Raw genomic sequence first — 104,106 nt, forward strand, 5'->3', positions numbered from 1 at the left:
CCCAGTCTAAGAGCTTTAATACTTCTTCTAGGCGTGCAGTGAATAGCATTGGAGAGATTGTGTCTCCTTGCTTGACCCCTTTCTTGATAGGCAACTTTCTACTTTTCTTGTGGAGAACCAAGGTAGCTGTGGAATCCTTTGACCACCTGGGGTTCTTTAACTTGCGTTGTAGTGCACGTTAAAGATCCCGAGGTGGTCAAAATTATTCCGGAGCCCTCCACTACGGCGTGCCTCATAATCAGAACTGGTTTTGGTACGTAAAACCCCAGAAAAGAAAGAAGAAGAAGAATCCTTGTAGATATATGCCAATACATTCATGCATGCATCCTGTACTCCTTGGTTACGTAATGCCTCTATGACTGCTGGTATCTCTACTGAATCAAATGCCTTTTGATAATGTATAAAAGTCATGTAGAGACGCTTATGTACTCCGCAGATTTCGCGATTACCTGATTGATGACATGGATGTGATCCATTGTAGAAAATCCCTTCCTGAAGCCAGCCTGTTATCTTGGTTGACTGAAGTCAAGTGTTGCACTGATTCTTTTTGAAATTAGCTTGGTGAATTTTATACAGTACTGAAAGCAAGCTAATGGGTCTTAATTCTTGAATTATTTAACGTCTCCATTCTTATGGGTTACTATATTGTTGGCGTTCTTCCAGCTCTCTGGTACACTTGGAGTCGTGAGGCATTGCGTATAAAGGGTTGCAAGCTTTTCAAGCATGATATCTCCTCCTCCTTTGATTAAATCGACTATTAGTCCATCTTCTCCAGCAGCTTTTCCCCTGGTCATGTCTTGCAAGGCCCTTATAACTTCATCGCTAGTTATGGAAGGAGCCTCTGTATGCTGTTCATCACTTCTTCGAATGGAAGTAGCTTGGCTGCCTTGGGTACTGTACAAGTCAGTATGGAATTTTTCTGCAGTTTTTTATTATGTCATCGAAGTTGCTGATGATATTACCCTGCTTATCTTTCAATGCATGCATCTTGCCGTGTATTATGCGAAGTTTTCTTCTCGCTAATTTAATGCTGCGTTCATATTTTACGGCTTCCTCAATATTTTCCACGTTGCAATTTCGAATATCCCTGACTTTCTTCTTGGTGATCAGTTATGGCAGTTCCGCGAATTCTTGTTGATCTCTTGAGTTTTGACACTTTCATGCTTTGTCGTTTCTTGATTAGGTCTTTTGTTACTTGGGAGAGCTTACCTACTGGTTGCCTTGGTGTCTTACCTCCCACATCAATTGCTGCTTCTGAGATCAGCGTAGTCGCGGTTTCATATTGCCTTTAGTACCCATTTAAAGGCGAAGCTTAAGCACCCTGCATTTTTAGAGCGAAAGCTTTACTTAAAAAAATTATGGGGTTTTACGTGCCAAAACCAGTTCTGATTATGAGGCACGCCGTAGTGGGGGACTCCGGAAATTTGGACCACCTGGGGTTCTTTAACGTGCACCTAAATCTAAGTACACAGGTGTTTTCGCATTTCGCCCCCATCGAAATGCGGCCGCCGTGGCCGGGATTCGATCCCGCGACCTCGTGCTCAGCAGCCCAACACCATAGCCACTGAGCAACCGCGGCGGGTAAAAAGCTTTACTACGCCATGTCTCGCAAGGTTATTCATCACGTCGCAATGACCTTGAGCCACCGAAGCGCGTGGCAGGTGTGATGTCACGCCACGTGATCCGCTGCGGACAGGCGTCGCAGCTACGCTAGCTAACCTCGCTACTGCGGTACCACGTGACTAGGCAAGTGTTTAACGACCGCTTAGCCGGTGCTTGGTCGCTCAGTCTCGCCATGGATAGCGCGCAGTCTGGGCCGTCTGTGCGTGCGCTTCAGCGCAAGCAACAGGTTCAACCCGATCTTGCAGTAAATATAGCTACACGGCAGGCTACGCAATCTCAAGAAAAGGCAAAGTTGGCTGCTGAAACACCGGATCAAAGGGAGGCCAGATTAGCACGTTATAGAGATGCTTACCAAGCGCGCAAGCGTCCAATAATGAAACACTGTGTGCATCGCCTTCGCAAAACCAAACGAAACAGACCTTTCACTCGTGATTACTAGGTTGACAAGAGTTGAACCTCAGCCAATTTTACGCGTGAAATGCTTTCAACTCCCATTGTCCTCGACTTTCAAGTCCCCTTGAGCCAAAAGCCAGAGCCGTTATCCGGGCACTGATCATCGGGCATTGAAACGAGAACATACACGCATCATTGCGAGAACAAAACGAGATCATCCGGGCAACCAGTCAAAAGTTAGGAAAAAGGGGTCTCTGGCCCTCAACCCTTGGTACAGGACCGCACTACATACGCTAGATATTTCCCAAACAAGTTACAAAAAACATTGCTTCCTGTTTCTTCTAATGTTTGTTCACAATATTTTACTCAAGCTGTAACTTCTAGTACGCTGAAGTTTTATTTGTCATTTGCAATAGCGACGTGCCAAATGCCAGTAGAGATATTGTCTGTGCTCTTTTGAACGCCAGCGGCCCGTGAGTCGTGAGTGGTCCGCAACAAGAATAAATAAAACAACCACCCCTTCCACTCCGAGATGGTTTTAACAGCTTCGCGGTAAAAAAAAAAGAAGCTTTTTTTGGTTCTTTTGGAACGGGCACGTTCGCCGAGTCAACGCATGTGCTTTTGAGTGGCAGCTTTGTGGCTTCCCACGGTTTAGGTGTGGCGCTGTCAGTGGAGGCGCTGTCTACTGTTAGAGTACCCGAGCTATCTATATATATATATATTGTTTTTCATGCTTTTTTTAGTTTCTTGGTTAGTTTGGTAGGACGTTAGTGAGCAGCGAATAGTTCAATTTTTTTTTTTTTTTTGGAAGCGGGTTGTGGCGCACGTGTTGCATGGTGAAAGCAGTGTAAAGCGGCAGTTTTAAACCGCGTTAGGGAAGCTAGCGGAGGTAGCCGGATAGCGAGTTTGCCGTACGGCTTACCGTGGGGCTTTGTTCAGATATTTTGGTGGGCTTTCTCGTTAGGTGGACGGGTGGACAATGGTGCGGCAGGCTAGGAAGGACAGGGGTGATGACGAGCTGGTGCAGTGCGAGGAGTGCAAACGTTGGTGTTATTTGGACGAGACGCACTTCGCCAGTTTAGCCGACGCTGGGGAGGCTAGCTTCGCGTGCAGGTCGTGTGAAGCATTTAAGGGAGCTGTGCGGCGGATGGCAGGGGAATGGGCAGCCAGTGTGGAAGAGCTCAAAGGGGAGCTGAAGGTGGAGCGAGAGCGGCGAATTGAGCTCGAAACTCGGATCGGCGAGTTGCGTCACAGGGAGGGGGCCGAGGCCGTCCTGGTAAAGCGAATAGCTGGCGAGCTACAAGAAGAACGGGAAAAGCGGGCCGTGCTGGAAGAGCGGGTGGAGGCGCTAATGGTACAGGCGGCGCGTAATCCCGGGTCAGCTCAGGCGGGCGGCGGGGACAGCGCGGAGACTCAGGCAGAGGCATGCCATGAGAGCAGGGAGGGACGCCTAGGGGCCGTTGAACAGCAGGCGAGAGCCGGCGGTAACACGGCGGTTCCACAACTCTACAGCGAGGTAGTGCGGCAGGCTTCGGGTGGGAAGGGACGAACGGCAGGGAGCACATCCTCACGTGTCAGTGGCGCACGGCGGGTGGAGAACCAGCTAGCGCGAACTGGAGGACGACAATCGCAGGCGGGAGGCAAACGTGTAGAGCGAAGGGTCCTAGTGGTGGGGGACTCCAACGTAGCTAGAGTTAAGGAGGGCGTCCTTACAACAGTGAAGGCAGACGGGCGGGTGAGGGTGGAGGCCCAGTCAGGGAAGTGCATGGTTGACGCAATGGCAAAAGCTCAGAAGGTGGTATCAGACAACCTCGAGCATGAACATCTGGTCGTTATCCATGCTGGTCTCAACGATGTGCTGAAGGGAAGGAGCCAGAACCTAAACGGACAGTTAGAGGTTGGGTTGCGTAAACTCAGAGAAACCTCTGCGAATGTGCATGTGACCATATGCACAATCCCACATGTCCGGGGCCAGGCTAGCGAGATGGAATGGAAGGTGCTTGAGGCTAACCGGGTCATTAGGGGTCTGAGCAGACCACTTGGGTACGGCACAATGGAGGTAAACCGGGAAGTGTACGAGTCTGGCTCCCACCCTTTTGCACAGGATGGCATTCACTACAGTAGTGCCACGGGCGGGAGCGTAGGTAGTAGGATAGGGAGCCAAGCTACGGCTTTTTTTGGGGGGACCCAGAGCCCTAAGACCACCAGTGTAGACGAAGACGGACCCAGAGAGGCCCCAAGATTCAAGAAACGTAGAATCAGTAGAAGAAATAGACGTAAGCACCAGGGGCAAGGTCATTCTGACATAGGGTACATTAACATGCAAGGTGGCAGGAATAGGCTGAAGTGGGAGGAGATAGACGAGCAACTAAGGCAAGAAAAGCTGATGGTATACGGGTTTGTGGAGACACATCTTAGGGACATGGAGCAACCTCCCTGTAATCCTGACTATGCATGGGAATATTGCAATAGAACAGAGGGCAGCAGGAAAGGGGGTAGAATTGGTGCATTCATTCATAAAAGTATGAACTGGCAAAGGGTCAAACAGGAATGCAAGGAGCATTTATGGCTAAAAGGGAAAGTTGCAGGAGAGCAGACACTCCTTGGCTTTGTATACCTGTGGACAGGAGCAAATGCCAAAGAGGAAAACAAAAAAATGCTGGAATGCATATCAAGTGACATTAATGAGCTAGGAGAAGGGTGCGAGATTATTATACTAGGAGATATGAACGCACACATAGAAGACATGGACGGGTACACAGACTCAACAGGCAACATGTTGCTGGATATGTGTGAAATGCATTGACTTAGTTGTATGCAACAGTACTGAGAAGTGTGAAGGGCACATAACATGGGAGGTAGGGAGCCTGCAGTCGACGATAGATTATGCACTAATGTCACATAGGATGCACGATAGGCTAAATGTAATGAGCATAGATGAATATGGCTCCAGAAGTCTAGGTACCGTAAAATTCCGAGCAAGCGCCCCCCCTCGAGCAAGTCGAAATTACCGGCAAAGTTAGGGGGGGCGCTATCCCGGAACGGCACCAAAATTCAAGATGGCCACAACAAAATTTTCCCGCAAAAAAAAAAAAGAAGCGCAGTTGGAATAGCATTAAAATTTTATTGAACATGAACTTTATTAAGCCAAAGATTTGTTAGTGGTGTTTATAACTCTCAACACCACCGTTACTCAAAACCACCAAAAGAACTACAGAAAGCGCATCGATGCTGCACCGGTGCGTCGCCGCGACCGGCGACGCGAACATTGGTTATGCAGCTTCTATTCCAGGCAAAATTATGTCCGCGAGAGTAAATTGACGCGTAATGTTCACTTTATTAAAAACCATGTCCACAGTGAAACGTTTAGCACTAATGAGAGTTCCGATACAAGTGAAGCTCAGCTGCAGTGCATGGCTACCGACGGCGGACAGCGAACCGCGGCTCGGCCATGCTCGCATCGCAGCTGGTGGCGCCGCAAATATCAGCATGTTTTCTTCATCGCGTGAAATTATTGCGAGGAGAGGGTAAAGCCGCAACGACGGTAACAAAACATTGCTGCTTGGGAGCGTCGGCGGTTCGTTCTGAAGCGCCGTCTGCTACAGATTCGAAGTGAACTGAAAAAGGCCTAGCGACGATTCGGTGGCGAGTGATTAGCAGCGGTGAAGCTGCCGGCGATGCCAGAGCGTAGCCGCGACCACTCCTCAGTCACCGAGTGGTCACGTCACTGTGCCGCAGGGAACTCCTTTGTGCCGTGCGAGAGGCAGATCTCGCCGTCGGCCGGCGGTCTGTGAACTACAGACCGCCAGCCGCAGTTCGCCCCGATGCACTCGCGTGCCCACTGGGGCGCCCGGGTACGACCATGATTCGATGAAATGGCTCATCCGGGCGCCCGACGCGCACCGGTGCGATTTGCCGAATTTGCCATCATTTTCGTGGACTGGATGTGGCAGGCCAAGTGTTGGTGCGGGGGGGCGCTTTCCCGGAACGGCGCGGCAATTTGAAATTAGCAGTGAAGTTAGGGGGGGGCTCTTGCACGGGTGGGGGCGCTTGCTCGGAATTTTACGGTAGTGATCACAAACGTATTAAGGTGAGTTTTAGAAAGGAAATGAAAGTAGGTAGGAGGCAAGATGAACAACCAGGTGGGATATTTTACTCGGAAAAGCAGCTTGAAATAGCAACCCAGCAAATTGAGGAAGTAATTTCAGAGGATACAAAAACAGAATGGACATATGCAAATTTAACAGGACTATTTGAGCTAGAGCTTACTAAGGTACGAGTCAGGACAAAAGGGAACAGAAGACGTAAACCCAAGAGCTGGTGGGATGAGGAGGTTAAGAAGGCCATAGAGAAACGTCAGGAAGCATCCAGGGAACACAGATATTCAAAGCAGAGGGGTGAACCAGAAGCTGATGTAGGCAGAAAATGGAATAACTTCTTAAGCTGTAGAAGGGAAGCATCCAATTTGATCAATGAGAAGATCAGAAGAAAGGGGAGCCAATGGTTGTCAGAAGTAAACAAAAAGGATAGAAAAGCAGCGAAGAAATTTTGGAAACATCTCAACTCCTTGAGTAATAAGACTAGCCTAGAGCAGAGGTTTATAGTTACAGCTCAAGGTGTTCGACTAGAGGGAGATGAGGCAATGGAACATATAAGAACAATGATGGCAGAAAAATTTAAAGAACGAAACATAGCATGTGCTCAATCAGGTGAGGATGGACTAGTCAGTGCAGTGGCTCCACTGGCACAAAGCGAGTGGGAAAGGGCAGAGAAGAGGGTTCCTAGTAGCACGTCGACAGGTCCTGATGGCATCCCAATTATGTTGATAAAGACATTGGGCCCAAAATCTAAGAAAGCATTAAGAGAGGCAGTGAGCAAAATGATAATGGACGGTAAAGCCCCCGACGGGTGGAGACTGAGCAGGATGAGCATGATATATAAGGGAAAGGAGGACAAAGCCGATATAAACAACTACCGTCCCATAACAGTGACGTCAGTGGTTTACAGGGTGGTGATGCAGATTATAAAGGACAGACTGCTGGCATGGGTGGAGAGCGAGGAGGTGCTGGGGGAACTACAAAATGGGTTCCGAAAACAAAGAAGGTTAGAAGATAATCTGTTCTCATTGACACAGTGTATTGAAATAGCAGAAAAGGAACACAGGCCCCTATGGCTTGCCTTTCTGGATATCAAAGGAGCCTATGACAGTGTAATCCAAAAGGATTTGTGGGACATACTGGGCACTCTAGAGGTGGAAGATGGAGTAAGAAAACTTTTAAAAGATATCTATAAAAGTAACAAGGTGCTTATAAAATGGGAAAACAAGGTATCTGGGCCTATAGCGATACAGCAGGGGCTTAGGCAGGGGTGCCCTCTGTCACCTCTGTTGTTCATGCTGTATTTACAAGGATTAGAGAAAAAATTAGAGAGGAGCGGACTTGGCTTCAACCTTTCCTATTTCAAGCAAGGAGAATGGATTAAACAGTCATTACCAGGACTGATGTATGCGGATGACATTGTACTTATGGCTGACAGCAAGGAAGACTTGCAGAGATTAATGGACATCTGTGGTAAAGAGGGAGATAGCTTAGGTCTGAAGTTTAGTAAGAAAAATCGGCAGTCATGACTTTTAATGATAATCAGGGCAGCGAGCATAGGATACAGGAGGTTACGCTGGAGGTGGTGGATAAGTACAAATATCTTGGAGTGTGGATAAACAATGGGGCTGAGTACCTAACGGAACATGAAAAATATGTGACGGCTAAAGGTAGCAGAAATGCAGCTGTGATGAAAAATAGGGCACTGTGGAATTACAATAGGTACGAAGTGGTGAGAGGGATTTGGAAAGGGGTGATGGTCCCTAGTTTGACTTTCGGCAATGCGGTCCTGTGCATGAGATCAGAGGTTCGAGCAAGGTTGGAAGTTAAGCAGCGAGGGGTAGGTAGACTGGCTCTGGGAGCACACGGAAATACACCAAATCAGGGGGTACAGGGTGACATGGGATGGACGTCATTCGAGGGCAGGGAAGCCAGCAGCAAGATAGAATTTGAGGAGCGATTGAGAGAACTGGCAGAAAAGCGGTGGGCAAGGAGAGTTTTCAGTTATTTGTACATGAGGAATGTTGATACAAAATGGAGGAAGCTGACCAGAAAACTGACAATCAAATATTTCGACTGCAGTAGGGGTGCAAACCAGGAAACAGCGGTTAAGAAAAAGGTTAAGGAAACAGAGAGGGGTCTGTGGAAAACAGGGATGCAGACGAAATCAGCACTGGGAACATACCGAACTTTCAAGCAAGAAATTACCAAAGAAAATATCTACGATAATTCTAGGGGAAGCTCTTTGTTGGTTGAAGCCAGGACGGGAGTATTGCGGACTAAGATGTACCGAGTCAAGTACCAAGGTATAGACACGTTGTGCTGTGCGTGTGGAGAAGAAGAGGAGACGGCTGAACACCTCATACTTTTCTGTAAAGGGCTTAACCCTACAGTGCAAGGCAACGGGGCTGATTTTTTCAAAGCATTGGGGTTTAGGGACAGTGAAGGCAAAATAGACTTTAAGCGGGTAGAAATAACCAAACAGAGGTTATCTGATTGGTGGATAAAATCAAGGCAGGGGTGAAATTTCACCCACCACAGAGTACAAAATATGTTAATAGTCATGGCTAGGTGGCATATGCCACCGCCCGGTTTAAAGGGTTCAGCCTCATCCATCCATCCATCCATGCATCCTGTTTCACGTTTCCCCGCCAATAACTATTTTCTTGCCGTGTAGTTCATGCTTTCCAAAGGAACTCTCATTGAATTTTTATAATTTTCTGGCCCCGTCTCAACCGCTCCGTCCGTCGCTATGTCGCCGCGTGTGAGTCGTGTCAACGCCGAAAACGACCAGCTGTACATCCCGCTGGTCTGCTGCAGCCTCTGGATATACCGACCGACCCTTTTTTTCGCGTTGGCGTTGATCTTCTCGGACCATTCCCTATATCAAACGACGGAAATAAGTGGATTGCCGTCGCTACGGACTATACCACCCGCTATGCCATTACAAGAGCCCTTCCCACCAGTTGCGCTACAGACGTCGCTGACTTCTTGCTTCACGACGTTATCTTACACCACGGCGCACCTCGTCAACTTCTCACCGATCGCGGGCGATACTTTCTTGCCAAAGTCATCGACGACTTACTTCGATCCTGTGCTACTAAACACAAGCTTACTACAGCCTACCATCCTCAAACTAACGGTCTTACTGAACGCCTGAACCGGACAATAACTGACATGCTCGCGATGTATGTTTCCTCCGATCATCGCGACTGGGACACTGCTTTACCATTTGTCACGTTTGCGTACAATTCCTCGCGCCATGACACAGCTGGTTATTCGCCCTTTTACCTTCTATATGGCCGTGAACCGACCTTGCCTTTCGAGACTCTTCTTTCGACCACACTCGACTCGCCGACGAAGTACGCTCGTGATGTCATAACCACAGCGACCCAGGCACGCCAGATTGCCCGTCTTCGTCTCTCTGCTTCACAGACACGTCAGAAGTGCTGTTATGATCAGCGCCACTGCGATGTCGAATACGAACCAGGTGCTCTTGTGCTAGTTTGGTCTCCATCTCGACGTGTCCCAGTGAACCATTAATGTACCATAGATGTCCATAGAACATCATGTTTGAGACATTGCACACATCCTATAGATATCTATATTTATCCAAACAACATTACAAAGACGTACCATGGATAATCTAAGTCCCATCCAGATCACGTTGCTCTAACGTTGAAAGGATGTCGCAGCTGGACATAAGTAACCTCTAATAGATGTTCTTTTTGGGGATGCAGGAGGTCCATAGAACATCTAGTGGATATTTCCTGCTGACGCTATACTGAGCTGCATACCTGCGAGTGCCACAGCAGATGTACTATTGAATACAAATGAAATGGGAACAGCAGAGTGTGTGGCCAAAATGTAACTAAAAGCATAGTCTGCGGCGTCGGCCAGCGATCATTTTACACATGCATGTGGTTTCGATGCGGAGTGCGGGGCTGCTTGTCCTAGTGCGTATTACGTCACCTGTATTTTGTTTGAAGCTTGTATTCTCACCCCACCATTGCAGTGCCATTCCTATCTGTGATTACTTTTAAGGTGGCTAGCACTGTTGTTGCGCATCCAATGCAATACATTTTTCGTGCTATTCAAATTACGATTAGACACTGTCAGCTTTGATGGTGGTAACAAAAGCAAAGCAATGCACGTTAGCAAGCTAGGTAGCATGCCAGCTATATCACACTACAGATGTAGCGATGGTGCTAGTCACCATAACACTGTACTGCCAGGTGGGTATGGCACTGTCGAGGAGAGATGAGAAAACAACTTTCGGACAAAATACGGGTGACGTTTATCGCAATAGGGCGAGCAGCGCTGCACTCTTCCTCGAGAACTACATCCCCACGCACGTGCACAACGACTGGCCGACGACATGCACAGTATACCTTTAGTTATGCTTCGGCCACACACTCCGCTGTTCGCATTTAATTTGTCCTCGATGGTACATCTGCTGAGGCACATAAATGGCACAGTTACCCCCATTGTCGGCATGTAGCTGGTGACTTTGCTTGAAATGTTTTGTTAACGTGTAAACGTGTGAATGTGAAAATATAAATTGCAACACTTATTAAGGTGAAAGCCTTAGATGGCTCAATGGTAGAAAAATCCGATATCCAGCGTTGCAGCACCAAAATTTAATGGCACCAAAATTGGGGATTGAACCTTCGACCTTTGGTGTTAATTAGGTCGAAGCGAATTAAAACATAGTTCATTAAGATAGAGTTAATTGAGGCACTCTAACCCACGGCCTTTGTTGGGAGTCAAAACCACTTGGAGAGATGGGCGAATCGGCCACATCTCCAAATTATCTCCAAGTTGGATTCCAATTGACATGGTGAAGGTAGAGTCGAACCCACTACCTTGGGTGTTCATTAGAGCGAAGTTACTTAAGGCAAGTTAATTAGGGCAGAGTTAATTAAGGCACTCGAACACTATACCTTTGGTGGAAGTCAAACCCACGACTTTTGGTGTTAATTAAGGCAAAGTTAATTAAGATACAATTAAGGCACTCAAACCCTCGACCTTTGGTGGGAGTAGAGCCCGCAACCATTGGTGTTAATTATGACGAAGTTAATTAAGGCACATGTAATTAAGGCACTCGAGCCCACAACTTTGGTAGGAGAAAACAATAGAAGTAATAACGCATGCAAATGAGAATGACAAATAATTTAATTAATGCTTTGTGAGTGCGCAGGCTTCTGCCTTCATCCTCTTCAGTGTTCGCTAAAGTGACTGTCAACTTTTATATATAGTTCTAGCGCTCATCAAAATGCGAAAACTGAGCTAACAAAACCGTAAATCCGCATTTTGATCATTATGCATCATTACAAATCCTGCAATGGATAAATGAAAAATAGTGAGTTCAGTAAGCACTAGGTAAAGCACACCAGTGAAACTCACAATGTCATACCAATGTTACTTTTTTATTTATACAACTGATAAAGCTTTATTACAAAAATGATCGGCCCCCAGCCACGCACATGTATGAAATTATTCATTACATGTTCTCGCTGTATACAGACAGGTTAAACGCGGATCTAAAAAAAAAACAAAAACAAAAAAACACGTAATCAAAAACAGATTCTTGAAAATTAAACTTCATTAAAACACAAGTAACGAGTAGGCACAAAATGACTAGTAGGCACAGTGCCACAGTTATAATTAAAAAGAATAAAACTGATTAGTAAGAGGTAGTATAACATACTAATTAATGACCAAAAGCGCATGGCCTGCTTGCCAGCCCTTGCTTCTGGGGCCACCGGATTCAAGATAGAAAGCCAGTACTTTCTAGCTGCATTGAAAAATATATGGTTAAATAAATTCCACGCAAGCAGAATCCAGAGATGGAATGTTCATCTTGATAGGCAACTTGGTCAGGCAGCTTCTCGGATCACAAAAGTGCCAATAACATAATGCTGCCAGAGACTTAGAGATAGGCATTGCAAATGAGAAATATCCCTGACACTTGAAGAGGAACGCAGGAAACCAAGCGATACAAACATGTGCGAAAATTAACCATCAAAACATTGCCTCCAGAGTATTCCCGCAAGCGCTCCGCAAGGCGAACAAACGAACCTATTTGTGGTACGTTGTGTATCCAACGTATCACAAATAGCAGTCAGAAGCACAGCTCGAAATTTCAGCACGCAACTGTACAGTTCTGCCTAGTATACACGTACTTGGGCCATGGTCAACCGCACAAAAGTCGAAAAGACACAAATAAAGCACACGCTGCTCACGCCTGGAACATTGCTGCGCACTTGCATCGAGGCGCGTGTTGCTGAATTGATATCAGTGGCGATGCGAAGTCAGAGCTATTGCGAGTTCTATGGTTCAAGCTTCTTTTTAACACGAAAGTGTTTTATGCCGGGGTCCACCAAGACTTCACTGACGTATTTCCGTCACGGAAATACGTCAGCTTACAATGTACACGAACATAATACAAAGAAAGAAACCAGAAGAAAAAGTTCCACAAACATGCAAAATCTGGAAATCGAACCCACGACCTCTCGGTCCGCGACGATAGATCGCCGAGCGTTTAACCCATTGCGCCACAAACGCATTTGCAGGGAGCTACACAGACGCGCCTTATATATCTAACACTCCTCCGTGTACCCGCGCTCTTGCTCGGGGCGGTGCCGCCGCCTACGAGCAAAAAAGAGAAGTACTGCATTATGACACTAACGCGCACCGACAGTGAACGCTTCGGTGGTCTCAGCACTACGACGCCTCGATGCCAGCATTCGAAGGGACGCTGGCATCAAGAAGCACTACCAACGCCACATAGGTGGCGTTCACCGTACTCAGCACAGCGGAGCGTGGCCTCCGCAATTAGCTCTGAAAATGTTTCTGAAGTTGATCGCGGAGGCTGCAATTACGACGCGCTGTACGCGCTGATTTGACTCGGTGACGATTCAGTTACGTGCTTTGTCTTGCGCGTTGTATTAGTGTGTCAGTTACGTGCTTCGTCTTTCGCGTTGTGCTAGCGTGTGCAGCGTAGTGCAGCTTCCATATGCACGACGGTTGCTCATGGTCATCGACGTTGGTAGTCGTGATGGAGGAGACGTGCCACCAGGCGTCAGCGTGGGTGCATCAACGCCTAAGGGCGCTTTAGCCACAAAACACCAATAGACATTATATATCAATGTGCAATAAACATTACACTACTTCTGTGAAGACACGTTTCACTTTCGTGTTCTATACCGATTCCTATATAAGAGGGATCAACCACATTTTTTTTCTTTATAAATTGTCGTAATACATCAGCAAGTTAAAGGTTACGTATTTTCAACAGTGTACTAATAGATATAACTGAAAAATAAATCATCTTTGTATGAGAAAGAAAATGACGTAACCGAGACCGAAAGCATAGCGAAAAAATGGCGAAAGTATTGGCTTTTGCGCGCGGTGTCCGGCAGCAACGTTACTAGACCTCCAACTGTGCGAGCAAAGGTCGTGCTAAATTGCAAAATAATTAATTAAATGCTTTTGCTCTCCTAGCTTCCCATTGTTAGGCATTAGAGACAATTTGCTTGTATTTCTGCGGCATAGTGCGTGCATCTACTCATAACGCACTATGTACGATCAATGCACGAGAGCTTTGAATGTGCAAGAGATGTCCAAATCATAAGGACATTCGACGTCCTCTGGATGACCTTTGACTGCCACGTACCAGTCGAACGTACTATAGATGTAAACTGGACGTCGTTAAATGTCTTGGATATTTGGTCTTTTGTGGTACATCCAATGGATATTTGTGGTTCACTGGGGTCGGTCTTTCGGAGAAACTCCTTTCGCGATACTACGGCCCTTATCGCATCCTCCGCCAGGTGCCGCCTGTCACATATTAAGTGTAAAGTCCCTTAATGTAGGAAAGTACCGCCACTCTTTGTACTTTGCCGCCGGCGCGCGACCTCCTCGCCCCTCGCGAGTCCCCTCCGCGACAGACGGCCTTGGGCGCGTTTTCCTGCACGATGATTGGTCTCCCTGCCGTTGCGCTTGGAAACGAGCGGAGCTTGCGTTTTGCTTGTGTTTTGCTTTTTCGTTCGCGCCATTTTGCGCCTCAGCTCGGCTGACTCGGCGTATAGAGAACGTCGCGCGCTAACATAGCACGCTGTTTCGAGCACTGTCTGCTGGCGCTATGCCGTGCTGCTGCGCATATAACTGCAGCAAGAAGCGTGATGATGGCTATGCAGTTTTTACGATACCGCAAGGAAATCGTGATGGCTTGCGCAAAGTATTGGTATGCGTGTTGCAGTGTCTACCATGAAGTGATGTGGTGGTGACTGACTATGAAAGACGTAAAGGGGCTCCAGCTGCCTCTATTAAGTCGAATGCTTTACCTAAGCCTTCGAAGAATGCTTAGCAGTCAAGCGTCAGACTCGTTACGCCCCTTATACCAGTTAAGCCAGCTTTTTTGTGAGGCATATGAAGCCAAGCTCACCAATGTTCACTGCATATATACAGCTATTTTGTAAATGTCACTTGCGCTTTTCATCAACTACACTCGGACAGAACTCAAAACTGTTTACTCATTTACCTCCAATCCGGTAAGTGGCAGCGGCCAATAGTAATGATGTTGCGGTTAATGGCATTTCGAAGAAGCTCGTACCAGCCAACTGCGATGTCGCGCTAGGGGATTAAGCAGGACGTCATGACAAACGGTCGATACCCTTGGTTGGAAGACACGCTTTGAGGGCTGTTTGCCACTTCGTTCTTGGGCTGTATCCAACTATAGAGCTCTTAAAATTAAGGACTCGATTGAGCATGCGCGCCCAGTATGAAACAAATCTCCTGAGCATTCGCGCATGGCATATTCTTTGCAAATAGTGGCTCGGCTCAAAAGAAAACGTGGTATCTTTTACACGTGGAGTGTCGTTTTGATCGCAACAGAGCCGCTTTTTGGAAAGGACAAGCTCTTAGCGCAAGAACGAATTGCCCGTCAACTTTCGGCCGCACTGATACTGCTTTATCATGTATTAAACGGTGTAGGTTTGTGCCATGGCGTAATGTTACTACTGTTGTTTTCTTGGGCATGTCTTTTTCTCAGCTGCCATCCGTACTGCATGGCATATTTGTACACTAGCATTGTTTCTCATTCTGAATATTATATGATACTCTTCTACGTTATCTGTATCTTGTCAAATAACGTTTTTTGCACATGCACGACAATAAAGCATCTTACTGACCATTCTTTTTGTTTTTTGTGTGATAAATGTTTTTCTGATGTCTAATCAAAATCACAATTTTAACTATCCTACTACATAATTTAAAGGTATGTTGGTGTGAACTATCAAAATACCTTTTCCAGAGGCGTATCTTTTGCCTAAAAATATAGATTGCCTTCTCCCATAGGTATACCGAGTATTTTTTTAAAGCTTAATTGACACCGACGCCTAAAGAATAATCTGTAAATACCTTTCCTCAGCTTCTGTTATTGTGGGTGATGAGTGGCTGCCGGCACCGCTTCATCGCACTGAAATTGTGCAACCGTCCTATTCAATGCAGAAACCACAGCGCAAAAGCTACTTTGACATTGAGACAAACACATGGACGGACGATGCTCTCGCCAGTAATTCATTATAAGAAGGCACACTGAATATAATACCTGCGGTGCACATGCGTGCACATACAAGAAAAAAACTGCCAAACATAGAGCGATCTGCGACAAGCAATACTAGATCAGATGCAAAAAGTAAATAAAGCAGCGTATCATGTGGCAGAAAAAATAACTGGAGTATAGAACTCGCCTCAAAGCTCCTTTTACATCAGTGTGTGTCATTCATACGGCTTTAAGATGAAACCAACCTCATCATAAACGTTGCCTTCAGCATTCTCCATGCTGTTATCACCATTTTTCAAAATATTCTACGCCACTAGGGCGCGCAACTGGCCCAAAATAATGCGCCTCCATCGAATTCTGCGGCCCGTCCGCGGGAGCCCAGGCGCAATAGCGTGCCGTGCGCAGCGCGCGCAGCCGACGGGCGAGAAGAATTGAGGAGGAAAGCGCGCGCGTGGAGGAGAGTGTCGCTACTTTCAAGATCAAGGGGCTTTAATCAAGTGTCTCCACTGGATGCTACCGTGCCTTCACCTCTATCTGACGTCGTCCACGTCAGCCGCCTCAAACCGTTCCTTTCTGGAACCAGTGAGTCGCACCAGTAAGGTGCTTCTTCTGACGGGGGTAATGTCACAGTGCGTAAGGTGGAAAGAAGAGGACATGGTTGGTGCCCTGGGAGACGACAAAGAAGATTCTAGGTTTTTGCTTCCCTGCGCAGCCATTAAAACCCATCTGTAAAACCAGTACGTTTCTTCCTTCCCATAACATTATTATCATACTGATAACTCTGTGCACAATAATTAGAATGAAAAAGCACATGATGTCTGACATGTCTTCTTGCCAACACGGAAGCTTGCCAGATGCATAACACGGGACAGACACCATAGATCTTGGCCAGCCATCCCCAGTTGTGATCTTGGCCTCCTACCACTCGGCAGACTAGTCCAGGAGACAAAACATGCAACCTTTATCTGATTAAATGTAGTGTATGTGGTACAAAATTAAGAGTCTGTGTCGGACGTTCTGGGCCCCTTTTGTCTGTTATAACTCGGTCGCACCAGTTTTTTTATTTATTTACAGAGTACCTACATTGGCATAAAGGCATTACGTACGGCCGTTCCTGAAGTTCGCGTGCCATACTCGCACTAACTCGCCTGAAATTTGACCACAGAACACCTATAATCTTCGACCATGACTTTGAAACCGTTTATTTTCACCGGGCTTTATTATCGGTAAGGCAGGGATGCAATGCGTTACTAAACAACCAAATATTCAACTCATTCAACCACTAGTTTCGAGAATTTTTCTACGGTACAACGGCGAAGCTGTTGCATTGGCGCTAAATTCAAGAAATGACAATTATCCTTCATTTTAATGAATAAAGGTTGAGCTTCGAAAGAACGTTTTACCAATTTACTGTGTCATTTGAGATCTTTAGCAAGGTCCATCTAAATAGGTCGAGAAGCTTGGAACGAAAGGCGCGCCAAAACCTATTGCCAGAGATATCCGTTAGTAGTGCTCAATTGATGCGTGACGATGTGAGGGGTGGGGGGGGGGGGGGGGGACAAACAATGAAACTAGAAATCCGATGTAAAAAAGAATATGTTTGAAAATTTTGAATCGCAATACTGTCATTCGAGTAAATTGTATTCTGTTTCAACTATCTTTGCTGCACTAAAACAACAAATGTTATTTTTTCTATTTGACAATTTATTATAGTAGTTTGTTCTTGGTGATCCCTACCAGCCATTGATGCTGGCGCAAGGCTTGGCAAGTTGGTGCAAGCCAGCTATTATGTCGTGCGGAATGGCGTTGCTCACTTGAACGCAGTGAACGCGGCGGTTCCATCCGAGTTTTTAAATGCTGTGTATTTCTTGGCGAACATTTGCCACTTTGAGAGTATCAATCTATCTATCTATCTATCTATCTAGCCGCCTATGTCTTGGTGTTGTCATGGTCGTTTCGTTGACTTAATTGGTATATACCAAAATTGGCATAGTATGACAAGAGTGTATGACGAACATAAATGATGGATCATGACACGAGTGTCATGTAGGTCATAAAAGAACCACCTACATACGACTTGGTGCTCTCATGGGCGTTAACTTGGTAGGTACCAAAATTGGCATAGTGTGACAAGAGTGTATGCCTAACATAAATGATAGGTAATGACATGCGTGTCATCTAGGTCATGAAACAGCCGTCTACGCCTTGGTGCTCTAATGGTCGTTTCGTTAACTTGGTAGGATCTACGCACACTGCTTCGCATAACATCGATTCCCACAGGGCATGGAATCTGCCGGCTTTTTCTCTTTAGTGTACCTTTAAGTATGCTTTCAAGACTTTAGTTTCATTTATTTGGTGGAAGAGGTTTGGTTATTAGGGGAGAAAAACTAAAGCCAACGATTCACTCCTTGAATATCACGCTTAAACTGCAGCACCGGGATGTCAGTGTGACGTCACGCGTCAAAAATGGCTTTCACATGTTTGCGCCGTTTTTTCTGCGAAGAAAGTTCTCGACACTCACCAAGCTGGGTTGTATGCTCATTTGCAATGCATTGCAATCCTTGTGTATAGATAAAACGAGTCTTCAGCTGATGCTGTCACCATCTAAGACGAAAGGGGGACATAGTGCGGGAACATATACGCGGCGTCACCAAACGTCTTTTGTATTCCAAGTCTTTCCGAGCTTCCATGTCGGCTCGTAGGGTATGAAATTCATATGAAATTAACAGTCCTCATCAGAATTTAATGAAATCTAAGCACGTGAGCGTCCCTGCATTCTCCCCCCCCCGACTGGAAGGCTGCCACCACGGCCAGGATTTGACCCTGCAACCTCAGGCAACGACATCTAAAATGACGGTGCCTCAGGCTCATCCTCACTTGCCACTGATTAGAGTGGCATCGGTAGTGTAGCAGCCACTGTGCGATAGCTAGAGAGCAGCAATCTAGGGAATAATTCTGATATAATTCTAAATTCGGGACATCATTCTTACTACATTAACAAGTTTAGCTTTTCAGATTGGTAGACCACAACAAGGTTCAAATGCTTTCTTGGTATGTGAACCGATATATGAGCGATACACTGGCCATACCCTACCAGCAAACAATAGGGACAAAACACGTTTTCTGACAAGGACAAGTGCCAACTTCCAAATGAAGTTTATTACATGCTCTCCCATGCATTCCTATATTCGTGGACAACATTCTGTGGTAATGAAGAGAAAGCTACAGGGCATAGCTTCAGCATGTGTTCCTGTGCCAAGTATTTCGGCAGCATTTGACAGCACTTTTGGTTTCTTGGAACAGATACAGAATCAGTGTAGGTTACATGTGCAACGGTTTCGAATTTGCCCAAACGTGGAAGGGAAAAGCAGAAAATTGAGTCGAATTTAACACTGAGCAGTGTATTTTGTCTTATTTTGCAGTTTAAACAACACGTTTGTGTTCTTGCTTCCCAGCTTGAGCTAATACAGATGAGAATGTCAGCATCATTTCAACAGCACTCTATGCCTCCGTAGCTTTCACAGCACTGCCAGAGAAACCTGTTCATCAGTATAGCACAAAATCATGTGGTGGAAAGCGAAAATCTGATGTACTCCAGAGAGATGCAACTCGCCAAGGAAACTCCATCATCGTGGCACCAAGCCATTGTAGTCCAAGCTGTTGGCACTTGTAACATGTCATGTCATGCTGTGGGGTTGGGAAATTCCATGAGTTCTCAGAGCATCGGCTTGCGTTTGGGTCAAGTGGCCCAACTTGCCCACAAGCGGGCAAGAAATGGGCCAGAATGTAGGGGTGGTGTAAACAGACTGAGTGATTTAGTGTCAGGACATATCCAGTGGCTGTGTAAAATGTTTTGATAGCCCTCCCACAGGTGTGAAAGCTTCACAAGGGCCGAGATTACGACATGGATGCTTGCCTTCTGCCCAACACTTTTGTGCCTTTGTGAGTGCTCATATGTATGTAGGATTATGGCCACTTTTCTTTTTTCTTCTCCAAAACACATTAGTGATCCTACCGAGAACCATTAACCTGCTTTATGGTCTTCAGAAGGCCTTTAAAAACAGAGGCGAATATCTGCAGCAACTACTCTTCACATTTACACTGCACCAGACGTGAAATGAATGAGGTGATATCTTAAGCCTTCATGATGACTGCTTCATCATTGCCCGGAAAGGGAGCGAAGATTGACTCCAAAGAAAGCATGACTGCGGAGTTTCCTTGGCAAGTTCCATCTTTCTGATGTTTTCTTTTGTTTTTTGCTTCTGACTGTATAACTTGCCAAATGACCTTTTAAATATATCTTCAGTGTTAAATACAATTCACATCAACTCAACACTTAACATTGTGATGATGTCTGTTAGACCCCCAATACTTTTGTGCTGGTTGTGCTGTTGTGAAAAGCAAAGTGAATTAGAAACTAGCCCGAACCTACATTTTGTTCTTCGATTATTTCACACGCACTAGCAGAACAAACAGAACTGGATCATAATGCCAAGTTTAATGAAATTCAACCAATACACCAACATTTTGCTTAATGCATAGAGAGCTTCACAACTTGGTGAAAAGATAAAAATTAAACACATCAGCTTTCATGCGATGCGTGCAACTGCAGAGCACAATGAGCAAATGAAGAAAACGTGACGAACTCTGCCGCCCGATTTGTGTGCGCTTAATGTTCTACCTGCCAACGACAAAAATGGCAATTACTAAAAACAGAAAGATACAGGCTCGCAATGAGCGCGGCACATCACCTCAGAATGCTAAAAGAAAAATAAAACACCTTAATACAAATAAATAAAACAAGTGCATCCATACTTGCATAAGTGCTGTTGCTTCACAGGGATAAATAATAATAGAAAAGCAATGCACCATGCATGGCTGCTTTCTCCTGAAGTGGGGCACAAACATAAAACACTCAATCAATGACATGAGACAACACCGAAGATGCTGCTGCTGCTACGTGGAGGTGCACAAATATCCAAGCATAATTTCACCATCCTTGCATCGAATGCTTCACATCAACTTTACCAACATGTCAGATAGGCTGCCAAGCAATGCACATGAACGACTGTAAGAAAATGAACGTCCAACAAGGATCACCAAGTCTCCTATAGGCCATTTAAAATCAGTACCAGCATATATGCCTCATATACCAAGGCAGTACCAGCCCTTGCAATTCAGCAATGTCTCAATGAAATTGAAAGTAGCTTGGACATGGTGCATTCAACTAATGCTGGCTGGCGAGATGCGCTTTCTTGGCACCTAAAACCGAACATGCACTGCTAAAATCTATGGCACAAGCGACCAATGACCGAAGAAGCCAGGATCCCGAAGTACGGTAGTGCATTAAGCCATATGCAGCAAACAAGCACCAGGCCTTTGCCAGCCTTCAATCTTCAGGATGAATTATCAGACAGTGCACACACAAATAAGTAGTAGTGAGCTTGATTTCCTCCATGAGATGCAAGATTTCTGCATATGCTAAGTGTTCATGGCCTCGACTGATCACTTTCAAAGACACTTTTTGCTTGTGCATGATAATGAGGCCCGAGCAACGCCTCACTAGAGCAACTAGAGCACTAGGTCGGCTCAACCAATCAGCACTCGATGAAAGTGACCCATCTTAAACATGGCACCCGTATGATGAACCACCCCTAAATTTGAAAAGTGCAGGCAGCTTGGCACTATTGCTAAAAACGAATTCGTGCACAGCACATTGCCACAACTTGTATTGTTGCTCGTCTTCAACCAACCATACTGATCCTTACATTACGCACCACTCACGTCTCCCCTTTAAAAAAAAAATAGCCCTTTCTCAAGCCTCCCCCTGCCTTTCATTTCTCTCTCTCTACTCTGCAAGGGTTTGGCTGTGCTAAAGCCCATCGAATAGCAGCACATACGAAGTGACCAGGTATGAGGGCGTGAAATTTTCACAGTAATTTTCAAAAAGCCTTTGTGCTCATGTTACCTCCCTGGAAGAGCTGGGAGGCTGTGCTAAAAAACGTAAACCCACAGGTTCAGCAAGTACTGGTGCAGCGGACCTGCAACATCGCCGTGGTCATCGGAGCACTCGACTAAGGGCCCCACCCTTTAACCCTAGGATGCCAATAAAGTTATTTCTCTCTCTCATCAGAAGAGAAAGGGAAAGGGGGCACATTTGGAGGGAGACATGCAGTCTGTGAACGAGCGTTTTTAGTTGGAAAATTCCAAGTGGACGGCACTCACTAGTTTTCTAATTGTCAATTCCAGCCCATTTTCTACCTCTGTGAAAGTGCCTTCGCATGTTTCACATATTAACACACTGCATCCATCAACATGGCTACCCAACTGCCATTTCACTCCTTGCAAACAAGGTGAACTGGACAAATTCAGAAGCTCTCCAAATTCACTCTGCTGTCGCAACATCTCCTGGGGCACCCTGCGAGTGTAGTGTTACACAATCCACTATTTTTATCATGCTACTTGGCGATATTTCAGGAAAATGTATAGAAATAAACAAAACACTTGCTACTTCAAATTCTAGCACGCAACAACCCATACATCCTTCCACAGAGCACTTCGTCTTACTTGACAATGCTTAATTGTCTCACAATCCTGTACTTTTTCTGTAACGTGATTTGGTAACATATGCAAAAAAAAAAAAATTAAGAAACACAACTGTCGTTGCAAATGCTAGTTTCAAACTGTTCACACCAAGCCTTTTGCAGAGGACTTGATACTGGAGCAACACTGCCGATGCCTTGCAATCCCACACTTTGCTCATTATTTGCTCACTTTGCTGTATTCAGGGACATTAAAAAAAATTGTTTGGTAATGAACAAGACACTTGCCATTTCATATGCTAGTCTGCAACAATTCACACGAAAAGCCTTTCACTGAGCACTTGGTACTTGAGCAAAACTGCTTACCAGTGTCCCAATTGTCCCTAGCCACTAAACGACAACCAGTCGGCAGAAACGGTTCGCGCCACCACATCCAAACAAGCACAAAAGTTGTTACACCCCTTGTCCTTCCACTGCCTACCAGCGTAGCAAAAGGCATACCCCGAGGTTGCCCCGTCGGCATCATCACAGGTAAGCGAGTAACATTCACGGATGAAGTAAAAAGAGATGAGAGGTCAAAAGAGCTATCGATCGAGATTCGGTTCTTAAAGGAACATGTCGGCCAGGTAGGAATCAAACTCCTCCTCCTGGCTCTTTTCTTCTTCGGCAGTGCTCGGCTTGCTCCAGACGGACTCTTCCGCATCTTTGGCGACTTCTTTCTCATCTACTGCGGGTGGTTCTCCACCGGCTTTCTCGTCCTCAGCCTGGTCTACCTTGGCCTTCTTCCTCTCCCATCCACCGCCGTGCTTAGACGACGACCTCTTCGCCACGTTCTTGGTCAGCTCCTTCCTCTGGAACCGATAGTTGAGCTTGAAGGAGCACTCCGCGCACAGTCTGAGCTTCACCAGGGCGTTCTTCTTCTCGTTCTTCTCGAAGTAGGCGAAGTTGACTTCCCACGTGCGCAGTCCAGAGGCCTCCTTGCACTGCCGGTCACCGCAGCTGAACTGCCCCTTGCCCGCGATCACCTCCTGCTCGGTGCGCCAGCGCATGGCGATCTTGTTCGCCTGGTAGTACGTCAGGTCGCAGATGCAGTACTCCTTGAATAGTTTGTCGTAGTAGCGCTTGGCCAGCTGCTTCTCCCACGTCGGCGGCTCCTCGTCGTCCGACTCGTCCCACAGGAACTGGTGGTTCTCGCGGATGACGTCGAAGTCGGTACGGTCGCGGCTCGTGTCTCGCTTCAACTTGGACGTAGCGCCCGGGTAGCAGAGCAGGTAGTCGTTGATGAGCTTCTTGTGCCTCGTGTAAGCGTCCAGCGCCAGGAAACAGTTGCGCTCGCGTCGCTTCTCTTCGAGGCTGTATTCCTTGGTCACGACGTCCCTGTGAGCCTTGGGCTCACGTCGCGGCGGTGACGGCGCGACTAGGTCCTTGCGTTCGTTGGCCGCGACCACCGACTCAGAGTCCGTCTCGAAGTTGGAGTCGTACTCGTTGCCTCCGCGGTGGCGAGCGAAATCGACGACGCTGTCGGCGTCCTCGCTGCGTCCGTCGTTCTCCATGGCCTGCGGTTGCGCGGAGTACGAGCGAAATGACAGACACCGCTACTCGAAGCGCACCAGAGGAACGCGCACCACGCAAAACGTGTCAGCGAGACGCCATGCGCGTTTTCAAAAAAGACTCGCACGAAAGCGCGCAATGCCACAGGTGCGTGCCGATCACCGACATGCAGCGGCGCTGTACATTAGGAACACGGGTTGGCTGGGAGTCGACTGTGCGCTTACTCGAGCATCAGAACACAACGCGACAAACCGCACTTGTATCCCAGTGACGACGCTCCACATCAGTGGCGTACCATCAACGCAATCCGGTAGTCGGCACTGATCACTTAAACAAGAAATGCACCCAGATGACTAGTTTGCTTATCAATTTATAAGCACCGAAAGTACTGCATTCAAGTAAACAGCGAGCAAGAGCGGTCTGCACGAAGCAACGTTGACCAGCCCATAACAAGACACCAGCCAGCAAATGGGGCTTGTTCGCTCCGTCAATGCCCCGTGGTGCTGTTGGTTTGTGCTAGTGGCCGCGGCCGCAGCACAGGAGCAGGAACCAGGTGCGCATGCGTGAAGTGATGTGAAGTGAGCACGACCTACTGAACTACAGACCTGCACAGATCTCCCTGCTCCAGCACGCCTGGTCTAGTTCACCCCTTTTGCCGCTAGGGATAGAACGTGCGAGCAGAGTGGCGCTAGTTATAACCTGTTCGCTGTCGTCTGCTTCGGCGATCTGTTCCAGCGCTCGTGCCGCTATTTCGGCAGCCACAGATCGTTTGCATTGTTTGTAAATGCATAGATTCACAAAAATAAAAAAGAAAAGAAAATTTGCAAATGATTGCTTCTCATTTAAATCACGAGATACAGCAGGAAGAGCGGTGCAAGAAAGAAAAACGAGTACAGCCGGCAGACGATAACATTTCTTCCCGTTGCCTTCGCAGAAGGGTGAAAAATCTGATTACCAGAAGATTCATAGGATAAAATATAGTACAATGGAGTAATAATGAAATACAATAATAATAAACTTGATATATTGATATGAACAAGGAAATTTAAAAGAATCACGCAGACGATATGTATACGCAGACCACACACAAACTGCGTGAATCTGCAGACGCTGCAGAAGGCATGTCATGCAGCTTGCTTGAGTTAATTACAGGTGGGATAACGTAAACAATCACATTATGGTATACATGTTGTCTGCCATCATGTAAAGCAGAACAAAGCAAGGACTCTACCATCAGTTTTCACAGTTTCATAAAAGCTTTGCGATGCATATTTGACGGGCCGAACAAACACGTAAACAATCACTCCATCAGTGAGTTTTTTTTTTTTTCTTGTGTGGAGTGGCGCGAAATTTCCGCATAATATCAAACCTAGAAAGAATTCGTGTACTATTTTACGCGTTATTACATGCCAATACAATGAGTACACTTAAACAATTTTTACACACTAGCTGTTGTCTTCGTAAGAAATTGTCACATATGCTAGCAGCCCGCTACAGAAGAGCAGGCGCGTACATTCGAACATGGAGGAAGGAAAATGTATTCGAACGCCGCCCAGCCACCCGCCGAGTAGCAGACGAACAGGTTATAAAAGCGCCACCTATGGCCACCGGTTGAACGAAAGTGGGCGCAAGCTGCTCCCATAGAAGCCGGACATCTGTGCAGGTCTGTAGTTCCAGTAGGTCGTGGAAGTGAGCATATGGAAGTGGAGATATGACAGGATAGACAACAAGCATAGAGTTAAATGTTTCAAAGTTTATAAATTTCAAGGTTTATTTGTCAATAGCATGTTGTGCTTGTTACCTGATCAGGGAGCAGGTGGAGAATCTTTAAAAAAAAATAACTTAATATACATGCATTTCATGTCTATGACAAGAAGAGCGGATGAGCAAGATTCTTGTCGATTCTTTCTGTTCGTGCACTTTGTGTGCTTACGACAAAGTCAAATATATTGCACTTGATTGCATATGCAAGAATATTAAAAAGGTGTACCAAGGGTTATTTTGTAAAAAAAATATTTTCCAAGTGGCCAGTGATGGCAGTATCGGAGCAACAACTTCGCGCAATGAGTTGTCACAATGACGTCACTAATTTTTTACTCCACTGCTGTGTGCGCTTCTTGAACGTTGGTCGCGCTGGTGGCGGCCTCTCTAGCTCAGACATGGCGGGCGCAGCGGACGACGTGATAGCTCAGGTCAACGAGACGCTCAAAGAAGCCGTCAAAAATGAAACGAGCAAGTTCCAGCCGACTCCCGCAGGTCAGGCAGTCGCCTACACCAGCATCATGCTTATGGCTTTCTTCCCCATCGTCTTGGGTGCCTTCAAATCCGTCACACACCAGCGGAAACAAAAGGCTAGTATGCTCGATCCTTGCTCTCCGCAACATATGTCAGCGCGGTGTGTTACACGTAAGCAGGGAAACTGGCGTCGTTTGGCGCCGGCGACAGCATCTGTATGCGCTTGAACTTGAAACGTTTTCCATCGCGTGCTTCTGAGATCGGCCAGGGTTTTCTGTTAGTTGAAGCGCGCCGTACTGTGAATACCTGTCGTGGTGCTAAGGAGACGTGTCAGTTGGGCTCATGCATTGCAACACTGATCGTTACGGGTTTGTTATTGCTTTCACTGCTTTCGATGCTTCGTAGAACTGCCGGCAAAACAGTTTTCTGCCGAATTCAATTGCTTGTTCACACAAGAACATACCCCAAATGATACCATGTGCGAAAACAAAGACATGTGACCCACAGTAAACGACCGATCGGTTCGCCTGTACTTCGGTTCGTAGTAAACATCGCATTTTTTGTCTCTGGCAAGTTGAAATTGCTATAAACGGCCGTGCGGTCTTACATCAATGTGAACTCGCTCTCCGTTACACGAAATGTTATCTCTAATTTCTGCCCGTTTATCGTGTGCTGAATGAAACGCTGACAATGAAGCTCTCCCGTCGTTCATGTTGGGGCCTCTCGCGATATCTTTGTCTTACAGGAGTCGGGCGAAAAACCCGAAACCATGACGAGGAAGGATGCTGCCATGTTTCCAGTCATAGCCAGTGGCGCACTGTTTGGCTTGTACATTTTCTTCAAGGTACGATGAAAACGTTCGATCACGTAATTGCACCTGTAATCCTTTAAGAGCCGCGTAGTTGGGCCCGTTTTCTTTTTTTTCTTTTTTTTTCTTTTTGTGGCCCGAGGTGACGTGTTCTATATTGTGTGATGTTGATTCCCCAATAGCCGATACGGATTGCCAGGAATATGCTGCGTTTGATTAATGCATTTGCCACCTATCTACTACACGTAACAGTTTCTGCACTGTGCATACAGCCATTTAACAGTGGCCCCTTTCAGTGATTCCACCACTTCAGTGCAATGCTTTAGATGCAGCTGTTAGTTAGCCTGACGACCTTCATGACTGCTTTCCAGCAATCTAGAAGTTCACAAAGCATGCTCATTTCTTATAAAGCGCTTCCCATGATCTGTGCCTGCGTTGCAGTATTCTCTGAGCCCATTAGCTGAGAACAGCAGCCAAGAGATCCTATTTGTATGCAGCCATATGGACAAACGCGCACCACTCTTAGGAGCAATGCAGCTACACACTACAGGGAGTGCCAAGTTCAATTACCTCACATGTACCTTGTTTTCCTGTGCTTAAAAGAAATCCCTTAATACCATAAATAGACGATGTGGTCCTCGGCTGGCACACCGTAGTGGCTTCCCTTTAAATGCAGGAAATAACAGCTGCGAAAAAGGTAGCACATTGAAAACAATTGAAAGTGATGTTTTCATATCTGCTTTACAAAATCTTGTATTGACATTGTGGCTCTAAGGTTAAGAAATAAAGTTTGTTAATTAGTACTGATTACTCTGTTAACAAAAACATGTACCGGAGGCTTCTTCAGGAGGTTGCTAACAACATTACACTACGTTTGCTAGATAACTTCATCTTAGGCGAGTTGGCGTTTAACTGTGAGACATGATCTTGGAGCGCAAAAATTTAGAAAAGGAAAATCCAGTGAAAGGAAAGAGCAGACAGAAAGACAGGCACTACTCTAGTAGTAGTAGTAGTAGTAGCAGCAGCAGCAGCAGCTGTTTTTCTGTCAGCTCTTTGCTATCACTGGTTGTTCCTTTTCTAAATGTTTGCGCTACGAAATCATGTCCTGTGGTATCGGTTTCACCCGCACTGAAAGCTTCACTTTTCTTTCAAATCTTGCTCTGTGTAAACTGGGACACCCGATAGCAGAAGACGAAAGCAAAAAAAGAAAGAAAGCCATTGGTGGTATCCTCTGTCTGCTGGCATTCAGGTTCTTTGCAGAACTTTACATAACAATGCTGCACACACTGCTGAAATGCATTGCAGCACTCTGTATTTATCTGCGAAAGGCGCTGCAACTGCAGAGGGAGTATGACTAGTTAAAACTGCTGTGCGATTTTTTCGTTTATCTTTTTAAACAGCGCTTTTGTCTTCTCTAGCGTAATGTAGTATGTGGGGTGTTCACATAACAGTGTTTTTTGGATCTTTTTCTGTGCAGCTCTTCTCAAAAGAATACATCAACCTTCTCCTCACGGGGTACTTCTTTTTACTTGGAGTATTAGCTCTGGCTCATATATTGAGGTGAGTGTTTTGTCTGCTATAAATTTATCTGTTCAATAAAGGAGCACTGAAACATATTTTTGAAGTTATAGAAACTACTAAGGTTCCTCTTGCATGCAAGAGGATGGCACTTTGCAAGTATGAAGATTGAAAACTTGACACCTTGATTTGAAGTTGGTCTCGATATGCCGGACCTGGCATCATCGACATTCTTGTGGTGTAATGACCAGTGTTCATACATCTTCTTGAAAGCCTTAAAAAATCTCTAATTTGGCAGAGGAGATTCAAGGGCCTTTATAACTCCTTAAAAATACATGTGCTCCTTGAAATCTTTGAAAACTGGGGTTGGGGGCGACATTTGAGCATTCAAAGTAACAAGCTTCGCATAAAGGCCATGCCATGGCCACTGTCTATCGGCAGACGATTCCAGATATTTTCTTTAGAGGATGTTACTAAACAATTGCAATGCGGTGTGTCCACAGCCACAAACGACAGGCTTGTTTAAATCGCCTTTGCCATCGTGGAGCTAAACAAAGCCAGATCGAGCAACCAAGCTGGGCTACCATTTTATTGCTTTACTTGGTTCATACTGCAGCCATCATGGCTCTATTTTCAAGCCCTACTCTCTAGAAGAGCCTGATGGAAATAAGTTTCAGCCACTTGTCTTGAGCACGAGTACTTTTTGCTGAAGTCAGACACTTCTAACCATCATGCCAGGTGATTGACATCATTACAATGGGAAAGCTAGAAAATGAACGTGAAGAGCTTGAAGTGCGTGTCCTACTTAGCAGATGCCTAGCTGCATGAAATTGCAACTAAAAAGAAGGAGGTGTCACTATTTTTCAGTGTACATGTACGAATAAGGCTTCTTTCCCCCTCCTTGAATTTTGGCCTTCCGTATCCTTGAAATCCGTCAATTGACCTGGAATTTTTAGCCAAGTGTTCCGTACTAACCCTGGTCATGACACGCAGCAAAACTTTTGGGATCTCTGTAGCAATAAGGCAAGGTGTGAAGATCTCGCTAATAAAAATATAAAGATTTCTTCTGCCTGTGCTCACTTGGGATTGCAGAAATGAAACGAGCTAATGTATTGGGACATCATAACGAATCCACCTCATCGGTAGCAAATGTGATCCTGGTTCTTAGAAGCGAGTGTTATGGTTAACTGTTTAGGGCACTCTGATACTTGCAAGTATTTTCGTTTTTGAAGGCTGGGAGGGCTGGAACTTCCATTTGAAGCAAAAACAAAACAGGAAAAATTGTCATGTCAGGTATAATGTAGTTGAGCTGGTAGTGCGAGCTTGGTGTTATCGAGCCACAAGAGTTTCAGATAAGTTAAACCTGTGCTATACTGTCTGAACTTCATCTTGCTGTCGTAGCTTCGTGATTGAAAACGGTGAAAAACTGGGCCAAGCGGGTACAGGAAACAGTGTCAGCTGCCACCAAAAGCATCTGATTATCCACCATGGTTGCTCAGTGGCTATGGTGTTGGGCTGCTGAGCACGAGGTTGCGGGAGCGAATCCCGGCCACGGCGGCCGCTTTTCTATGGGGGCGAAATGCGAAAACACCCATGTACTTAGATTTAGGTGCACGTTAAAGAACCCCAGGTGGTCCAAATTTCCGGAGTCCCCCACTACGGCGTGCCTCATAATCAGATCGTGGTTTTGGCACGTGAAACCCCATAATTTTTTTTAAGCGTCTTTTCTTGCTCAAGATTACAAAAAATGCAAAAGAAACTAAACCAAGAAAAATGCAGCATAGAAGGCTCAAAAATTTCCATGCCTCTGTTAAATTAAAACCAAGCTATGTATCTTTGACGCAAGCATGACAGGTTTTGACAGATGCCACATCATGATAGGAGAAGCATACAAGAACTGTGATTTACAGCTGGTGCAGTTACTTTTAAGCCATGTGATGGTCCTGCCCACCACTCACTTCATCATACTTTTTTGTGGCCTGTTATTTTCTTGTTGAGAATCATAGAACCTCTTACAATTACAGTCGAACCTTGTTATAACAAAGTTGCACATGACATGAAAATACCGTTGTTATATCCAATGTTTGTTATGACCTTATGATCATTGCATGATATTGGTAATGAACGTTATCAATTTACTTTGTTATATCCATTAATTGGTTATACGTCCGTGTTCATTATATCAAGGCTTGATTGTTCTCGTAAGAAAAAATTGTACTGCTATACTGTGTTGTGCTTGGGAATGCTGAGAAGTGGGATTTTCTCTTTGCGGAGCTAGAAAACATTTGAAGACTAATTACTCAACCAGTGCTCTGTCTGTCATAGTGGTTTTAGTCTGCTTAAACAGATTCTCTAATACTAATACGCAGGAATTCTGGAACAAAACATGACCACTCACGCAAAGCTGCACAGCTATGTAGCACAAACAGTGCCTGTGAGGGGCTCGATTGGAAGAGAGGGGAGAGGCTTCACCCTCACTGTACATCTGGTTTAATCGTGCACCTGTATTTTCCTTTACTTGTTTCACTAAATGTTAAGTAAACGATAATGTAAAATGTGGTACAGGAGAGCTAAGGCCTTGTTTGAAAAATATTAGCTCAAGAAAATTTATTTGCTCAGCCGCAGCAATCTTTTCGACCAATCGATGTTCAAGACAAAGCAATTCTTCGACGTCCCTGCACTTCCACGGAGCTGCAGTGCCATTTTAGAGATGCCGTGATGCCATATTTGGTGGTATATTGTAAGAAAATTTGCGGTAATTGTGTTCTTCCAGCTATGTGACTATGGTCCTTGATTAATGGCATTACAGAAGTGCAGTTCGTTAATACTAAAGCGTAATTTAAGATTTATCTTCAGTATCCTATAAGGATGTGCAACACAGAACGTATGTCAATGAGAGTTAAAAGTGCCTACTACAGGAGCCTGGGCATGAAATATATTCAAAAGGTACCTTCTTGAAGAAATTATATTCCCAATCTCGAAGGAATACATTCCCCTCAAATGATGGGTTCGTCATTGAGCTAAGGTGGCACTGATAGCTGTGCCTTGCCTCTCACTAGTAGCGCAGTCTGTCGACACCGACAGACAGTTCTACTCTGTCTGTCGGTGTTAACCTTTATTTCGGGATTTTTGTGCTACACTGCAGCTACAGTATCGTGTCATTCAGCAGGCACCAACTTGCCCAAGAAAACGTTATTGTGTGATATGTCTCTCACTCCTATCTTTGTTTTTTCTTCGCCACTGCAGTAGCCTAGTGGCTATGTTGCACTGCTGAGTACAACAATGCAGGTTCTATCCCGGCTGCGGCGGCCGTGTTTCCATGGGGGCAAAATGCAAAAACAACCCGTGGGCTTAACTTTAGGGGCACATTAAAGAGCCCGGGATGGTCAAAATTGATCTGGAGTCCACCATTGCGGCACGACTCCTAATCAAGCCAGGGTTTTGGAACGCAAAGTCCCGTAATTTAATTAATTGAAATTTTTTCTTTTTGGTTTTCTTTCTGCGCTGTGCCTGTGGTTAGCCCCTCAAGGCTGGCATCCGATAGTTTCCCTAGAGTTTATAAATAAAGTTTCCCTAGGTATTAGCAACTGTTGCTGTCCCGTTCTGTAGGAATTCTGGAAGGATGTACATGCAGGTGCCCAATAGCTGGTGTCTTTTGGCTATTGCACTTTGGGGAGCATTATCGCGAACATTGTGTAAGGCAAAAAAAAAAACACAACAAACGGGGGTTTTGAAAGCAACAGGACAGAGCAAGCAGTCTATTGTGCGAGACTTGGAGTCTCACATAATGTTTGGTTCGCATGTTCACAGCAGCATTATTTACCGCCGACATTTTCTTATCGTGTTCAAAAGGTATCGCAGTGCCCTCTGCATTACGGGCCTGACGGCTCCATTGTTGGACTAGAGAGAGTTCGAACTGGGACCACAGATGAACCGAGGGATCTAGGAGATGCTCAACGTGTTTACAGTTCAAAGTCCCGAGTTGATGGGGATGCAGAGATTTCAGCAGGTGCGCTTGTAGCGCTGAAGCAGTGCTTCTGTAGGCGGCATCATTTGGTGTCTGCGTATTTTCCCTGCGTTTTTGTTAATCGTAGACTTTTTGCTTGTGCAGCCCGGCGTTCAGCCGCATCCTGCGAAGTCTGCTGCCCAGTGACTTTTATCGCTGGGAGTACAGGATCTCCTTCCAGCGGTGGTCGACGACACAGACGGATGAGTGCGAAGGTGAGGCATCATTAAATGCTGCGAGAAAGTGCAGAAATTTTTTATCATTCTTGGTTCGTTCCAACTGAAGAAGTGGCAGGTTATATGGGCTATATGGGTGCTAAAGAGAAGCACTACATCAATCTACACTGGCGAAGCATTCTTTCAGAACTCTTTTAATTCACGTTAGGTTCGCATTCATTATTACTGGAGAAAATTAAGACGAAACTTACTTTTTCGAACATCGCTCCGAAGCCTCAGTGCCAGTAAGTTAGTGTATTGTTGCCAGCCTACAAGCATTTTCTTGTTTTTTTTTTGTTTTTTTTTTTTTTTTTTTTTTTTTGCGCACATGAGGTTCCGAGAGGCTGACTCTATGGGTCCTTTAGAATGAGAAGTAGTTGTTCATTGACGACAAGCAATTAACTAGACCTGACCAGATGCTGTAAATGCATGACGTCAAGAGGAACTGGAGTATGAACTTCAGAGTGATGTCGCCACTGCTCCTTCCTTTTTGCATGTTTTTTACAGCTTGCAAAGCCTCTCCTCACAAGCTGCGTTGCTATTGCAGAAGCATCATTAGCCACTAAAATTCCTCTGTAGTACCACAAAGGCAGGCTAGTATCGTGAAGTATGCTTTCGGTATGCCACCCTGTGTTTGTCTTGTACAGTTCAATTTTACCAATAAAGGAAATGACAATTGAAGGAAAAAAGTTCCCTTCATCAATTTTTTTTTTTTTTCACACCCTGGCCTTAATCACCAAAGATGCCATGATGTGTTGTCTCAATTTTGCATCAGTATTTTCCCTGATTTCAGGCTTCTTATGGCATTAAATGTTCATAAGACTTATTTATAATCCTTTTTTCTTTGCTGAGTTGTTGATTTTCTATTGCTTTTTTGTTTGGTAATCAACAGGTGACTACAGTTGAGTTAAAACCAGTTGTCAGAATGTATGAGCTTGCTGTAAAATGTTAGCATTGGCAGTCGTCTTTGACGCTTGTGTTGCTTTCCAGCGCACTAAGTGTTAACTGGTGCCGTCTCTGTTGACCTTGCGCAGAGTACTTTGACTACCGCTTCAGCTATGACGACATAGCCTGTTGGATCTGCTGCTGCATCTTCGGAGTCTGGTACCTCTGGAAAAAGGTAGGCATTTGCCACACTGGGAGGGTTGACAGTTTCAGCTGAAGGTGGCGCTTACTTAGAGAGGGTTGAGATGTCAGCAAGTAATGTCGCAAATAAACCAGTGTTTCACTCCCACCGTGCAACCTTATTCACAACAAATGCAGAGGTCGAAAGCAGCGTCATGGATACCAGTACATGCTTCCGACATCAAGCATTCAAGAGGTTAGCAGCTCATACATGGACATGCTTTTTGTAGCCAAAAATTGTCCCAAATATCTTATTGGGTCCCATTGCTCCAGATTGGTGTAGATCATTTATTCTTGCTTGATTGGATCGCTGTATCATCCTTGATTGATTTAGCCTTTGCCATAATCGTCGTAAACATGTGATGAAATGGTTTTCCTCAGTTTCTCAAAACAGTATTTCTGCCGGTGTCACCATTTTGGAGTGATGATCTCTCTGGTTCTACTTGCCCTGTCGGACAATTCTCTTTCTTTCTTTTCCTTTTTTTTTTTTTTTTTGTCAGTAAGTTAGACAGAGGTTGTAGTAGGCATATAATGTAGACAAGTATTATGGCAGAAAGTTTCAAAAAGTGATAATTTGTCCTGGGTGTTACTATAAGTCGAAACTTTAAAAGCTTGACATGCTGTAACTTTGGTTCAAATCAGTCTAGAGCATTCATTCTTGTACTGCATACTTCAATTATTTAAGATCATCTTTTATATGTCGATATTTATTACACCATTTAGTAAAGAGCCCGCCTCCAATCAAGTTATGATTTTTTTTTTAATTTCTAGAAAGACACTTACTATGCAAGAAATCTGAATGTATATCCTAAATTAGCACATAGAAATACTTCAGCTCCGCAATTTTCATGAAAATCTACCTAGAAATAAAAAAAAACTTGTTAGATGTTGGATGAAGATGTAGGGTTCTAAGATGTAATGCGAAAGCAGTGCCCCTTAAGGTGCACTGCCTTCACATTCATGCTTTGCTTATGCAGCCTGTTTCAAGAAAAAAATCGTACCAGGTTGGAGAGCATGTGAGGTTTTAAATTCTTTTAAAATCCAAGCACTGGTCAAACGAAACCCCACCTAATGGCACACCATGAGGAATGAAACTGCCAGCGAAAATTTACAAGAAAATGTAAGAATTTATGTCTAAGAAAACTTCACACTGGTGAACAAAGGGGACTGAGGGTTGCACAGTACGCGATGGACTTTCAATCTTGAGGAGCTGCTGGCAACAATTAAAGGAAAACGTTCTTCCTACTCATCACAATGGCCTGATCATGAAGATGGGGAGTACAAAGTGGACGAGCATCAAGGCGCTGGCTCGGGCTCGTTGGTTAGGTTTCATACAGGGGACCAGCTCAAAAGACGGAGGCAAGTGAGTAAACGACACACGTGCTTGTGTTGTCTGCTCCCTTATCCATGTCTTCTTGCACTGTTTTCTGTATTCAGGTCGAGCTCGAAAATTAACCTGGTTGCTTTTATAGTTACATTACGTTCATGGGGCAAATGGAAGGGAGATTTCCGTCTCACCAAGTGTGCCAGGCATTTGGTTACTACTTTTTTGAACGCGTTATTGTCATTGCGGGCTTGTGGCACCTGCGCATCGGGGCGGCTGAGAAAGGTGCACTGCCACTATGCGCGCCTTGCGTGCTTTTCGCGGCAACGTTTTCCGTGTTGCCTGTCTGCTCAAATTTTGCAGCACTGGGTGGCCAACAACCTCTTCGGCCTGGCCTTCGCTATCAACGGCGTCGAGCTGCTGCACATCAACACTGTGTCCACCGGCTGCATCCTGCTTGGTGGCCTCTTTGTCTACGACATCTTCTGGGTGAGCGGGAACTGGGCCGGGAGACCGGGAAAGACCTTGCCTCCGTGAAGGTCGGCCCCCACTCCTCCGTGTGTGCTGTTGCGCTCCTTTGGCTGCCACGTGCGCTTGCTAAAACCTCCTTTTTTTTTTCCTGGGACTTCTTTTGATGCGCAGGTCTTTGGCACCGACGTCATGGTGACCGTTGCCAAGTCTTTCGAAGCACCCATCAAATGTGAGTTATCTTTTGGCTCCGGCATTAGAGGGATTGACTGCTGATCGGAACGTGCAGGGAGGTTGTGGCGCTTGTAGAAAGATTGAGCATCACGTTTGTTAAAACATTGTTATCGTCGCTTAAGGGGGGACGCGGCTTTCGCATCGCGAAAAATGGCTAAAAAATCGATTTTTTGAAAATCACATTTTCAGTTTCTGTAACTCTTATTCTATCTGATTCCGAAATATCATCACTGAAAACCAATTAGAAGTGCTCTAAAAAAATTGTTGTATCAGCCAAGGTGCCGAAAAATTCCGCGGAAATCGCGAAAAAACGGCGTTTTTGAAGCCACGATATCTTCGGAACGGCGCAGCCGAGCGCCGCCATCTTGGTCTCGTTGGAAAGCGCGTTTCTCCGTCTTCAAATCTGCCGCTTCAGCTATCTCCTCCATACAGAAACAAACACACAAAAAGCAAATGATTGAAGGTCGTGCCGGAGCCACCGATTGGCCGCGCCCGCCACGTGACTCCAGCGCGGTTCACCATTGGTTCGGTGCTCGCTCCGTGACGGCGGCGTCTGCTCCGCTTGTTGCGGTGTCCTCGTGAGCTCCGGACAGTTTCCGTAATTTCGACGAGTGTTGAAGCGGGCGCTACGTGGACATAGCAGTAGTGTGGCCGATCCCGCTTTTTGTGGACGTCTCAGACCCGCGGCTAAGCATTCCGAGTATCGGTGACGCGGACTTCGCGACCGAGCTTCGGGCACGGAATGCTCGGACACGCGGCTAAGCCTCTCGCGTGTAGGCGTCTCCGACTCGGCGATAAAGCACATCGCGCGCGGACTTCTCGGATCCTTGCCTAAAGCCCGTTTCACATGATGCGAACTTGCAGTGCGTTTTTCGCAGCTGCGATTTCCGCAGATGCGAAATTCGCAATCCCGTTTCACATGGATCTACGGTAGCTGCGTTTTTCGCATACTCGTTAAGCATTCTGACTGGCGATGACATATGAGCGAGCCGTCTCCTATTGGTCGTCTGTTTCCACCGCTACAGTGGCTACCATCGCATCTGCGTTTTTCGCAGAGAAGTTGAGCACGCCGAACATCGAAAAAACGCACGCACGAAGGCTCCAGCGGCCTATTTTCCGCAGCTGCGAATTCGCACGTGCGAATTCGCAGACAAAATCGCACCATGTGAAACGAGCTTTAGGCTACGTTCACACTCGGGAAGCGGCAAGCGGGCGGAAAGGTCAAAGCGGCCGGAAAATCTTTTCCGCGTTTGTCCAAGTTGTTCACATTTGTTTTGCTATCGCCGCTGCCACCGCTGCCGCTTTCGCCCACATCCATCTAGTCTGCGTATGTTTGTCGGCGTGGTGGCGCTCATTATCGCACCATTTCGAGCGGTATGTTCATTCATTTTCCCACCCGTCATCAAAAGTGTTCATTTCGCGCAACTTTGCGTGTCATCTGCGACCTTTGGTAAATTCCTCGTAGCCGTTCCGTAATTCTCATACGGGCACGTTATCGCTGAGTCAAAGGTTGGTGCCTAGGCGTGATTATATTTCTTTAATAGCTTTTATTTACAGGTTGTAATAACATTTCATCATTTCGTATTATTGGCAGCGCCTCCAGTACACCAAAGCTAAAACCCGGGCTGGCCCTTGTGTTGGGGCTCGCCGAAGCCTGCGCGTTCTACGTGATACCTGAGACCTATGCTCCCAATCAAAAGTCTTTATAGGAGGCGTTGTCCCAATCTATTGTCGCGACGAGAAAACCACCGCGCAACGAAACAAGCGCCCTGCGACTTCTGCAACATACCGCGCCCGTGCGAGCAGAATTGCGGAGCGCCAACAAGGAATCTGCCCAACTTTTTTCTGCCACAGAAGTGGGCGAAGAAATTGTTTTTTATACTTCTACCTACTTGTTTCCTAGAAATGGACAATGAATAAACGGAAGGAGCGGACACCTCGGAAGCGGCTGTGGTGGGTTCGCCCAGCTTTGCAAAAGCGCGAGAAGTTGGGTCACCCCAAGGCTTCGCGACCGGAGGCTGCACCTCCGGTCGCGCGACGTTGAATACTATCGCGAGTATTGCTGACAGTACGTTTTAGTACCACTCTTGTCGTAGAGAAAGTGGTGGATCTAGATCGCGTCGAGCACCATCGCAGCCTACACTTTTGGTGCCATGTACAATTTTACGACCGGATGTTTACATGCTAGTGAAGTTCCGGTCGAGCGGAACGACTTTCCGCCGCGATTCCGCCTCGCCATGGCGAAAAAATCGGTCTCGGACCGATTTTGCTTTCCGCCTGGTTTTCCGCCCGCTTCGCCGCCTAGGCGGGCGGATTTTTAGAAGTTTTTGCCGCTTCCGCCTGCATCGAGACCAAGTGTGAACGTAGCCTTAGACTTTCGTGCGTTGGCGCCTCCTACTGCGCGACTAAGCAAATCGAGCGTCGACTTCTCGAGCCCGCGGCTACGCATTTCGCGCGTCGGCACATCGCTCAACAAGTGTCGACTCCTCGGACCCGCGGCTACGCACTTCGCGCGTCGGCACCGCGAGCGTCGACTCCTCGAGGCCGCGGCTAGGCATTTCGCGCGTCGGCACCTCGAACTGTGCGACTAAGCAAATCGAGCGTCGACTTCTCGAGCCCGCGGCTACGCATTTCGCGCGTCGGCACATCGCTCAACAAGTGTCGACTCCTCGGACCCGCGGCTACGCACTTCGCGCGTCGGCACCGCGAGCGTCGACTCCTCGAGGCCGCGGCTAGGCATTTCGCGCATCGGCACCTCGGACTGTGCGACTAAGCTAATCGAGGATCGACTCCTCGAGCCCGCGGCTAGGCATTTCGCGCGTCGGCACATCGCTCATCGAGTGTCGACTCGGACCCGCGACTAGGCACTTCGCGCGTCGGCACCTCGAGCGTCGACTCCTCGAGCCCGCGGCTAGGCATTTCCCGTGTCGGCACATCGCTCATGGAGTGTCGACACCTCGAGCGTCTATTCCTCGGACCCGCGGCTAGGCATTTCGCGCGCCGGCACCTCGGACTGCGCGATTGAGCTTACCGAGCGTTTGGACCACTGGTTTGGACCCGCGACCAGGCATTTCGCGCATCGGCACCTCGGACTGCGCGACTAAGCTCGTCGAGCGTCTATTCCGCGGACCCGCGACCAGGCATTTCGCACATCGGCACCTCGAATCGACCCGCGACTTAGCACATCGCGCGCCGACTCTGTTATCGTAATGCCACGATATCTAGTAATAATACCTATCATACCACCCCTTCATAAAGAGAACCTCATCATGAGCTCTGTTCACTAGGCCACTTGGGCTGGCACAGACACCTGGCTGTAGAAGTGAGGCATGATACAAAAAGTACAGGCTGGAAAGCACCTAGCAGCTGCATTGCTGCCTATCTATCAGTGGCTCTCCTAACCTCCATAGCCATTGTCAATGGAAGATGATTCAGAAGGCTGCTGAGAGCCTTCATTCAGTAACGTGGTCGATTCTACCAAAAGAAAACAATGCCTCACTGACTGCACTATAGGCTGCTATCAATGAGGCAGTCTGCAGATACAACACTAGAACTACTGTATATTTATGCCCACATAGTTCTGCACCTCACTTGGTTTGAAACCCAGGCACCATGCTCTTTGTAGAGCAGCAGTAAAGAATGCCATACAAACATGAAAAAGGCAGAACGAAGGCTCAGCAGACCAGAGGCCACATGTCCAAGAAGCCCCACGTCACAAAACACATCAAAGATTACAACTTTGGTGCGTTTTAGAGAACTGAAGAGAAGGTGCAACTTTGAGAGCCGTTTTCTCAAAACTGTTTTTTCGCCTTTCTGCTCAGTTTCTGGAGCTGATTTCTTCGTTACCATTTAGCCTATTTTGATTCTGTTTTTTTTGTCACGTTCCTTGGACTACAGTGCAGGTCAAGACAGTCTCGCATTTTTATCTTGACATTTTATAAATTTATGGCGTGGCTATTCGTTCACCCCGAAAGTGTGCTTGGTGCGAAGGTAACTTGAAAAATGACTATCTAAAAAATTTGTGTTGCGAAAAAAAAAAAAGTAAAACTGTCACGACCTTCAGCACGCATTAAGCTATGCAGTCAATACTCAACGAGCCTTCCATCATGTTTTTTAAGCTCTCCAGGCCCTCCAGAAAGTTCAAGAGAGAAAAATTCTGCTCAATAAAATGTTCTCAAGGTATCACTCTGAAACTTTTATGGAAGTATCAGGGAGACATTCTAAACATTTGTGCCAATTTTCATCAAAATCCATGAAGAAATCAGGAAGTTGATTTTCAAAGCCACGTCCCCCCTTAAACACACGCTAACATGGAAAGGCTAAATCGACCAATTGTGGCAGAGTACTCTTTCAAACCTCCGTATTTTAATGCAAGAAATGGCATTTGTCAGCTGAGAAAATGAAAGTCGTGCATTGCTTTTTCTAATATCTTATCCGAACCTAAGAATCATTCTGGTGTCACCAGCTCCACACTGGCTTCTCATACCTACACTGTTTTACAGCAAAGCTGTTATTGCGACTAGATGCAGTGTAGAGTATCCTTCACAAAATGTCCATTTGATGAGTCGGATGTCGCCTACAAGGAGGCACGCTGAATAGAAATGGCTAGGATACTCGCATACTACGGATGTGTTCATTTTCTCATTAGCCTTGTTCATTTCACTGTTGTCTGGCTCCAAAGGGGCCTTAAACGCTCCCTTGGTGTTAAAATTTGAAGCAGTGTAAGGAAGAAGATGCGCTTCTGGTCTGTCGCTGTACGTGAGATGAGAGCTTGTGTTTAGCTGGAACCGCCTCCATTTCCTTTGTGCTCTGTGTTTTCAATAAATCACCTGACAGCAGGAATAGAAATTAATCTAATTGAGTCGCTTTCCTAAATGTGAATTTTCGCCGTCGGCAGTGGTGACTGATATGGCATGTGTATTGCAAAGGCAGCCCAATCATCTGGCACTTCGGCAGCCTCGGGTATCGCAATTTTACTCTACCCGTATGTACGTTGCAGGGTTCATACCATGGGCTGACAAACTTGTTACTGCATGCATAGTGAAACTGGTGGTGCGGTCACTTTCAGCCAAACAAAAGGAGGAAGGTCGCCACACAGTCCATTGGTATGCATCACACGAGACCAAAGTGACACATGCTCGGTGTCGGGTTATACAGTCGAATCTCGATAATTCGAACTTGAAGAGGCCCGAAAATTTGTTCGAATTAAAAGAAGTTCGAATTATAGGTAGGACTTGTTTTTGTAGTATTCGCGCACCGGCCATTGCACGATGTACGAACGGTGCGAGTCGTGAAATGCGGCGCTCAAGCACATAGCGAGCGAGGACCACGAAACTGCCCACGCCGGCCAATCCTCGCTTCTCGTTAACAGCAGAAAAGGAAACTTCAGAAAGTGGGTGGTGCTGGCACGGTGACGGGCGCGCGCGCCACAGGGAGACCGTCGAAGGTGAGGGAGGAGGGCGGCAGAGAAGCGGATTTGGCCTTGGCAACGCCAGCCAATCCTCGATTCTCGATAACAGCAGAAAAGGAAACTTCAGAAAGTGGGTGGTGCTGGCACGGTGACGGGCACGCGCGCCACAGGGAGACCGTCGAAGGTGAGGGAGGAGGGCGGCAGAGAAGCGGATTTGGCCTTGGCAACGCCAGCCAATCCTCGATTCTCGATAACAGCAGAAAAGGAAACTTCAGAAAGTGGGTGGTGCTGGCACGGTGACGGGCGCGCGCGCCACAGGGAGACCGTCGAAGGTGAGGGAGGAGGGCGGCAGAGAAGCAGATTTGGCCTTGGCAACGCCAGCCAATCCTCGATTCTCGATAACAGCAGAAAAGGAAACTTCAGAAAGTGGGTGGTGCTGGCACGGTGACGGGCGCGCGCGCCACAGGGAGACCGTCGAAGGTGAGGGAGGAGGGCGGCAGAGAAGCGGATTTGGCCTTGGCAACGCCAGCCAATCCTCGATTCTCAATAACAGCAGAAAAGGAAACTTCAGAAAGTGGGTGGTGCTGGCACGGTGACGGGCGCGCGCGCCACAGGGGAGACCGTCGAAGGTGAGGGAGGAGGGCGGCAGAGAAGCGGATTTGGCCTTGGCAACGCCAGCCAATCCTCGATTCTCGATAACAGCAGAAAAGGAAACTTCAGAAAGTGGGTGGTGCTGGCACGGTGACGGGCGCGCGCGCCACAGGGAGACCGTCGAAGGTGAGGGAGGAGGGCGGCAGAGAAGCGGATTTGGCCTTGGCAACGCCAGCCAATCCTCGATTCTCGATAACAGCAGAAAAGGAAACTTCAGAAAGTGGGTGGTGCTGGCACGGTGACGGGCGCGCGCGCCACAGGGAGACTGTCGAAGGTGAGGGAGGAGGGCGGCAGAGAAGCGGATTTGGCCTTGGCAACGCCAGCCAATCCTCGATTCTCGATAACAGCAGAAAAGGAAACTTCAGAAAGTGGGTGGTGCTGGCACGGTGACGGGCGCGCGCGCCACAGGGAGACCGTCGAAGGTGAGGGAGGAGGGCGGCAGAGAAGCGGATTTGGCCTTGGCAACGCCAGCCAATCCTCGATTCTCGATAACAGCAGAAAAGGAAACTTCAGAAAGTGGGTGGTGCTGGCACGGTGACGGGCGCGCGCGCCACAGGGAGACCGTCGAAGGTGAGGGAGGAGGGCGGCAGAGAAGCGGATTTGGCCTTGGCAACGCCAGCCAATCCTCGATTCTCGATAACAGCAGAAAAGGAAACTTCGGAAAGTGGGTGGTGCTGGCACGGTGACGGGCGCGCGCGCCACAGGGAGACTGTCGAAGGTGAGGGAGGAGGGCGGCAGAGAAGCGGATTTGGCCTTGGCAACGCCAGCCAATCCTCGATTCTCGATAACAGCAGAAAAGGAAACTTCAGAAAGTGGGTGGTGCTGGCACGGTGACGGGCGCGCGCGCCACAGGGAGACCTGTCGAAGGTGAGGGAGGAGGGCGGCAGAGAAGCGGATTTGGCCTTGGCAACGCCAGCCAATCCTCGATTCTCGATAACAGCAGAAAAGGAAACTTCAGAAAGTGGGTGGTGCTGGCACGGTGACGGGCGCGCGCGCCACAGGGAGACCGTCGAAGGTGAGGGAGGAGGGCGGCAGAGAAGCGGATTTGGCCTTGGCAACGCCAGCCAATCCTCGATTCTCGATAACAGCAGAAAAGGAAACTTCAGAAAGTGGGTGGTGCTGGCACGGTGACGGGCGCGCGCGCCACAGGGAGACCGTCGAAGGTGAGGGAGGAGGGCGGCAGAGAAGCAGATTTGGCCTTGGCAACGCCAGCCAATCCTCGATTCTCGATAACAGCAGAAAAGGAAACTTCAGAAAGTGGGTGGTGCTGGCACGGTGACGGGCGCGCGCGCCACAGGGAGACCGTCGAAGGTGAGGGAGGAGGGCGGCAGAGAAGCGGATTTGGCCTTGGCAACGCCAGCCAATCCTCGATTCTCGATAACAGCAGAAAGGAAACTTCAGAAAGTGGGTGGTGCTGGCACGGTGACGGGCGCAGCGCGCCACAGGGAGACCGTCGAAGGTGAGGGAGGAGGGCGGCAGAGAAGCGGATTTGGCCTTGGCAACGCCAGCCAATCCTCGATTCTCGATAACAGCAGAAAAGGAAACTTCAGAAAGTGGGTGGTGCTGGCACGGTGACGGGCGCGCGCGCCACAGGGAGACCGTCGAAGGTGAGGGAGGAGGGCGGCAGAGAAGCGGATTTGGCCTTGGCAACGCCAGCCAATCCTCGATTCTCGATAACAGCAGAAAAGGAAACTTCAGAAAGTGGGTGGTGCTGGCACGGTGACGGGCGCGCGCGCCACAGGGAGACCGTCGAAGGTGAGGGAGGAGGGCGGCAGAGAAGCGGATTTGGCCTTGGCAACGCCAGCCAATCCTCGATTCTCGGTAACAGCAGAAAAGGAAACTTCAGAAAGTGGGTGGTGCTGGCACGGTGACGGGCGCGCGCGCCACAGGGAGACCGTCGAAGGTGAGGGAGGAGGGCGGCAGAGAAGCAGATTTGGCCTTGGCAACGCCAGCCACTCTTCAATTCTCGATAACAGCAGAAAAGGAAACTTCAGAAAGTGGGTGGTGCTGGCACGGTGACGGGCGCGCGCGCCACAGGGAGACCGTCGAAGGTGAGGGAGGAGGGCGGCAGAGAAGCGGATTTGGCCTTGGCAACGCCAGCCAATCCTCGATTCTCGATAACAGCAGAAAAGGAAACTTCAGAAAGTGGGTGGTGCTGGCACGGTGACGGGCGCGCGCCACAGGGAGACCGTCGAAGGTGAGGGAGGAGGGCGGCAGAGAAGCGGATTTGGCCTTGGCAACGCCAGCCAATCCTCGATTCTCGATAACAGCAGAAAAGGAAACTTCAGAAAGTGGGTGGTGCTGGCACGGTGACGGGCGCGCGCGCCACAGGGAGACCGTCGAAGGTGAGGGAGGAGGGCGGCAGAGAAGCGGATTTGGCCTTGGCAACGCCAGCCAATCCTCGATTCTCGATAACAGCAGAAAAGGAAACTTCAGAAAGTGGGTGGTGCTGGCACGGTGACGGGCGCGCGCGCCACAGGGAGACCGTCGAAGGTGAGGGAGGAGGGCGGCAGAGAAGCAGATTTGGCCTTGGCAACGCCAGCCAATCCTCGATTCTCGATAACAGCAGAAAAGGAAACTTCAGAAAGTGGGTGGTGCTGGCACGGTGACGGGCGCGCGCGCCACAGGGAGACCGTCGAAGGTGAGGGAGGAGGGCGGCAGAGAAGCGGATTTGGCCTTGGCAACGCCAGCCAATCCTCGATTCTCGTTAACAGCAGAAAAATGTCACAGTTTCGCCCTAAGGGCGAAGCAATGAATGCGATAGCAACACAGCAATGTCATACGAAGTAAGGTGAGCGGCTTTGGTAGCAACAACACGCAGAACTGTTGTCGACGCCATCGGCGTTTTGCCCGCGTTAGCTCAAAATGCGTGCGGCGTTGGTGACTGTTGCTGGAGCCTCTGATATAAATAGGCACTTGGTGCCGCAGCTAAACGTCGCCTCCCTTCCCTCCCCCTCCCCCACGGCCTCTCGCGCGTCCGAAGAAGGCGCGTTTGCTCTACATATATGGTGATTGTAAAGGAGAAAAGAGACGCCTACTTCTGCAGCCCTTAAGCGAGCACGGCGCAGAACGCGCGTTTGTTCTCCGCCGTGCGTTCACTCCCCGTGAAAGACGCGCCCCTCGCGCCCTTTCACTCGCACATACAGCGTTCGGCGCGCGGCGACGATTTCATCTCCAAATGACGTCATACGGAACCTCACGGCGACGGCGACGCCGACGGCAGAAATCTGCTTTTGAGTGTCCATATAATTGCTATCGCAATAAAAGGAAACTTCAGAAAGTGGGTGGTGCTGGCACGGTGATGGGCGCGCGCGCCACGGGGAGACCTTTAAAGGTGAGGGAGGAGGGCGGCAGAGAAGCGGATTTGGCCTTGGCAACGCCAGCCAATCCTCGATTCTCGTTAACAGCAGAAAAGGAAACTTCAGAAAGTGGGTGGTGCTGGCACGGTGATGGGCGCGCGCGCCACGGGGAGACCTTTAAAGGTGAGGGAGGAGGGCGGCAGAGAAGCGGATTTGGCCTTGGCAACGCCGTCGCTTCAGTGGCAGTGGCTTCGGTGGCTCCCCTCGCCCTTCCTTTCAACTCCCTCGTCGCTTCCCCACCTTCGACTGTTTCCGTGCGCGCCCGCCGGCCTGGCGCCAACTTAGCCCGCTCCCTGAAGTTTCATTTTCTGCCGTTATAGGTGGATACACACGCGAGGGCAAAATCCCGCCTGCTCCGCGGGCCAAACAGTCACGTGATCACTTGAATCCGGTGCAGCCGAGTTAGGTCGTATTCCCACAGCCGGAGCGCCGTTTGCGGAATCCGCGTGCTTACTCTCGACTCCAACGCTTATTAGCAACTGCACGTTTGCATACTCGGCGTGCTCTATATTCCATAGCGCTATGAATCCCTCAACAAGAGCCAAAAAAGTGACGGTTGCCTCGTCACTTAGCATTTTCTTGTGCACCTCACTCATGTTGAGGTCATGCAGACTGTGGGGTCTGAGTAAATAGAAATGCGCGCGCAACCATGACTCGCCTTTCTCGCTGCACCACAGCAAAAGCACGTGCGGTCACTGCTGCACAACAACACACGTGGCTTCAAGCCGACAACACGCCATCGTAGCCACGCCAATCTGTCCAATGTTGACAGATTTGACAATGAATACGCTAAATTGATGTCAGACGACCGCCCAACGGACGGATGGAAATACCGGCGAGCATTTCCAATCCGGACCGCGAGCGGAGGAGCCTGGACTAGGCGAGGGCGGCACTTCTTGATGACGCGCGCGTCACGTGATACGCCATCCGCTGCGAAAATTCCTCCTCCATCCGGTCGTGTGAATGCACCTTATTGGGAAGTTGGCCGGACTGGGCCTCCTTCGCTGCTTTTTCCTCTGTGCCGCAGCCGCAGCGTTGGCCGAGACGTCGGCAGGTACACAAGTGTTCCGGCGCGACGGTAAAACAGCGACCTTGCCATTTCAGAGTGAAATTTCCACTGCGTTTTTTTTTTTTCGTTTTTTCGTTTTCTTTTTCCCCACACCGTTGAGGGTTCTCTCCTAAGCTTTTGCTCTGTGGCGGTGTCGGAGCAATGTCGGTCAGAGGCGCCGCCGCGTGATTTGGCGCGCTTCTGAGGGCATTGTCGGTGTGCCGTATGTTCGAATTAACCGTCGCAAATGCTTTTGCGTTCGAATTACCAGGCGTTTTCGCCCATAGGAATACACATAACTTTGACGGCACCACAGCGTCAGGTTGAATAAATTGGAAGTTCGAATTAAGTGTGTTCAAATTAACAGAGATTCGACTGTACAGGCAAATGATGCTTTACACGCCTGAAGAAAAAAAAATGTGCTGCATTCATTCCCCTTTTGCCCCCCACGTCCCATGCCATACACTACATCTCAAGAGAAAAGCATCACTTACCATGCAGTGTACTGGCAGTACGCATGTAGAACTTGTACAGGTTGTTTGTTCAGCATGATGAGCTGCTTGTAGTGCTTGCTGTTCATTAAGGGCAAGCACTTGCTGTGTATGTAGATGCCTCATTCGGGGGCGTCAAGCGAAAGACGGACAAGTTTATCCTAAAGGAAGTTCCACCCACTTAACCAGGGAGGGAGAGGGGGCTGGGAAAGCTGCATACCAGAACAGAAATTTCGGACATGGGGGGAGGGAGAGGCACGTGCCCGGTGTGCCACCCCCTGGCTACACCACTAGAGAACAACTTGCATGTTGCATTTGGCATGTTGCCTTCACGCCAGCACATGGCAAACGTGTTATTAATGCGACAGCGTTAACGGTCCTGTGCCACAGACAATGCGGTGTCCGGCGGCGGCGTTGTCCATTAGAAAAAAATCATCCCGAACCACGCAGGCCCTCCATGTGGTGCATAGGCGTTAACTACCGTATTTTCGTGATTCTAAGCACTCCCCCCCCCCCCCCCCCCCCTCTATTTTCACGAAAAAATTTGGAAAAAAAGTTTGCATGCGAATCTAAGCAACCCCCTATTTGTTAAGAAGAGCGCGTAGCCAAGGCCACCAAGCGCGCTTTCTCACTTTCTTTGAGTCGGAGTCGGAGTCCCGAGGTGGCACGGTCACCGCGGCGCGATCTCTACTGCACAGCCGGAGTGCATAGCTGCACTACAGTCCACCGTAGCCATGCGGACTCGGGACGTCCGCGAGCCGCACGTAGCCGGAGTCCCGACGTGGCACGACGTCCGCAGCACGATCTCGCCGCACAGTCGGACTGCAGAGGCGCGCGGACTCGTGACGCTCACGCGCCGCGCGTATCCGCCGGAGAGCGTGGGAGCTGAGCGTCACGGAGATTTTTCTAATCTAAGCACCCACTTCACTTTATGCATCGCGATCACAATTTACTTTACTCGATAACAGAATCGTATTACTCGATAACAGAACCGTATTTACTCGATAACAGAATCGAGTAAATACGGTAATTGGATTTCTCAAAGTAAAATGCGTCAGAAAATTCGTAAAGTATTACTTACACACAACCTACAGACATGATAGCGTCGGATTGTAATTTGAATATACGAGAAAACATAATTCTGTTACGGCAGTAACTCGAACGCAAACCCCTTTTCCAGTTGCCGTTAGAGGTCTGTCTTAGAGGGAGCAGTTCACCCCGCTCGGTTCCTTGCAACACCATCCAGATGGCACTCACATCCACAGCAAAGGCAGATCCTGCTGCGTGGGGGAAAAAAAAGAACCAGAAAGCTCGCATTCGTGCATAGCATTCGCCACCAGAATTTCCCGGTAAACGTTATGCTTACATAAGCGGCAGTTGCCAGGAAGCGCGAGAAGCAGTTAAGGATCTTTGAATGCTATCGCGTTTCACTCTTAAAGGCGAAGCATAAGTGTCCTCTAAATTTTGCTACACGTGAGCGAATACTCACACATTAGAGCAGGGACAATGAGAAAGTAGCTCAACAACCCAACTGACACAAAATAAGCAAATGTAATGACGTCGTGAGAGACTGCTTGGTCAAATGCTGCGGAAAGGCAGGAGGGGGTAATAGCATGCACATCTTGCCCATCAAATTTAAGTGAAGTGGCAGCTGCTAGAGTAGTTGCTTGCTGGAAAAAGGTTCATTATGGAAAGGGGGGTGCAGCTCTTGTGCAGGAGTGGCCCTTGTGCGAAAATAAGCGACATTTTTGCATCTGTTCACTTCCAGTGGTGTTCCCCCAAGATTTCCTGGAGAGCGGGTTTGCGGGAAGGCACTTCGCCATGCTCGGCCTGGGAGACATCGTCATTCCTGGCATCTTCATTGCCCTGCTGTTGCGGTTTGATTACAGGTGCGCTTGAAGCAGGCTTTCAGCCTAATTTTCTGTCTCAGTGTGGGTTTTTTTTACGTCTGCACTATCCACTTCCAGTGTGGCCCCTGTTTGTCTTTCCATGTTTCTCCTTCAGCTGAGATGTGTATTGCAAAATGATGGTGTTGTTTGCACGCTCAAGTACTAGCAGTTTAAACTTATCTAATAATTGGTTGGATTTTGGGCCCCAGGGGCTGCTGCAGAGTGGGCCATGATGGATGTCGTAGGGCAGCACATGAGGTCAGATTTCTTTATGAACATGTGTCTATGAAACCGTTGTCTGACTATTTAGACAGAAATCTACGAGCCCGAAGAGTTTGAGTTCATATGAGTCGCTTGCATTACTATCAGGAATTTGGTGAGTTTAAATTTAAATTCAGTCAATCGGTCCAATCAATCAGTATTAGTTAAGAGGAAAAAAGTGGCTTTGCAGTTAATCTCTGATAAATGTATCTATTCATGTCATACCAACTTCAAGTAAGCCAGTAAGTCGTGTGAAAATCTAAACTTGCAGGAAGATTCACATAAAAACAAAATTGCATCCACCTGAACTTAGCTCACAGCTACAGAGGAAACCCCCGTATCAGTTCAACAGTTCATATCTAGTGAGGAGCAGTGGGAGGCTGCCTTGTGCAGCTCGAGGCCTGACCTTCAGGAGGCCATGGGGCTCTTGCGTTGCCCAGGGGGCGCTGCAAAAATGGTGCTAAAAAGCCCCCTCAATCCGAAACTGGGTAGTACCAAGCTGGGTCGTCTGCTTCGGGAAGCACGTTTACAATATGGACCCGCCACTTTCGGTTGTGTTGTACCACGGCTTGCAGCGAATATCGGGCGCCGAAGATTTTTCCATGGGTGGCATGCTCCGTAAAGGCAAGAAATTATGCAACCCCGAATACATGTACGCCGTTCAAGAAATAAGCGGAGAAGCTTTAGCGCGGTGTCAATCGCAAGTGAAGGAGTCACGCTGCTAGATTCAGGCGCACAAACGCGAGGAAATGCTTTCTATAAATTCACAGCAGCGATACGCAGACATGTGTACGGAACTGGTCGAGCGCACGACGGTACGCACCGCGACGGCAGCGGTCTTTCAGCATGCCGCGGTGTACGAACTGCTCGAGCGCACGATCGTACGCGCCGTGACGGCAGCGGTCTTTCGACATGCCGCGAAACGGCGGGTCTCCTGCAATCTTTGTTGACTGCATGCCGCTAGACAAGTAATTATGCCTGCGCTGTAGTAGCGGCCATCTGTCCCTTTAGCAATTGATAAATAACTGATGAAATGCATATAAGCTCGCAGTAACGTACGTATACGTGCGAATCGCGCTGCAGCGCGAGCTCGTGCGCTGCTCGTTTGATGTAGCTTTTAATGACAGCGCTCGAACATTGATGTGCTGTAATCAACACTACCTTGCTGTGCTGCCTCAACGTGCTGGCTTGAGGTCAAGGGTGAGCACATTCAACTCTCTAACCTGTACTGCTCGTAGTGGGGTAGTGAATTGTCACCGAATCAGCCTGACCATTTGTGGTCATTTGCACACACCTGGTCACTTCACCACTTCGCACCGGTCGAATTGTTAATTGTCGCTGTGGCCGGGTCTCGAATCCTCAATCACCAGCCATGCCTGCTGCTATGTCGGTCCTCCATTTCGCTTACCCAGCGCGACAAACTGCAGTTATCCAGCGCGCCCGACGCTCCACTTCGTGAGGCCTTGAAGGAAAACGGTAGAATCTGATGTTGGGATTCAGGCCTTCTTGTTCATGGCAGCCCACGACGCAGCAGTAACGACGGTGACGCTTTTTCGAGGCTGAGCTAGTTCTCTCCGGATCGGCGTCGCCGATGTCTTCTGCTTCCAGCATTACGTCCCACGGCACACGGAGAGTCCGTTTTCGTATAACTATAGGCTGCGGCCAGCTCGCAGCCTGGTCGCCATGATCTGTGAAAAGTGACGAGCCTTTTCGCACTCGAAACAGGGCAGAAAAAGTGCGAATCGATGCAAAACGCGGGCTAGAAACGTGCTTCGCCACAGGCAGGGCTCAATACTATCCAAGCTGGTACTACCCAGATGACGTTTTTCGCCGCCACCAGGCGCCGCTACTATACCTCAAACTCCAGCGCAAGACGCCCATTCTGGAGTGGGCTGAGATGGTAGAAGAGGCCTACTTCAAGTAATTCAACCCCCCACCCTCTGTCCCATTGCCCCCTCCCCTTGCAAGAGGGATAAATAAAGTTTTTCATTCATTCATTCAGGAAGAAACTCCCAGAGTTGAATTGAAATTCATTCTCGTTCAGGGATCACACCTAGCATGTCAGCTTTTCAAGGACAGTCGCTGCACCAAGGGAGAGCTAACCAGAAGGCTTGCAGGTTGTAGCGCAAGTTTGCATAAATTGACAACTTGAAGGTTAAAAACCCGGCTCTCCTTTGTGGCTTTTTACTTGTTTCAGGAATTGTCCTCTATGTTGTCGATTTCTGCAGAGGTCATTTTCTTATTAAGTGCCTCAAGCTGTCAGTGAATTTTCTCTTGTGCTACCAAATTTGCAAGGTCATGGTACCGTGTTGAAACTTGGACCAGGATGAATTCTCTTATGACTCCCAGTCTTTCTGAGAGTTATCCAGAGCATGTTTATGTTGTGTGTTTGTGCCGCTTGCAATTGGCTGTCAGCTTTCCTTTCGGTAATTGTACCAGCTGTGCTATGCCATCTCTACACTGTGGTGATTTGATTGACTCAATCTCTCTTCTTTCTTTTGCAGCCTAAACAGGCAAAGGAATCTCTACTTTGTGAGCAGCTTCGTTGCCTACGTGCTTGGTCTGGCGCTGACCATCTTCATCATGATCTATTTCAACCATGCGCAGGTGAGGGTTACTATGCTTCACGAATACACCTGGCTGTACCTTTCATTTTTATTGTGCAAGCCAGCTCAAGCAATCATTCTCACTTGCATAAGGTGCTGAACCCTTTGAAAACACTTTTTCTTCGATGTCAGAGGTGGTACAATTGCAGTATCAGAGGTAAAGAGCTTGCTCAAAATTTAACGACATTTCTGAAATCTCTGCCTCTTGTTTACCACGTTTACATAAATGTTACAAGGTTATTTTCTTCCTTTTTCTTGTTGACTTCTGTAAGTGATGAACATTATTGACGTAATAGTTCAGCGGAAATCCGCTAGGTGGAGAGAAATAATTAAAATGGAAAATGAGACAACCACCCAATCGCAGCAATTGCTACACAGGAAACCCATACGATTTCCTCGAAAGAAAAGCGTCACAGTTGAATAAAAATTTGCGAATTAAACGTCAAAGGCTCAGCGCATACCAAGCTACTGGCACTAGGCGCACTTTGTCAACATCGCAGATTGTTTTGACAATGAAGTCCGTGCGGGCGCGCACTTTGCGCATGTCGCAGATCGCTTTCAAGATACGGCACCCGCGCGGCTGCGTCGTATCTGCAACGTGCCAGTCGCTTGTTTATCGCATTGATCACTTATTGCAACGTAAAAGCTGGCTGCACCGCTAAATTTATGTGACCGCCACATTCAAACGCAACGTAAGATGCAGGAACATTACAGATTGGCGACGTATCACGGGGAAATTATGGAAGTCAATGGGATTTAGGTTGGGACCGCAACAACGCTACGTAGCAGCCGGGAAAACGCAGCAGCGAGGAAGTTATCATAGGGTTCTACTATTATAACTCTTTTTTCGTAAAAATAAATTCATTTTTCTTGATATTGTGTATGTTTTGATGATACGAATTTCGGATGATACAAATATTTCGCGAGACCCCGCAAGATTCGTATCACTGAGATTTTACTGTATATTGAATCTGAAGAGGATCACAAAAAAAAGTGACATATGGGTAATTCAATACATAAAATAAAAATTTCATACAGAAATTTTAAGAGGATTTTGCAGTTGTTCCATTTATACAGTCAATGACCGATTTTCCAGAAGCCCGATTTTTCGGACGTGTCCGATAATTCGGACTCCTTCGTGGCACCGCCACGTACCCCATAGAGTCAATGTATAAGAACGTCTGAAATTTCAAACGCAAAAAAAACCTACGCCGTCCAATTTTCTGGACCTTTTGCCGTGACCGCTGGTCCAAAACGGCATTAATCGTAGCCACTACCGCTGCGATTTTGATTATATCACCTTCTCGAATCGGCACACTTGCACACAGATCCGCTGGCAGCCGTAGCTGCCGCCTTGGCAACGCTAGGCCTACCTGCTTCGACGTTCGCTACCAAGCTTCTTTCTGTTCGGTGCCGTGTTTTTCATTCGAACAATTTGCCGCTGATATCAATAGTGCCGACTCCGCCTTTGTAATTCTCGCCAATGTCTTGGAAGCTCGAAAAGCATGGCACGTTGCGTAATGCCGTTTCCCGAAGATCAGCTTCGCTTCAATACAGTGGTGTTACGCAGTGAAGCATACTAAGAGTGGGAAGGGGCAATCGTCACGGAACACAGTACGATCACCGATGCGCCTAATAAGTGTACTGGCAGGCTTTCAGAGCTATTTCGGATGTGCCTGTGGCTATTTAAGCGCTTGGGGTCAGTAAAAAGGATGCTTTCATTTTTTCGGACTGCCCGATTTAGCGGACGTTCTCGTGCCCCCTCGGAGTCCGAAAAATCGGACGTTGACTGTGCACAATATTTCGTTTATGTGGGTTTGATATATCTAGGTTCGACTGTATTTCATTGAAAGTAATTGTCCAAGAATACCACCCCAGCTTGAGCAGTGGTCCCCTTGGCTTAACTTCAAATTTTGGTGTGCCATTGTGACAGCAAGAATTTTGTGACCTCGTTGTGAACTCAACCCCCATGTGGTACCACGTCAATGAATGTGGTGCTACAGTGCCTGAGGACTTACATCTGGTTGCCTTTTGCTTACAGCCAGCGCTGCTGTACCTGGTACCAGCGTGCATAGGTGTGCCACTGACCGTTGCACTCCTCATGGGGGACATCACAGCCATGTTCAAGTGAGTATTTCGAGGCGACTCGTCGACCACAACCTCGCCCAGCTGGTTTGCTTTATATGCAGTCGACTTCCACTAATTCAACCCTGACGGGACCGACAAAATTGATCGAATTATTCGGCTGGTTGAAATAAACAAGATGCAGAAAGAACACGCCTCCGAATCAAACACGCGCCAAATTTCTGTGTGTCCAACGTAGAAAAGAAACAGGAATGACTTAAAGCCTCTTACCAAAGTAGAAATCTCGCACCAGATTTGTTATAATGATGGCCGGTTTTCTATAGTCAGCTTCGCTGCACAGTTTTAAAGTCAGCTTCGCCGCAATGCAGCCATGTAAAGCAATAAAGCGTATGAATGCAGTGAAGGCAGTTCTGATTTCGTAACCGATTGCACCGTACAGGCAGTTTTCGGCACAATTGCCTTGGAAAACAAAACGAGCCTGTTGTAATTGGGTAAATACCGTAGTCAGACATTGTGAGCTACCATTATTGCTTGAAAATCTTCCTAGGGTGGGCTAAAAATAGGTGTTTTTGATGGGAGATTACGTGTGCTCAATGCATTCACTGTCACCTAGGCTCTGTTGAGAAAAAGGCGCTGCAACTGAAGGGGTCGTTATTTGGGTCGGGCACATGCGTGCGTGCATGCTGGTCAAGATGCTGGTCCAGCCAATGCCAATTTTAGGAACGAAACAACGAACGTTTGGGCCTATATAAATGCGTGGGCACCGACGGGGACATTCGGTCGGGATCGAATTGACCGAAAAATTGAATTAACTGGACTCGAATTAATGGAAGTCTACTGTAGTTAAAATGGTTAACAAAATATGGCTAACCAGTACTGCGAGAATACGTAAGCTGGAGGAAGTTGTAGCCTAATGCTACTCTTGAGGTGATAACTATTTTTCCTTTTACCTGCCACAGTAGCCAAGTGGCTATATATATCTATGGCCTTCTGCTCTGAGCATGTAATCCTGGGTTCAATTTCATGCTGCCGCCGCCAAATTCAGATTTGGATGGAATGCAGAAACACTCACATGTGTTTAGATGCACATTAAAGAACCCCCCGGGTGATCAAAGTTATTACAGAGCCCCCTCCCTCGATTATGGTAGCTCTCATAGCCTACTTGTTGCTTTGGGGCATAATAAGCACCGTAATTTCATTTTTTATTTTTTTTCACAATTTCAAGAAACCTCTTCACCTTGTGGATTACCGCAGAACTAATTTGCAATATTTCGGCATCCCTGCATTCCGAGCTCTTGAATAATTTGGCCTGGCTTTGGAATTTGCTGGCCTCCCGGTTAGCTCAGATGGTAGAGTGACCGCCCTGGAAAGGTGCTGGTCCCATGTTCAAATCAAATCAGTTTATTTCCATATGCTTACAAAAGCATTGCTGCAAAACCACCTTGGCCCTCAGCAATACCGTTTTTATTATTATTATTATTATTATTATTATTATTATTATTATTATTATTATTATTATTATACATACTTTCAAGGCCTAGTAGGCACAACAGAAAGGAGTGGTGAAAATATGCAGTATTTGCAGTACAGAGCAAGAACAGAAAAATTAAACTATAAGGCGCTTTACACGACAATCTTGAAGTTACTGGTGTCACAAATGGAGACTGTCGAGGCGGGAAGGCGGTTCCATTCATTGGCGGTTCTTTGTTCTGAGCCCCTGCAATTAATATAAAACATCATGCAACTAGGGTTGAAAGGCAACGTGAATTGATCGTACAGATTTGAACAGCATGAACAAAATTGTTATTGCTCAAAAGGAAAAAAAAAAAACGGCAAATAACAAAAGCACTAGTATTGCACCATTAAAACATGTTTCACGCGAGGGACAAATCCGCCTCCTGTGCAAGGAGAGCGCACCACGTGACCACTGCGTCGTGCCTTTGCCACGTGGCGCGACCCCTTTTCGCAGTGGCAGGGGAGCGTTTGTTGGAGAGTTGCAAACTCTTTCCTACCCCACACAAGGGAAGGGGAGGAGGAAGCACCCAGCCTTCGCGCGTCCTGCATCTGCTCGACAATGGTGCACGACCTTGCTTGCCCGGAACAGTGTCGTGGAAGGCCCCGCCCATTGCCCCTGGGAGAAGTCCTCTGCGTTAACATCGTATTAAGAACGTGTGAAAATCTCGTACTCTCTTTTATCGTCTATGGAAGGTTATTCCACATTTTTTGGTCCAATCTAGGCTGCCCTGCGCCTACTGTACAGGATGTTAGCAAGTGGAAGGTTAAACTTTTTGTGCAACTGTTTCCTCGTGGGTCCAAGTGGCGTGATGATAATAGCACTTGCAAGGGGGTTATTGTCCGGTGTTATGTCATGAACTGAGCACGCTCCTTTGCAGCCCCTGGAATTGAGGAATGGCACAATTATTAATTTTTTGAATAGAGGTCCTGCGTGTTCCGTATACCTAGAGAAAGACGTAACTTGGAGTGCTCTTTTTCTGCAGCTATGTCAACGACTCTTGGTAAGATGAATGCGTAAGACTCCACGTCTCGTTTCTGTGACTATGTAATATGCTGAGATACAGTAAACCCTTGTTACAACGAAGTTCTTATTCTAATTATTCTTTTAAGAGGGGCGTGGCTTTTGGAGACAAAGAAATTGCGGAAAACATAGTTCTTTTTTTTTTTAATTGCATTTTCTAAATCTACTGTTATTTTCGCACATTTATACCTAATTTTATACTTATACGACGAGTATTTTAGCCACAATAAAGTTTTGTGCAACGTGTATGAGCTGGATATGAGCCGAAATCAACACTGAAATGGCAATTTTTCCGCAACACTTGGAAACGCGAGGTATACGTGGGCTAGACGGGACGCTGTATGAACGACAGGCTTAGAGAACATTGTCACGCATGTGAGCAAGTAGCCGCATCGAGCAATCTGGCCATGCATCCTAGAACATGCAAATGCACAGCTTACATTGACAAGACGACAGTTTTCACTAAAGAAAAAAAGAAAATATCCAGGGAAATTCGAGAGGCTTTAGAAACAGAAGAAAAAAACAACTGCGTGAGCATGCCTTCAGTCAAGCCGACCAAAGCTGAAATCACTTACGCAAGGAATGCATGCACACACAGAACGCACAGATAGAATAATAGCAACCGGAAACTTGAGAACGCGATCTGGGAGGATCTGCTATAACCACAGTTCACACAGTCGCAATGCGTCGTCAAGTACATTAAATACAGTCGACGTCCGATTTCCCGGACGCCCGAAATTCCGGACATGCCTGATTTCCCGGACTCATCTGTGGCACCGTCAAGTTCCCCATAGAGTCAATGTATTAAAAAGTCCGAAATTCCGGACGCTTATAGCCTTCGCCATCCGATTTCCCGGACTTTTTACTGTTAACCGCCGACCCAAAGTCACCACCGACGCCGCCATTTTGGTTGTTTTCATATCCTCGAACCCACCATACTCGCATCGCAGGTGTGGCCAGCAGCACCGCCGCACCGCGCCGCGGCTGCCGTAACCTCGAAACCGCACGTGTCAATCCGTTGCCAGCCGTAGCTTAGCCAAGCCAAACCTCACTGTGTTCGTTCACGTGTTGTTTTGTCAGCTCTGTCAGCTCTGCGGTCGTGTCTGCGGTTGATCGTTTGCTGCTGTGCGCTATCTGCAGTGATCACGTTTCCCGACCTTCAGCATTCACCGAGTTCCTAGCTGTTTCGTGCTGCGCTTTTCGTCGAGCGGATTCGCCGTTTACAGCGATGGCAGCGACTGCTCCTTCGTCTTCGTCCGCGCCTTCGAAGCGCACAAAGCCCCCTCGTAGGCTCACGATGGAGAAGAAAGCCGCCATCATTGAACAAGTCGAAAGCGGTCGGTCGCAGGCAGAGGTGGGGAGGGAGTTCGGAATTTCGAAGCAAACTGTTTCGGACTTCATCAAAAACAAGGCGAAGATCTTGGCAGTGGCTGCCAAATCAACCGGGGCTGGAAAGAAGAATGCGAGTCAGGGTGTTTACCCGCAGCTCGAGGAAGCGCTCCTCGTGTGGCTCAGTGCCATGATCGCGAAGAAAATCCCGGTGTCAGGCGACATCCTGAAGCAGAAGGCGGAGGTTTTCGCGCTTCAGATGAACGTGAAGGACTTCAAGTGCAGCGATGGATGGCTTCGCAATTTCAAGAGCCGCAATGACTTGAAGTTCAAGAAGATGTGCGGAGAAAGCGGCGCCGTCGACGATTCCGTTGTCGCCAAATATCGGGATGGAAAGCTGCAGTCCTTGCTTCAGCAGTTTCCACCTAATGATATTTTCAACTGCGACGAAACTGGACTGTTTTACAAGCTGCTGCCAGAGAAAACGCTTGCATTTGCTGGTGACCCCTGCCACGGCGGCAAGCACAGCAAGGAGCGGCTCACTGTCCTCGTTGGCAGCAACATGTCAGGCAGCGAGAAGCTTCCGTTGCTAGTAATAGGCAAGTCGAAGCATCCAAGATGTTTCAAGGGGGCAGTAACTCTGCCTGTTCTCTATGAAGCCAATAAGAAGGCGTGGGTAACGCAGCAGCTATTCGAAGCGTATGTGCGGAAGCTGGACAGAAGGTTCGAGCAGCAAAATCGAAGAGTTCTGCTGTTTGTGGATAACTGCGCTGCGCATGGCCACATCAAGGACCTAAAGGCTGTACAGATTGAATTTCTGCCGCCGAACACCACAGCAATCCTGCAGCCGATGGACCAAGGCGTGATTCGTAACTTGAAGCATCATTACAAATCAAGCGTGCTCAGCCGCATGGTGCTCTGCTCCGACAGCGGGAAAAGCTACGCTGTTGACCTCAGGTCTGCCGTCGGCATTCTAGCGGAGTCGTGGAAGGCGGTTACGCAAGAGACTCTGCGGAACTGTTTTCGCCACGCGGGCTTCACACTCGACGCCGAGACGGCCGTCTCGCCCCAAGTGGACAGCGTGTGTGACGAACTGCCATCCGCGGACGTTGCCTTCGACGATCTGCGCGCTGCCGGCGTGTCGATTCCAGCCGGGATAACCTTGAGGGCTTCGCCAACGCTGACAAAGACCTCGAGCTATGTGTATGATCTGACAATAAACCAGTTGGTAGTTTGCGCTCCCCTATGTCACCTCGTGTCCACTTCATATCCAATGTTCATTTCGTCCCTGTTGTGTCCTACACTACTAAGCGCAAAAAAAATTAATTCAGCTGGACATATTATGGTTTCCTGCGCACATTATGGCTTCACTGAGTATGTCGCGGAAGTGTCTGATTCTCGAGGGGAAAGTTCGCTTGATGACAATGACAAGTGGACAATGGCGGCCGAAAGTCGAAAATTGCAAACGATTTCAGTATTCTGCCATTAATATTGTCCATGTTGAAGACAAGCAAGCTGTGCTGGACGAACTTGAGAACAGCTCAACGAAGAAAACATGCATGCGTAATTCAAAAAACCCCGTAGTCGAACATGTTCTTAGGGGTTGGCAGCGCTACCCGGACGAACGACAAAGGAAGAGACTATACGAGCGCTCATATTGTCTCTTCCTTTGTCGTTCGTCCGGGTAGTGCTGCCCACCCCAAAGAACATGTTCAGTTGCCAACTCGCCCAGCTTGCTGTGTTAATCCCCTAGTCAAAGCTGCCCTTGTCGAGTGGTTGAAAAATGCTAGAGGCGCCAACTTGCCGATTAGTTGGCCCTCACTGGCCGCAAAAGCATTTGCACTGGCCTTGCGGAATGGTTTGACTTGAGAGATTTGAAAAGCAACATAGCATGTCTTCCTAGCCGATCGTTGGAGGAACCAGAGGATGACCTGCGGGTGTGCAACATATACAGAAGTGCACACAAAATGCTCAGGGTGGGCATGACTTTGGCTCGTTTGTGCTCACTGATGCAGCTGTTCCCGTTATTGTCCTTGTCACGGATGCCAAGATCGTAGATGCTGCGTTGGTTTGTCCCGGCAAAAAAGTGGCAACAGATGAAGAACCTGGGTCTATTTGGCAACAGAATTGAATCGGCTGTTGTGACTCTCGACTTACATAATGCTTGAATAAGCTGGAAGTGATGTTGCTTGCGCCCTGCAGAAACTTGTAGCAGGCTTAGCTGACCTCCTTTTTCTATTGGAATAAAGAGACAAGCACGGCCCGCACCGAGTTGGGAGTGCTTGGGCATCTTTTTCTTTACTTCCTTTAAACAGCTGGAATGCCATTGTGACAGCTTTTATGGTGAATTCGCTTTTATTGAATTACCGCTTATATATCAAAGTTTTTTGCCATTTCATTCACTTCGTTATAATGAGGGTTTACTGTATATCATTCTTAATGCACATGCGGGAAAATGATGATGCACCTGATATGAGCTAAAACATGCATAACTGAGCCGGCTGCAAACATTCGATAAATGTGCCCTGTAATGAATCTGACCAATCCGAGCACGCGGCGCGAGCTTGCCGTGGGCCTCCCCATTAGAGAACTCTTTACCGTCAGCGCGGAGCGGGGCCGAGTGACGTGATGCGCATTCCCCGCGTTTGTCTGTCGCGAAGATTGGCCTTAACGAGCAGACAATAACCCGCAGGAACCACCTGTCACAACAATGGAAAAACCCTCCCGTTTTCTTGAAGAAAACGGGAGGTCAATACTTTCTAAGCAATAGAAGATTGCCGTTAAGCACAGTGTGGCCCACATTAAACTGAAAACCCCTTTTGTATTTAGAACAACTTTGCTATTTCTTCAGCTTCAGAGGGGAAAAGGCACTTAATTCTATTTCACAGACACTCTATCAATAAAAAATATTTTTCCTGACCTTCGTATACGAACTGAGTTGTTATCAGAGCTGGCATACTAATTTGGCGTTTTCTTTAAGAAGAGTAGAGCATACTATACATGCATCTCTATTCTTAGGTACCCAAGTTGCTGATAGCTAGCAAGATTCTTGTTAAGTAATGTGATTAGCTTCCTGAGCATGTGCAACCCTGTGTTTCTTGCACAAAATTTGGAGGCATAAACATGTTTCTTAAATTTTCTGATATTTGATTCAATATCTACTATGTTTGGTCTTCGCACGTCCCTACTACTATTTCATTCGATGTAGCCGTATGTTTTGGTGTGTAAAAAAAATATTTGTTGCAGCTTCACAAACTGTTAAAAAGTTGTTTGATATAGAAGATAATTGTATTTAACTGGGTTGGATATAGTAATCAAGCTTGACTTGTACATGTGACCTGCTGCCCCATGAAGTTATGCGACCCCTGGTTTACGTACTCCAAACACAGCCAGAACTGTTATTGTTCTGTCAGACTGCAAATTATGTTGCTTTTTTTTTTTCTTACAACTGATCTTTTTTATTTTTATCTTCATTACAACATTAGCACCAATATCTTGATTCGCATAGCCTGTTACACTTGGGCCTAATTGTGCTACTGCCAGCTGGCTGCTTTCATGAAGCCTAAATTGCCTGAAATGTGATTTCTTTATTTTTTTCTTTTGTGGCAGGTATGAAGACCACCCTGCTGAGGAAAAGGCTTTGGGCACTGATGAACGGCGGGAGCAAGAAAGCGAAAGTGATAGCGACCAGAAAACGCCTAAGGCTTCGCCAGCGTCTGGGAAAAAAAATACTAGGAAAGACAAGTGAAGTGCATCATCGAACTAGGAAAACACGGCCATGGAAAACGCTTTAGAAGCTGTATTAAATTGAGGACACTCTCTTCAAGGTCTAAGCAGTACAGGAAGTGCGGCCGCCGCAAGACGTTGTAACGACACATTTCAATCTACGAAGGAAAAGGAGTCGAGACTAAAGTTTTTTGAGCAGTTGCATTAGGAATATTTTGGGGATTCAGTTCGCATGGCCAGGTTTGTTTCCGTTGACATTTGGGAGCATGTGTTACGATGCTGACATGATGCCATGTGCGGCGAGTGTCCATGCGCATGGCAGTTTTGCGAATTCATTGGTTGTGTTGTAACCAACTTGCGAAGCTGAAATTGCTGTTATGAAGGGTTTGTCTTAGCTGAAAAGTCTTGGCATTTGCCGAAATGATTTGGGAACGCGTGGGGCAGTCTTTGCCTTAGTTTGTTGTATCCTTATTTGCCCCTTTTTTTTCACATTCTGGAAGATTTCTCTGCGTTGTAAGGCCCGGTCTCGACAACTGTTTGGGTGTTCTGTTGTGCATCATTCCGTTGACCGAGCAGCTGAGAAACTGTTATAAGCCGAGCCACATCTCAACTTGAGAGACAGGTCGTAAAGCCTGAACACTGAAGAAAACGCATTTGGCTCATAAGATAATTTATTACGACATTGAGACTAAGTGACAATAAATTCCATAATAAATTTGGCTTGTTTACATGTCTGTATAAACGTTCATTTCATAAACGTTTGTGTTCCATCAAAACATGAGTATTTCGACAAGTCCACCATCACGAGGATGAATTTTTTTTCGTTTTTGGTACGTCGTGTTTACCGTTCATAGATAAAATAAAAAATTTCCTTGTGGAGCAGAATATTTTTATACCTCAGTCCAGAGTCCAAATGAAACCCAAGGTTGGAATAATTGACGAGCATTGTTGTCTTATTACTTGATTTTGTAAGAAAAAATAGGGTGACGGTACCACTTGTCTTTTTTGGTTGTGCGCTTTCCAGCCAAAGAGAATAAAAGATCTTTCACACCTGTTGGGCATCATGTGTCAACAAGGCTTTTGTTTCTTTCACTTTGAAAAAAGTGAACATGTGTAATGCACCAGGAAGAGTTTTACCCTATAATAGAGAGTTGTAGCTTGTCCTTATACAGTCGAATCTCGATAATTTGAACTAGAAGGGGCCTGAAAATTTACTCAAATTAAAATCAAATAATGTGCAGCGTTGCATTAGGTGGCACCGGTGCACTGAGCTGAGTGATGAGTTCCAGAAGTGAACGAGAAGAAAGGAAACCGAGGGCCCGATTTTTACTATTCATATCATAAGAAGCCAACAAACAGTCGCCAAGAACAACAAAAAGAAAATTACTTGTACTTATTAATTGTACTTGTACATTGCATTACGCACGCTTAATGCGAAGACATGGGTTCATGCCCCACCTGCGGCCAGTTGTTTTTTCATCCACTTTCATTTTCATTAATTTATCATTTCCTTAATTACAAGGAATTGAAGTACCAGTGAGTTGCAGAAGTGTGGCTTCACGGCAGAGTGGTGTGTGTTACTGTAAAGCCACATTTCTAGACAATAATGTTGCTGTTGTGAAGCCGCACTTCCAAGGCAAAATTCGCATACAACTCGCACTTCGACATTACTGTTAAATTTCTTGATTTTTTTTTTTGTGTGTGTGGGTTATACGTGCCAAAATACAGTACTTGCAATGGTAGACCGGAGCAGCAGCCAGCGTTGCCGCACTGCACGAGCTCCTAGAACTGCCAGGCTGGAATCGCCGCCACCCCCGAGTTGGCGTGCTGCTAAGAGCACAGTATGTTCGAATCGCCAGATGTTTTAACACGTCGATATACACATTATTTGGACAGGACCACAGTGTCGGTTCTAATAAGCCGGAGACTTGAATTGGTGAGATTTCACTGTATATGGTGCTCTTCATGGATTGCTGGGGATATAGGTGTGAACAGCCACGGTGGTGCAATCTTGTGGTGCCGAGTGGTAAACAGATGACGCAGTGCTAAAGCTATTGCACTAACTAGCCATATTCTTGGCTGCTGCTGTAAAGCGTCGGCCACAACAAGTTCATCAGCGACACTCGTATAGCACAAAAATGTTTCTAACGCGTTGTTGGACAAAAGGTCCAAGGTTGCAGGTTTGCTTCCTGGCCACGGTGGTTACATTCTTACAGGATTTCGGACTGATTTTGAAGGAGTGGTGTTTTTGAATAGCCACGTGGAGCAGAGTACACAAGAGTTTTTGGAATCGGCTCCCATTGCAACACAGCCACCAAGGTGTAGCTACCAGCATTGTTACTCGATGTCTCCGGGATCTCGCTATTCTGTGAAGGACGACATAAATGGCTAAGCTAAAACACTCCGATGGCTGCACAAGGCTGGCCAGTTGCCGTTTCACCACGTGGTGTCACCTACAAGGCTGTGGAGTTTGACATCACAAAGCAGCAGTGCCCTTGGTGATGTCTGAGGAGCAATTAGTTTGCCAGTCACTCTTTTGGGGTCGCAAGTTTATGTGTGGTGGGTACACAACTGATTTTAGCCTAAAGATTGCTTCTCCATTTGGACACACACGCCTCAATCACCCCTTGTGTGTTCTTGCTTCCCGTAATCTCGCTTGGGTGTAGGAAGTCTCTCCTGAGACTGCAGGCCAGTGTGTTCCATACACCTTCTGCTGCCTGAGCCTGGGGTCAACACTTGAAGGCTCTGCGAGCTGTGCAAAGTGTTAAGTCCCAGCATCTGAAGCGTACATTCATCTGCTGAGCCTCTGCTCGGGAACAAGGGCTACTAGAGATAAAATTCTAACCACCACCATCCTACGGGCTTATCAGACTGACAAACCTTATTGCATTCTGATGCTGAGCCCAAGGTCCAAGGTTGCAGGTTTGCTTCCTGGCCACGGTGGTTACATTCTTACAGGATTTCGGACTGATTTTGAAGGAGTGGTGTTTTTGAATAGCCACGTGGAGCAGAGTACACAAGAGTTTTTGGAATCGGCTCCCATTGCAACACAGCCACCATGGTTGGAAATCAAGCATACTATACCTTGTGCTCAGCAGCACTTCATGGATTTCAGTTTGCATGATGTGTGGGGGTGGAGGAGGGAGAGAGACATGCATTTCACATGTGGGCAAGATGAATATTCTGTCAAGACCCAGGGGGTCTTGACTCCTCAAGCTTTATTAGCTGGGCTGTGTGACCTTTTCTGGCCTTCCTGGAGGATGCTTCTCTTGCAGACAGGCAACATAAGGAGTCCAATTCCCAAAGAGTGTTGCTCGGGTGGGCTAAGTGCCACTGTCAGCTTGGAGGAAGGAACCATCGCTTTTGAAGGTGTGGTTCATTTCATGATGTGTACGGAGAAAAAGCAAGATTATAAAAAGTAATGCATTTAGAGAAAGCAACCCATATGCCCTGTGTTGTGACAACTCGTTCTGCCACAATATGAGTGCAGACCACGGCTACAGCATCTCTTGTAATACCTCTTTATGACAGCAGGTGCAACGTTTTGCCTCTGCTGAAGGTTTCTACTGAGCTTTTCCGTCGCCTCCTGCCCCTTCCGTGGTCTTTGCCCTTACAATGTCTTCCTTTCCCAAGAACACGGACTGGCGGATTTTTACTGAGGACAGTGCTACACAAGTGTATGGTCTACAGGCAACATACCAAAAAAAAATTTTTTTTCTTGCTGAGTTCCATTATTGAGTGTGAAGTTTCTTCAGCCAACACTGAATGAGAGGCAGCAAGTGTCATTTGCTGGTTTAGAGCAGGAACACCGACAAGGAACAAGTTTGGCACGTGACTCACTGTCAGGTGCAAGGTCAGAGGAGACAGGCCAATGCAAGATAACCAACTGCGGTGGTGTCACACATGTGATGTAAAGCAAATGACCTGTCCACCTATGGTCCACATAGGATGAGTGCTGTCTATACAAATAAAAAAACGAAGCCTTAGGTGGCTTGGTGTGAAGCCCACTTCCCTGCCTTGGGTTTTCCCCATGTTGCTGGAAAAATGTCCACAAAATATTTTTTGCTTTGTGTTCATTATGCTTATACTCGATGTGTTTTGCAGATTTATATAGAAAATAAACATTTTCTCGGGGGTTTTATATGTCTCGTCATTAAAGGGTTAAAACTGTATTTCATCTTCATCATGAGCCTATATAGGCTGTTGATGATGATGAAATACAGTTTATGTCCACTGCAGGACGAAGGCCTCTCCCTGCGATCTCCAATTACCCCTGTCTTGCGCTAGCGTATTCCAACTTGCGCCTGCAAATTTCCCAACTTCATCATCCCATCTGGTTTTCTGCCTACCTCGACTGCACTTCCCTTCTCTTGGTATCCATTCTGTAAAACTGTATTTATCATGCTATAAATGCTACCACAGTTAATGCTGTAATAAGGGCTAGACAGTGCTCTTGAAAACTTCATATTGCTTGCTCTTCGCAAGACATGACTTAGTCAAGGATAAAGTTGTAACAAGAAAAGAAAGTGCTTTCAACCACAGTTGCCATTCCGTCTGCTAAAGACTGCCTTAGCAGCACCATTCACAGCCGCATTGACATTGTGGTACTAGCCGTGCAACCACTCTGCTTAAATTGCCAGAGAACGGAGGAGTATTACAGTCGCGTTCAACTGGAGGTGCAACATGGTCGAAACGGCTGCAAGACTGCATGACGGCGCCAACATACTAAAAATTGTTTTAATTAAATACCAGTATTTTGAGCAGTGTACAATCATTGGAGAAAAGTGTACAATAATTGCACTCTACTGGTACTAAGATATGGGGCAGAAACTTAATTGGAAGTTAAAAACATTTGAGAGAATCGTTAAGCACCCAGCAACATGCAGCAGTGTGGATTGGAGGGCAAACAGGTGTAACCAATATTCTAGCCAGCATTAAGAGGAAGAGATGGAGCAGTGCAGGCCATGTAAATGCTTAGTGCAGATAAGTGGTGGTCTACTAAAGTTACAGAATGGGTGTTGAGAGAATGGAAGTGCAGTCGAGGACAGTAGCTAGATAATTAGATATGGTGATGAAATTAGGAAGTTTGCACTCCCAAGTAGGGGTCTGCTGGAAGATAGGGGCAATTGACCACATGGTGAGTTCTTTGCCTTTTAGTGTGCATAAATAGGCTGATTAAGAATTGGAATGAGGACTAGTTCTCCAATTTTTCGTATGTTGGCACTGCCGTGCAGTGTCAAGCAATAGAAGTACCTCGGCATATACATAAACGAAGGAAAGACTTACTCGAGCACGCACCAAGATAATCTGAAAATAAAGGGGAAGCAGAATGCAGCAATAATGAAACGCAGAGCACTGTGGTGCCACAATAAGTATGAGGTGGTACGTGGAATCTGGAAAAGAGTAATGGTGCCGGCGCTTACGTTCGCAAATGCCTTTCTATACTTCAAATCGGATATTTTCTCGGTGTTGGAAGTTAACCAAAGATCAGTAGGCCGGTTGGCTTTGGGAGCCCACGGTAAAACCACAAATGAGGCAGTGCAAGGTGACATGGGTTGGGCCTCTTTTGAAGTCAGTGAAGCACGGAGCAAAATTAGTTTTGAAGAAAGACTCAGGAACATGGATGAAAATAAATGGGCAACTAAAGTGCACAAGTATCTGTACCTGAAAAGCGTGGACACAATATGGAGGAATTAAGAGGTCAAGAAAGTTGGCAACCAAGTACAGGATCATTCAAAGTGTAAATAGAAAACTAGGAGTCATCATAAAGAAAGTGAGAGAAATAGAGACAGTGAATTGGATGCAACGAATGGAAACAAAAAAGACCATGCATGGATATTTACAAAAATTAATGAGAAGAAAGAAATTAAAAGGAAAATCTGTACGATAACACAAAGGGTAGTGCCTTGCTATTTAAGACGTGAGCCGGTTGCCTGAGGACCAAAACATACCTGAGCAAATATTCGGAACTAGATGAGGTATGTGTATGCTGCAGCAAAAATCCAGAGACCACTTGGCACGTCCCAATAGTATGCGAAGGGGTTCACCCAGTGAGACCCGTAAGTAACAGTAGTGCACCCAGGATCTCTGCGAGGGGGGCAGGGGTGTTGACAGTTTGCCAATACCATCTAAACAGCTATAATTTCAATTTCTTCACGGGAAATTGTAAAAAAATGTGCTTTTTGCAAGTGTGCAGACGATTGCGTGTCTTACATCTTAGTTGCAGTACTCAAATGCGTAAGGAAAGAAAAAGGGTTAAGTCAGCCGCAGGTAGCGGTTACAACCCCCAAACCCCCCCGCCCCCGATCGGTGCGCCACTGGTAAGTAACATACACCTTCCAGAAGCGCTTGAGTTTAAAGTGGACGGAAGTGTCAACCGGTCAGCAGTCGAGATAAGCAAGAGACGTTTAGAGTATTGGTGGAAAAAAAGCGGGGACGACATTGACCTGATTTGATCTCTTACAGTCATAGGTAGCGGTACAAGGTAGATATTGAGAAAAAGAAAAGCTTATGTATACAAAAATGCTAGATAAAAACATGTGTAGCAAACCTGATTAAATCAAGCACGCTGAGGGGACTTTCTGTCACCGCCGCGTTTCAAAGGGGATGACATTAAATCATCATTATCATCATCATAGATCCCCTTCGACCAAACTTCGACCAAGGGCACCATGCAGCTCGTATTGTTCGCGACTGTACGTTATTCAAAAATTATGGTTATACGGCTCCTAACAACGGAGTGTAAGAGCGAGCGCTGCGACCTCTATCGCAGCGGCAACGCAACTTCAGGTCGTACCGGAATTCAGTCAGCGGTGTTGAAACCGGCCAGCGCTGGTGATAAATTCATGCCGTACGTATGCATGCTGAAAGTTGAAACCAAGACCTCGATTAAAACACTTGAGCCGCGGTCGTGCGGCTGAACTTTTTCGGGTTGCTGTTTTTGCAGAACGTGGCAGATTTCAATAGTCGCAATGCGTGTCACATAGTACTCGCTCAGCCACCGGGGTTTACAGCACTGTATGGCGCCGATATTGTCCCAGATTATTATTAACTGAGAATTTATACGCAGATAAGTTAATAGTTCAATCTGCACCAGCTGCGCACGCACAGCACGCAGTAGCAGTTCATCATGCATTGTAACCGCGCAAGCTTAAATTCTCTCGAGCAATAGTTGCTCATTACATGACATCGTGTTCGGCTTTCTAAATTTTTCTGTGACAGTTCAGCTGATACAACGCAGCGCATCGGACAAAATAAAGCAAATTCCTCCGCGGTTTAGCGAAGGAGGCATCGTTATCAGCAACATGGCGTCATCGCCGGTGTTTTTTATCCGTGAACCGCAGCTGGGCAGGGCGGCAAGCTGTCGGCGATATTGCGCTCGACCTCGCCCCCTCTTGTTAACACGTGGATCGCCGTCGTGGCAAGCCGAGAAAAATGCTGAGTTGAGCGCGGCTTCCGGTGAGTACCGAATCTCACGTTCTCGTCGCTGCAGTGTGCCGTAACGTCGGCCCCCCGTCGCAGACGGTGATGCAACTTTCGGTCTCTGACAGTTGTTTCGAGTGTCTTGAAAGTTGTCCGCCCGCGGCAATGCCTGATCTTGCTTACATCAAATGGGCGACGCGAACGTGGAAACCGCCGACGTGCGCAGGTGATGTGTCTCGAAACCGCCGCCTTCGCTGACGTGACAGTTGTCAGGCGAGCACTGTCGGCGAAGTAACTCCGCGTGCTCAGTCTTCTGTTGTGGGTTTGTTGAGTGTGTTTATCGCTCCAATTTTTTTATGTATTAGCTACGTAGAGAGCTGAGCGCGCGCGCAGCTTCTTAGCTTTACATGCATAAATAGCAGTTAGCTAAGATGTGTATACGCTTGTATATTCTATCGTTAGCACAGCGTTACTCTTCAGATCAGTTATCTGCAAAGACTGGTTAAGTAGGAAGATAAGGCGTGCATATTATTAGGATGATACGCGGCTCTATGCAGACTCAGATGATCACCCGTGCAACTTGCTAACCGTTTGTTATTGGTGTCGCAACGCATGCACCTCAAGTTGCGTGCACTGGATGGTTCTCTTTTTGCCTGACGTGTGCATAGTTTTTCTGTATCGCTCTTCTACAGAGGTCACTAGAGGTGAAAGATGAAGGCCCTCATATTGGTCGGAGGCTACGGGACGCGGCTACGGCCGCTCACACTGAGCAGGCCAAAGCCGCTGGTCGAGTTCTGCAATAAACCGATGATGATGCACCAAATTGAGGCACTCGTCGAGGTGAGTTTTGTTCGCGACTTGATCTAGCGAACTTCACTGATCGCTTGCCGTTCCCCGATTCCGCTGCAGGCCGGCGTGAGTCATGTCATTTTGGCCGTGAGCTACCGCGCCGAGCTGCTTGAGAAGGAAGTCAAGGCAGAAGGTGACAAGGTATGAAGTGTTTCTTTGTCCAATGTTGAGCAGTGACAGCGATTTAAGAGATCGCTAGCTTGGCGAAATTTAGCGTGTTTATATCCACTGCAAGGACCTAAAATGGACAGATTGGTTGCCTAATTATGTAAAGCAGTGTTTAAATACTGTTATAGGCAATGCAAACACCTTGAGAAGCAGAGGAATACTTCTTAGTGACACTTGGGGCCTCCTGCAGGCTCGTTTTGTGTCGTACTTCGTATGGCCCAAGGCAAAGCTGAGGCAAAATGTGGAGAATTGCAGCATTGAAACTGTAATAGGCTGCACTCCAATGCTTTTACTGATGTTTTTTTTTTTTTTTTTGCAAACCTGTTGTTGTGGTTTCATAACCTCAATCCCAGATATCTACACTAAAAGCAGCTTAAGTTAGGTTTCCTTTTTTTTTTTTTTTTTCAGACGTGTGCAACCTTATGCAAGGATCTCAGATTCAGTACTGCTTTTTTACTATTGGAATATTCCTGTGTCAAAATCTTGCATCCTTTGTTGGCACAATGTTTATTTTTCTTATCTCATACAGTCAGTTTGTTTTTCAGTGTCTTTGCACACACAACATATACCTGAAAGAAATTGCTATGTTGTATTACGTTTGGTTGTAGCATTCATGAACACATCAATGCCGTAGTGACCATTTCCGTGTATCCTGATCCACTCGGCTTGTCACCATCAATCAATCGCTTGTTGCTTATGGTGGATCTTTTTGGTGGTTGATGTTTGAGGTATCTTAATGCATAAAATGTTAATTTTATTCATAATCATGCTCTTGGAGTCATTTGCATAGTGAAATTCCCGTTTGGCCTGGACTGGAGCACTCACTTGCACGCATACCTTGCTGGAAATGAGGAGCACAACCTAAACCTCATTACCATAATTGGTTAGGAAAAGATAGCATTGTGATCAACGCTTGCAATCACTTTCAGCGGCTTTCCAAAAAATAGAGTATAATTTGCAAAGGTTTTCTTTTTAAATTGAAATGGCATGCCACATTTGAAAATAAAGTCCTTAACAAAATGTTGGGCAAGTTTCGGGCTACTTTCGAGCAAGCCATGCCGCAACATTAGATTTTTTTTTTTTTTTTCAGAAGGCTTTCTACCCATTTCATTTGGTCACACTGGTTGATACTTGAGATATTGCAAAATTGAGAGTGGCTTGCTTAACCAAAACAGCAACTGGCTTTACATGGACCTTGCTAAGGCAAACAAAACTCTATACGGGAGTGCCACATAATTTGTACAGTACAGTTGCAGACGCGTGTGTTATCCACAGGGGTCAGTTGCAGCTGACCCCTGTGTTGCAGCCGACCTGTGGTTGCTACCTTTTACTATATTGTTAGGCACCTAGTGAAATCTGTAATTTGGGCATGACAAATCGTCCACATGTGCTCTTCAGTTCCAAACCTAAACTTTTCAAAGTATTTGCTTTAAACTTATTTATTTTGCACTTAAGCATACAAAAAGATCGTAAAATTAAAACTAGGTACCAACAATGGAGCAAAGTATTGAAACCTGCTTACCCCAATTGGGTCCTGTGGCACTCAACAGGTATGAAACTCAACAAAGCAGTTGCGGTTGTGCAGACAAAGAAACACTCCACACGAGGCATTCCACGTGAGATTTGCCATCGCAACCAGGATTTCTACATCTACACGATTCAAGCTTCACGTTTTGTCTGGGAAGTGTCCTGCCTTGTCATATCTGATGGCATCGGCCGGCAGTGGAATTGATCATCGTCATTATCAATGGTGACACTTAATAATCTGATAGGAACAAAACGGATGCCAGTGTTGAATTCGCAAGTTTGTAACATTGACCAGCTGAGCTCCTCCAAAGTAATTTCTTTCTCCACTTGGGGTGCGCACTTGCTGCTGGCTGCGGGTCACGTGTGTAGACTTCAACGTCATCACCACTATCTTCATTCTCAATCTCTGCATCATCACAGCCCTTGGCATCGTCAACAAAGGTTTCAGATTTTTTTAGATGTAATAGATTGGCACCGCTTTATTGGAAAAGCACCTGAAGCTCTTCGTTAGTCAAATATTTCGTTGTTAGCTATAATGTAGTAATTAAGACCCACAGGCCCCAGTCAGGAACATCAAAGTTAGTCTCCTGAGCTGCAAATTACAGCCCAGCTTCTTCATATAAATTTTGCACGTCTCATCTGTGAACTTTTGAAAAGGCTTGCGTCACATAAAACGCATTGTTGCAAAGCAGGCTGTTAAGACAGAAGGACTTAATCAGCGTGAAGTAGAAGGCACGCTCTTTTGCTTGTGGAGGCCATCTTTAAATGTAACTGCTGTTGCATTGGCTGGACCAGAAGCACAAACTCATGCACAATACACAAAATAAAACCTAAAAATTAGGCTAATTCAAATTTGTAAAAAGTACCTTGTTTTAACTACTCATGCTTAAACCAATGTACCCTCCCATTTGGGGTCACAGTGACTGAGGAGGATATTGTACTAGCTCCCTTACCAACACACACGGCTAAAGTTGTAGAAGTGAAACCACGCAAAATAGCAACTGTCGATTTCACCTTTCAGTCTCAGAATTTTTAAAGTCGTAAGAAGTTATAATTACCCGAGCCATGAGTGCAAATGTTACATTGTTGCTGAATTTACGAAAGGCTTATTTTTGTCTTCCTCTCTCTGATTGTTTTCTTCAATGCAGCCTTGCTTTGGCAAAAATAGTTAACAATAACTTAACCTTCCAAGGTTGTTCTACTGGTTTGCATATTTCCACCAGCAATACTTGGCAAAGACCCGCCGTGGTTGCTCAGTGGCTATGGTGTTGGGCTGTTGAGCACGAGGTCGCGGGATCAAATCCCGGCCACGGCGGCCGCATTTCGATGGGGGCGAAATGCGAAAACACCCGTGTACTTAGATTTAGGTGCACGTTAAAGAACCCCAGGTGGCCCAAGTTTCCGGAGTCCCCCACTACGGCGTGCCTCATTATCAGATCGTGGTTTCGACACGTAAAACCCCATAATTTAATTTTAAATTCATTCATTCTGTGCGTGTGTAGTACCATTTCAGACTCAAGCGAGGGCGGTGGTGCCCAGTTATAGCAAGGCATCCGAGACTGGTGGCGTTGGATATACGGATGATGTATCAACCGCCCATTTTCCCAGGCAACAGAAGAACAGACGTGTTGTCTGTTGATGAGGTTTTCCCAGTGGTCATGCCTTCCATTGGCACAGAACAAGCTGTCGGAGATTCTCGTGGCTATTCTCGAGGCTCTAGCTAGACCCTTTCGCTGTCCGTTTGAATATGTACAGCCTACTGTGGTCCGAAAGGTGTGGTATCTGAGTAAGATCTTTGTCTAGAGCATAACGCAGGACATAGTAGATGGGCCAGCATCAGTGAGTGCTCTCTTGTATCTGTATTCTTCATAGACTGGAGATAGGTCAAGTGCATGTTGGCAGCTAAGCATTACAGCTGGAGATAGGCCAACTGCGTATTGACAGCTAAATATCGCAGAGGCAGCCATGGGCTGAGTGAGCCAAGGACAGGGGCTAACATGTATCACTGAGAGAAGACAAGGTCAAGTGGCTGTCGTACTCTTGCATATCATTTGAAGTTTACATTTGTTTTGCTGTCATGGGTGTAGATAATATTATTGTAGTCTTTTGTGTACTTTGAGAAACACTCTCCGCTGATGTTGGAGTGTTTCTATTGAATATGAGATATAAACTGTACAGTTTGTTTTTTAATGAAAACATTGTTGTAGACTCCTGTTGAGTCAAACTCAAAGGGATTTTGACAATCTGTTTGTCCTATCAGAAGTTTGTCTTAACTAAAGCCTCTCCACACAGGTTTTCGCTGACCAGGTTAAGTAACGCCAACCTACCCTCCTCCTTCGCGCCTCTGCCTCACTCCTCCCTCGCTCAACCCCTCAGTTTCCGGCGTGAAGCGGAACTTACGTAGCCCAGCTTCTGGTTTTAACTCGAAGCGACGTCACTGCTGTGCAGAGGTGCGAGCGTGCAACAAGCAAAAATTCCGGTACCGGAAATCCTGGAAGCGGCAAAACCGGAGCCGGAAACCCCGGAAGCGGAAATTGCGGAACTGGTTTGAGCGACGAATCAGGGAACAGCGGCGCACATCAAAGGTTGTCACTACTTAGCAAAAGTGGCGGTGGCGCGTGGATGGAGGGGCTTTAGTCTTAACAGACTTGATCCACAAACCTAAACATTTCCTATTCCTGGTGCACCCAAATATTCATGATAGAACAATAAATGAAACAGCATTAAAACCAAGAGGCAGATGTAAAAAGATATATTTACCGTATTTGCATGAGACTAAGTATTGCTTCATGCACTTTCGTTTAAGCTGTTGAGTAATTTTTGCTTGCTGCCACTCTGAAAATCTATGAAATGTGATAAATGCTAACATTTCACCTTGCTTGCTTGGTCATAAGTTCCTCAGTGCATTCATGTGGGAAAAGAATACACTAATGTAGTACTGAAGGAATTATTAGCATCATGTGTGAACACTGCTGGTTCTTGCGACTCCTGGGCAGTGCTCCTCACCATCATTATCAGCCCTGAACAAGAACCTCAGAGACTTCCTCTCTTATTGTTTCGGTGGTGTCAGGCCTGCAGGTCCCTACGTAATTGTCAGCCGTGGAATATCTATTTACATGATTCTATCGCGCTTCTTTTTTGAATGAAAAGTGTGTTAAAATTTGTATGTGCATTACAATTGTAACAAATTCCGCTAAAAATGAAAAACCAAACTGATTCTTACTAAATAAAAGGCTCAATGCAAGGTAGCTAGCCTAGCTATTTGGGCGGTAATATAACTGCGCGGGGTTACAATTGGGGGCGCTGTAGAATCGTGCAAGTACGCTACTTGTTTATATCCACTGAATTCATTGTTTGCTTCTTGTGTAGCTAGCAGAGTCAGCACCTCCAAGACTGCCGATCCGGGCTTCTGCCAGGCTCAGTAGCAGGCATCAGTAGTAACTGGGAAGTTCAGCTTAACAAAATATGTGGTTCATGTTAAATGAACTCTTTTTGCATCGAATCTGTCCAGAACCAACCGTTTGTGCATTGTTCTTCATATCCAAACAGTTTGCTTCACTGGGTTCGTATTAATAGGAGCTTCTGCATGCGTGAAAAAAATCTGCAAAATAAATATTTCGCGGTTGCCTTCTTAGTTTGGAGCGCTGTGTGTGGCGGGTGTTCTTGAGTGTTTGCTTGGGTGGGTGTATGCGGGAGTGCAAAATTGCACCTGATTACTTCACTATGATGAGTTACCAACTAGCCCAACAGCAAGTTCTACTACTAATCTTAGTTTGGGACCTGGAACCCCCATCTGTAGTTTGCACGGAGCTCAGTTGGGGAGGCCTTTCTCGAAAAGTTGCTTTCCGTTTTGTTTCTCGTAGCTGGGGGTGAAGATAACGCTTTCCCAAGAGGACGAGCCTTTGGGAACGGCCGGCCCCCTGGCCCTTGCCAAGGACCTCCTTGCGGACGAAAGCGAGCCCTTCTTCGTCCTGAACAGCGACGTCATCTGCGACTTTCCCCTCAAGGAGATGGTGCAGTTTCACAAGCACCACGGCAAGGAAGGCACGGTTGTGGTGAGACATCCCTCTTCACCCTGCAATTGTTGCTCACCTCAGAAGCACCCCTCGGCAACAAGTCTTGTACGCAGGGTTTAAACGATGTCGACAACATTGCAAGTCATCAACTCAGGCGATTGTAGCACGTCCTTTCGTCAGAGGCCATTGCTGCGACAGTCCTTGCATTCAGTGGCCCAGAGGAGGCAGTATTGACGTCTAAAAAGAATTCGGAATGCGGCAAATTTTAGCTTTTTAATTCACCATAAGTTTTCAGAATGTCTGTTGATCATAGCATACGTCATCGTATGCATGGACCTATATACTTAATACATACAGTGGAACTTCGTTTATATGATTCTGTGTAATATGTTTTTCGGGATAGTTCTTTTTTTTTTTCCCAATAATACGATTTGGTTGGGTAATACGTTGGATGATACATTTTATTTACTGATTCCTGTAAAGATCGTATCAACGAGATTCTATTGTATATATTTTAGGCACTTTACAGATGATGTATTTTAGGCCCTTTTACAGCCACATTACATTAAACGCTCAGGGTCTGCTGACAACTCATTATCATGGCCCTGGCGCAATTTGGAAATGCTCCAATAAAACCCATTAATCAATCAATCAGTTGTTGAGTTCCACTTTAATTTATTGTTTGCAGAGACATGGGGATAGCTGATGACAATATTTTCACATGTTGTGTAGTAAGTAAGCTAAAGGGAAATGAAGAGGGCAAGTGTAGATGAGACCCCAAAAGTCTTTTAAAAATTCAGTTTTGGGATGCGACTTATTTCAGCATCTACGACACCAGAATTTTTAAAGTTGAATGATATGAGAAAACATAGTTGGCAGTTTAGCATGCAGTAAACTTTTTATTCTTAATGAAGAAAACAAAAATGAAAGTTCTAGAAAAGACAATTCCACCAATAATGAGAGCTGGCCTTGCAACCTCCATGTGGTGTCCTACCAGTTGAGCTGTGGCGATGACTGTGTGTCTATCGACTTTCTCGGGTGTGTATTGATTAACAACCTCGCCTTGGGAGTGCCGCCTAATGTTATGGCAGCAAGTGTAGAACATCAATTTAATTGTATGTATGTGTGTGTAATCTTAGCATGTTAACAGTATGTGACCTTAGGAACAATTATAAATAATTGGTGAATACCCACGGAATCGGCCTGTCACTCAATTGGTTGAGCACTGTCTATGTGATGTTGTGTTGTGGACTTTGCTCCCAGTGGTGGCAGAGTTGCCTTTCATTTTGGTTCTTTCGTTTGTCTTTTTTGCTGCATTCTGAACATGAAATTTATGGCGTGTACAAAATTAGCTCTAGAAGTGTTGGCCAGCGCCACTGACGGCCAAGGTAGTGGATGTGCAATGTCCTTTTAACCACAGGCGTCGCATAGTACGTGAGCTTATGAGCAAGCAACTGGGCAATAAACCCTCGTATGCATCAAGATCGCCCAATTCAAGCCTTGGCTATGCAGTGAGCAGCGATAAGAATGAGGGGATCTAAGGGGCTTGATTTTTTGTTAGTCATAACCATACAATGTAACTGACAGTGAAGCTAGAGAAAGCGTATCGGAAGTTAATTATTATGCTTAAAATTGTGTCAGTGTTGGCCAATGCTCCCAGGGCTAATGTTGTAAACTTGCACAAACACCTTGTGCTGCGAAGCCCGAGGGCACGGGATCATGGCCCGGCCACAGCGGCTGCATTTTGATGGGGGCGAAATGCAATAACACTCATGGAAGTTGCATTGGGTGCAAAGTAAAGAACACCAGGTGGTCAAAATTAATCCAGAAATTAATCCCCCACTATGGTGTGCCTCATAATCATATCATGGTTTTCACACGCAAAAGACGGAATTCAATTAAGTGTTTTTTTACACAAACACCCCAAGAAAGTGGGTGTGAGTATGGCTGCCACAGTAATGTACTTGGTAAAGCACTGTATGCGTAATGCGGAAGATGTGGCTTGTGTCCCACCTCCTGCGAGTTATCTTTTTATCTTTTTACCTTATTATTTCTGCATTTCAATTAAACGTATCGATTAGCTTCCTCTATGCTTATTTTGCTTAATTGTCTGCTACTTATAATTATATCTAACAAAAAGAAAGAAAAAAGACAATGGTCCTCTTGGATCCTTTTATTCATCTTGCTCGGTGCATGCGATTTCAATATTTAGAAGACTGCCAGTTGAACCTTGCCTGTAGCAAACAGTTTAACCGAGCAACCAACTACGCAATACGAGTGTATCTTTAAACTTCTCCGTGCATGGTTAGGCTGCGAAGATATTTATCACTTTCATGGCTTCTGTGTCTGCATAACCTATGCGGGTATTCTGTGCTGCACTGGGCAAATCAAACCCAAACAGCGAAATTTATATTGGAACATAATGAGCCTGAATTTGCTTTGACATTAAGAACATATTAGCATGGCTCGTTAGAACTTGAACATTTGACACACCATATTTTTTTAGTAGTCACAATCCACCCTTATAGAAAGTTAATCAATTCTCACATATTTACATTTGTGCCTTGCCCGCATTTCACGTATGTCCGTGATAGTGCATAAGTGTTCTACGCAAAAGCAAGCTTCTTAGTTTGTCAGTTGTTGCTCACTTCATCTTGTATTTCCATTATGCCTCTTTCTCATTTTTCTGGGCAACAAAAAGACATTTGTGTGTAATTGGCAGATGGCTTGCCCTTTGCGCAGGTCACACGAGTCGAGGAACCTTCCAAGTACGGCGTGGTCGTGTACGATGAGATGGGCTGCATCGAGCGGTTTGTGGAGAAGCCGCAAGAGTTTGTGTCCAACAAGATCAACGCTGGCCTGTACATTTTCACACCGGACATACTCAAACGAATCGAGGTAGGGAAAGCGGCTCGCTTGTTGGGGCTTAGCTGGTAAAAATTGGTCAATGTGGCCAAAGGGGTTCAAAGTAGAGGAGGAATTTTTAATGGGGCCCTGAACCACTTTGTCTCGAAGTGGAGAAATGCATTTGAAGTTAAAATAGGCCATTTCAGAAATAATTTGCCGCAAAAAGTACTTCGATGCGTTAAGCAGAAGCGCAGTTGTTGGCAATCAAACACAGCGTTCGCGGCGCTTCCACTCCTTCTTCAATGATTTGCACTGCGAAGGCTACGTTGGAGCGGGGTGTGCCCACAGCTGAACGTCACCATGGCTCGCAGTTCACCTTTGGTTTTTGACATTAACGTAGACCCCACTACTTAGATTTTGGCGCCTAAAATGCACCAAACATAAGCCAAACGCGGTTGTCCTCAGCGAGCCACACTATGCTTAGCTAGTGGACTCGTCGCGGCACCCCACGGCGGCCGCGTTATCTACGCTACGTAGCAAAGCGCAGCTACATGTAACTGTAGTGCAGAGGCGCAGCGTTTGCGTTGTGCACGACAGAGCTTGAGTGCATGACCGCACTCAGTGCTCCAGTGTGACCGTCAGGGGCGTAGCCAGGGGGTGTTCAACCCCCCCCCTCCCCCCCCCCCGCCCCACACATCGCGAAGCGATGTGTGGGGCGGGGGGGGGGGGGGGGTCGCTTCGCGCTGACATAATTCAAGGAACCGGTGCTACTATATCACAATTTCATTCCTGGGCGCTTCCGTTTGGGTTGGTACTTTACAGCGAATCATTTCTGCATATGGAAAAAAAAAACTGTCACGGTGTTTGTCAAGGCTTTGCCGCTCTCTGAGATTTTGGGCGAGAATGTGGCGGCCGCATTCTGAAGCAACAAATGCGGCAGCCGCATTTTAGATGAAGGCGAAAATGCTCGAGGCCCGTTTACTTAAATTTAGGTGCACGTTAAAGACCCCAGGTGGTCGAAATTTCCGTATACATTTCCGCCGCTTCCCTTCAGGTGCCGGTTAGGCCGCGCTCGCGCAGGATCTTAGGCTACGTTCACACTTGGTCTCGGAGCTGTCGGAAGCGGCAAAATCTTGCAAAAGTCCACCCGCTATATGCGGCAAAACAGGCAGAAAAACAAGCGGCGAGCCAAATCGGTCTCGGACCGACTTTTTCGCTATGGCGAAGCGGAAACGCGGCGGAAAGTCGTTCTGCTCGACCGGAAGCTACACTAGCATGTAAACAACCGGTCGTAAAATTGAACATGGCACCAAAAGTGTAGGCTGCAAGCTGATCGACGCGATCAAGAACCACCCCTTGCTCTACGACAAGAGTGGTACTAAAACGTACTGTCAGCAATACTCGCGATAGTATGTCGCGCGACCGGAGGTGCGGCAACGAAGCCTTGGCGTGACCCAACTTTTCACGCTTTTGCGAAGCCAGGCGAACCCACCACCACCGTTTCCAAGGTGTCCGCGTCTTCCGTTTATTCATTGTCCATTTCTAGAAAACAAGTAGGTAGAAGTATAAAAGCCATTTCTTCTTCCACTTCCATGGCAGACAATAGTTGGGCAGATTCCTCGTTGGCGCTCCATAATTCGTGCACGTGCACGTTATGTTGCAGAAGTCGCGGGGTGCTTTTCTCGTCGCGACGATAGATTGGGAGCGTAGGTCTCACGTAGGACGCGCAGGCTTCGGCGAGCCCCAACAATAGGGCCAGCCCGGGTTTTAGCTCTGGTGTTCCCGTTGCCCCTTTGGTGTCCTGGAGGCGCCGACAATAATACGAAATGATGAAATGTTATTACAACTTGTAAATAAAAGCTATTAAAGAAATATAATCACGCCTAGGCACCAACCTGTGACTCAGCGCTACCGCGCCCGTGTGAGGAGAATCACGAACGCCAACGAGGAATTGACCGAAGGTCGCAGATGACACGCGAAGTTGCGTAAAATGATCACTTTTGATGACGGTATGTGGGTCAATGAATGAACATACCGCTCGAAATAATACGATAATGAGCGCCACCACGCCGACAAACGTACGCATACTACAGTGAAAGCTTGTTAATTCGCACCTCATTAATTCGAACTTTCCGGTTAATTCGAACTGATGGTCATGGTCCGGCCACAATATATAGGCGTCTATGGGTTAACCAACTCGTTAGTTCACGCGCGCATCGGCTCCTCTATCGATAATTCGAACTGCGCGCCGCTGCGTGGTGGTATTTTATACTGCCGCCGCAAGCTTTCAAGGCTCAACGATAGATGGCGCGAGCGCAGCGGCGTCACTGTCGTCATTGTGCTCGCTCTTCGCATCGTGTGGCGGTTCGTGCTGGACGTGTCTGCGTAGTCTCCGTGTCCTTTGTGTGCCGCACATTCAGTCGCTAGGCCTCGTGTACGTCAGAGCTACGAAGTCGTTCGGTGCTGTGTCGCTACGATGTGATGCTGCTCACGGCCTTGCATATGTTGGTGCGTTCCTGGGACCAAGTCACGGCAACAACTGTTGCCAATTGCTTCCGCCACAGTGGCTTTTGTGTGACCAATGAGGGCACAGCTTGAGAGCCCGACGAGCGCGAGGCCGTGGTCATTCCTGCCGGATTGCGGGATGCGCTGGAGGACGTGACCTTCGACGACTATGTCGATGCAGATCGCTGTGCAGCGGTCTGCGGCACAATCACCGACGATGATATCATCGCGCAGGTGACTGGTGGAGAAGCGCCCGTCGTCGATGTAGGTGCGGATGACGAAGAGGATGATGCACCCACGCGGCCCTCAGCTTTGGAACTAATGGAGGCTTATGCATGTCGCGCGTCTATTCTTCAGCTTCGAGGAAGACGCAGAGGATGCTTTCTGCCACGTTCGCGCGTTGGAAAACAAGGCTATAGCGATCGCATTCAAAGAAGAGAAACAGACAGTGATCACGGATTATTTTCGCAAGTAAATATTTTGAGTGATTTTCCAACAACCCGGTCTCAATTCCTGCTGTTTTTTCAATGAATTTCGTTAGTTCGAACTTCGGTTTAATTCGAACTCATTGGGCGTCCCCGCAAAATTCGAATTAACGAGCTTTTACTGTAGATGGATGTGGACGAAAGCGGCAGCGGCGGTAGCAAAACAAATGTGAACAACTTGGACATGCGCAAAAAAGATTTTCCGGCCGCTTTGGCCTTTCCGCCCGCTTGCCGCTTCCCAAGTGTGAACGTAGCCAGTCTGCGCGCAAAACGTCTCTTGTATGCGATTGCGTCACTACGGAAGGCTGGTTGTTACTGTTGTGTTGTTGAATCCCAAACCAGCAATTGCGCAACGCTGGTAGTTGCTGTTGTGTTGTGGAATCCCAAACCAGCAATGTACACACAAAGGGTTTGATGCCAGCAGTGAAATTCCACCGACTCGCAACAGAATGAACGAAACAGACAGCCGACAAGCATGGATTACTGCTGTGCGCAGTACAGCGTAAGTAAACTCTTCTTGCAGGCGCTGACAGTTCTCGTCGGAGTTCACGCGTCCTGAGAAATTGATTATGTGCCCTATGCACTGAACAAGACCGGAGTTCATTCCTGCATCACTAGTATAGCACTGCACGGGTCGATTTTTTCAGCCTGGGCCCGGCCCGGGCCCGTTTTTACGTTGGGCGGCCCGCCCGAGCCCGATCAAAACTTTTATGGCGAGACCCGGGCCCGGCCCGGGCCCGGAAATAATCTATGTTACCCGCCCGGCCCAGCCCGCCACCCCTTTACCTTAGGCCTGAGCCCGACTCGAAACCGGCCCGAACCCGGCCCGAGACCGAAAAATAATGTTTTTCAGAGTTGAGGTGCCCGAGAATAACTCGCTGCACGTTACGTGCACACCCCCAGAAAGCCCGAGCCCAGCCTGGACCCGCGTCAAAAAACCCGAGCCCGGCCCGGGCCCGGGTCAAAAAGCACACGCTGTGCCCGAGCCCAGCCCGAGCCCGTGAAAAAGCTCCGGGCCCGGGCTTTCGGGTAAGCCCGAGCCCGTGCAGTGCTTTGTCAGTCCATGTCTTTGATAGACATGTATAGAGTCTGCTTAAACTACCGATATTTATTATCGATCACGCCACGTAGAGGAAAGCAGACGCTTGCCCCCGCCCCCCCCCCCGGTCGGGCCGGTGAACCCCCCCCCGAAAAAAAATTCTGGCTACGCCCCTGGTGACCGTGCTAACGTGGTGCGGACCAGCTTTGTCCTGCACCAGCTTGAACGACAGGTAGTAGCCACATCCAACTTACGCATTTTGAAGCCTTATCAATAGCTCAATACGAAGCGAAGGTCTGTGAAGGCGTCCAACCTGTAGCGGCCAGGAGTGAGCACGCGCTGTCAAACATGCGTGTTGTCTGACCTCAGTGTTCAAAACTAGTTGGAATTAGCGGGACCCGACCGCTACGATACCGATAAGCAGGGTGTCCAAAGTTAAATTCTTACGCGGGCGGCCGCAGCCAAGTGGGGGCAGACTATAGTTGGCTTCTTCCGGAAGTACCTATGTAATTATCAGAATTTGAAAGCAGATTTTTGCTTACTTCAGCCTGTTTAATATATTAAACTCCATCAATAAGTATACACAGTAACAGTAGGAAGAAGTGCGCTGATACAAACACCCTTCTTGATTGATGTCAGCTATTGGCCAATAGCAGCCACGTTTTCCGGGCGCTCAATGACGAAATAAAGCGTCCAGAAAAGAGTGAGGAACATGGCTTCTGTTGAAAAGAGAGTTGAGAGAAAGGTGACTTCGCACTCCACTTACAAGTTCCATGCGGCCAGCACAACTGCAAAACTTCGCTGAGATGTTCACAGCAGTGTATGCTATCCGCAGACTATGTTTGTTTACTAAGCCTGAGGGGCGGTTCAGGACCTCTTTAAGGGGAGACGTGGACTTTGACATGACAAAAGATTACAAAAAGTCATTTTCAGAAAAGTTCATTTCGATACATTTTCGCAGCATTTATACATTCAAGAATTCCTCCACAAAATCTAAAAGGTAAACTTAATCGGAAGATAATCAGTAATTGTGCTTATACGAGCCAGGGTGGACGCAAAATTAGCGAAAAGCGGCCACCAATGTCCGAACTTTGCGCCGTCCCCATTTGCGAATGTGGTGGCCGGTGGCCTGCCATTTTAGGCTTGTTTGGAAGTTGCTTTCTTTCTGCACATTTTGTGCCGTTTCTAAGTGGCGTCGGTGAGGGGGAACCAATGCTAGTGCTTAATTTCTGAAGGATGCGTCCGTGCCGCTGATTGGCCAAAGCATCCACGCCCCTTGCGTGCCTCGCTACTATTGGTCTGGCGCCGTTCGGTGTGTCGGTTCTTGTGTGTTCGAGCTGGTTGCAACCTTGTTTTCCAAGAAAATTTGTCGGGAAATTGCTTGTGCAGTGCAATTGAATATAAAACCAAAACCGCGTTCGCAACATTTGCAACAGCCTACTGTCAGAACCAGCCTAGCCAGCAGCCAATCGCATGCATTGCAGGATGAACTATTGAAGTGGTTAGCTTAGGCGTGGGTCACCATTGTGTTTGTGATTGTTGTGGAGTCATTGGATAAATGTGAAATATAAAGCATGCAATGGCCTGTATGGGTGGACATGTTGTGGTTCTAGACAGCCATAAAGTGCTGTCCGATAATGATGATGATTGACATTAGGGTGTAAATAAATTTCTATTTTGTGAGGATTAAAGTTAGCTGATTTCATCTTTTTCTTATTGCCAGAATCGGAGGCATGCTAGCACGTTTCTCTTGCTAAAAATCAGTTGTGCATTAGATTTACGTTTCTTTTTTAAAGCTATAATGTCATTTCTACGTTTGTGTTCTACTTTGAACACTAAAACACTTTAACCACATCTTATTGAACACATAAAAAGTGGGTGCTTGTTTCATTCGGGCGTGTGTTAGAATCGGGCAAATACTTCCAAATGAATCGGAGGTTGTGGTTTGCCATTTTTTCTGCCTTTTGTTATATTCAACCTAATGAATAATCTGATGAATTTCATCAGTCCTGTAAAAATCAAATTAACGGAAGTTGACTGTACCACATGGCTGAAAGAGCAGAGCACTAAGACATCATCATCATCATCAACTGCTGCACGTTTGAGCCACGTGGTCATTTGCGAGGTAAATTGCACGGGAATTTAGCTTACCGAAACATTGCATGGCCTTTTAGTGCACCGAGGCGTCCAGCTCGAGTTTCTGACAGCAGAGCTTACTTAATTTGTTGTGCAGGCTTTTCGATGAGCAGAGAAATGTTTTCAGGCTTTTCTGCCGCAGCTTCTCCATAGAAACGCGCAAACGCATTTGACGCCCGGTGGCCTTCTGCTTTCACTTCAGGTGAAGCCAACGTCCATAGAGAAAGAGGTGTTTCCCGCCATGGTGTCCGAGGGTCAGCTGTACGCCATGGAGCTGCAGGGTTTCTGGATGGACGTGGGACAGCCCAAGGACTTTCTCACCGGCATGTGCATGTACCTGCAGTCGCTGCGGGTCAAGAGCCCCGGAAGCTTGCTGCCGCAGGGGCCAGGCATTGTTGGCAATGTGCTCATGGTGGGTGTCCCTCCGAAGGGGTCGGCACGTCTTGGGACAGTTGATAGCGATTACAAATGAAGGCGCGCAGACTCGACTTTAGACAGTGTTACTGACGAGGACAGTACTGAATTCCAGCTGGTCTAGAGGTGCTCTAAAAAGAATAATGATTTGAGCTGTCGTAGTAGGTTATCCATCAAAGATACCAAAAAACGCCACTCTTACCATCAGGAGAAGGCTGGTAAGTGAGAAGACTCGTGAACAAATGATAGGGGTCGGCACTGCCTTGAAGTGTCTACCCCAGCTCGCTGCAACGTTGAGGATTTTGACAGCATTTGCTAGGGCCTAGGTAATTTTTTTGTTGTACTTTAAGGGAGCCAGAGAGTGAAGTAAGCAAGTTTGAAAAATGTTTACTGATTCACGGCAGCCTAAATAGGAAAGAGCACTTTGAAATCCGTGATGTCACGCCGGTATAACAGCTCTTGTGGGTGGCGTGAAATTGAAGAAATGGAACTTTGACTTCCATTTTCTCTTCTAATAATTAACATATTACCGCAAAGTTTAAGAAACTTGAGTTTTGAATGAATACTTTATCACTCTAAACTTGGTGTAAGTATATTTCTCTTTAGTGTCCCTTAAAAATGTCAAAATATTTAGCAGTCACCAACTTCACCTCAACCCCAACCCTGTGTGGGGTTGTCAAGTTGGGAGCATTATCTATCCACTTGGATAGTTTATTTACTCCATTAAAGAACTCTCGCAGGGCTCCTTTGTGGGCCTTATTTCAATAGGGCAATATCTTAAGTTTGAGCCACCAAACCTTGTTATAATGAAATCACATGCAACATGAAAATACCTTCATTATATCCAATACTAGTTATAAGCAAATATGCATACACGCTAATCTTGGCGAGACATTTTAGATTCACTTCGTTAGACCTGATAATTCGTTTTATCTGTTTTCATGGTATATTGAGGTTCAACTCTATAGGCATAGTTTGCATGCCACGACCAGCTAGTCCTCAAAGCCAAATATCATTGCTCTTTCCAATTTTCTGCTCCAGGACCCGACGGCCAGGATTGGCAAGAACTGCCGCATTGGCCCCAACGTGACCATAGGACCCAACGTGGTGGTTGAAGATGGGGCGTGCATCAAGCGGTGTACTCTGCTCAACGGGGCGACGATCAAGTCCCACTCGTGGCTTGACTCCTGCATTATTGGTTGGCGCTGCACTGTTGGACAGTGGGTCAGTGGTGCTTCTGTCCACTTCTCGTAGCTTTAGCTGCGTGCATGCACTGCGAACCGCAGCTGTTAGTGGCAGCAGGTGTTGCAAGCGTTGCGAAGCTGTGAATTGTGGGCTAGCTGTCCTGCAGTGTGCTACCCTAAGGGCAGAGAACGTTAAATGAGGGAAAGCCGAGCTAAATGAAAAAGTTTACATGACACAGTAAACCCTTGCTATACCAAACTAGTCCATCCCAGCCGCATTTCGATGGGGGCGAAATGCGAAAACACCTGTGTACTTAAATTTAGGTGCACGTTAAAGAACCCCAGGTGGTTCAAATTATTCCGGAGTTCCCCACTATGCGTGCCTTATAATCATGTCCGGGTTTTGGCACATAAAACCTCACAATTGTCAGCAGTGGCAGCCCATCTGCGGCGCACTTGGCATTCCTTTATCGCTGAAAACGTTGAAGTGAGGCGCTCATTTTCGTGGCATCGAACACGAAACGCTGCGCGGCGCGCATCTCGACATCGAATACAATGTAGACCGCTTCTAACGTAAGTTGCCGGAGTCTCGAATATCCGCACTATAAGCAGTACTGCACTATAACCAAAGCAACAATTTTCAAGGCCCGCACACATGCAAAACATGTCACGCGTATGCCACGACTGCCACGCGTATGCGACAGTCGAGGAATGCGGCTAGAACGTTTGCATTCAATTTACAGTTGAATCTCGTTAATTCGAAATAATTCACGCAGCGGCGCCTCCGACTGGCATTGCTCCGGCACCGCCAAAAATCGCATTGCGACGCGTGCGATCGCACCAATTTTTTTTCCGCTCCAGTCGCAGCAGGTGAAATGACCTATAGAGGAAAAGCTTAGGAGAGACCCCTCAATGTCGCGTGCGAACAAAAAAAAAATGCGGCGGAAATTTCACCCTCTCTCAAATGGCAAGGTCGCCGATTTTGCGTTGCGCCGGAACATTCGTGTACGGGCTGACGTCTCAGCCACGCTACCGTAGCTATGCATAGAAAATGGTAGTGAACCCTTCTTTCTCCTTTATGCTTCCTCTACTTTCTAGTGACGTGTTGACCTTGCACGCTGTGGCTACGGCGCAGAGGGAAGCAACGGCGCTGTCATAGGCCGGCCAACGAAACTGCCCACGCCGGCAAACGCCCGCTTCCCGATAACGGCAGAAAACGAAACTTTGGGGAGCTGGCGCCGGGCTGACTGGAGCGGCGGCGCCTGCACGGCGGCAAGCGCACACGGTGACAGTCGAAAGTGAAGGAGTTACGAGGGAGGGCGAGGGGAGCCACCGAAGCAGCGGAGTTGCCGAGGCGAAATCCGCTTTCTTGCTGCCCTCCTCCTTCACATTCCATGGTCTCCGCGTGCGCCCTTCGCCGTGCCGTGCCGAGTTTTAGATTTTTCCCCACTGCCCGCTCCCCAAAGTTTCGTTTACTGCCGTTATCGTGAAGCTAGCGTTGGCAGCTTCGTGGCCCTCGCTCGCTATGCGCGCCGTGATATTTCACGACTCGCACTCAGTATTCTGGTTTCAGCCTCATTGGCTGTTCGTTCGCACCACGTGCCCTCCTTCTCCTCCACTTCGTCACTCTTTCTTCCTTGAGCACTTCTTGGGGCGCCCGTTTGAAGGGAGCGTTCGCTGTCTCTGCTTACTTCCGCACTCCCAGGCGGCCGCACTGTAACCGGTATTTCGTTTCCCGCAACTGCACTATAATCCATACGTGTATACATGGAGTGCTATGGGAAATTAACGGCAGTCTGAAAAGACTGCACTATATCCGGTCCTGCACTGCAAGCGGTTACGTTATAAGTGGTCTATACTGTATACAGATTGTTCGAACAATCAAATAGTACATACAGTAGAACCCTGCTGATACGTTTCTCACGGGACCGAAAAAAAACCGTAAGAGCCGGGAAACAGGAAAAATTGAGAAATGGGGAGTAGTGATGAACTGCACACAATATTATTTTAATTATTACGTGGAGAAAAAAGTCACAGTTTTGCACGACAGGCGAAGTATCGATTGCGATAGCAAATTAGTAGACAGCTATACAAAGTAAGAATGGTAGTTTTATTGTCCGTATAAACTTGTAAACATTCGCTTATTAACTATATTAACAAGCATGGTGTCAGCGCCCACAGGCAAACATGAACAGATCACACTCGATGAGCGCGGACACGCGCTGTCGAACGCTGGCGTGAGGAGTTTAAGTACCGCTGCAGAAGTGAGCGAAGTGACCTTCGTGCTGTCTATTGCTTCAACACAAACTGAGCGCCGAGAACACACAGCACGCACAAAGCTACGAGCTGCCGACGCACCTACACTGCGTAGACTCTGCTCCCAACGCAAATCACTTTCAAGATACAGCTGCTGCGCAGTACGCAGTTGATGGCAGAGCACAACGCTGCCCGCTATCCCTCCCCCCTCGCTCTCTCGCCGGTGCCTCGAGCGCGCGGGATTTAGACGCGGTCGTCGGCTCCCCTCGCACGCTTTCACTTGCACATACAGCATACGGCGACTGCGTTATCGTCCTTGGACTTAATACGGAACATCTATGGGCCAAAACCAATTTTAGGGCCACAATGCATCATAGACACCATCTTTAGATAGCAAATACAGACCTCAAGGACCATACTTTTGCTGGCGGAAACCCAAAATACGTCGTAGTTGTCGCCCCCAGCACTTTGGACAGCCAATGCCATCGTCAAGCCACCAAGCCAAGCGACATGAAAAGTCAAAATGGCCGCTCGGGCAGTGCGGGATGGCAGTTCGCAAAGTATGATGCGGGAACGGTCCCACAGTTGTGACGCAACAGCAGGGTTACCAATGCATTGGGTTCTATGGGAGCTGTGCCGGGACCAGCCGAAAACGACATAACACCTGGGAAAACGCAGCACCCGGGAACGTAACAGCGAGGTTATACCGTATTCGATTCGCGAATTGAATCATTCAATTGATCACTATTCGATTCGATCCATGATATTCGAGTAGTATTCACACATCACTAGTTTAAACCAAGGGTTCTCAAGCATGTTCGTTCCGGGGAACCCTGCTAAGCTCCATGAAGCGCCAAGGAACCCCCCCCCCCCCCCGAATTAACCGAATTAAAATGTCCTAATTAAACTAATGTCGAATTATACAGAGCATCAAGAAAACAATAACTGAATGCTTATTACGTCAACACGCTTTTATTTACTGAATGCATCAGCAAATCTTGTTTCTATTTTGCACAAAAGCAGTGAGGAAGCTTAAATTCTTGTCATCTCATGACTGATTAAGGGCTAGCAGCGGCGAAGGCCTCGCAACATTCTTTGCAGCGCGGTCATGGCGCGCGCCTTCATCTGCAGACACGCTTTTCACTACCGCGTGCACATCCGGTTATTTTTTCGCTAGGGAGCTGGTCGCCAACAAATCGTTCGTCCATCGTGATGTAGCCGGTGCTCTTAATCTTTGACATTTTTGCACTGAGTCAAAGCGCAACTACTTCTTGCCGCAACCGCTGCTGAGGAAACCGCGGCCGTTATCGACGCGATCATGGATGGCGACCTTGCTGTTCAGGAGGCAGGCGGCCGACGCACGCACCAAGTCAAAACGAAACTACCATTTGCTGGAACAAGTATGGACGAATCCGCAGTCGCTATCGACGCGATCATAGATGGCGACTATGCAGTTATGAAGGCACGCAACCGACGCGCGCACCGAGTCAAAACGAAACTACTGTTTGCCGCAACCGCTGCGGACGAAACTGTGGTGGCTATCGACGCGATCACAGATGGCGACTACACACTTATGGAAGCACGCGACTAGCCGCCAACGCGGTGTTAAGCGCTGCGATTAACGCAACAATAAGGGCTTTGAAGGCACAAATAACACAAAGCATTCCGGCATTGCTGGCAGTCACGTATCGCGTACGTGTACGATTGCCACTGAGGACCATGGCGATGCGGACTGCGTCGCTTCGTTTTTGGACTCTAGCGCCGTTTTTTCTCTTTCGCGGCACGCATTTGTGGTGCTCCGCGCATTTATTATTATTATTTTTTTGCGCACGCTGTCGGCACCTACCCTATCGACAAACGGGAGAAATGCACGTGTTGATAGGTTACGGCCTCCGAGATTCAAGAGCGAAAGCTTAGGCGTGCTGCCCGTTTTCGAAGGTTGGGTGGCTACAAGCTGCTTGCAGATTTATTGCGCAGTTCACGCACTGCCGTTACGCGCTGTGGTGTGCTTTTTGACACTAGGGCATGGGTAATGGCAGTTCTGTGGATCGAGCACACCTCTTGTTCACCATTTTAGCAATTTAATTGGCGAGTGCGAGACCACGGAAAATTTATCAGTGGCTCGCGGAACCCCGTGCAGGGGCCTGCGGAACCCACATTGAGAACCCATGGTTTAAACAATACTTATATGTAACAGTGAGCACCCTGAATATTTGTGTGTGTTCTACGGTAAAATAAAATGCCTGGTATAATGCTCCTATGCGGCATTATTGGCTGTAACAATTAAATTTGGCTTCTGGGTGTGTGCGCCGAAAGGAAAAGAAACCCGAAAGCCAGGAAAATAAAAATGACATTGTGGCAGAACCCAACCCACGATAAATGTTGATGTTAATGCGATTAGCAATGTAGCAAAGTAGTGACATTACCACCATGATGCGTCATATATGAGACATGCATGCAGCTGGGCTCTTCTCTCGCACCCTTCGCTTGGCACCAAGATGGTTGTAAGAAAGTTTTTTTTTCCGTTTATTTTTCTGAGGATTTCGCATTCTCTGATTTTTTTCCTCGCGCACGCACCCCGTAGCCAGATTAAATTTTTAGTCAAATCTCGTTAATTTGAACATGCTTAATTCGAACTGCCGGTTTATTCGAACTGACGCTCTGGTACCATCAAAGTTATGTGTATTTCAGTGGGCGAAAACGCTCGGTAATTCGAACGCGAAAGCATTTGCGACGGTTAATTCGACCATACCGTGGACCGACAATGCTCTCAGCAGCGCGCCAAATAGCGCGGTGGCGCCTCCGACCGGCATTACTCCGACACCGCCATAGAGCAAAAGCTTAGGAGAGACCCCTTCATGCAGCGGCGGAGGCCCAGTTTGGCCAACGAACTGCCCACGCTGGCAAACGCTCGCTTCCCGGTAACAGCAGAAAACGAAACTTCAGGGAGCGGCCTAAGCTGGCGCTGGACCGGTGGCATCGGCACCCGCGCCGGCAAACGCTCGCATCCCAATAACGGCAGAAAACGAGACTTCAAGGAGCGGGCTAATCTGTGCCGAGCCTGCTGTACCAGCGGCGGGCGCGCACGGAGACAGTCGAAGGTTAGGGAGCTGCGAGGGAGTTGAGAGAGAGGGCGAGGGGAGCCACTGCCACCAAAGCGGCGGAGTTGCCGAGGCCAAATCTGCTTTCCTGCCGCCATCCTCCCTCACCTTTGATGGTCTCCGCGCACGCGCGCCCGTCGCCATGCCGGCGCCGTCCGCTCCCTGAAGTTTTGTTTTCCGCCGTTATCGGGAACCGATGCGTTGGCCGGCGTGGGCGCAACTCGCTATGCGCTTGCGCGCCGCGATATTTCACGACTCTCACCGTTCGTTCATCTTGCTATAGTGCTCGAATACTTAAAAAATACGTCCTTCCTTTAAATCGAACTTATTTTAATGCAAACAAATTTTCAGACCCTTTCGAGTTCGAATTATCGAGATTCGACTGTATAACCCATAATGCGGCATGGGAGCATTGCAGTGAGTTTATTTTACCACAGACAACATACAAAAGTTATGTGCATCGGCTGCTCATTGTTATATCCAATATACAGTAAAAGCTCGTTAATTCACTCCTTGTTAATTCATATTTCGAACAATTCGAACTAAGTGGCGCGGATAGGCCTTGCTTCATAGAGCCCCGTGTATTGGAAAGCTCGTTAATTCAAACGCTAATCTGGTCCAGCACAGATAATGCAAACTGGGCGCCACTGTAGCTGGCTTTGCACTTCGCAGTCTCTGGTGTTAAGCGACATGCCGCAACATACCTATCACTATCATCATCGCATGTTTTTAGGGGGCAGCACTTCCGTTGCCATAAGGTGCACAGCGAGGCCGCCTTAACAAGTACGCACCATCCGATGTTTTTAACGTACTATTCGCAAATGCTCTGCCGCATCGCCATGGACAGTGTAATAAGCAGCGCGTTCGATGGCAACCCCAAGTTGACCACTCTCTCGCCGTCGCCAGTGACATCGCAATGGTTAAACGTGCGAGTGTGGAAGCTGCACCATTGCTTTCTTTTGTTCTATGCCTGGTGGGACGTGTACACTGCAGACCGACACTACACGCGTGCCCCTATGTCGTTGCGTGGCAAGTACCGCGCCAGAACGTTGAAGGAGAAATTGGAAAATCTGCGGCAAGTGGATGCGGGGGAAAGCTAAGCAAGAATGAAATCGTCAAAAAGCACAAAATACCGAGAAGCGCGCTGTCGACGTACATCCGGAGCAAGAAGATGATTGAGGACGGCTACGCGGCTGAAACTTTCGCCAAGGACCGAAAAACGCTTCGTACAGCTAAGCACCCGGTCCTGGAGACAGCATTGCTCACATGGGTTAAAGAAAAACGGAGCCAGGACTTCCTGCTGAGCGGCATCATCGTAGCGAAGGTGGCCGATTTTGTGCAGCGCCTGACTATCTCCGACTTCGCCACTTCGGACGGGTGGTTTCGTCGATTCAAAAATGGGCACGACCTCGTTTTTCCGCAGAGTATGCGGCGGGGCCACAGCCGTAAGCGCAGAAACCTGTGCCGTGTGGGGAAATGGTGCACGGCAAGACCACATCAACAAGTACGCACCATCCGATGTTTTTACCGCCGACGAGACTGATTTGTTTTTTAAACTTTTACCCGACAAAACGATCACGCACAAGGGGGGCGTGTGCGCAGGCGGCAAGCAAGCACAGCAAAGAGCGCGTGACGATGTTGCTCGGGGCCAACATGACCGGGACGGAGAGTCCCCCTATTTGTGATAGGGAAGTCGCAGAAACCTCGATGTTTCAAGAACATCTGCCCGCTGCTGGCCGACTATGCTGCAAATAAGAAGGCGTGGATGGTGGACTAGCTTTTCAAGCAGTGGCTGGGCAGGCTAGACCGAAAATTTGAGCTCGGCAAGAGGCATGTTCTCCTCCTCGTAGATAACTGCTTGGCACACAAGGTCGACATTCAATTGAGAGCCACTGAGCTGGTTTTTCTTCCAGCGAATACCACTGCAGCTCTTCAGCCTATGGACCAAGGCATTATAAAACATTTTTAAAGTTTTTATAGACACCACGCTCTCGAAAAGATGCTCCTGTGATCCAACACTGACATGGCCTAAATCGTGACTCTGCTGACTGCCCTGCACATGCTTGTGCGCGCCTGGAGTCAGGTTACCACCAAAACAATTGCAAATTGTTTCTGTCACTGCGGTTTCAGTGCCCCTAGCACGGGCACTAGTGAAGTTGAAGAGGACGTTCGCATTCCGGTTCATGTACGTGAAGTGCTCGGAGATGCCGACTTTGGCGACTATGTAAATGTCGACAGCTGCGCTGCGGTACTGTGACAGATGATGAAATAATCACACAAGTCGACGATGACGACGAAGAACCTGCTGTGGACGATGATGATGTGAATGAAGAAGATCGTAAAACACCGGTACGTTTTGTTGTCGCAGGTGATGGAAGGACTGATCACACCTGGCTTTTCTTCAGTTTTGAAGAAGGTGAAGACGATGCCTTCCAGCTCATTCAAGCTCTTGAAGATAAAGCGACAGCAATTGCTTTCCGAGAAAGAAAGCAAAAAGCCATCACAGAATTTTTTGGAAAAAAAAGTAGTACCCGGACGTGCTCCCACTTTTTTTTTGTCATCAAATGTGTCCTTTTCTTAATCACTTTTGTTAGCTTGAATTTTGTTTAATTCAAACTCTTCAAGTGTCCCCGTGAGATTTGAATTAACGAGCTTTTACTGTATTGTTAAAATCTGTATACTTATATAAGTACATTCGACTGTATACGCATTGGTACAACAGGATGGAACAGCTCCTTTGTGTCTGTGCTCAACACAAGAAATGTACTGAGGGTAAATGAGAAGAGTATATAGAAAGTGAGGGGAAGCAAGGAGATTGTATGCGGGTACTGAAAGTGCCATGGTATGATGGGAGTGCACGCCAACAGCCCATAGTCTTGTACAGTTAAACCTAGATATAACGAAATTTCCCGAAAAACTTCGTTATAAAGAGGATTTCGTTATATGCAGGCTCGGCACGAAAAATCGAAAAAGAAACGCTTACCATATTTACTCGATTCTAACGCGTCCTCGATTGTAATGCGCACCCGTTTTCCGTTTCCGTCGAAGCTCTCATCCTTGGAATGTCACACCAGGTACTGGATGCTTGGACGCGTGTCGTTTCACAAAACCGCGAGGCACCGGAAACCAAGAGCGAGTGTCATGATGGCATCGTAGCGTTGTATAGTGTTACAGTAGAACCCCGCTGTTACGTTCCCGGGGGCTGCGTTTTTCCGGCTGTTACGTCGTTTTCGGCCGGTCCCGGCACAGCTCCCATAGAACCCAATGCATTGGTAATCCCGCTGTTACGTCACAACTGTGTGCCTGTTCCCGCATCGTATGTTGCGAACTGCCTCCCCGCGTCGGCCCGAGCGCCCATTTTGACTTTTCATGTCGCTTGGCTTGGTGGCTTGACGATGGCATTGGCTGCCCAAAGTGCTGTGGGCGACAACTATGACGTATTTTCGGTTTCCGCCAGCAAAAGTATGGCCCTTGAGGTCCGTATTTGCTATCTAAAGATGGTGTCTGCGATGCGTTGTGGCCCTAAAATTGGTTTTGGCCCATAGATGTTCTGTATAAAGTCCAAGGGCGATAACGCAGTCGCCACGCGCTGTATGCTGTATGTGCGAGTGAAAACGTGCGAGGGGAGCCGATGACTGCATCTGAATCTTGCGCGCGCACGAAAGAAAAGCAGGGAGGAAGCGTGCCTTCTTCTGTTGCGCTCGAGGCACCGGCGAGGGGGGGGGTAGCGGGTGGCATTGTACTGTACTCTGGCATCAACTGCGTGCGGCGCGGCGGCGCGCGGGCCGCATCATGAAAGCGATCTGCGTTGGGGCAGAGTCTAGGCAGTGTAGGTGCGTCGGCGGCTCGTAGCTTTGTGCGTGCTGTGTGTTCTCGGTGCTCAGTTTGCGTTGAAGCGATAGACAACCGCATGAAGGTCGCTTCGCTCGCTTCTGCAGCGGTGCTTCCAATGCTGCCAGCGTTTGACAGCGCGTGTCTGCGCTCATCGAGTGTGATGTGTCACAGCGTCTGCCAGCACGTCGGCAACATCAACTGGAAAAGGAGAGTACCGGCTTGGCAGGCTAGGCCAGCTGCAGCAAGCGGCAGGATCAGGTTTAAATGAAGGGAGGGGAAAAGGTCACGCCTGCCGCGGCAAGATCGCCGGGCCTCGCACACGCTTGCACGCACGCACACGTGCGCTCGCTTCGCATTCCTTTGCAGCGGAGAAGGTGCTTCCGGTTGCTGCTCGCGCTAAAATGACAAAATTTGGGGCGAAATCTCTAGGTTGTCGGCGGGGAAAATTCGTTATATCGAGGGGGTCTCCCGCTGCCACTTCGTTACATAGAGGTCTCAAATACATGTGCTTCTATGGAGTAATGGCGGGGAATAGAAAAACTTCGTTATATCCAGGAATTCGAATATCGAGGTTCGTTATAAGCAGGTTTAACTGTAAAATGTATACTGAAAAAAAAGAGGCAGGCTCGATAGTGGCGACGTGACAGGGGCAAAATTCTGCTGACGCCACGAACCTGATCTGTAGGTTGTCAGCATGCAATAGTAGTCATTGTTGTGGCCACTCCGCCTTGACGTGGCAGAGTGGCCTTTGTGATGCCTTTTGCCTCCTCTCCATATTACTGTGAAGACGTGTGACAGGGGCCACTTTTTCTTACGATTCATTTTGCTATGAATTCTTATCGCATTTCCGCATTGGCTCAAATGCCATCATTGCTGGAATTGGCAACTTGGCACGCTGTGTGCAGTGTCTGAGCACTGTGTAAGCTAGTGAGGAAATACGTAAAGAATGGATAATGAAATGGATCGTCAGAAAAAACAACCTCAGGTCACCGTTGCTGCTGCACCAAACGGTCCCACACAAATTTTCTTGTTTTGCAATTCATGTTGTGTAGTGTGGCACCACTCCACTTCAAGCAGTCCACTCTGAAATGCACTTAAAACTTTTCAGACAGCACATAAGACCGATATGGCAGATTCCAGATGCATACAGTCCTGGCTAAGAGTATTCTAGAATTTTAGAGGGTGCATAGCCTCTTGGTTGACAGTTTCAAGATGACTCACGCATATAGCACATCATACATGGCGTGTGGGCCACATTTTCACATGCAAGTGATCGGCCCAGCATTGTTTGGCAGGATAAATGGAATTGGCTCAGTCTCGCTCACGAAATACTAAATTTTTTGCTTTGTGCTCACTTGGACTAACAGGTTGGCCTGAGTGCGTCGACTCATGAGTGAGCTTGCCAATCTACGTGTACCAAAAGGTTCTTGCCTTTTATGACTGGCGCTACATGAGTGGCAGCACTTCTCGTTCTGTGAAAATTGGGAACCTGCGCTCTCTGCTTTCATATTCAAATGAGAATTCTTCCAAGTCGAGCGTTAAGTTTTGCTCCTCGTACACATTGTCATGTCGGCTGTCTCTAAAATGTGTTGCAAAAAAAAAACTAAAGCAAGCCGCTTTTCTTTTTCACAGCTGTAAGAGCATTCTGAAAACCCAGATGAGATGGTGAAAAATAAATGCACAGAATGTGTTGAAGTGCGACTTGTCAGTGTGCTCTTGCAGTACGCTTTTACAATGCTCTCTACGTAGACCTTTATTCACACATAAGGCTGCCATCACTTTAGCATTGGATTGTAGATGCTAAGCTCTTGCCACATGTCACGTGTTCTGCAGTTCCTGTGGGAATGTGTGCTCACAGTAATTGCTTTCACTTCCTCCCTGCAGGTTCGAATGGAGAACACCTCTGTTCTAGGAGAAGATGTGTTCGTCAAAGACGAGATCTACATCAACGGTGGCAAAGTGCTGCCTCACAAAGCCATCTCGGACTCTGTCACAGAGCCGCAGGTCATCATGTGATTGCAATGCGTTTTTCATTTTTTATACCATATTTTTTTACCTGTAAGCTTTCTTACTGCAACTTTTTTGCATTAAACGTTCTAGGAACATATATGTGGCATTCTTTCTTGCACAGCATGTGTAATTAATTAAAAACAAAGGGGTGGGGGCCAGCTACAGTATAGACCACTTATAACGTACCTGCTTATAGTGCAGGACCGGATATAGTGCAGTCTTTTCAGACTCCCGTTAATTTTCCCATAGCACTCCATGTATACACGTATTGCTTATAGTGCAGTTGCGGGAAACGAAATACCGGTTACAGTCCGGCTGCCTGGAAGTTCGGCAGTCAACCTAGACGGCAAACGCTCCCCTGAAGCCTCAAATACCCTATGTACTCGAATCTAATGCACACTTTTTTTTTCTCGATAAAACAGGTCCAAAAATTGCGTGCACTTTAGAATCGAGTACGACTCTAAATCTGCATTACCATATAGTCGACATTTCAAAATGACCGCCTCGCACGCGCGTCAAGCCTAGCTACTGTGGCTTCCTCCATCTGCTGCAGTTCACGTGCTTAGGTCCATTCTATGACGTTCTCTGCGTCTGCTGTATCAGCATGAACTACCGAGTTCATCATGATGCCGCATTTAAAAGGAAAGTGATCTTGTTTGCGGAGATGGACGGAAATCGAGCAGCATCACGGGCGTTCAGACAATCCGAAACTTGCGTTCGGGACTGGCGCAAACAGAAGGAGAGGATTTTCGCAAGCAAAGCAATGTGGAACGGTTTCAGTGGACCGAAACAGGACGTAATCTGCGGCGATCCACTTAGGCGATACGATCGCCTTGGCACTATCCTGAAAGCAATCTGCGACGGCGAAAGTCCGCCGCGCGCTGTGTAAGACCCATTCGTTATTTACAAACATACGCCCTGGACGGCTTCTGGTTTGGCTCAATCATGTAGTCCGCTAAATATAGCGAGCAAGAAAGGCAATGGCGGTGATATAGATAAGCAGGAGTGCGCTTTGTGATCCGGCACAGTAGACTGATAAGGCCCGTGACCGGAAGTTTCTTGGGGGCGCACTATCGCTGCTGTTATCGCGCGAGTGAAATTGTCTGTAGCGTTGAAGTGAGAGGCATGATAGCTTGAAGGTTAATGCGCTCGCCGCGCTTCGTCACTCAAGCGTTTTGACAGTTCGTTTCCGCGGTCAACGAGCGAGATGTGTTCATGTTTGCTTGTGCGCGCGTGACACCATGCTTGTTAATTTATTTAGTAAGCGAATACGGAACCTAGAGCACGGCGACAGCAACGGCAGAAATTCGCCAGGAGTGTCCATCATCGCAATAAAATAGTTGTTTTGGTTATAGTGCGCTACCGCTTATAGTGCGGATATTCGCGACTACGGCAACGTGTGTTATAAGCACTCGTAGTTTGTTCATAAATAGATATCCAGCGAGATGGTGTGATACCTCAGCTGTAAACACTTTTATGCATTACAGTCGGTGATTGTTCTCACACTGATAATTTGGACACGCTCAATTACAGTAGAACCTCGTTCGTACGTCTTAGAACCAAAATATGCCAGGAAATACGTACAAACGGGGAGAACGCACCATCCGAAGCCACTAAAGAATTTGGCGCACTCGGCTGTAGTTGGCATCTGCATAATGCGAAATGTTGTGTGAAGCATTGCAACCCAAAACGTCGACCAGTGCCGATAAGGCAGGGCCCGAGCGACCCAACACGGCTTCGGCGAGCTCATGTTCACGCTCCTAGAACTCAAACCTGGATCAGCAGCTTCTTAGGGCGTGCATTTTTGGCGGGAAGTTTTGACTTGGCCACTCGGCGATAATCATTGCTGCACGAAACGACGCACGTCGAGCTCGGTGGGGACCCGAGTGACCCGAGATGCGCATTGTAGTTTTAAGACGGCAATGGAAAACCGGAATGAAATCGAGCTGTTGGGTGGTGCAGGAATACGATGCCGTGGCGCTGCCAAAGCGAAGCGTGATGCTCACTTTGCGCAACCTGTAGCAGGGAATGGCGCCACATTTGCGTTTATCGCCTATTAAAACCGTGCAGTGCAAGCAATGGGAAACAGGTAGGTGAAGGTGCTTATCGCATTGGGTTGGTGGCAATAGCTGTGAATGGCAACGTGCGATGACCCGAGAGGAGATTTGCTGGGACCAGAAAACGAAACCCGGTGTGTGGTGGCATTGTCGTGTGACATGGGCGGGCGAGTACTGCGGGAAAGCTGCCATTAAAAGCGTACTGCTTTTGATCGCGCGTACCTCGCACCTTTTCTTGTGTACATGTGACCTCGTGGTCGGAAAACATATACGATCGCAGTTTGGTGGTATACAGGATGTTGGTACCGAATCTGTTTGCCAGGAGTGTAACTCTTTAAGGGGCCCCTAAACCACCCAGAGGTCGAAATTTAGTTGTGCTGTTGCAGTTCTCCACGAGCCTACAACGAACACGTAGCCGCAAGAATTTTTCGAAATGGTGCCCTAATAGCGGAGTTACATGCATTTGATGATCGAAAAACGGCCCTCGCTCGTTTCACTCTTTCCTTCGCTACTCTCCTCGTCGGCTGGTCTCTCCTCCTCGCCGAGTGCTGCTCCAAATGTCACGTGACATACGTAATCGCCAACGCGCTTCTCAAAACACCTCCCACTTCTTAAGGCACGTCCACGCTAGCGGCAAATATACCGATGGCCAACTAAAGTCCCTATATAAGAAAAGTACCGCCATCCTTTGATAAACGCCGCTTCTCTCTCTCCTGCATCTCCGATTGGACGATGATAGCGCGCGCTTTTCACTTCTTTATATTTTCTTTTTTTCCGCCTCAGAGCCACGTTGAAAGTCCTCTGCGCAGCCGCAGTCGCCGCCGGCGGCGGCGGCGCGCGCCCGGCCACGGCCGGGCTCGACTGGCGCGCGCGCTCGAGCGCGCGCGCCAGTCGAGCCCGGCCGTGGCCCGGCCTGCAAGCTTCAACGTGGACTTTCTAGGTGCGCCACCGTCGACTTGGCTTTCGCAAGCAAAAAGCAAAGAAAAAAGCAAGCGCTTTAGGAGAGGAGGCGGCGGAGGAAAGAGTAGATGGCGGTACTTTTCTTATATAGGGACTTTATGGCGAACCGGCCTCCCGCGCCCTAGAACGTCTGCCGCTCGAGAGGTGTTCAAAATAGACGGTAGTTCGGCCGGCGCACCGCCCGCAGCACGATCAACGGGCCAATCAACGACTGCGAAGCTGCGCGCCTCCGCCACCGGCGACGGAAACATCGGCTGCAGCTTCTGTTCCAAGCAAAATAATTTTCCATAGATGAAGTGATGCGTAAATTGTACATTTTATGAAGAACGATATCCACTGTCAAACGTTAAGCATGAACTCGATAGCTCCGATACTTGTCGAGCTTAGCTGCCGTGCATGGCTACCGACGGGAGACGACCGGCTCGGCTGTGCTCGCATCCCAACCGACGGCACCGCTAATAAGCGTGTTTTCTTCTTCGTGTACAATTATTGCAAAGAGCGATAACAACAGTAAGAAAATATTGCGGCTTGTGAGCGTCGGTAATTCATTCTGAAGCGCCGTCCGTTTTAGCATAGAAGTGAGCCGGAAAAGGCCTAGCGACGATATCGGCGCCTTCGAGCGATCGGCGGCGGTGAGCCTACCGCACAAATGGGTCCCGGTCTCATCCTCTCTACGGCAAGGAAATCTCGCCGTTCGCGAGGGAAACCACCTTCGAACGGCGGCCCGCGAATGGCAAACGGCATGCGGCGAGTTACGTGCCGGTAACGGGGACATGGACTCAGCTCTTCTCGGCTACCCGCTGTTGCTGCGGTGCCGGCCCTTGTTCATGCAAACCGTGCCGCTATAGACCCTGTGTTGCACGCTCGTCTAGAAAGGCCAACACTGCCGCACTCTGTTCGCGCAGCTAATCATACCGCTAAGCACGACTGTGTTGGAATGCGAGCGATTTGGCACTTGCGTTGCGGGCTGTAATTACCGATTCGCAAGAGCGCACAAGGCACAAGCGAGCAACACGACAAGGAAGAGCAGGGAGCGCGCGTACCTGCTAGCAGACAAACCGGAACTCGTAGGTTCTTGTTCGACCAATGGGCATCGTCCCCGAGGCTGACATCACCAGATTCACCCTGCTGACATCGTGACGACCGCTGGGGATACCGGAAAGGCCACGAGAGGAGGACGGCATTGTTTTTTTTTTTATTTTGTGGCGCACCCGCGGCGCGTAGCGCTGCAGCGTTTGGCATCGTTGATCGTGACGGCATTCTGAACTCGATGCGCATGTTCACTTGAAATGTTCAAAAATATCTCAGGTGGTTTAGGGGCCCTTTAAAAAAAAAAATGTCGCAGTTTCACCTGAAAGGCGAAGCATCAATTGCGATAGCAAATTTGAAGGGAGCTATACCCAGTAATGATATTGGCCTTATCAGCTGTATAAACTTGGACATGCAGCAGCACCGGCAACACGCAGAACTGTTGTCGACGCCGTCGGCGTTTTGCCCGCGTTCGCTCTAAATGCGTGCGGCGTTGGTGACTGTTGCCGGAGCCTCTGATATAAATAGGCACTTGGTGCCGCAGCTAAACGTCGCCTCCCTTCCCTCCCCCTCCCCCCCTCCCCCACGCCCTCTCGCGCGTCGGAAGAAGGCGCGTTTGCTCTACATATATGGTGATTGTAAAGGAGGAAAGAGACGCCTACTTCTGCAGCCCTTAAGCGAGCACGGCGCAGAACACGCGTTTGTTCTCCGCCGTGCGTTCACTCCCCGTGAAAGCGCGCGCCCCTCGCGCCCTTTCACTCGCACATACAGCGTTCGGCCCGCGGCGACGATTTCATCTCCATTGACGTCATACGGAACCTCACGGCGACGGCGACGCCGACGGCAGAAATCTGCTTTTGAGTGTCCATATAATTGCTATCGCAATAAAAAGTGTAATTTGTGTTGGGCAATTTTTTGCATCCTCAATCGCTAACGCTGGTGCTGGGAAATTGTATGAAATGGTATCGTATCAACGAGGCTCTACTGTATTTGAACAGCCTTGTGGCAACACTGCAGGTTGTCCCAGATGTCATGGACCAAGTTAAAAAAAAACAAAGATTATTCCATGTGGATATGGTTGCTTAGTGGCTATGGTGTTGGGCTGCTAAGCACGAGGTCGCGGGATCGAATCCCGGCCACGGCGGCCGCATTTCGATGGGGGCGAAGTGCGAAAACACCTGTGTACTTAAATTTAGGTGCATGTTAAAGAACCCCAGATGGTCCTAATTTCCGGAATCCCCCACTACGGCGTGCCTCATAATCAGATCGTGGTTCTTGCAAGTAAAACACCATAATTTAATTTTTTATTACATATGGATAGGACCAAGTGCATGTTGTTTAGAGTCACATTCAGAAATGGCCAGTAATTATTTGGTGCCTGATATCCAGGTAGTTCGGATAACATTTTATGGTTGTTTTAATTGCCAAGATGTCAATTAGGGGGTTGTAAAGAAATGTAAAAGATGTCAAAATGGCTTGTTTCTCACAAAGTACACACATGTTTACTTTTTCTGGTGAAGAAAGAAAGGTCTTGAATTAAGAAATTGGCTGCACACTCGTGCACACTGGATAGTAGCTTCATCAGTCAATCTCAGTGGGAAAGCGAACAGTTCATCTCAGGATCGCTGCTCAGAGCAGTGCCTTTCCTTGATTTTGATGAGCATGCAATAATTGACGGGAAGTGTTGGTGCATCATGAAAAGAATGCCGAGTGTTATCATCACTGCTCGGTCCAGTAACAAATGAGCAGCTTGCTTTCCCACTAAGACTGATGACGCTGCTATCCCGAGCGCGCAGGTGTGCAGCTACATTATTTTTCATATTTGTCGTCTTTCCCTCTCCATTGGAAAATGTAAGCATGCATTCTGTACTTTTCTCTAAACATGTCATTTTGATGTCTTATGATTCTCTACAACCCTTAAGACACCTCGACAATTAAAACAACCCATTAAAAGGTTATCTGATTACCGTATTTGCACGATTCTATCACACTTCCAACTGTAATGCGCAGTTATCTAAAAAAAAGTTAACTTAGTGCCCATTCTACCCACACATCAAGTAACGAGAGTCGATACGTACCCTCTTGAAACAACTTTGTGGAACATACAAAGGTACACAGACATGCACGCAGCTGGATCTTAGCGGCTAGTCACTATCGGAGTCCGCCGACACCTTCCTTTTGCTGTCTACGGACCACACAAAGTCATCTTCAGTTCCATATAATGCATTAGAAGTGCCACACGTGCAGCAAACTGGAAAATGGCAACCGCAAACTAAGGCATAAAAAAATTTTATAGGACGTTTGTTTGATGGCACTGTGGCTAGCTACTTTGCATTGAGCTTTTTTAAAAGTAAGAATTGGATTTATTTCTGATATGGAGTTTTTGAAATTTTATTCAAAAAAACTTTTTATTCAAAAAAAGGTGCGCGTTAGAATAGTGAAAATACGGTACGTTTAATTAACTAAGCAATTTTGTGTGCGACATAAGCCTGTGTGTGACGACAGAAACAGTACGACGGTTATCGACAGGGGCATAGCCAGTGGGAGGGGACACGGTCAAGTGCCTGTGGCCCCATTATCGAGGCAGCAATGGGAAAAATTGGCACGCTTCTGCTGTCCTTCGTGCTATGTGACCTGACGTAGCACCACTTGTCTCAAAAGTGCTATAGTAGTTGGTGTTGACACGCGAGAAAAGTGCGTGCAGTTAGGTTGTTTTAGCAATATTCCATACTGGATGGAAGTAATTTTTTAGTACAATGTGCAGCCACACCCAAGAAAGGTAACCCAGAGAAAGGCACAAACTTGCATGGTTACACTTTGTTGACAGGTGCCGGCACAAGACGTACCTTGGCCATGCTGAGGCAAGCTTAGTCCAGCATGCACCGCTCTAACATTCTTTTTATGTATGTGTTTGCATGGATAGATAACGCATTAACCACAAAAAGAATCCACAGTCATACGCAGCACAGTTGCAGCTCAGTGGGAGACCATCCTAAACTGCTTGATGGCATTGCCTGGTTTCAGCAGCGCGCATAGCTCTACGACTTGCTCCTTCAGCAGCCGTTCATACCTTGTGAGGAGGCACCATAAAGCGTAGTGAACAGCAAACATACGTATCGAGACTGCGCGGTGACATGTCACATCCCTTGACATGTGGCATATGATGCGA

At 47.5% G+C, this 104,106-nt stretch overlaps 3 protein-coding genes across 9 annotated transcripts; 2 read left to right on the forward strand and 1 right to left on the reverse strand.

Annotated features, from left to right (window-relative positions):
- Positions 1–18,497: 18,497 nt before the first annotated feature.
- Positions 18,498–24,323, reverse strand: LOC119466158 (protein FRA10AC1 homolog). Its single transcript, XM_049657380.1, has one exon. The coding sequence runs from the start codon at positions 23,774–23,776 to the stop codon at positions 22,829–22,831; it is 948 nt and encodes a 315-aa protein (XP_049513337.1). The 5' UTR covers positions 23,777–24,323; the 3' UTR covers positions 18,498–22,828.
- Positions 24,324–25,912: 1,589 nt separating this feature from the next.
- LOC119466159 (minor histocompatibility antigen H13) lies at positions 25,913–62,159 on the forward strand. Its single transcript, XM_037726654.2, has 11 exons — positions 25,913–26,125; positions 26,755–26,853; positions 28,295–28,377; positions 32,447–32,556; positions 33,591–33,676; positions 35,369–35,494; positions 35,648–35,705; positions 48,435–48,555; positions 51,321–51,423; positions 53,464–53,549; positions 60,982–62,159. Exons 1-11 carry the CDS (start codon positions 25,934–25,936, stop codon positions 61,118–61,120), a joined length of 1,203 nt encoding a protein of 400 aa, XP_037582582.1. The 5' UTR covers positions 25,913–25,933; the 3' UTR covers positions 61,121–62,159.
- A 6,242-nt stretch (positions 62,160–68,401) lies between these two features.
- Positions 68,402–96,988, forward strand: LOC119466160 (mannose-1-phosphate guanyltransferase beta). Of its 7 annotated transcripts, none has more exons than XM_037726655.2 (8): positions 68,402–68,556; positions 69,213–69,360; positions 69,430–69,510; positions 74,928–75,119; positions 77,823–77,978; positions 84,295–84,504; positions 85,548–85,730; positions 96,766–96,988. In XM_037726655.2, the coding sequence occupies exons 2-8, from the start codon at positions 69,232–69,234 to the stop codon at positions 96,895–96,897; spliced, it is 1,083 nt and encodes a 360-aa protein (XP_037582583.1). In that variant the 5' UTR covers positions 68,402–68,556; positions 69,213–69,231; the 3' UTR covers positions 96,898–96,988. The 7 variants fall into 7 exon arrangements, with proteins under 7 accessions (XP_037582583.1, XP_049513335.1, XP_037582584.1 ...); XM_049657378.1 differs by having other exon boundaries at positions 68,432–68,556; positions 69,189–69,360; XM_037726656.2 differs by lacking the exon at positions 68,402–68,556 and adding an exon at positions 68,574–68,842.
- The last annotated feature ends 7,118 nt before the right edge of the window (positions 96,989–104,106 follow it).

Source organism: Dermacentor silvarum, chromosome 10 (assembly GCF_013339745.2).
Source record: "Dermacentor silvarum isolate Dsil-2018 chromosome 10, BIME_Dsil_1.4, whole genome shotgun sequence".
Taxonomy (NCBI): domain Eukaryota; kingdom Metazoa; phylum Arthropoda; class Arachnida; order Ixodida; family Ixodidae; genus Dermacentor; species Dermacentor silvarum.

Excerpts from the sequence above, each read along its gene's own strand:
- LOC119466160 (XM_037726655.2), top strand. The coding sequence starts at position 69,232 with ATGAAGGCCCTCATATTGGTCGGAGGCTACGGGACGCGGCTACGGCCG. Across the intron at positions 75,120-77,822 it reads GCAAGGAAGGCACGGTTGTG|GTCACACGAGTCGAGGAACC; the intron begins GTGAGACATCCC and ends CCCTTTGCGCAG. Across the intron at positions 85,731-96,765 it reads GCTGCACTGTTGGACAGTGG|GTTCGAATGGAGAACACCTC; the intron begins GTCAGTGGTGCT and ends TCCTCCCTGCAG.
- LOC119466158 (XM_049657380.1), bottom strand. The coding sequence starts at position 23,776 with ATGGAGAACGACGGACGCAGCGAGGACGCCGACAGCGTCGTCGATTTC.
- LOC119466159 (XM_037726654.2), top strand. The coding sequence starts at position 25,934 with ATGGCGGGCGCAGCGGACGACGTGATAGCTCAGGTCAACGAGACGCTC. Across the intron at positions 28,378-32,446 it reads GCTCTGGCTCATATATTGAG|CCCGGCGTTCAGCCGCATCC; the intron begins GTGAGTGTTTTG and ends TTGCTTGTGCAG. Across the intron at positions 53,550-60,981 it reads GACATCACAGCCATGTTCAA|GTATGAAGACCACCCTGCTG; the intron begins GTGAGTATTTCG and ends CTTTTGTGGCAG.